This window comes from Haemorhous mexicanus, chromosome 4, assembly GCF_027477595.1.
Source record: "Haemorhous mexicanus isolate bHaeMex1 chromosome 4, bHaeMex1.pri, whole genome shotgun sequence".
Lineage (NCBI taxonomy): Eukaryota > Metazoa > Chordata > Aves > Passeriformes > Fringillidae > Haemorhous > Haemorhous mexicanus.
In genome coordinates this window covers 27,950,608-28,070,911 of record NC_082344.1, presented here as the reverse complement: position 1 = coordinate 28,070,911, position 120,304 = coordinate 27,950,608, and the positions used below count along the sequence as shown (strand labels likewise).

Sequence of the window (120,304 nt, the reverse complement as noted above, 5' to 3'; positions counted from 1 at the left end):
TTTTATACATTAAAATGAGACTGGAATAAAACCCTGTGTAGTTAAATAAATTAGCACTAGAAGAATGGAATGAGATAATGCATGATCAATAAAGGATCTTAAAGTATGAAGGTTATTTTACTAGAACACAGACTATACTAATTTCTTCAAATGTGAAAAAGGGTACTGATTGTCATTGAATGGATGGTATTTTCCCCAGCACCTTCAGTATAAATATAAAGCAGGTGTAAATTGAAGAACAGTTGGATTCAGATCATGATAGGCAGTTGGATTCAGATCATGATAGGCAATTGCATATTTTAAAAGGCAGATTGAATTGTGGCTAAAATACTTCACTTACAAGGCTAAGGGCTTGTATTTTGGCAACAGTGCAGGACTAATGCAGAGAAAGCACGGGAACACAGGGAAAAAAACTGCATAAATACATGTCAAGGGGAGGTACAGAAGGTAAAGGTAAAAGCTCCTGTATTACTGTGAAGTGAAAATGGGTTGCTGTCAATTCATGTATTCTATTATAAAAGCAACTGGTTTCAAAATAATCTGGAATATGATAGTTGATAAATTATAAGTGTCCATTTTCGTCTGACAGAGAATAGCAATTCAGAATAACCCTTAACTGGAAAACCAGTTCAGAGTGCAGACAAGCTCTTGCACGTGTGTGTAGTGTAGAACAGTTCCTAAATAGATGTTTGTGATGGTTTAGCTGATGCCTGTAAAGCAACTTTGCATGCTTGGTTAATGCAGCAGTAAATTTTGCAGTAACTTCGGTCTGCAGTGCATTTAGCACTCAGTCTTCTGCAGGGATAGTTCAAAGTTGTCAGTGTCTTTTTTCTGTACTGCAGTGGTTGGTTTAATGTCAGTTGTGTGGGAAGAGTTCAGTAGTTTCCAGATAAGCAGGAGTACGGGCTGTAACTATTTCTAAAGCATCTGTGTGCCTTGGGTAGGTTAGAAGAGGTGACAGGCATAATCTTCACAGTGATAGGTGCCCGAAGTGAAACAGTAAATTTGATAGGACAGCTCTGTGTAAAGTAATACTTAAAAATTTCTTTGGTAAACATCCTTGTTTGCAAAAAATAGCTTTTGTTTGTTGGGGGTATTTTTGCCTATGCATTAGCAGTATTGGTGAGACTTCAGTATCTTCTTTGAACAGTGAAGGATTTTAATTAATGATGGGACAAAGCTTTATCTGGACACACAGTTGAACAGAAGTTATTGCTTTTCAACAGCTTTTAATACTGATCCTTGATCTCTGCGGTTGCTCCTGTGCTCTGGAAGAGCAGGCTCCTCTATTTAGATGGCTTCAGCTGAGATATGTTCCCCTTCAGGAACTTGAAGCAGAAATACTCAAGCTCTGAGTACTTAGGAGGCCTAGGTTTGGCAGATTAGGTAATTCTGGTTTTTGCCTAAACTTCATTAATCTCCATATTAACTGTGCATTGTCCCATCACAGACTTAACCTGTGGAGTAAGAACAGTTGCTTAGAAGATAGTGATACAAGGTTATCCTCATGGAAGGAATGCTAGCTGTAGAGGTGGGCAGCTGGCTTTGCTCCAGCTGTTTTGGCAGACCAGGGTTGTGGAGACAGAATTTCAAAATGCCTTTAGTTTTATCAGGGATGGGAATTCTGACTCAAGTTTAGTCTCAGATGTGATCTCATGTTTTATTAGAGGGAATGCAAAAATAAAGCTGTTACCTGTGTTTTGAAGAGCTGCCTAAGAGGTGATGTTCTCTTAGAAAGCATTTGTAGACACTGGGTATGGTAGTTTCATATATGCTGAGGAGAAGAGAAGCTGTGCTTGTTTGTAAGTCAAGCCTGTTTTGTTTTTTTCCCCTCTGGCCAGGTAAGCCTCAGCACTTCTTATCTTGCAGCCTTTGATGCAAGTCAAAAATTAAACTGTTCAGTCATGAGTCATGCTGGGGGGGGGTGGGGGTGTTGGTTCCATTTGTTTTGGTTTTGTTTTCTGGGGTTATTGGAGTTTTCTAGAGAATGTTCTAGAACAGAGCTTTGTACTAAATGTGGAGCTCTAATCCTCTTGAGATCTAAAGGAGGAACTGCAATTTGCAACCTTATATAGAGAACTTAATGTGAGTCTGTAATCCCTTCTTCCTGGCAAATTTATGAAGGTAAATAGTGAAGATCTGTCACAGCTCTGGCAAAGATCATTGTTCAGTGTGAAGCTGTTAATTCTTTGGGGAAAGATACTCTTGCTAAAACAGGCTTTGCAGATTACTTGCCACAGTGTTAATCCTGCTCTGACAGTGAATGCTGAAAATTAATTCACAGATACCTCAGTAATTGAAGGACCTATTCAATATAACCATTTTAAAATTCTTTTTCCTATTGAAAGGTTTGGAATGCTTTTGTTGGACTAAGAGGTCCAGATCTCTTCATAAGCTTCTAGATTTTGTGTCTCTACTCAGAACAACATTGAGGAGAGGATCACTGTTAGTGATTGTAGGAGTTCTCAGGTAATAAACTTAGTGCAACATGGCAGTGATATTTTTCTAGAATGGATTAGTGCTGGCTGAAGAACTGAATTTAGTATTTGGGACTGGTGGTGTTCAATCTCTGTGTCTGCTAAAGTACTGCACCTCTCAAACATATCTGTATGGTTTAAGCTTAGTAACAAGCTGTCAGAGCACAAGTGCAGATGATGAGTCTGACCATCATTAAGAGGTAGAACTTGGGTAAACGAATCGTGATCCCCTGGTTTTATTGGTTGGTTGTACTAACTGCTCTGTTTTTACAGTTTGAGTTGTATTTCATAAGGATATCTTTAAGGTTCTTGTTTACAGCGTGGTTTATGTTTCCTGAGAATATGTTCAAAATTCACTGAAAGCAGCACTTTAGGTATCATCCCACAATCACAAGCAGTTGAATTAGAGAGGAAGTAGGTATATGGCTGCTACTTAACTTAGCTCTTTTTGTCCTCTACTATTTCGTATGTGCTGCACTTCACACTCAGAATTGCCATTTTGTGCAAAGGATGTGAATTTTCATAGCCTTAACTATTTTTTATAAACAGACAGAAGTAAAAAAGCATTCTTTTTGGCTTAACTATAAATGATACAAGAAAAGCTTTGAAAAAATGCAGGTAACCCTGAATCATATTTTTGCACATAATATTCTTTCCAGTACTGATAAGACTGACATACAAAAACATCCCAAATTTTCAGAGTGGAAACGTGAAAAGACAGGTTGGTGGAGAACCATTGAGCAGTTACCTTTAAACATGCATTATACTGTGTTTTATAAGAGGTGGGAGGGGAGAAAAAAAGGAAGGTGAGAAGTTGCCCTTTGCTGTTCAACTGAAGCTACATCTCTGGTTCCCAGGGCAGGATACAAGATCCAGAAATACGTTATAGTTGGCCAATCAGCCTTCCTAGACTAAGAAACTTCCTTAGGTTTTTGAGTTACGTGAGTATAGGTAAAACAAAGGTCATATATGTATTAAGATGAGGAATTTAGAGTGCAGATATACAGAGACAGAGTGAAGGGTGAAAGCTCAATGTTGTAAGCCTCAGTGAGGTTTTAAAAAGAAGTTCCCATGAAGCATATGCTGACACATACATCATGAATAACTTAGGGTGTGGACAGAGGAGAGGGCAGCCAGCTGTACTTTGTGAGCCAGCTGCAGCAAACTGATAAGCTGCTCTCGGAGTTCTGCTAGGCGGAAGTGGCAGTAATAGTTGGTTACAAGATTATGGGTCATTGCTGGGAAGCTGGAAGGGTAAACAGTGGATCAGCATGCTTGGTAATGAGAGAACACAACAAAAGAGGTCTTGAAAAGCCTCCAATTTCAAGCTACCACCAAGATGTTCACTAAACAATGAGTGACTTTCTTATGTCAGCATTAAGCTGTCCACTGCTAACTGTGAGAGCAGGAGAAGCTTAGCTGCACCCTTCTGTCCTCCAAGTAAATCTTCATGTGTCTGACCAGGTATGGAGGACTCCAAGGGGATTATTGTGGAAAAATTGTTACTTGTTAACTTACTAGGCATATTGAAGTACTTCATTAGACTGAATTTCCTAAAATATATTCTTAAAATAGTTTAAAGTATCTTTTTGGTGTAATTGAAATTCCTCAGGGCATTTCCAGGCCTTTAAAACTCTGTTTCTCAATATGACCACTGTTGATAAACTGTACAGAAAATATCCTGAGAGAATCAACATAATAGAACCTTTACTGACAGATAAGTACGCAAGATAATTTTGCATCTTGAACCTTCTAAGTCCTTAATAACATTCTGGAGTCATAATAGCTTCCTGTGATGAAGAAACCTTTTCCTTAGAAAGCCATACCTTTGGAAATGATTGTTTACTGAATGCTGTTTATTTTGCTAATATATAAAAAGTGCCAAAAACTCAGGTGGCTGTTCACTCTTCAATGCACTAATTAAAACTTTAAATGCCTTCAGAATATTGTGGCACTTCTGTGAAATGTTCTGTTGACATCAATATGTATGCTGAGTGTTTAATATAAGGTTTAATTGAAGTTATATTGTATCTTTCGTCCTTTCATTAGATCTATACTAGTTCAGACTAGCTTGAAGATCTTTGCTCTTGCTGAAACAATCTGGGAGGAGATTGATTCCAGGCAGTGATCTCTTGTGGTTTTTAGAACCTCTCTATGGGCTCTTAATGCCTTTGTGCTTTCCTCATGGTGAGAAGAGTTCTTCCATGGAACAGTGACATTTGTAGCAGCAATCAAAGGCATAGGGACTAATCTGAACACCAGATTATTTGGATTCACTGGGCTGAGAATTTTGCTGTAAACAAAATGTGTGTGAGTAGTATTTTAGCATGGCCACTCCTTGAAGGGGTCCTTCTCTCACCAAGGACTTCGCTGAAGAGACAAGGTTCTTTTCGCATCCCTAAGGCTCTTTTTTAAATGTTTCTAGCCGTAAAACTACTGCCTGCCTTTCCTTCTTCCAGTGCAAATATCAGAATGTTAAAGTTCTGACTAATCAAAACAAGGGATCTAATCAGACAGTGTGAGAGAATACAAGGAAAAGGAATGAAGGTGTGTCAGGGAAGTTCAGGTTGGACATTAGGGAAAGATTCTTTACTGAGAGGGTGGTTGGTCACTGGAACAGGCTTCCCTGGGAAATGGTCACAGCATCAAGCCTGACAGAGTTCTAAAAACATGTAGATGTTACTCTTAGTCATATGGCTTAGTTTTATTCAGTCCTCCAAGGAGAAGTGAGTTGGACTTTTGATGATCCTTATGAGTCCTTTCCAATTTGAGATATTCTCTGATCCTTCCAGTACTCTTTATATACTGCAGTAGTCTTTTCCTTTTTGTTTCCATGAGAATCAAGCACATAATGCCTTTTTTTTAACAGATGGGTGTATATATAAAGTAGTATTTTTAGTGCTGTTTATGTATGAAGTAATTTGGAAAAAAAAAAATAGTGCCCACAATAAAGTAGGCCTGTTTCATGAATGTGCAAGAGTCAGTTTCTGTAAATTTTACTCGAGACATTTGTACCAGCATTGTGCAGCAAGTGATAGGGCTCGTAGCTTCCTGGACTGCAGGAGGATGAAGCTTTGTTACGTACAAGGGTTTTCACTGGAGTAATTCAGACAAGTGGATATTTTTGCCTGTGTAGCCATGCTCTTGTCTAAGTAGGGCTTGAGTTGATTCAGTGCGAACTTGGTTAAGAAATCTGCAAATTCTTACAGGTGATGAAATAATCATTAATCTTTCAAGAGGAAAAAAAAAGTGTCTCTTAAGTACCCAGACTATTCAGTAAAGTTATTTTGAATATTCTCTGGTGCTTGCATTAGAGTCATTTTGGTAGGAATAAAGGGACAGAATTTGTCCTAGGGCTGAAGCCAGGAGCATTAGCCACACTGAAGGTCTGAGAAACAGAGGTCCTGACCTGCCCCAATGGTTTGTTTGGAGTCACTTAAGTTAGAAAAAGAAATTAAGCTCCCAGCTGTTTCAGCAACTCCAAATCCATTTACATTTACTCATCCAATTTATCAGCTACAAACCTTTGTTGACATTCTCTTAATATTCACCTGCACAGAAAACATTAATTAAAACAGTAGTGTGCTTCATATGCAGTGTGATCTATCTGGTATGGCCTGCTCTCAGCTGGTAAAGTGCCACGCACACGGGCTCAGTGAATCCTCTCAAATTTCCATCATGGAGGAGAGTTTGCCACAGATCCCCACATGTTGAGGGATTTCATTTTGGGCATTCAGGGACAAATTGTACATTGTACTGTGGTCACAGAAGACTGTCTAGCCTCTAAGAAAGGCTAAGCAACCTGTTTCATAATGTCTGCATTTGTGCTACTTATTTTCTGTAAGTGCCAGAGAATCTGTATGTTTTATGTAAGTTTTAATGAGAATTGGACAGCACTGTACAAAACACTGATTTTGCTGCTTATGAAACAAAGGGTAAATGGCAATGATCAGATTTACATAATTTTATAAATAGACTAGGATTGATTCAAAATTGTTTCTAAAATGAAGAGAATAAAAGCTGTGGGAATTCCACCTTCTAAATAACATGACTTTAGAAATGTGGCCATGCTGGCTTTGAAGATCCTTAGTCTTTTTTGTGCCTATTCTATGGAAGTTGGTGACCTGCCACCTAAATATTTGGTTTAAGTGCACCTCAAAGCAAGATGTTATGTAGAGATACAGGTATTTGTCCCAGCATGCCTGATGAAGTTGAAGGTTATACTGAAGGCATCACCTGTCTTTCTCCTTCTGAAATTTTAAAGTTATTATTACGTATTTTTTTGCTTTTCCCCTTACATCATTTGCCTGGAGCAGTAGCTTCTCTTCTACATACTTATTTTTAATTACTCATGATTGTTAGTGTTGGGTAATTTTGTTTGCTAAGGAAATCCCCTTGTAGTGGCCTACAGACTTTGCCGTAATTATGAAAGAAACTCCAGGCCTACCATTTAGATTGTCACTTTGTATTTTGCTCATGATAACCTACTACAACATTCTCTTCTACTGATGTATTAATAGTATCCTCATCTAAAAGCAATTTTAATTTATTTCCTCATTTTATTTTTGACATCCTTTTGAACGGAGCTCAAGATAAGTACAAACTAATGTCCTTTAGAAATCCATAGCTGAAGAGCTCCCTGCATCATATTGTCTTTACTCCAATGCAGAGGGTAACTGCTCTTTCTGCACAGTAGTTCTGTTCTGCAGATGCAGTCAGAAAACAGAGGTCTGGTGTTATGTTGAGGAACTGTGGGGCTTTCTTACGGATATTCTGTGCTGCCTGAAGGTATTTACACTCATACAAACATGCATACAGTGATATTGCTGCAACTGTAGGAAATTCCCTAAGGTAGATGATCCTTTAGCTGCTTTGCATCTTTGACAAATGGTCTGTGGTGGTGATATCTGCAGCAGCACACAGTTACCAAAAGAGAGAGAATGCCCTGATACAGACTGCTATGAGCACAAGTCCTGTTTGGCTTCAGAGGTGTCTACCTTCACCAGAAGAATGGTACAGGGTGGACAGGTGGGGGCAGTAATCTCTTGAAGTACTGCATCCAAATCTGTGAGAACCTTTTTGTTTAAAACCTTTACATGAGCTCATTGAACGTGAATTTGAAAGAGAAAATAGCAGCAGCCTGTTGTAAGGATAGAGATTGCATAGCATTTGAAAACAAAGGACTTCTGGATTAACATGGCAGAATTTGGGCAGCTACAGTGGGACTGCTCTGAATTTATTCTTATAGAGTCAAAGGCATGGTTTTGCTGTTAGCTTTTTGTCTTAGTTCACAAAGAATATCTGCTTGCAGTATCGCAACATAAGAATTGTAATAACCTCCTAAATTTGTGGTATTTCAGAAAGAGGGTTAATATAATACACAGTAAAAGTTGGTTTATCTTGTTTTGTGTCTTAAGATTTTAAAAGATTAAACCACAGCCTTTAAAATTCATATCTCGAAACAGCAGAAATGTCATTTGTTTAAAAATACCCTCAAACAAACAAAAAACAAACCCTAAAACTGGGACATGAAAATGAGACATGATTTAACTTAATTATAAACCTTGAACAAGGAAACAGCATGTTCTCAGAATACTTAATTACAGCATTGTTTTTAGGTTGAGGTTTTTTGGTGTGTGTGTTGCTCCAGTCAGTCTTAAGCAGAAAGAATAAAAGGCAAAGCACGGAAGTACAGTAAACATCTTGAAATGCAGTTTCCTTCTTACTGGGAACCTATCACGTGACTTGCTGGAAAAGATTTACTAAAAAAAAAAAAAAAAAAAAGGCAGTTTCTTTTTTGACCGCTGTAAATCTGCTTCTTGAGAAATAATATCCTGTAATATCTCTCCAGCAGCACTATAAGGTTTAAATGGTTTGTGTTGTATCAGTAAATTTAAGGAAAGAACACTGAAATGTTTGATTGCCCTGAAAACATTTCTCATTGACAGATGAGGACAGAAACAGAGTAAGGCTTTATACTATTAATGTAGAATTATTGTATAGTCTGGACTCTTAAAGGTGAGAAGATGCTAATTTTGACTGAATTCTACAGCATGCAAAGCCAGTTGGGGTAACTCAATCTAGGATGATAGCCTTTTTTGGCAATCTCACTAAAAGACAGCTGGGAGTTGAACTGAAATGGGACCAGCATTTCAGTTAGTATATTGAATGTGGCTTACTCTGTCTTAAAATTACACACACAGTAACTCTTCTAACAGCTATGTTTCTGCATGGCCTTCTGCTGCCTAAAAGTGTGGGTCCCAGATATCCCTTTTTGAAGTTGGCAGCAGAAATTTTTTAAGAGAAAAAAGGATCAGCTACTCTCTCTTTGAGTCAGTATTTCTCAGAACTGCACCCTGCCTTGCGCTTTCACAGGTGAAAAAAATTACCTGTGGCTGGATTGTGTACTTTTGATTGAAGGTGAATGGAAGGACTGACATTTTTATATTGCATTGAAACAAAGGGTTGTCAGCTCGAAAGGATTTGCATCAAAAATATATAGGCATGTTGACCATGTTCAGTCGTGCCTTAAAGACAAATTTTAGGGTGGATTCCTATAGTATACTGAAATAGGTGTGTGAAAGCCAGGAGCTAAAACAAAACGCAGGTTTTCCTGTTCTTGTCAGTCTGGGGGGGCCTGGTGTGAAACACTCCCAGTTCGTGGAGGTGAGCTAGAAGCTCCTGCACCCCCTGGTGCAGTGGGAACAGAGCATGAAGCACCACGGTGTTACACCTGGAAAGCAGCTAAGGCCTTCCACGGAACTATTTAAAAGCTTGTTAATTCCTGCTTTTGGGCTGTGAATGAAGGGAATTAACCTAGCAAGGGCACACAGGAAAGCTACAGTTTGATTTGAAAACCATACTTCTTGTATGTTCTTTCCTAGGAGCTGATGCTTCTGTACTTTTGCAGAAGAACTTACTGTATTTTTATACACAAAATCCACAGCCCTGCTTTATGAGGAAACCACAGTACTTTGAGATGTCCATGACGTTTGTTACAGTTTTATACGCCTCTGTAATTTTATGGAAAAATGGATGGGGAACTCTGAGGCCGTATAAAAGCCTGACGACTCGACGGAGCCAATAGTGAGAGAACCCACTGCGGTGTTGCCAGAGCTCTTCCTCACCCCTTCCCGCCTCCCTGCTGTTTTCTAGCGCTCCGAATGCATTTGCTGCATCTGAGAGATTCGTAACCGTATTCGAGCTCCTCTTATCGCTGTTCCGCCGTGCCTCTTGGGGGAAAAGAGAAGCCCAACCCGCCCGTTCGCCGGCGTGCCGGGGCAGGGCTGCGCGCTGGCAGCCGCACGCGCCGGTTCGGGAGCGCGGCCCGGCCGTTGCCCCTCGCGCTCCGCGGCCGCCCTCAACCCGAGGCAGCGCTGCCCCGGCCACCCGCAGGCCCCGCGCGCAGCCGCGCTGAACCGCCCTCAGCAGCGCCGCCGTCCTCCTTCCCTTCCTTCTTTCCTTGGAAGCACCGCCCCAGTTCGCCGCTCCGAGCGGCTGTCGTCATGGGTCCCGCCGCGCTGCTGCTGCTGTCGGTGCTGCTGTTGCCGCTGGCGGTGGCCGCGGGCGGCCCCGAGGTGCGCAGCCTGCGGGGGAGCTGGCGGCTCCGCAGCGGGAACGGCTCGGTGTCGCTCCGAGCGGAGGTGCCGGGCTGCGTTCACACCGCGCTGCTCTGCCAGGGCCTCATCCAGGTACGGTACCCCGAGAGCCGGGCCCTGGAGCAGCCCTTCCCGCCGTGGGCGGCCCGCCTCGGAGGGGAGAACCCCGCCCTGCAAAACACAGCTCCGTCCCGGCGGCTGCCCGGCCCCTGCAGGCTTGGTTGGCATCGCCAGGGCAGCAGCCGGGCTTCGTTTGGTGGCTGCAGTGTCCTCAGTCCCGCATAAGGCCGAGGATACAAATGGAAGCTTTGCAGTATGTGGGATTGTGGTTTTGACACGCAGCCAAGGTGCTGGCACCAGATACCTGCAATGCCCTCGCAGCGTGTAAGTCATGTTCACCTATAGTGGTACCTGAAAAGAATGGAAAGTTAAACCCACACTCCTAAAGTTTGACTCATTGATGCAGTAAGTTTAGGGAATTCAGGCCATTAAAAAGCCCTTGTAAAACTTGCAGGGACTATCAGAACAGTGGAGGTAATATACACCCATTCTGCCTAAGGAAAGTATAGTCTGAAACAAATTAAATTTCAAGGACTAACTCTTGTCTTAACACTTTGAAGAACATTTTCTGCTTCTGTTTACACTTGTCTCTGTTAGATTTTTAAATTTATAGAAACACAGCAACCACTTTCTTGGAAAAATGTTTAAAACTGCAGTTGCAGATGGGTACCAAAGTAATCTGATACTAGCATAAGGTGCCTGTGACTCAGACCTGACAAGAAACGTGGCACTAACTGGATCATTGTTGAAATAAGATGCCTTTTTAAAAGGAAACAAGGAAAATGAAACGTGTACCTGGAACAAAGAAATAAAACACAGTGAAGTTAACAAAGTCATTTATAAAGGTGATAAATACAGTTCTGTGCTGGAAAATGTACTGTTGTATGGTGTGAGTATATCATATTACCCCTCCTTTATTGTGGGCCTAATGGTGCAGTGCTTGTGCATCATTTATTTAAAAAACACATTCTGGATGTATGCATTTTGTATTTTTATTTCTTGGGTTTTATCCTTCAGCTTATTATACTCTGATTAAAGTTAGAGAAGTAAAAGGAGAAAGTGACACCATTTGGGCAGGATAATTTTAGCATTTTCTGTGTTGGCACAGGTTGGGAATCCCAGCACTAATAATAGATTCCAAAGAGTGTCACTGCCAGATACAGAGCATCAACATTGGGAAAAGAACTGTGCTGTGAAGGGATAGGCAGAGCTGTGATGATCTGTTGTTTTAACATCTGTGTGCTAAGTGATGTGACATCTTGGACATTGAGAATTAAGGTTTCAGAAGGGCTCTTCTGTAGTTGTCAGATGTGCAGGGGGCAGGGAGACTATGTGGAAGATTGGTGAAAGGGACTGTGCTGGTTTCTCTGATGCAAAAGTGCTCGAGGTGAACTGGACGTCTTGGGTGTTTGGTTGTGTGTGCTGGGAGGTGTTGCTGTAAGAAGTGTGAATAATCATCAGGAGAAACTGTGACCAATGCATTGACTCAGGCACACAAGACAGTGATGTAATGAAAGACTCACATTTAACTACTCACACTAAGTACACTTACAAAGTGAGAAGATGTGATTGCTAATTTAAATGCATTGCTGCAAGCTGACCTGTAATTTAGCAGTATATTTGGAAATGAGGATGGTGAACTCTCCTGTGCCTGGGCAGAATCCCAAGCCTGCACAGAGGCATGAGAGCTTTGTCAGCCAGCTGGGCAGCAGTGGCTGCTTGGCTGATTAAATCAATGATGGTTGGTTGTGGTCACTTAGAACATGTTTGCTTGAATACAAGTAAGAACTTGCTCCAAACACGTGCTGGTACAGCTGGTGGACTGGAAGCTGTTGCCAAGTTGGTGATGTTGCTGTTGAAGTGCTGAGTTAACCAAAATGGTTCACTAGTGTGGTTGCTTGATCTCTGGACTGGACCCAGCTGGTGTCTGGCTAGTTCCAAGCTCAGAATGAGGTAACCTGTTTCTATGTATAGGTGTGTACAGGTAACTCAAGGCCAGCTTAAACCCATTCTTAGTTTAGCAAAGCTCAGCTTACAGAAAGAAGCATTCACACAAATTTGCACTTGGATAACTAAATTGTTTTAAAATCACATTTTTGTTTAAAAGATAGAATGCAGACCGATGCTCCCCAAAACAGGGGAGCAACCTTAGCAGATTTGAAATCTATTTCAGATGGTGTTAAATGCTTTGCATTCTACAAAGCAGCAAGCCTGGGTTGTTTGACTCTTGGAGGGAGTCAGTGATGTCATTGATTATTGTAGTGTGAGGCTTTGTACTCCAGAGGGGGGCTCAGCTGTTCGTCCTGAGGTTCCTTCACTGCAGTGAATGTGACCCAAGGTTTTTAAGTGCAGCTGCCTAAAATCATGTTTCTATATTCCTATTTATACAAGAGCATGCACACTGCCCTAAATGTAGAGGCATAGAGCACTGTTTGCTCCACTTTTTCAGAGTTCATTACCTCTGGAAATCAGCCCTTTATTCTGTTGTGTCAAGTATAGAAGCAGGAGATTTATTATAGATGCCTAAATATAAGTTTTGGTCTTAGTTATTTTTTTCATTTGCTCCTTTTGCTCCTTGCAATGGAACATAGGATCTTTATTCATCTTAATGAAGATGTCACTAGATCAGTAACCCAGCTTGTAATCAAAAGTGGAGATTGATCTGAAAAGCTGTACCAGGAAATAGGAGAACAAAGCTAGTGGCGACAGAATCATTCTGGATAGCAGGACCCCTTCGTTCAGTGACCTGGTGAAATCTACATGCTGTTTTTCTGTGTGATTTGCAAGTGGCAAATCTCACTGCATCCTTTGCTTTTGTACTTGTGAAATTTTCAGTGGGTTAGCACCCGGAACAGAAATTTAAAGCAGAATTTGGAAGGGCCTACTCCAGCAGTGTAGCTTTGTGGGCATCTCACGACGAGGGGAAGGAGGGCAGCAGGGATAAACTGATTAATATTAAGCCTTCAAAACGTGGCTTAGATTGCAAGACTAGGCTGCAAGCAATTTATTTATCATTGTGTGGTTCGTTTCAAATTTAGGTCGACACACAAACTGTTTTTGCACAGGGATGCTCCAGCTGATTGCGTGTCTTTAGTCTTACTTTAATCTGCTGTGCAAGCCATACACTTGAATTGAAAAACATCTCTCTGATGCTGAGGGTTCATTACTCATCTCTCTGGATCCTCTTAGCATTTGTTCTAGAGATATCTTTATTCTGGCTCATAAAATATACATTGGACGAACACGTCTTTCTGAATGCTCCAAATGCACGTGTCTCAAAAAATGCTCTTGGGGAAGACTCTTAAGTTCCCTACCAAAGTATTATTTTCTTTCACATACAATCAATGTAGTTCAAATGCTGGATTAACTATGATAAAAGCTCTAGGGCCAGGAGATTGCATCAGAGTGTGTGTTTGGCTTGATTTAATAGCATTTCATTAAGACACTGTAGCTGTTACTACTATTTTACATTTACATGTAAAATTAAAAAAACACATGAGAAATGCACATAGAGAAGGGTAATAGTCACGCATAAAGTTAGAGCAAAGCTTTGTTTTGAATGCAGACATTTTACAAACTTGCAGTGAATCTTTTACTAACCCTGGGAAAAGACTTGCCAAAACTATTTTGTCTGGAAGTTTTGCTTTTGACCACTGTCAGTGTAGTATTTTCTTTCAGGCACTGTGCTGGTAAGCCATGTGTACTCACAGGTAACTTGCTTACTAAGTCTGTGTGCTGGAAATAGGCATCCTCTACCATATACTGTCCAGGTTCTGCATGGTGCCATTTCTTGCTGGCAGGTGACTCCTGTACATTTCCAGTTCTGAGGAATATGGCTGTTGTAGCTGGATTTTCTCACATGACAGCCGTTTGCATTTATACATAAGGCTGTTCTGTCTTAGTTGTCACTCAGACTTGTAAGGAGTATTACGAGAGGTCTGCAAGTATGATGCTGCTGTAGGGGCTGGGTAACACTACATGTTCTGGCCTGTTAGACAAGGGCATGTGTTTGACAGAGAAGCTAACAGTGCTTTTGGTCATACTTGGATATCAAAATTTATTAGAAGAGACGGAAGTTTATGTACTCGTAGCTGATAGCTCTACATTTTTGGAAAGTGGTGTGGTTTTCTGTAGCTTGTTCTGCATTTGTATAAAATATGGTGTTGTTTATTTTCTGACACTTCATCACAACTTAGATGTTTTTGGAACAAGCCAGGTAGTAATTCCATTTGGTATCCTGTGGTTCTGTTCAGGTTAGGTGGCATTCATTTTTGGAATAGTTGATTATTATATTATTTTCCAGTGAAATACAGGTGCTCTGCTGAACTGTGAGAACACATGTGCAAACATTCAAAACCCTTAGTAAAACTTAGCATAAATATTAAAGGACACTTTATTTTTTCTTTCAAAAGCTTGTGATGTTTAAAGAGGCAAGATTTATAGTGGTCTGTTAAATACATCCAAGTATTCAAGTAATTAAGCAGTGGGTATTACTGTGTTAACTCTTAGTCATATTTGGCCTAGTGTTCTGCTGTGACACATCTTGGACATTAGCAGTGACATTCAGTTTATTGCTTTCTGAGAGAAGCTACTGAAATTCAGTTACTTTAGGAGGAACTTCCAAAACTCACGCTCCGAGGATATGATCCATTCATCTCTGCTCTTAGTTCAGCCTGACTTCAAGCTGTGAAAATTATATAAATGTCCTGACTGCTATCACTTGTGATGTCAAACACATGGGTATAGATAAGTATATATTAACTAATTCAGCTCTCATCTGAAGTTGCCCAGAGCAGAATCATGAAACTGTAAATCATGAAACATCACTTGCAAATTTTATTCTGGTGATCTCTTCAGAATTTTTTTACAGTGTACATGATAAAATATCATCAGAGTTAATTTCTAAGAGAAGAGCATGTAAGGTGGCTTCAAATTAGACTATAACAAAAGCAGGGTAAGGCAAAGGAATCTGGGTTTTTTTTTTGTTTGTTTGTTTGTTTGTTTTTTTCTCTTTATTAAATTTCGTTTTATTTCATGCAGATCTTCCACCTGGGTACAGCTGACTCTGTCTGGTGTCATTCAGGTGTTTGTTTGTGCCTTGCCCCTCAGAACTCCTGGGTCCTGGGTGACCAGGAGGTGTCCTGTCTTTGGGCCAGGGTATGCCCACTTGCTTGCTCCCTTGGACTTGGAGCCTCACTTCTCATATTTTCATATCTCATCCACTTCCTGCTTAAGAGGAGATGCTCTTAGGTTATATCACTGTGGCTTTTCAATATCCCCTTAAAATCATTGCAAGGAGAAGCTTCCATCTGGGCACTGGCAGGTCTTTCATTGTAGTGCTGCCAGTGCTTTTGAAGTCCTGCTGAAGTCCTGTTAGCCGACCTGGAAATTGCTTCCTTTTGATGATCTGTAGCAGGGCTTTTAGCCTCCTCTTAGGAGGTGATTTGCTGCTTGCTTACAGCGTTGAGACTGGGAGCAGGGAACAAACAGGCAGGCAGCTTGAATACTTCAGATTTTTCCCCAAATTGCAGGGAGCAGGAAAATGCAAGGCTGTTATGTTTGGTGGGATCTAAAAATAGCTATAGTTGACTCCACCCCTCTCTGAATTGCTTCCAGGAACACACAGAGCTGTTGAGCTATTGAATGTGAAGTGTATTTAATAGATGTGCAGCCCATTTCCTACCATCTTTCAGTTTCTCCCTGTGCCTTTAAGTGCTTTAAATTTGTCCTTTTTTTTGGAAGCACTTTCCTGAACTAAGCCTTTCATTTTGATGTGAAATGATTTAATGTGGGATGAAATTCTGTTTCATGGAAATCCAAACAATTTGACTTACATGGTTACATCTTCCAGCACTCAGAACAGTTGTATTTAATAATGGAAAAGTCAATAACCTCACAAGTGTATTGGCAAAGTAATTCTGCTTTCTTAGAGGACTTTGTTTTGATCATGCGTTTCTCCTAAACCTTGAGAATTGTCTTAAAAGCTTGAACGTTGCCACGACTGATTTTACAGCACTCAACATCTGTCATGTTTAAAATGGCTGACCAGCTATTAGCATTTAACAGCTTTTATGTGATGTATGAGCTGTCTTACTGGTTAGGTAGCAATGATATCAGTAAACTGTTAAGTTTTACAGGAAGGTACACGGAACTGTGAGCTTTCCTTCCAAAGGGTGGATGCCTGTGAGTCAGAAGGGCTGATTTGCTCTTTCTATGACACCTATTTTAGCAGTCAATGCACTTCTTGAAGTTTGAAGGCTTTAGACTAGTAAAGAAGAAGGCTCCTTCAGTAAAAAGGATCTTCACTATATTCTGAGATTTAAACATGTCACTTTGTAAGCTCCGTTTGGCAATGATTTTTGCCTCTGATAAAATATTCCTGCATTTCTGCTGCTAGACAACCAGTTTTGTGTTTTCCAGAAGTCAGGACTTTGTTCATTAACATCTCGGTATCTGTGCTTTTGTGGGAGAAATGGTGCAGGTTTCTTTTGTGCATCTTTGCTGAGGCACTGATGTTGATTGTTTGACCATTAACCAAATGGCTTTACAGTCTGCTGTTGGTAGTGCATTTGCAACTTTCCTCTCACGCCTTTTGTTAGATATTTCACACATACAAGTGGCAAATATTGAAATTTAACATGCACATTTTTCAAAGCATAATGTGAAATAAAATAGTATGTAATGTTAAATACGAATATGTATGTATATGTAAATATATATAAGATGGTATATAATGTTAAAGCAAGACTGTTGTTAAAAATGTGCTTTTTAAAGTACATATTGTGGGGTTTCATGGTCTCTGACATTCTATGCTTGCCTCTGATTATCTCAGTACAATGATCTTAGTGAAGTTTCTTTTATGAGCCTAAATTTTGCATATTAATATGCATTTCTTGGCTTTAACTTTTGCATCTCAATAAAAGTCTGAGATATATTCCACAAAAGTAATGGGATGAATGTCTTAAAATTCAGTGATAGTCCTCTAAGCTCATGATGATGTAACTATTAGAAAATACACTGTATTATCAATACAGAGGTCACAGTTTTACTCAGGTGACAAGGCTTTTCCTTTTTGACTCTTCCCTTGTAGTAAGAAATTTGATAGAGCATAGCAGGGTGACACCTTTCCCTCTGTATGAGCCCAAGGAATGATGTTTGTATTGCTGTAGGACTCCAGAAGGGTCTGTGCTGCTGAGGAGAGTCACTTAGATGTTAAGATTTTGTTCTGCTACGTAAATAGGTTTATGTGTTTATTATGGAACCTGACTCTCTTAGTTGTAAAACATATATGAGGTACAAGACCATGTTTTTTCAGAAGACTTCAAATTCTAAATGTTGTAACTATGCATACTGACTCCTGAAATGGGGAGAAAAATTAAGTTCCAGCAAGTAGGAAAAAAAAAAAAAAAAAAAAAAGCTGGGCAGATTTTCTTCAGTGTGACTGAGGATATTCAGGGTGGTTAGTTAAGCGTGTTGGTACTGTTAGAACACTCCTGTCAAAGCAAACCCTAACGCAGCTCCCCTCTCTCTGCCACGACTCTCCGGGTTGAGTCATGCAGGCCGAAGGAGATTGGCCTTTGTTTGGGGCAGCAGCTCAGCCGTGCAGCTGCTGCAGGGGCTGCAATGGGGCTGGCAGGCTGGGACCTGGGCACCAGCACTGTGACACAGCATGGGACACTGCCTGTCTGCTCTCTGACACGGCATGGGACACTGCCTGTCTGCTCTCTGACACGGCATGGGACACTGCCTGTCTGCTCTCTGACATAGGAGGGGACACTGCCTGTCTGCTCTCTGACACGGCATGGGACACTGCCTGTCTGCTCTCTGACACGGCATGGGACACTGCCTGTCTGCTCTCTGACATAGGAGGGGACACTGCCTGTCTGCTCTCTGACACGGCATGGGACACTGCCTGTCTGCTCTCTGACACGGCATGGGACACTGCCTGTCTGCTCTCTGACATAGGAGGGGACACTGCCTGTCTGCTCTCTGACACGGCATGGGACACTGCCTGTCTGCTCTCTGACACGGCATGGGACACTGCCTGTCTGCTCTCTGACACGGCATGGGACACTGCCTGTCTGCTCTCTGACATAGGAGGGGACACTGCCTGTCTGCTCTCTGACACAGGAGGGGACACTGCCTGTCTGCTCTCTGACACGGCATGGGACACTGCCTGTCTGCTCTCTGACATAGGAGGGGACACTGCCTGTCTGCTCTCTGACACGGCATGGGACACTGCCTGTCTGCTCTCTGACACGGCATGGGACACTGCCTGTCTGCTCTCTGACACAGGAGGGGACCTTTCTGCTGCCTTTGTGTGAGGTGTGAGGCTGTGGGGTGTCAGGTCCTTTAAGCTGGGTGAGAGACATGGTGACCCACTGTAAGGTAATAAATACAGCATGAAGCCAGAAAGGCCAAGCATGTAGCTCAGATCAACCGTGCCTTCTGTTCTTCCTAGGTAGTGTGGTTAAAGGGAGAAGGACACCTTTGGTGTAAATGCAATACTATTCTCTAAAGTAGTCATTTAGTTTTTTACCAAAACCAGAATGGTGTTGCTTCTCCTTCTCTTTCTCCATCCCTCCACAAAGAACAATTTCATTTATCCTTACCACAAGAAGTCTAGCTGACAGGGAACAACTGGATTATTTGCAATAACTTTAAACTAGAGATTTGTTCACTGCTGTCCCTAGAGGCCTAAAATGCTGTTTCTCTGCCTCTTAAAATCCTATTAGTCTTACTTTCTCCATAATTATGAGGGTGATCCTGTTTCTGTTCCTCTCATTAAGTCACAAGCTCTCTGGATTTATTGGTTAATTTCCAGACCAGTAATTTCTTCTGTAAAAACAAATCCAGCTACTTCTAGTTTGAGTGATTATAGCAGACAGGGTTTTGAGCTATATAAATAAAGTCAAATATTACTAAAGCTTTGCTTTCATGTAAAATTTTAAGGGTGAAGAGGAGCATCAGGACTAAACTAAGGTAGATTTTGCATTTGCAGACTGACTGAAATAAGAAGTGTTCATCTAATGGATATTGTGAAGCTAAATAAATAATGTAATTTTCTTTTTGTTGGTCTGTTACTAGGATCCATACTATAGATTTAATGATGTGGCGTACAGATGGATCTCACTAGATAACTGGACTTACAGCAGGACATTCAAAACTCCTTTTGATATCAGGTATGCAGTAAAGATATGTCTAAAATAGTTGTGAGCCACCTTTCATGCAGAATTGCAAGTTAATCCATCCACTCAAAATCTGCTTAATACTTTTGTATCTGATAAATTATGCAATCACGTGCAGCTGCAAAGCTGTTGCTACAGAACACTTCAATTGTTGCTTTTTTCTTTTTTTTTTTTTAATTGATTGTTAAAAATTACTTATGAATTGTCAGCTGGAAAAAGATAGTACGTAGGCTAATTGAAAGCTATCCTGTCTAATATCTGGTGGGTATGTGAACCTGATGTGTTCTTGAACATGCTGACTTGAGCTACTTTAGCTGTCATCTTAATTTGACTATTTAAAGGTACAGTGTAGCTACACTGAGTCAAAAGTAGCTGAAGCATCTGCTGGTATAATAGTGATACACGTTTTTACATTGTCTGTGTCCTGTGTGTTTTTAACTCTAGGTATTCTGACAGTTTTTCACATGTGTGTTTTCTTTTGTAGAAAGTGGCAGAAAGTGAATTTGGTGTTCGAGGGAGTAGATACAGTAGCACAGATCCTGCTCAACAATGTCACTCTCGGGAGAACAGACAACATGTTCAACAGATACGTAAGTAATGTGTTTATTTCTGTTTATTTCTGCTTCTGTGCTTTCTTCAAAGTCCTTTTGTTCTGAGCACTTCCAGTGCATTCAAGTACCCATAAAAGTAGGTGCTTGGATGCAGAAAGTATTGACTTGAGGACTGTGTAATCAGGTAAATGTTAGGAACGGAAGTGTATTTACCTTTTCACTAGCAACAGGGTCATATCTAGAGGTGAATGTGCCTTGTCCTAAATGAGAGGGCCAATGCAAGAGGATCAATTCAGCTAATAATGTCTTGCTTCTTGGGATCTGTCCCAGCTCCAAGAAAATGTAAGCTTAAATCTGTTTTATTAGCTGTAAATCTGCTTACTAATTGGTGTTAGAATGGTTTACATGTCAATACTGCAATGAAAATGCACGTGCCTGTGTGTGTTTTCATGCTTTTGGTTTTTAAAGAGGGTGGTTTATTTTTAATATGGCACTTTGGATAACATTGTCTTGCATTTTTGAGCTTCGCTTATGTCAACATGAAAGTATTCATTATGGAATGATCTTGAGAGTGGCAAAAACATTCAAACTAATTTTATAGTTTTAAAATACTTAATTATTCTGGTATTAGCATAAGGAGCAATTCTTGCTTTTATCTTAATCAAAAAATCTGAGGAGTTAAAGGAAGATTGATAGTGGAATAACTGAATTACAAATGAAATCTGGTGTCTCCATATCTCAGCATTTAACATTCTGGCAGGTTTTATTGTAGAAGCAGTGGACTGAGACATAAGACATTCTGCCACCTGGGTCTGTGTGACCTAGGACAAACCACTTAGTTTCTCTTTGACTTACTTTTACCATCAGTGAAATCAGAAATTTTGTGGAGAGTTTATGAAATTGTAATTATTTACTGTTTGCAGAGTATCTAAAGGCTTGTCAGTAGCAGGCTCTGAAAGTTAGGAAGTGGTATTATTTTGTCCATATTTCTGCAACTTAATTTTGTATCAGATTGTAACAAGTCATGAAATGGCCTTCACTGTAAAACCAGCGTGTACTGCATTAAATTGAGTCCGGGGTTACTGTGACCCCGGCTTGTGCCTTATTCACCTGTTCCACATGGAAACAACATCTGCAGGAAGGACTCTCTGAAGGCTCTAGATTGGGGAATGCTATTTGCTTTCTAATATCCTGCTGCATGCTGCAGGAATAAGTGATTCTAGCAGGGCTGCTCCCAAATTAAAGAAAAATGGCCAAGACTTGGCTTTTCACAAATGTGCACTCTGAGGAATAAATGGAACCATTGGAACCATATTGTCTTGATAGCACAGGATAATTCTGAAATGGAACATTTCTTCTGTTCTCCAGCCACACTGAAGGGGATTTCGTGACCTAGTGAGGCAGCCCCCAAATGCTTCATTTGGTGCTGGTGTAGAATGTGTGTCTTACATTTGGGCAATTAGAATGCAACTCATTCCATTTTGGGGAATGAACTACAGCTTTGCAGCATTCATGGACAAGGCAACTCAATGTCTTGTGGTGGATGAGCTGGCAGCACAGCGTGAGCTGGAAGCACTCCTGTATGGAGCAGCTCTCTGAGTTGGAATAATGTGTCTTTCCAAAGATGCAGATGGGTTCTGGATGAGGAATGAGGGTAAAGATTCTCTTGCTGTCCTTGTCCTTCAAGTACTTCTCTGTGCAAGCAAAGTGCTGCAGCCTGCAATGAGAGCTTGATGTGAAGAAAGCGGTTTGTCCCGAAACATCTTTTCTTTCAAAACCAGAGCACGCTGAGACTGTATTTCAAAAGCTTTTGAATAATATATGTATGGTATTAAAATCCCCATGTAATAGTGATTATAAATCTCATAGAGAAATGTCAGCACTGTAATGATTTTTTTCTGTGTTGTGTCCTAGAGCTTTGATATTACCAGTGTGATCCAGGAGGTCAATTTCGTTGAGGTCCGTTTCTTGTCAGCCATTTCATACGCAGCAGAGCAGAGCAGATGTCACAAAGCACACAGCATCCCCCCGGCATGCCCTCCACCTGTGCAGAAAGGAGAGTGCCACGTTAATTTCATCAGAAAGGTAGGGGCAGAATTGTCTGTCTCTGGCTTCAGGCTGGGAAAGAAGAATGCACCACAAGCTGTCCTTACAGTTGTATTCTGAAACCTGCAATGTTTTTTTATAAGTAGGGCATATTTTTCATTGCAGCTTCCTTCTCCCATCCCCCCCAGAAACCTGTAGTCTTGTATGTTGACAATACGGGAGGCGTGAGAAGGCCAGGCTTCATATCTATGTGATAAGAATGTTTAAAAGCCTGTTTTCATCAAAGAGTCAGCAAGGACACTTGGTGCTAAGAGGGCAGGATAGCATTGGGAAATGTGTAATCATTCCATTTTGATCCACTGGGTGGGTTTAGCAATGTATGCTGACAATAGAGTTCACTGTTGCAAATACCAGTGTGTTACAACCAAGGCTGTAAAAATCTCATCCAAGCAGCTTTTTGAGTGTTTGCTCTTGTGCTGTGCTATTTATACTGGGCAGCTCTGGCATGTCCCAAGAAGTGTTATCTAACAGGGAACCTGTTCTCCTCTTATTCATGTTGTGAAGTGTGACTTATATGTACATATTCAATGAAAACAACAGTGTAATATAAATGAAGGAAACTCAGAAACTTTGATTTAAGAAATGGCTTCTTTGTGATAAAATAACTCAGGGCAAACTGTCATTTGAGTAGCGTCTCAAGTATTTCTGAGAGCTTTGCAGCAGATAGAGGCAATGTCTAGATGATCTTATTTTCTAATTTCTCTTTTTGGGAGTTTTTGCATATTTACCTCCTCTTAAATGCTTTTCTTGATAATTATTTTCAAACTTTCTAATAAAGTCCTTCTAGAGTCTCCTCAAAAATGACTAGGATTCTGTAAATCTTGTATTTAAAATTGGATATAATTTCCTTTAAAATTTATTAATGTAAACATGCACTCCATGTTGTCCTGGAAAGATCCTTTAGGATTAAGATGATGTCTTTATTTCTGCTTGCTGCTACTTTTATTTTCTCTACATTTTAGAAAGTTCATTAGTTCTTTTGAGTCCTCTGTGTTTCTCAGAAATCAGTGCAAGGAGAGGCTTGGAAGGAATAGGGCACTTACTCAACTGTAGTCTTATTTATAGAGCAAAAGAGACCTGGAATGATTTTATGCTTCACTGAACTATACCTTTGAATTTGGTAGAAAGTATCCTAGTGCTTTTTCCTCAAATGAATTTTTTGACTGTACTTGGAATTCAAAATGTTTCTGGAAATTTCTGAAGCAGTTTCCACGTATTGGCAGCAACAGCAGCTATGTCACATCTAAAACTAAATAAACATACTAGGACATTGCTATAAGCTGGTTGCTTCCCATCTGAAAGTAATGGAGAGCTATTTACACATTTCAGGTGCAGTATTAAGTGCAGTAACCTTACCTAAATCTGAGTAGGAGTTTGTGGCAGAGCACAAACCTGTCACTGCCAATGTACCCCAGTGATACAGGCATATTGTTCTTGTGCTGTACTGTTACTGATAGCTGTCTCTGCAGTGTTTTTAGTGAAACCTGCCAATCTGTCAGTGGTTCATTTGTTTATTTTTTATAAAGGGAAAATTACTTCCAATTGGACATGTTTTCTAAGAACATGTTATCCCTGATTTTCTGTTTGAATTAGGTGCAGTGTTTGCTTCCTGGAAGGCTCTTTTGCAGTTTGATAGACAGGGAGGCTGACTGGCAATGCAAGGGATAGGCCAGGCTTGTGCAATGTGGTTTGCCCAAATTAGTATGCCTTGGCTGTAAGTTATTAGTCTCTAAATTTAGAACTGTGTGTCACTGTACAAGACTTTAGGAGATCTATTGTATTTGCTTTGGGGCCTGGGGCTGTGTGAAACTTGGAGGGCAGCTGAATAGATGTTGTCAAGGGATTTGTTAAGTAGAGGTCTGACCAGGTTTGAAAACAGCTAAATGGAAATTAGTGTACGTACTTCTCTGCCTGACCAGCATTTTATAATTCTGACAGTTATTCTGATGTTAGTACCAGAACTAAGCTACTTCTCAACCATGTTTTTGTTCCCTTTGTTTTTGTATAAGAGAACTATAAAAACGGGAGAAGCAGTGAACATGACTGAACTACACAAATACTCCAGACATATCCATTTCTTTCCTTGTATTACTCTGTGGTGTTAAAACTAAAAATAGGAGATAAACTATTTCATGTATGGTTTGTAATTTGAAACTTTTCTTCTAGAATACTGTAACATTTCTAATTGCCAGTTTTCTGCTTAGTTAGTCTTTTAGGTATACAATTAAATACTGACATTACAAACTAAGATAATTCACAGCTCAATTGAGAGTAATCTCCTGGATTGTTTTTTTGATCTTTACTGTTTGGGGTTTTGTTGGTGTTTTTTTAGTGGTGTGCTAAGTGTTGTTTTGCTCTTTTAGTAATACAAAATTTCTCCATACTTGGACATTTACTACAAAATTTAATTTTTTGTATAATACAGGTAGTAGCAGCAAAGTTCTGGTTGTGAAGCAAGAAAAAAATACTGTAGGGTCTTCTGGATTTATGGAAACCAGAAAAATTATTTTAGTGCATGTCAATATTTTATTCCCAGATAGCAAATGTCTTTTATTTCTAGCATGGCATCAATGTCTGTGTGAAAAACAGGCATTTGTAACATAATCATTCTGTTTTCCAGGAGCAATGTTCATTTAGTTGGGACTGGGGCCCTTCTTTTCCCACTCAGGGAATCTGGAAAGATGTTAGGATTGAGGCCTATAACCATTATCACCTGATTTATTTTTCTACAACGCCTCTCTTTGGTAAGTCTCTTATTTCATCTTGTTATTGGTTTCACCTTTAGAATACAAACCATTTTATTGGTAAGCCAAATTAACTGTCAGGTAGGAAATGTTCTTTGGGTTTTTTATGACTTTGTGTGTAGTTCTTTCCAGAACACACTTTTTTTAGGTATTGAAACAGTACTTTAGTACAAACAATAACTGTTAAAAGTGTTAGAATTCAGGATCTTTTTTTGCTTAAAATCCCTGAATAACTGCAGAAATAAATGTAGTATAATTGAGATTAGCACCTGTTCTTTGGTTTTGAAAAATTTCCTTTCCATTGGCATGCTTTTTCACCAAAACTCTCTGTAAATATGTCTCACTTTCATCTCACTTTCATTTCAAACAAAGGCAAAGCTGCTATGGGAATTCGGTTTTGTGTTGGAAGGACAAATGCACAGTGAGCAGAGTTCGAAGAGTGCTAAGTTTTCAGGACACAACATGAAGTTTGAGAGTGAAAAGCAGTTGTGCTATGCAAGGATAATTGTTAAAGCTGCAATTGGAGAGGATAACCTCCTGCATTCTTGTACCTAACTTACCAAACCGGTTTCCTCTCTTGCAGTGGTCTCTGATTTTCCTCTCTTTTGTCCTGAAGATCATTGCAGCTGTGCAAAAGTAGTTAATTTTCCCTTGAAACTTTCTGCAAATGGTGATATGCCCAGTTGTAGACCACCCATATGGTTTTTTTCACTGCCTGTTGAGCCCAGTGGAGTATAGGCTAGCACCTGGGTCCTCTGCACTGGGGTGAATTTTGGCCCTTGGGAATAGATTTGTTGTGCATGAATCAAAGAGGAAGATATCACTCCATGGCTGTCCTGAAATAGCTGCAGGTCTTAAATATAATTGACGTTACTGGAATTTCCTTGGAAAGCCCCAGCACAGACTGTGTGCTTTCTGAAATTTAGTTACAGTAGAAATCTTTTCTGGTCCCTCCCACATTCCCACAACTCCACCTTCTGGTAGGTAAAGTCTTGCTCTCTGGGTAAGTGGAGAGAGCAAACCTCTTTCCTTCAGCAGAGTGGCTTGGAACCAGAGCAAGAGCTTATTAGTATTCAAACATAATAATGTTTGGAAAAGAAAGAGTAAATGAACAACCTGAATTTAAGCTGCATATGTACTTCTATTGTTCATCAGATTTAGTGCCATAGCTTTCTGACCACTGAGTCTGTGAAAGATTCATTGTTCTTGGTTTCTCTGCCAAGACCCCACAGTTCAGGCATTTAGGAATGGGTTGGAATTTCTATATGCTTTTGTAAGGGAGGAAGAATGCACTATAATGTCTGACCTTCGTAGGGTGGGTACTTTTTAACCTTTTCCGCATTTCAGAAAATTGGTCTTCACTGGGTAATGCTGGGTGTAATAGAAACTTGGGAACTCGATCATTGCTCTTCATTCTATGAAAAACAGTGAAAATCACACCAGGGCTGAATGCAATTCTTTGTTTTTTGGAGTGAGCTCTCTTTCTCTTGTGAGCAAGGAGAGCTAGACTATATAAATGAAAAGAGAAAGCAAGTTATTAGTAATTTGGGTATACAAAATGTGTCTTAGTTCTAGTTCTCCTTGTTTTCTGTTTTGTTTGCTTTTGCTTATATGTTAATCTGCAATATTTGAAGTATAGGATTAGCCAGGCTGTGTTAGTAGCTAGGCAATTCAACTGCTCAAGTTAGTGGGAAATTTACACATAGATCTTGAGTACCCTTGACCCTGGCTCTCCTTATTCAGTAAGCTCTGTAAAAGAGAGGATGCTCTGTGGTAACTTCAGAGAGATCTCAGGGAAGTCATTAACTTGTTTCTTTCACGACACATGGGTGGGAGAAGGGACATAAAGATATAGCCTGTCAAGTCTAGACACACTGGGCCCAATTCATCCCCAGTGTAGCTCCATTCATTTTGTCCAGTGAGTCTGGGATGAATTCAGCTCGTTTTCCGTTAATACTGTTTTTGTTTCATTGACAAAAGTGATTGTACTGGCTTGTGATACAATCTTTCCCAAAGAGTACCATGTTCATATGAGTGCTGACTAAAAGCAAATACAATGTCTGTGGGAGTTGGTGGGAAAAAATTCCTTCCTAATGAAGTGACTGGTGTCAAGGTCTCTGACTTTTTACAGAGCTCTGAAAAAAAAAGGCTGGATGGCTTTTGAATTAAAAAAAGAGTTAAAAAACATAAATCATATTGCATTGTTCTATTCCATTGGACTCAGATGTCAAACACACTAAATAAGCAGATTAACCATGTAGGCTGGTTCAGACACAGCTTGAAAATTGTTAAATTTAATCTTATGTTTTTGCATTTTTTCTTTAATGAAAGATCATTTTAACTAATAAGTATATAAACATAATTCTTAAATTCCCTTTTTTTTCTCCCTCTTCACATAGTAAAGAGTACTCAGCAGTGGTGTCTTGAAGTCGAGTCTATTTTTGATGTTGTCAGCTCCAAGCCAATTGCAGGTCTTGTGACTGTGAACATTCCCAAGTTACAAACACAGCAAACGTTCAGTGTGAAGCTTCAACCTGGAGAAGGCAGCATTGTGCAGCTTGTAAACATCAACAAGGTAAAGAGGTGTGTGTGGAGAGCTAGTTCAGCTGCAAAATGTTTCCCCTGGTTTCCAGTGTGACTTTTTGCCTCCATGCCAGTTTTGGGCCTCCTTCCCATTCCTTACTGTGTTCCTGACTTTTAACAACAGTTCTGTATCCCTTACAGGGTAGGAGAACAGTTCTTGTCCTGTCTAAAATCTGATGTTTGTGGAGCTATGTAGCTCACTGCCAAAAGGTGATGAAGCCTTAGGAAAAGGTCACATAATCACTGGCCACTGTTAAATGACTTTTTTGAGTTATTTAGGTAAATAACCTTTGGGTACCCTGTGTCACTTCACTTCACTGGCAGCAGGTATCTCACATGCTACTGTTTACTGGTCTGATTGGGACCAGAATATACTACAATACATAGGATTCTCCCAGGAGAGAGAAAGGAAGCATTCCTCAAGCCTCTCAGTCGATATTTATTTACTTTCACGTAAATAAAAGCAAAAGAAAATTTTGTGGAGTAATACTCCTCACATTTACTTGTAGTCCTTTGGATAGGCAAATCTCAGGAGGAATTTTTGACTGGTAGAAAGTGCTCTAATGAGAAGCAGACTCAATTAAAAATCAGGCTTCAGCCAGTAGGCAGAGTGGGAGCCCTGGCAGGTGCAGCAGGAGCTGCACCTGATGAAGTTCTCCACGGAGCTTCACTGCTGCAGGACCCACACATTTGTGGGTGGGTGATGTGCTGTGAGCAGGAATTTGGGGCTTCTGACAACACTGGCAGTTAATAGCACTAGAGGGTCTGCCTTCAAGCTCTTTTATATTTTACTGGCTCTGCTGTTTTTCTGCGCTGCTGTGTAATCCTGCATCTGTTTTGCCAGTTTGACTGCATTGTCTGTGTGTGTTCTTGAGTTCACTTGTCAGTTGTTTGCATGGAGAGAAATCAAGCAGGGCGTTTATGTTCCAGTGTGCACACTCTGTGACTTGTGTGCTTATGTGCTTTGTTTTATTTTGACACAGAAACATAGAAACATACAGTTTTTGTTACTGTTGTCATCTGACATGCAAGTTACATGAGCAATTACCAATACTCAGTTTCATTTAAAGCAACCATGAGTCTCTGCTTAGCCTTTTTAATGGATTACGTTAAACAGGTACTGCAAAGTGAAACTTCAAAAATTATTTTTGCTTATTTGATTGTCCCAGCCTCAGAAGAGATCTGTTAGTATAGTACAACTGCAAATCTGGAAGGAAGCGCTTCCTTCAGAGCAGAGGCAGCACTGTTTTATTATTCTTAAATTCATCATCTCTTTGTGCACAAAAGGCTTTGCTGCATGAATTCACAGCAGCTGATTTTGAAATGTGTTCTCATGTATTGATGAGGCTAGCAGAGCCCTTACTCTGTACACAGACTTGTGTGGTGCATGTTAGATATGTCTCCAGAGAATGAGACCTCGCCAGAGAATGAGACCTTGCCAGAAATGTATTTTTAGTTAAGAGCTTATTGCAGATTACGTTGTGGAGTCAGTAGGTGTTTGAGTGGTGCATATTGCAGAGATGTGTATCAGCCTTCCTGCGGTTGCCACGCAAAGTGCTGTGCTGCCAACGTGACAGCATTTTGCTTATCAGCTAGTGGTGAGCAGAGGGGTGACATCATTAGTGGCCAATGAGACATCCAGTCGTTCCAGGCAGCTGCGAACACTCCCTTGTTGTCGAGGCACTCGCTGAATCTGTGCTTCCGTTTGTATCCATGCAGCACAGAGATCAGTACTTCCTCACAAGCAGTTGTGAGAATTCTCCATCAGAGAAGCTGAAAGATATATTCGTGATTTTGTTCAAGTATAGCTACAGCAAAACATATTGCTGGGCTGCTTTCTGGCCTCAATTTGTTTGAAAAGATTGAGGCACTCCTCACATGACTAAATTCAGTGCTGATCTCTCCATTGTTTGGTTGCATGCATTATTGCTTTCTTTCCACAATTTTTGTGTTGTGCATGCAACTGGCAAATACTGGCAACAGGAATGAGTGGCAGAAGTAGGCTGCTAGAGTCAATATTTTTCTTGTCATCTTAGAGATTGTATTTCATGTTTGTAAAAATTATGAAGTACTAATTATGTGATTAGGAAACATATAGAGACAAAACAAAAAACTACCAAATGAATGAAAGAATTTGACTTAAAAGCTTGACATAAGTGAAGCAGTCATTATGGTCACATATTACCAGAATCACAGTTGAAAAGTGTTGCTGCTGTATATTGAATATTGCGTGGGATAGGTAAAAGGATCAATGAGAGGAGGTGTATGATACAGAGCTCAGTGAACAATGGCTGCTCCTGACACAGATATTTGGGGTTTAGAGGAATAGTGTGTCAGTGTACCTCAGCTGAGGAGTAGCAGCTAGATGTGTGCATGCATGTCCAGACATGCTCATGGCCTGTTGTGGACACAAAATGAAGTGATAGCCTGGACTTGAGCAGAAGAAATCACAGAATCACTTCTCTCTTTAAATGATTTTCACCTCAGAGCTGCAGCTGGAGAGAAAGTTAGTATATCTCAGCTGAAGCACAAAACCTCTTTAGGCTTATGGTAACTCACTCAAAGATATCTGAGCCCAGGTGCATTTGATACCTCTTGTGACACATGTTGCTCAGGCTTTCTTCCTTGTATGTTCAAGAGTGCTATAGTGGAGGCTTGGTGGCCAAATGGACATGGAAAGCAAACTGGATACAACATGACAACGACTTTCATGATGGAGGCAGGATGCCAGATTGAGAAGTTTTCAAAGGTGAGCCCTAAAGTTTAATTACATCTGACATTGCACTGTTAGTGTTAGGACATCTGCTCTGCATAATAAGTGTCTAGAGCTCTTAAATGTTTTGCTGAGTTGTAATATGCATGTGAAAATGCTAATGAGAAATGAGGTTTTCTTTAATGTGACAATGTGTGGCTACCTCTTCTCTGGTAGTCTCACCTTGTGTGGATGCCTTTACTTGTGGCTGCAAGATGGTTTACAGTTAACCAGAAACCTCAGAAGAGAAAAGATGTTTACTTCTTAAGTTTTCTAGCTTATGAAAAGAAAACAGCACTTCTAAACTTCATATACCATGCTCTTGGTTTTGTATCATGCACTGAAAAACCCCTTTAGATTTCTGTAAGATTATGCAAAAGTTTATTACTGAGTTTTTTTTTTTTTTTTTTGCTAATTCAGTTTTAAAAATTTATGGGATAGACACATTCCTAAAAACCTAACATACATTTATTTATTAGAATGTGGTAGATGTGATTCAGGCTTAAGAAAATGTAAGCTCTAAAATATGACCATAAAAGTAATATTTTGGGGTTTTTGCATGAGGGTTCCCCTAATCAAACTGGCTGTTTGATTATCTGTTTGGTTTTACTAAGGAGCCCAGAGGAGGTAATTTCCATTTGTCCATTAGAAATAAAAATCTTAGAGATTAGACTGGCCTCCTTATGTCATGAACATGTGGAAACAACCACATAAAGGTATGCATTTATTAGATGTTTCTGGTGTGTACTGCTTTACTAAAAACTAATCTGGTCGTTGGGCATCTGAACTGCTAGTTGCTGTAACATTTGTTAGTATGAAAAAAACTTAGAAAAACCAGTAGCTTCTGGTGTTGTATCTTTATAGGACTAGCACCTAGTTTGATTATGAAGTAATATTAATACTATGATTAACGTTCTAATTTTGAAACAATTACCCCATACAAGTAAATACAAGCATGTATTGCTTGGAAAACCTGGTGGTAGGAAATACAACTATAAAGCCTCTAAAAAGGAAAATTCTGTTATAACTGTGTGAAAACTACACAATGATAGGAAAGCTAATAATTTCCATTTGGGCTCTTGTGTCAGAATATTTCATAGAGCTCTGAGGCATATGATCATGGGGACTTCCTGGTCTACAACAGAAGCCTCTTATTTTTTCTCCTTAAGGGGAAGGAGGGGGGGAAAAAAAAGCAAATGCACCACATAGTGGGCATTGTGAATTAACCAGCATATGGAGCCTTTACAGCTTACAGTGTGAAGTCTGGTCATCCTTCCCATTTTTTGTGAATCTCTGTCTTGAATTCTGACAGACATGCATGCACACACCATCACCCCCCAGTCAGAGCTGTATGAGTGGAAAAAGGCTCTGTATGCAGTTTTTTCATGTTGTAGCATAAGTTTCTCTCATGTCAGCAGGACTGAACAGCAACATTCATATAGCTTAATAAGAACTTTGAGTAGTTCAGGAGATACAATCAGGGATTAATATTCCTGAAAGTTGTTTTGTTGTCAGTTCTGTTGCCTATGTTGTACTGACTGTATTCAGGAAGAATAAAATTCCTACTTCCATGATTTTTTTTTTCACCCAGAAAAAAAATAGAGGTGAGGCATTTCACAAGTGGTTTGTGTCCATATGAGTATCTACTTAACTTTTGACAGGAGAAAACTGAAGCATGAGAACTGTACATGTGAGAAAGCACAACTTGATCTTATGTCAGATTTGGCTACTCCTAACTCAAACTACTTTCTGGATTCTGTCATGCTAGAGTAGTCTTCAAAACTTTAACTAATCCTTTGGGAATATTTCTGGGTGGCCTTCCAGTATGTTCTTTCAGGAGCTCTATAGAGCTCTAGCCAGCAGTGCTGGGAATCTCTTTGGCTCAGAGAAGTCCTTACTCATTCCTGTTCAGAGCAGCAGAAAACCAAAGCAGAATAAAAGCCAACATCCAGGATGGGATGTGGTTTGGTTTTGGTTTGGTTTTCCATTTGAATATTTTGTTCTAGAGTTTGTTTCTCAGGATAATGTAAAACAAAGTAATATCTCACAGTGACATTGGTTTTCTTGATGGAGGGTCCTGTTTGCTATTGATAAGTTGCTTATTTCATGCCATCTCCACATTTATTACCTCTTTCATTGCCCCATGAAGCATTTGTTTGCTTTTCAGTTCTATTTCTTCATCTTTCTGTGTGCTCATTTCTCCAGCATTGTACTCAGAGTTTTTTGATTTTTAAGGCTATTTTTGTACTTTCAAAATCTTGGCCTCCAACAGTCTTTTCCTCCATCCCTTTACACTCTTTTTTCCCCCAGGCATTTTAGCATGACTTCCAGAAGTCTTTCTTTTTGGCTTTGTAGTTTTCACACCACTTTCATGCTGTGTGCTAATTTGTTAGGTTGCTGGGTTGTTCTGTGATCTTAGTTCAGCTCTAGGCATCTTCATCCTTATTACTTTTCCTGCTGCTAAATATGGGAATGTCAAATGTAATCCACAGGTCACTTAACTGTGTGCAAAGCCCTTGTATGTGCTTTAAAAAGGTAGGTATCTCTTTCATTATTATGCACAGAACCAACTGATTGGTCTGTGGTGGCTAGAGAGCCTCTTGTTCATGCCCTGAGACTGAGAGAAATGCTCAGCCTTCAGGGAGCAAGCTCTATCAGAGAGATTTCAAGGTGGCCAAGTCTCAGTAGCCAGAAGGACATGTAGCCAAGCATGCCAGATGCTGGTTGTCTCCCATGCCCTTCTTTTATCCCCCAAGGCAGAAGGAAGCTGTAGTAGGAACAGGAAGATGTGCTGTTACCAGCTGGCCCCGGGGAGCAATGGAGTTGCAATGAATCTTGGAGGCCTGGCAATGTAAGCTGAGGCTAAGGAGCTTTTACTCTTGCTCCTGCTGTCTGGGTGGTCCTGGCTGTGTGTTTCAGCCTCTCAGATTGCCTTAGGTTTGGCCAGCTGCATGAGTTCCACTCAAGCAGGAATAAAGCAATATCTCATTGCTTCTGTTAGCAGTATAAATGCTCCATTACAAATGCACTCTGAGACAGTCCCAACCTGCCTGATGACGTTCCTTAAGATGACATCCCAAATACTTTGGCAGCTCCAGCTGCAAGTCCCATTCCTCTTTGTGCCATAAAAACAGAGCTACAATGGAGACTGAGGAATTTTTCTCCAAGTAATTGAATTCAATGTAGGAAGGTCTGAACTTTTTCACTAGTGCTGTACTCATACTTTAGTTTCTCTTTTGTAGCCTTCAGGAGTTGGAGTAATTGTGAAAGTTGCATGAAACTTTGCTTATTATTTAAATTCAACTTCTCCTCTTAAACTAAGTCTGCAAAATTCTAGGAATCGTCGCTGCTGTGATGCAGAGCTGTTAAGGTTGAGCTCAGTGATCTGCAACCTTTGCTAATGCAGCTGGTTTGTCACATGCGTTGTCTCTATCCAGGTATTTGGTTAATAATTGTCCAGTTAACTTAGAGGCACCAAGGAGAAAGCAAAAAGTGGTGATTGTCTTTTTCCTCCCTACTGCTAGAAATAGTTTTCTGTCTATGTGTGTGATTTTTGAAAAGGTGAACGTTCAGAAAATGCAGCCCCATAGTGGGATTAATAATTTCCCTTTTGAATTACAGCCATGTCTGGTGTGTGAAAAAGAGTTGCATTTTGTATTAAAGACAGGTATATCATTTGCACTTAACTAGGTTAATTTTAGCCTGGTTTAGTGACATAAACTTGCCTCAGCTGAAGCTTGTGGCAGAGGGAGAACAGGCTGTACTCTACAAACTGACCTTTAGAAAAGGTAAAGCAAATAGTCGTCTGAGAGAGGAGTGGTTGCTATCTTAGGAGTAGTTTAGAAAAAATTTGGTTCCTGCCCTTCTGACCCAAACCTTTTTTGGCTAAAATTTACTGTGAGCTTTCCTTCCCTTTATTTAATTTTCCAGTTTTCTCCCTATGATAATGAGCAACAGGTACAAGAAAGAAAATGTGTTTATTTCCTGACTTGAGGAAGTTGAACTGGAACAAGGATGCAGGAGAAGATGTTTAAAGTGTCCCTGAAAGAGCTGTTTTCTGGAAGAGTTTGAAGGTCTGCAGGAGCTGATATGGCAGATGGGGAAGGCACCTGTACAAATAAGGGGTTGGTGCTGTTGCAGTGCTTTAACTGCTCCCTCATGGCTGTTTGTGTCAGTGCAGTCAGGATACCCCCCAGGGCAGCATTGTTGCTTATACTGAAGTCCTAGAAATGTCTGAAACAATTTCCTGGGAGCTTTAATTCCACCTGCAACAGGAGAAAGGAAGGTTTTCTTGTTTCAGCATCACGATGCCATATATTAGGCTAAAAGAGCAGCTGTAAAAGTTTGGCCTCTGCTTCTGCTTGAGATGTGCTTTATCTTTAATACTTTACTCAGAGTAAGTGTATATTTAGCTGAACTGGTTGCTCTGAGTCATTATAGCTGATCATGCTGTTCCAACATAGCAAAATGGCATTTGTGTTTGCATGGGTTTTTTTTCTCTGTAAGTGTTACATCTATTAAAAAGGTTTCATGTCAGAGCAGTAAAAGGAGAAGATCTTGCTTGTACTATGTGAATCTCATGCTAGCCATTCAGGGGCAAGATTAAAACTGAGCTTCTTCAGTCTCCTGGTAGAGAAAATTGCAGATTACATGGTGTTTCTGATCTGGTGGAACCCCTGTATTTCTCTTTCTGGCCTTCAGCTGGACTTTTGACTGAATTCTGCAAAAACCAAACTTCATCTGTCTCTCCTTACATACTTGTATGCACATGTACAGTTGTTTGCTCATGCTTTCTCTTGCTCTCTTAATATGATAGCAACTTTAAAAAGTGAACAGCCTTATTGAAAGAATTCTTTCTAGTACTGTTACAGGGTGTTTTCAGCAAGCAGGAATTTAGAGATGAGTCCATGTCTTTTGACTCCTTGACAAATTCTGAGCTGTTATTGTTCGGTTGTACATCCCTTTCATAATGATTTTCTTTATTTATTTTTGTCAGCTTTATATTTAATTTTCATGTCTTCACAGGTTTATTTTCGGACAGTAGAACTTGTTCAGGAGCCTATTCCTGGCTCACCAGGTCTGAGTTTCTACTTCAAGATCAATGGCCGACCCATTTTTATTAAGGGCTCAAACTGGATTCCAGCAGATTCTTTCCAGGACAGAGTGACCTATGACACGTAAGCCACATTTGATGTTTTCTAAGGATGAAGGATAATGTTTTCCTCCTCCTGATTCCTCTTCACCCTTTATCAAAGGTCGGCTTTAGTAGGTAAAACTTTCAAGCTAGAACACTAATTGTTGTAGGTGGGAGGGGGAGGCTTCAGAATTAGGGCTTAATTAACATGAACAGATTTGAGTGATGTTCAAGGCATGTAGGTGCAATTGCTGGTGGGAAGGTGATTGCTTGCAGTTCATAGTTACTGGCCTTTTGGGTATTTTTAGGGATGATCCTCAGGCTGTTTGACCTTGTCTGGACACATCCTTTGGTAGTCAGAGGGTGTGCACATCATGCCCTAGCCCATATTGTGCAGGGTTATGTAGGTGCATGGCAGCCTCTCCCCTTCTCCTGATCCCATCTAGGCCACTTGGATTTCAGTGCACAGCACCCCAGTGATGCACGTGGGATGGGGGCTGTCCTGTACTTGGACTAAGCTTTGCTCTGGAGTATTGGGGAGCCAGGACAACAGGGCATGCTGCAGTGTGCATTCACATGCAATTTAGAGCCTACCAGTATGATTTAAGGAAAAATAAAGCCGAAAACCCTTAAAATGAGATTCCCAGTGTCAGTGTTTCTCCTCACCCTCTTGCTCCCCTATTCTTGCTATGCATTATGGAACTCAGGAAGAGGATATACATTCCTGATTGTGTTTAAAGAGAATTTGAATTCAAGTAATTTACATACAAAGCAAGTAATATCAGAGGAGAAAAGACGGGCATGATTAATAAAACACAGTATTTCTAAATTTGGCCCTGCCAATACTTCTGTAAAAGCACTTACACATGTGTCACTCCATCTATTTTGTAAGCGTTAACAGGATCAAGCAACTTTTTCTGCACAAAAAATTGCTTTTTGAGAGCTCTGTTCAGACATGCAGGTTTAGAAACCAGAGTATTTTGATACTTACTGTTAGCGTTATAAGTCATAGATTGCCTAATAATGATTTAGGTTTGGGTGGTTTTTTTGATAGGGGCATTCATTTCTTTTTTTTTTGTATAACCTTAGAAATTCTTAATCAATACAACTTCACAAACCTTGTATATCTCCTTTTTGTATTTGACAGACTAAGGCTACTCTTGAAGTCTGCAGCAGATGCTAACATGAATGCCCTTCGGGTTTGGGGAGGAGGAGTATATGAACAAGATGAATTTTACGATATTTGTGATGAAATAGGAATAATGGTAAAAATAATAAACGCAGAATACTTACTTAAAAACTGACAAGAACTTGTAAATGAAAATCCACTTCAAATTTTAAAAAAGATAATTAATTCATAAGTTCTAACCATTTTTCCAAAGGACATTGTAGAGTATCAACACAAGGGCCAGATTAATCTGATTTTTTGGTTGACTGGTTGGGGTTCTTTAATTTCTTTGTAGTTTGAATGGTTTCTGATTACAGAGGCTTTCTGAATCTGGAAGTGATATTTTGGAGACTTTATAGTAGAAGGTCACCATTAGGTAGAAGGTAGCTGTGCTCTTCTCAGTTGTGGAAATGGATTTTATTTCTTTTAAAAGTATTTTCTTCTTTTTAGCAATAGCTGAAAAGGTTTGGGTGTTTTTGGTTCAAACTTCTCATTTGGTCCAAAGACAAACATGGAAGGCATTATCCAAGGGGATAATTGAATATAAATGTAGCTGTAAGGTGAACACCGGCTGCAATCACTAATCCTATAAGCTTGGAGGCAAGTACTAATAAGTTTTGATGAAGTAGTGACTAGATGAATGAAGGCCAAGTTACATCTGGTATTAAAAATCCTGACAAATGTGTTTGGTCTTAGTCTACACCATAAGAAGCAGGGAAACAGTATTCATACCTTGCTGCTTTCAGATGGGTGTGCTTGCAAAAAAAAAAAAAAAAAGTTACATCTATTTTAGTGATCTGAATGAGTGTCCTGATTTTCAAGGCTTCTGAGCACTTACAGTTCTTTAATTTTTGACACTAGGCACCTTAAGTAGGCCACATAGATCTGTGTCTGTACAGTGCTCAGTGCAAGATTTAGATCCTATTTAACAGCCAAAATAGCAAGTAAATGCAGAAAACTAGACCCTTTTTCTGGACAGGCAGTGGGGGAGGCTTTTGGTTTTGTTTCTTCTGATGGTCTTGCAAAGGCTTTAAAGTGCATTGGAGTCAAACTGTGCTTAAGGAAAACCAGTGTTAGCTCACTGAGGGAAATAGTGAGAGAAAGTTTCTTTCAATAGAGAATTTTGACACCAACAGTCACTGAAGGATTATGAGTGATTCTGCAGCAGTAGCTTTGCTTTTTCTGTACAGTGTTAGGATTGTAAAATTATTAATGGCTCCATTATGCCCCACTGTCCTATTCTTTATCTTCAGTTTCCTTAGGCTCTGAAAAGAGCTGTGGAAAGGCATGTATTCTCACTGCAATGAAATGCAATTCTGTGAGGAGCTGGACTCTGAATATCTAGCATGGTATTCAGAAAAGTGTAGTCTCCTACAGACCCCTTTGGGTTAAGGGGCTCCTTCTAGAGGTCTGTTCCTTAACATTTGAGACAGACTAGAAGGAGCCTCAAGGTTATGGCAATTTAAAAAACAAAACAGGTAAACAAGAAACCTTATCCATCTCACTGGGCTTCCATTCCCATTTTTGTAATTCTGCTGCAAGGTACAAATGGAGTTTATTGTTCTTGAATTGAAAGGCTTGCTGTTCTCTAGTAGTATCTACTTGATCTTTCTTTGAAGAAAAAGATCACTGTGTTAGAGCATCTAGATTGTTTCTGCCCCTCTTACTGGGTAAGATCTGCTGGTTTTTAGATAATTTTGTATGGAGGTTTTTTTCTTAACAAGTACACATTAAGGTCTGTTAAGTGTGCTCAGTACCACAGCAGAAGAATTATTGTCTCTTCTCATTAAGTAATGGGGATTTGGTGTTACACCTGCAGAATAGTAAAAAAATATGAAATTGTTCTGTTCAGCTGCAAATTGCTACATGTTCATGTTTCTGATTATTCTGTAGAAACTTATAGAACTTCATCTACTGAGCCATATTCCACTCCTCAATGTAGGCTGTCAGGAGCTGATTCCTAAGGGTGAATATTTTGTAACCCTGGTATTGAGGATAACCACAGTGGAATATGCACATACTTGAGCCCCATGGTGAATGTGATTTGTTTTCTGTCTAAACAAAGGACTGTGCATCCCAATAGCCATATATTTTTCAAGTATGTAAAGCAATTTGCTGGCAGTTTTTTTTAATCTTTCCTTTCCCTTGTAGATTTGGCAGGATTTCATGTTTGCGTGTGCACTATATCCAACCGACCAGAATTATTTAGAATCTGTAAGAGCAGAAGTTTCTCATCAGGTATTTTACCCATGTGTCAAAGCTCTATTTCACATTATCTATTTTTCATTAACTGACTGTGTAAGTTAGCTTTCCAAAATTGGTTGTTTTGAAGTTTTTGTTAGTGTACCTTTATGTAGCAGACACAAAACATAACCTTGCTAAATCTTATTGAACTCCTCTGGCTGCTTGCAGGAGTTGTTAGTCAAGCAGACTGCACAGAATTTATCCTTCACACATGGCTGAGTAGAGGCATAAGGCAGATGTATGCCAGCATATTAGAAATTTTCCCTTCTGAAAGTGTATATTACAAAACTTTGAGGCTGGTGGCAAGTGGAGGGAATAGTGAACCATGTGGCAAAAGAAGGGAATTGTAGGCTTAGCATATGTAATATACATATGGACTTGTAATTCAACGAGTAATAAAGTGATTATTTTAAAAAGAATTCTTTGTTAAGATAAATAATTTTGCTTGACTTCTGAAACTGTAAGTTGTATTTCAGGTGCGACGTTTAAAATCTCATCCATCAATTATTCTGTGGAGTGGTAACAATGAAAATGAAGCAGCAATTGCAAGCAACTGGTTCTCCATACCTTATCCTGACATAGGAGTCTATATCAAAGACTATGTGACCCTTTACGTGAAGAACATACGTGAAATAGTTCTTTGTGTAAGTAATCTCAAGAAATTCTAGAAGGATATGGCTTGGCAAAAGGTTTTAATGTTTGAGCAAGCTCGGATTCCTTTTCTTTCTTTTAATCCTTTTAAGACATAAGGAAGAGCATTTTGAGAAATTGCCCTTTCCAAGCTCTTCTAAACAACTCCCTAAACTAAGAGTTATTCTTCAAATTAAAAAAAATTTAGAAGATTACTTGTCTTTAACATTTTGTGATGTATAAAGCAAGACCTGAAAGTGTAGTAGATCTTGCTTCTTTTTTCCTTCCTGCTTTTAGTATGTCCATGAGTGCCTTCACTTATAGTAGACAAAAATCAGCTTGCCCATTAATTAATTAATCTCAATGATCAGGTTTTCTTTATCCAATTTTGTTGAAGAATACTGTGAAAAGCATTTAACAGCCCTCAGATCTTTTAATAGAAGTTGAAGAAATCTGTAAAGATGTTATTTCTTCAGTATGTGACTGAATATTTTTTGTTCTAAGCAGGTAAAGCAAAAGTGATGCTAAACATTGAACTCATGCTGTGTAGTCATTGTATTGGTTTTGTAAACAATATTGCTATTCTACAGTATAGGAAGGCAAAGTAAAATATTTTGATATAAAATTTAAACTGCAAGTATGCAGTCCACTAACATCTGGAATCCTTGGTGAAGTCTAGTGTGATTTTGCACAGCTTTTTTAGGTTTGTTTATCCTCTTAGAAGAAGAGATTCTAGATATCTGTACTGAGCTGTTTGTAAAGGTGTGCTGTGGTGTATTTGTGATTAGCTGCATGAGTTGGGTGGCCAGTGTGTGTGCAACAAAGTGAAGTGTTCTGGCTTGATACTTGTGCACCATTGCCATCCAAGATGGACCCATTTTTTATTTTAAATCCATAGAATAACTATTTTGAGTGCAAAAAGGAATGAGATAAGTTCAGGTCCTGTGTCATACAAGCCAGCTGAGGAAACCTGTAACTACTGGTAGTGCTGGACTTGGTAACTTGAAAAGACTTCTACCTTTGAGCTAAAGACTTCAGGGAATCCAGGATTTCCTATAGTAAATTGTTTCAGTTAATTATTAATTATTCACACCAAGAAAAAAAGAAAGAGGAAGATGGGGAAACAGGATTGTTTCTTAACATGAAGGAAATGTCTGAGTGCGTTGCTGTGTTAGAGCCAATTTCAGTAACTTGTTACTGGTAACTAACTCAGGCCTCTATCTTACTAGAAGGGTATTGAATGAATTATACCTGCAAAAGGATTCCTTCAGTACTTTGTAGACTATTGTTAAAAGATTTAGTATTTTAAGTCTACTGAGACTATAAATAAAGGCAGCTCTGAACAATATGAAATGTAACCCTTCTTGTAGTCTCGTCCATCTTAGCATGCAGAGCCAGCTAAAATGACAATAACCTGTAATGATACAAGCATTAAAAGCAGATCACCTTGGATTTGTTAGGATTAAATTTAGGTGACTGTTTAATAAGAAAGGAGAAAATCGTGTCCTTTTTCTTGTAAAAACACTGCAAAAGTAATAATTTTCCATGAAGAAGTCATAGTACTCAAATATTAATGTTCCTTGAGTATATATTTCACAAGGCACACTTTAAATAGCCTTCATTAAGAATTTAGAGGCGTATAAAGATAGAAAATCTCTTGATGTGAGGAGAGAATCCCTCAGAAGAGCAGAGCAAGCAGAATCATGCCCAGCTGTCCTCCAAGAACATAAGTAAGGAGCTAATTAAGTAAGTAAAGATGATGAATGTTAGGACATAAAAAGGGAATGTTTCCTAGGTGGTGACTCAGAAATTTGGAAAAAGTATGGTCTCCCTGCCCCCAACCCCCTCTTTTCAAAAAACAGTCTGTGTATTCAGATGGTAAACGTCAATCACTTTGTTAAGGGGTTGTATTTTTGTTTTGTTTTCTTTTTTTTTTTAAATCCCAGGAAGATAAGAGTCGTCCTTTTGTGGCATCCAGTCCCACCAATGGCTTGGAGTCAGTCAAAGAAGGCTGGCTCTCCCGGGATCCTTACGACACCCATTATGGTGACACTCACTTTTATGACTACAGCAATGACTGCTGGAACTGGACAATGTATCCTAAAACTCGTTTTGCTTCAGAGTATGGATTTCAGTCCTGGCCTTCCTTCAGTACAATTGAAAAGGTAAGGCTGGGCTTCCACACCTTGCTGTCCCCTTCACTCTCATTTAGTGAGGGCAATGAGTCTCTTCCCAAAAAACTTCTGCATCCAAACCATAGTAATATGTTGTTAGGCATGGTATGGCGTAAGTGGGATAGAGGTGTGTGGCTGGGGAGGGAGGGAATGGAACCACACTGTTTCCCTCCTTGGTGTTCAATATACTTACCTTGATGTTGCAAGAGGGACCTGGTTGGATGAGAGACTAGTATGAAACTGTTATTTCTGGTAGTCATTCTATTAAATGTATAGAGGAGAGGAGAAGAGATTTCTATGTATTTACCGGTTTCTTTCATTTAAATAACGTTTCTTAATGTATTGCATGTAAGAGGATTTGGTTTTGTCTCCATTAAATTTAAATGTTTTATGTTCTGTCTTATTTATCAAAGGGGAGTAGAGACGTACTATGCTGTTTGTACATTTGTCCAGGGAGAGATGTTGATATTCATGCATGCAACCAAAAGGAGTTCAGAATGTTTCTTTCAATTTGCTGAGCAAAGCATATTATCTGAAGCATAATCAGAACATTCATCTACATTAATAACAATAAAAATTATTAAATCCAGCCCAAAAAGAAACAAGTTTAGATTAAATTGTTTAGAGAGAATAATTACAGTGAAAACTTGGCAATAATAACTTAATGAGTTATGCTGTGTTGTTGTCTTTAGTTGAAAAAAGCTGGTTTAAGATAATTTGTTATCAGAGGCAGGTTTTGAAAATATTTATACATATTATTAGAATTTATAGCCCTACTAACTTATATAACTTTTATACCTCAATGTGTTTGACTAGATTACATTCTTCCATATTAGTCTAGGGTGTTTCTGACTTACTATGAATGCAAACACAACTCTGAGGTCCCTTGGTCAACCCAAACCTTAGGACAATTAAGTTAAATGCCACTGAGCCAAAAGTTGCTCTTCTGGGTTCAACAGCAATGTGTGTTTTCATTTATTTGTACAAAGAGTGTAAGCAAAGGGTGTTAGTGATTAAAAATCTTTGCATGACTGCATGAGGCACTGTAGAAATATATTACCAGTTTTAAGGTTTTGGATGATATCAGTAGGCTGTAATGGATATCCTTTCCTCAATATCCTGGCTGTCATTGCACCTTCTACCTTTTCATTCAGATACCTGATTTTTGTGGTTTTTAAAAGGTTTCCTCCCCCGAGGACTGGTCCTACACAAGCAATTTTTCTCTCCATCGGCAGCACCATGAGGGTGGCAATATTCAGATGCTTCAAGAGATTGGGCGTCATTTCAAGCTTCCCCAGTGCCCAGATCCTGTAAAGCAGTTCAAGGATATGATTTACCTTACTCAGGTAATAGTGATTCTTCCATGGAAGTAGCTGTCAATACTTGTTCCATTAAATTCTGTCAACTGTTAGAGCTGGACCTGGTCCCTTAGGGAGTGTTCCATCATACAGAAAGTTCCCATTCTGAAGAACTGAAGAGTCCAGTTTAATTTGGAGCTAGCTTGTCTCTCTTTTATTGTAGAGAGACTCCAGTTTCCATGATAGAAGGGCTGAAATAATCAGGGAATTACCCAGAAACTGGGAGAAAGACCAAGGCAGCACATACTTTCAGACAGACTTTCTCACATAGCTGGAGGAGGATGCAGGGATGTGCTGGGCTTCCATGGTACAAGATTATTCCCAGTGCTGCATGTTACTCCCTGTTCCAGGGTGGGGATGTTTTACTCTTCATGTGGCCCTTGTAGGCTCACTGCTTTGATTCTTGCCACATGGAAAACACAAGCTTTGGAAGCAATATTTTTTCCAAAGAATGTAGTTCTCTATTAATTAGAGGATTTTTTTGTTATGGACTCAAATATTGATATTTTAGAGTATACATTTTGAGGGTTTTTTCAAATCAGAAGCCTGTATTTTGCTTTTCATTCGTAGTAGTTCTGCGTCATGCTTGCTTCTTTATTTGTGATTTTTGTGCAGTTTTTAAAAGATGGTAAGTAACTTTCTAATGCTGTTATGCAAATTGGAAGTGCTGTTAATTTTTGGTGTATTTCAAGAATTTCAGAAACACTCTTGATGGAAGTAACTGCACACTCACTGAGTTTCTAATGTTTGAGAGCTGCTGTCAGCAAGTTTTATATAAAAGCAAAATTGCTTGAGAATTTTTGGCATTCTTGACAAGGGAACAAGGATAGATGATGCTGTGAAATTGAAACCAGGGATAAAGCTTTCACCATGAGGTCCTGACTCAAAAAAGCTGGGAGAGTTTCTGTAAGGCTAAGTCTGCTAAGGCCTTATTAACAGGTGAAACAAAATAAGGATAGCAAAAGGAATAAAAAAGGCAAACTTGCTTTAGTGGTTAAGTAGAAGTAGTATCTTTACCTTTTGGGCTATCCTAAAGGCTTTTAATTTTATTTTAAGAATTTCTTTATATTTCCCCGACCTAATAATAAACTGTGTGAAGAACATATCAGTCTATTTAGCACCCATTGAGAACTTAGCCAATGAAAAATTCTGAAAAGTGGTTTTTAGATGTCGTAGAGAAGGAGAAAAGGAGTGGGAGTGCAGCTGGAAAAAGGTTCCTTTTCTGATGCACAGTTTTGACTGTAGTGAGAATGTAAGTTCAAAGTTTAGGGGTTTAGACACCAAGGTAATGTATACTGAAGGCAATGCAGCTTAACATCATTTTGCCACTCTGGAAGGGGTTATTTAAATTAATGTAAAAAAAAAAACAGACTTATTTTGAATTTCATTTTATTTTCCTTGTCTTTGATTTGCTTTTCAAAGACCATCCTCACTGTTCGGAAGTAGCCCCAAATGAGATTCTTGAAGGGAACTGCTTGCAAAGCTGTTGGGAGCTGCTAGGAATAGTTCTCCTTTCAGCAGAGTTCCACTGCACTGCAGGTGGATACTCGTCAGGGCTCAAGTTTAAAGTTATGTGCTGTTCCTGTGAAGTCTGTGTTGTGTATCAATATATTAACACGTTTTGAAAAAAAAGTAAAATCCAATATGCCAAAAATAATTTTTATCTCTTTGTTGACCAAGGTGATGCAGGCTCAGTGTATAAAGACAGAAACTGAATTCTACCGTTTTAGTCAAAGTGAAATAATCAATGGAGAAGGACACACCATGGGAGCTCTGTACTGGCAGCTCAATGACATTTGGCAGGCGCCTTCGTGGGCTTCCTTGGGTAAGTTTTGTGACAGCCTGGTAAAAAGCACCAGCTACCAGTTGTGTTTTCCTCTGGAAGCATCAGAAAAAGAAATACACCTCTGCTCTGTCTCTTGGGCACCTTTACAAACTTTGAACATGTTTTTGTCCATCCTTTAGAAACGTATTACAGGATGGGATTTATGATGTAAAAATTGGCTACAGATTTCTTCTGTAGTCAGCTGGGGGAGAGATGGTTATCTCCAAATGTGATTCATTGTGTCCTTAGCTGTCTCAGAACTGGGGTGAATTATCTTCTCCATGATGAATTTGATTTTCACAGAACTTCTTAAGATATCTCTCACCCAGCGTAGCTTCTGAGGAGTTTTTTATAGGAGATGACTGGCTGAGATTTGATGTCTAACTTTGTGTCAGATGAGGTGAATCCCTCCTCATGACTAAATTATTCTGCTAATATGCCATTTACACATAATTTTTTTTCCTCTTAGAACACAAAACTAATCAGGCATATAAAGAGATAAGTCACTTAGTAAGAAGTAGGGGAGGAATGAGGCATGTGTGGCATGAGGGAAGTGGCTGTGTTTCATGTTCCAAACATTTTGTCTAGGAGTTGTTTTGAAATGGAGAAGCTGTCCTGTGGCAGCTGTATAGGACTTGGGTAGATTCTCTTTCAATTTTAGTTATTTCTCACGTATTTTGGTTTTGAAAATCGTTATTTAAGCATTTCATGTGTGAAAAAATATGAACAAACTAGAAAAAAGCTAAGAGAAAAAGTAAAAAGTAAGACTGTCTATGGACAGTCTTGATGTGCCCTTGGAATAAAATGCCATTTGGCCTGGTTTTGGGAAAAATTAGCCCACACCATCCTCCCCCTCTTTTTCTGGGAGATGTTTGTCCCTCTCCCTTTCTGTTGGTTTTTTTTTTTTTTTTTGGTCTTGTTTTTTTTTTTTTTTTAATTAATCCAAACAAAATAACTGCAACAACAAAGCAAAAACCAGTAGAAGAAAGAGGCTAATTTATTTAAATGATAAGGCAGTGGTCCAGCTATGATGCTCATCTTTCTGGATTTTTTAGACTTGTATTAGGAAATGGAATATCACAATGTTCAATTTTATGATTCTAGCAGTGAGTGATACTTGTAGGTTTTAAGTGTCTCAAGAGAAAAAGATGCTTGGAAAAGTGTCCCTTTGTACAGACAGGTGTATTGATAGATGTAATGGTCGTGGAGACCATAAATGTCTTTTTGAGTACAGAGATGACATCACTGTTGAATATTTATCAAATACTTGAATTATTCATATGTTGTTGAAGTTTAGAAGAAAGAAGCTCAGCAGAGATACAGCTGTCCCTTTGTTTTGTTGTATTCCCTCAGTGAGATGAGGAAAGGTTTAATATTCATTTAATTAGGCAGTGTGGTAGAGGGATTTTGAAATGCTAATGGCTGAAATTATGCAAGACTTGGGAGAAATTAGTTTTATTTGCACTTCAAAAACACGTTTCTACATCTTGTTAGGTGGCACAGTAGTATCACCAATGAGTGTTTTTATTTAAATCTGTTGCTTTGCAGAAAGTCATGGAGGGGTTTACATAATTTCCGGTACAAAGCAGAAATGTTTGCACGTGGTAGGGAAGGAAGAAGGTAGCAAATGTTTCTTCTTTTAACTTTTACCTTTAAGATGTTTGCTTGGGTTGAATGAAAACACAGCACAGCACTTGTGTCATAGTACTTCTGGCTTCAGCTCAGAAGTAAGCAGCTTTTATCACAACTGGGTGCTGACTGTTAGCACCTAGCTGTGAAGCTGGCTGTGCCATGTTGGATGCTTTAGCATCTCTGCAGTATGTGTTGGTGGAATGCTGTGACACTCCCAGACAAGTGTCACCTTGAGGTACCCAACTCAGTACTTGAGATCCCCTTGAACAGGTAACTGGCTTTTATTGCAGGTTCAATATTTAGAGCCCCTGGTGAGTCCCAGTACAGGCTCAATTATTTTATGGAAAATAATTGATCTGAATTCCTGAGGTTGAGGTGAGGAAAGAACTAGCAGCATGTTTCTCAGGTTGCATTTAATGGTGTGAAGTGATTAATTTAAAATTGTTTCAGGGAGATCTGTTTATTTGCACTCCTGCCATCAGTGTAGAAAGGCTTCAGGGAAGAGTCAGAAAAAAGGGTATTGGGGTCTCATTACAAACCTGATTCTAATTTCCTGTTCTGAAGTTTAATACCACAGAGAGTGCAAATCTCTTGTTATTGTCAAGAAAAATTGAGGAACTTGGATTTCTGTAAGAATTTCTTTAAATGTGGGAGGAGGAGATAACCACCCCAGGGCTATTTTAAATAACTTTTGACTGTTGCCTTTGGGTATTCATGTCTGTAATAGGAAAGTTTAAACCCAGAGGTTTCTCATGATAATTTCCTGACCTCCAAATTTTTTACATCCATTTTTGGGTGTGTGTTTGTGGTGTATTTGATATGCAACTTGCCTGTTTTTAAAGAAAGGAATGTAGTTCTGGTCCTATGGAAATCAAGACAACTGAACTGAAAAATGTGGGCTTTTAAACTAGCTTCAGTTTTCCTTGCTGTCTGAAGTTACTTTTACAAAAGTATTATTAAGATCCTGTTGCTGGAAAAGTTGTCTTTGGAAAACACTTCCTATGTGAAACTGCTGCAGCAGTTGACTTTTAGTTCTTTAAAATGGCTCTAGTTTTTTTTTTGGAAGGGAAATACCAGTATTAAAAGCTGATTTGAGTTAAGCAGACTAATGATGTTTCAAACATTCCAAAACAATGGGTGTCAAAGTAGTTGAGTGGGTTTTGAAATGGTGCAAACTTTAAAGTGTGTGGTTTTTTTGATTTTGTTTGTTGGCTGAAGCTTTTGTTTGCTTGGGTTTTCCTGTGGAAGTTTGATGCCATGTTCACTCTGAGTGTGTCATCTTCACTGTAAAGGTTTTTTGAGGATCTCTGCTGCCTTGGTAGCAAACCTCCTCTCTTTCCCTCTGCAGTGTGGCTATGTAATCCCGTTGGAAATCAAGGCACAGCAGAAGTTGAGAGAAGGATCCATTCAAAAAGAAACAGGATTTTATATTACACTAAGTAGCAGAAACTGCTCTACATTAATTGCATTTTTCATTTCCATATATGACAGCTGAAGCCTAGGTTTTCATTATGTGAATTTAGCTCAGGAAAAAAATTCAAGTCAACAGGCACTGAAACCTCAGACCATTCTGGGTAACTTGTCTGAGCTTGTGGTGGGCTTTGCCTGGATTCTGCAGTTAGCAACATCAATTGAGTTTTCAGTTTAATTAATTGACAGTTGAAATTCCAGGAAGTCCTGTAGCAGTCCTGAGGGCTTTAGAGATTTCAACCTCTCCCAGACTTTCCCTGTCCATTTCTCATACAAAGCCCATAGCTTTTGTATGAGCTTAGTTGGATCAGATACTGCCCCCCCACCCTGTTTACTCTGTTTCAGATAATCCATCCCCAGTCTGATTCTCCCATCTTCTCAAGTTAAATGACTGAAGAGTAATTTGTTAGCACCTCCTATTCTGTCAGGAAGTGTCCGTGGAGTGCCAGATCATGCCTTTGTTCATATCACCAGGGGATCAGACCCAGCCAGCACAGGTTTTTGAAAGGCAGGTCCTGCTTGACCAACCTGATCTCCTCCTATGACGAGCTGCTGCAGTTGGTGGATGAGGAGAGGCTGTGGTGTTGTCTGCCTAGACTTTAGCAAAGCCTTAATGCCATTTCCCACAACATTCTTCTGGAGAAACTGGCTGCTCATGCTGTGGACGGGTGCACTGTTCACCGTGAAAACAAACTGGCTGGAGGGCCAGGCCGGGTGTGGTGATGAATGGATTCACACCCAGCTGACTGCAGGTCGCTACTGGGATTTCCCAGGGCTCAGTACTGGGGCCAGCTCTGTGCAATGTCTTTATCAAGGATCTGAACAAGGGGTTCAAGTGCACCCTCAGCCAGTTTGCAATCAACACCTAGTTGGTGGGAGTGGCAGTGAGGCTCTGCAGAAAGATCTGGACAGGCTGGATTGATGGGCTGAGGCCAGTTTTATGAGGTTCAAAAAGGCTGATTGCTGAGTCCTGCCCTTGGGTCACAGCCACCCCAGGCAGTGCCACAGGCAGGGGACAGAGTGGCTGGGAAGCTGCCCAGTGGAAAAGGACCTGGGGGTGCTGGTCAGCAGTGGCTGAACATGAGCCAGGGTGTGCCCAGGGGGCTGAAAAGGCCAAGGGCATCCTGGCCTGTGTCTGTGGCCAGAAAGAGTAGGGAAGGGATTTGTCCCCCTGTACTTGGCAGTGTTGAAGCTACACCTCAAATTCTGTGTTCAATTCTGAGCCCCTCACTACAAGAAGGGCACTGAGGTGCTGGAGCATGTCCAGAGAAGGGCAGTGGAGAAGGGGAAGGGTCTGGAGCACAAGGCTTGTGGAAAGTAGCTGAGGGAGCTGAGGGTGTTTAGCCTGGAAGAGAGAAGGCTGGGACGCACAATCACACACACCTCTTATTGATCTCTTCAACCACCTGAATGGAAGTCATAGCAGGGGGCTGGCCCTTTTTCTGCATTAACAAGTGATAGAACAAGAGGAAATGGCATCAAGTTGTACCAGTTCAGGTTTAAACTGAATCTTAGGAAAAAATTCTTCACTGAAGGCATTGTCAAACATTGGAGCAGGCTGCCCAGGGAAGTGGTAGAATCACCGTCCCTAGAGGTATTTACAAGATGTGCAGGTATGGCATGGGAACTTAGGGACATGGTTTAGTGGTGCACTTGGCAGGTGAACAGCTGAATTTGAAAGAGATCTTTTCCTTAATAAATGGTTCTACAGTTCTATACTGAGAAGCACCAATATACTGAGTATGTTCATCAGTTTATTGACTGACTGTTTTGAAGAAATGCAGCTGCCTCTCCTGAAGTTTTTCTCCAGCCTTATCTCTTTGGTTTGCTTCAGTGCAATTAACTTGAATGCCAGTGGTGTTTTTGCTGGCAACAGACTGATCTCATAGCACAGTTCAATCTTGTGTGGGTTTTCCAGGCAGATACGAGCTTCTCTTGTTGTTTTCCAAGCTAGCTGGCTGTGAACTTGCTGAGATCAAGGTGATGTGTAAGGTGCTAAACTGGAGCTAATGCACTTATTCTTCGTAAAGTTCATTCATGCCTATGTGGAGTGCAGACAAAGAATGTTCAAGTCCCCCTGGGAAAACCGCAACAACCCTTTAAAGGTGACGCTGGATAAGTCTTTAATTATGAGATGTTTGAGAGTGCAAAGTGCTTTGTACAAGAACCAAAACTAAGAGAGTAATTACTAAGAGTTACAACAAAAACATCTCACTGAAAATATTCTTCATACATCATAAAGCATACATCAAGCTTTAAACTTGTTGTATAAAGTAAAGAGCCAGAAACAAGAATGAAACCTGTATCTAACTTTTATTTCCTTGTGAGATAGTGCAGCTGACTTGCTACTTCTTTTTAGGGCCATTTCAGTGACTGGATAATAGTTGAGCAAGGACAAACTTAAAATGTAGATAGTGGGTACTAGATGGAATGTTAATAGAGGAAGAAATGGATGCAGTTTCTTTTTCAAAATGGTTACATGGCAGCATTGCAAAGCAAGAAAACAAAAGTGCTTGTTTTTGGAGAGGATGTGGGGTTTAATGGCTTTTCCAGTTTAATGGCAGACTTTCAAAGTATTAAAAGTAATGAGGTACAGCTTTCCATTAAAGAAGCAGTGTGAACTGTTTGTCATGTGTCTGTCATGAATACTAACTCCCATGGAGGAGGTGTCTCTAGATCCTGGCAAATTTGTTTTTCCAAGCTCAGAGTTTTCTTTGGTTTGGGAATTATTTTTGTCTTTATTGTTACTGATGTCCTTTAAGGAAGAACTGAAAGGAGGACTGAAAAAGAGCCCTTTGTATAAGTACCTTGTCTCTCTTTATAGTAGTGATAGTCTGTGGCAATGCCAATATGTCTGGATTCTCAATAGCACAGATGCTCCAGCTGCTTGGTTTATGTGTGTTATACTGTGTCAGGCTTGTCACTTGTGTTCAAGGCTTCCCTTAACTGAGTGACAGTGTAGCAGTGATAGGAGAAAAATGTAAACTTTACAGAGAAAAATGTAAACTTTCAGGAAAGCTCAAAGCTTGAAAGAGCATCAGATCTTTTCCAGGCCAGAGCTTTGCCTTGAAGGAAGCAAGAGTACCTTTGGTCCTTCTTTGCACTTGATAGAGATGAAATAGGGTGGAGGGGGATGATCATTGCCAATAGCAGGACCAGAAAGCACATACAGGGAATGTGTGAAAAGGCAATCTTGGATTCAGTTTCATTCTTTCTTCTTTTTAACCATTTTTAGAGTATGGTGGTAAGTGGAAACTGCTGCATTATTTTGCCCAGAACTTCTTTGCACCACTGCTGCCTGTGGCCTATGAAGACAAAGGGATGTTGCACATTTATGGTGTCTCAGATCTTCATGAGGACCACAAGGTGACTTTGAGGGTAAGTGGCAACTACCTCACCACTCTTGTGTGCCTCCTACAGAAATGTGAGAAGCTGAAGCGAGCACGTCCTTGTACAGACAAGCTTCAGTAAGGCCATGCTCAAAAACCATGAGATGCAACTCTAGCGTTTAATCTTAGGGGCAACAGTATTCTTTATTAAACTAGTGTGTAGTGCTTCACAGAAGAAGGAATTGCTTTGCTTATAGCCTGTGGGTATAAGGCTGAAATGAACAATTCTGTTGAAATCTTAAGGGGATTGATGGTTAAGTAGAACAAAGTGTGAAAAATGGTACCTCACTACTTAACAGAACTCTTCCCTGGGTGTTAGAACTAGATAACCTGCTTAAGTAGGGGGGAAAAAAGGGATTGCACCATTGCTTACCAGTACTCAAACTATACAGCTTTGGGAAAAAGGACTGGATTATCTTCTGAAATATGAACAGCACATCTTTAATTGAAGGTCACCAATGCATGTCATCACATTGCAATTGATGCCTTAACTATTTTCTGATAATGCTCTAGAAACTGATAGGATTTTTAAGGCAGTATATGGACTGCTGTGTTTTCTTGTAGACAACGGTCTTCCTTTTCAGCTTGTTACATTTTGTTGCTATTAACCATATGGCAGCCAGACCCCAGATGAACTGAGGGACCTCTTTCCACTATGGGATATAGCTCCTGACATAAAGTGTGTCCCATGTGAAAACCGTGTGAAGGATGGAAAAACAGACTTCGAGACCTGGAATGACTCACTGGTAGTATGAGTCGGTCAGCTCCTAGATCATTGCTTTGTCTGGTGGGCTTCCATGAATTTTCAGATTTATAAGCTTGCTTATATGGAGTAAAATATGCTACAGAAAATGGTTGCAATTTCTGGGTAGTCAGTTCTTGGAGGAGGACTGCACTTAATGAAATTGTTCATTTCTGGTTTGAGTTATTCTAACAGACATAAATTCAGATTTTCTGATAGCATCAGAGAAGTGTTGGCAGTAGAATAGTTCTGATGAATACTGTATATTTCACTTCAAGAAGATTTGAAACTTAACTCTTGAAAGGAGTTAAGATCTATTCCTGACTGCACACTCCTGTTAAGGCAAAAAATAACTGAAAATTTATGAAATAGAATGTTTTAATTCTCATTAAGTGCCTAATTTCCAAATTATGCCCTTTTAAAAAGGGTATATTCATAATGCAATGAAAGATGTCTGGGAATGTATTTTGCTGTATTAATATAACCTTCATAATCCCTTTTAAGATGATGGAGCTTGCTTCAGTTTAAGGGTGATTATGCAGAAACTCTAGCATACCCAGCTGGGTTACATCAGATAACGCTGAGCAATCTCAAGAAAATGCTCTGTTTGAGTTTTTTTAAATCCAGGAAGGGAGGAAAAAGAGTCAACAAATTAGTCACTCAATAATTCTATTTCCCAACACTCACTTGGCAGGAATTGGTGCACTCTTCCTCTCAAGGAGCCTGGAGAAAACAAAAAAGTCTTGCAGTTCAAGAGCAGCTCCAGACTGTTTGAAATGGATCTCTTGTTAGGATTTCAGTATGATCTAATTTTTATGCTATATCTATTGTGTAGTTTCTTGCTAGGTGGAAATCAGCTGGTGCTGTCAGAAAAACATCTGTTGTAATGAGCAATCTGAAATCTAGGATGCTGCATTGTGTTCACAGATGTAGCCTTTCTTCTTAGCTTTGTGCTCTCTCAATGTGCTTGATAGGTCACAGTGCACGCCTGGAGCTCTTTGGAGCCCGTATGCACCCTTGCCAAAGAAGGTGTGACTGTTAAAGCACAGAGTGCTGTCCCCATCTACAAGGAGTCCATCTGTGACCTTCTGGAAAGATGCAGAAATTGTACCAGGAAAAGCTGTGTTATTACTTTCTGTCTCGTGGGAGAAGATGGGCTCCAGAGTCCTAGGAACCATTACTTCCTTTCATCATTCAAGGATGCCGTGGGATTAGAGAAGACCCAGCTTAGTGTAAGCATCAATCATGCTAAATTACTGTATTTGGTTTTGCTAATCCTGCTGGTTTGGGTTGTTTGCCGGCTGTGCAGTGTGTGATTCCACTGAATGTTCTTTCTCCTTGGTTGTTGCTATTCTGGCTTCCAGGTTAAGTTCAAAATCAGATTTTTTTCTGGTGTCACTATATGTATATGCAAATAAGACTGCTGGGGTTTGTTTGTTTGTTCGTGTTTTTTTTTTGTCTGGGCTTTGTTTTGTTTTAAGAATGAAAACTCCCTTTCATTTGTTTAGACTGTTTTCCACTTTGCAGCATTGCTCCTTTCTTTCTTTTTGTCCCTAGACAGCAAATAGCATCATGACAGGTTGTCTGGGTTGCAGAAAGCACTGTATATCAGGATGAGGTGATCCTAGTTCAGTTGAGTGTGGAGTGCATTATTGTCAGCCGTGTTTTCTCTGAAGTGCTCACACTCTCACATCAGTGGAACATTGCTAACGCGCACTATTGCAGTATTGCATGCTCCTTTCCTCCTCTTTCAAATCCCTGCCCTCCAGTAAGGGTTCTTATTTGCATAATAGTGATTATTTCTTAATAGCTGGCAAGTGTGTCAGTCTCCTAAACATGCAAAAAACCCATCAGTGTTGTATAACACTGTCATTTAGTCGATTTGCTGCTTTTTCCTAGATTTCTTCTGCTCCTAGCAAGCTTGCTGTATGTATAGAGAGCTTGCATGCCCTGTACGTGTGTGTGTGCACACATGTTTTATTAAACCTCACTGCTTAGCATGTACAGCTTATTGGAAAATTCCTAATCATCAGATGGGCAGGATGGGGACCTTTGTGTTCTCACATTTGGCTTTCAAACTGCAGCTTTGCTCTTTAGTGCTAAACTGAACAAGGGGGGAATAGAGGTCTAATCTCTTTGAATCTGGACCAGCATAATTGCTTTGCAAAAAGAAAATGGGCCAGATTTTCTCTTCTTATCTCTTTCACGACAGCACAGCCTGCCTCCTGAGTATACAAAGAAAAGAAATCAGCCTGTTTTAATTTTTTTTTTTCATCTGGTGGTACAATCTGCAGTCTGAGTCATGCTGTGGGGAGGTTTTTTGTTTGTTTTGGTTTGGTTTTTTGGTTTATGGATGATATCATCAATAAGAAAAGCTCTGCAATTGGAGCATTTTTGGAAAATTTCATTCCTTTATCTTGTAATGGTGTTGTCTTTGCAATACTAACTAATAAGGATAGCTAGCAAGATAAATGCAAAGTGCTCATTTTAAGAAATGCAGCTGTGATTAAAAAAATGACTGTGTTGGGAGAGGCTGGTTCATCTATACTTAGTTATTAATAAACTAACTAGGCTTTCAAATACATTGCTAATCCAAGAGCTACAGTTCCTAGCATTGCTTTTAAAAAGCATCAAAAGCATTAGTATTTCTTCAGGAAACAGAATGTGTAGAGGATGTGTGCTTTTTCTCAAAAATGAATAGCATTGCTTTTCTTGTAAGTAGAACATGATGCCTGCATTGACTGTAATTTGTCCTCTTTTTATAGATGGTTAACTGGTATTTGAAAGTTATCTAGCATAATCTTTCATTATGGTGACTGCTGCATGAAAATGGATCCTGGCTGGGATTTAAAGTCTCTCTGAGATTTAAGTACTGTTGGAACTTAATGCAAAACATTATACCTTGACCTTTTTTTTTACAATTTTTTTTGAATATATAACTAAATTGAGTATAAGGGCTTCACTGCCATGATGCATTAAGATGAGATGTCTTTCTGTCTTACTGGGATTTTTACCATCTTTTGCTTTTGTGTATTTCTACTGTCTGTATAATTGAAAGGCAAGCTCTCTTAGCAGATGTGAACTGGTAAGTTGAGTGAAGTGTTGGTGAAAGGACAGATCTCTTTCTCTGCAGTTCTACTATGTAGAACTCAGATTACTATTTACTCAGTTATTCTCATAAGAAGATGGCAAAGTGATAATACTTCTTGGCATTGTTCCACAATCTGTAGTATTCTGTAGGAAGGCTCTAGTAACATTTGCAGTTTTTACATGATTCTTAGGTATGAAGAATACTATTTTTGATCAAATATGGTTGTTCAGCCTGTTTTACTGATATGCAGATCCTTCCCAGTTTGAGGTCTTCTTTAACATGTATTTTTTTAAATAATACATATTTTTTATTTCTCTTTCAGGCATCTGTGTCCCAACAAGATGGCATTTATATATTTGCTCTCCAGACCACTGCAATTGCTCCTTTTGTTACTCTGGATGTAGGGAGTATAAAAGGCAGATTTAGTGATAATGGTTTCCTCATGACTGAAAAGAAGAAAACGGTTGTGTTTTATCCTTGGCAACCTACCAGTGTTGAAGAACTAGAAAGTTCACTAATCTTGACCTCTCTACTGGACGTTGTCTGAGAATACTTCATTTCCTTCTAGATAAAGAGTGAAACAGGAGGAGAAAAAAAAATTAGAAGAATTTGATTGAAGCTGAAGTGACGTGCACTTTGAGCTGGCTGAAGAACGTACTGTCTCTTCCTGTCTTGTGAATTTTAACTGCTGGTTCATTGTAAAGATACCAACAGCAAAGCTTACATATAATATATGTGGTGTATTGAAAAGACATCCATATTTTTTTCTAGTTTCACTAAGCTGTAAGTGGAAATTTGGTTTAGGATAACAGCAAGGTATGCTGGGAGCAAGGGAGGAGGACAGGGAGTGAAGCTGGGACTGCCTCCAGTAGGCTACTGAGCCACTCCGTGGGTAGGTTGCTAAACATTTGGCTTGTCTGTCAGCCATGGTTTGAAATGCAGCTGGGATCTTGCTGGGGTTCCACAAGGATCCTCTGTTCACCCAAGGAAATATTAACTTTCTTGCAAAGCAGAATCAGTATCACAGTAGGTGGAGTTTGAAGGAGCTCTGCCTCTGATGTCCATCGCTGTTGTAAAAGCAGCACGTGAGCATTACTCACTGGTGGTGTGGGGGGTCTGGGGCACGTGTGGGGGGAGCAGCTGTGTGTTCCATTGCAGAACTCAGACTCAGCTGGAGTTGTGATCACAGTTTTAATGAGCATGTTGATACTTTGGTGTTAACCAAAACTGACATACTCCTGGGCGAGAGGAAGAACTTACAGGTGAAAGGGAAATGATTAATGAGAGTTTCTTACAAATGCTTTATTGGGTCACCAAAACAACTAACTGCAGTTGCATCTGGTTCAAAACAAGTCCTAGTTAAAATAAGACATGAAAACAATCAAAATATGGATGTGTATGTGCCAGTGTTAATAGATTTTTTAAAATAGATAGGGAAAATTACAGTCATGAGTAAAACTTAACAAATGCAGGCGCTGACAAAGGAAATTAAAAAGCTGTTCTGAGAGTCATCATGGGCCAGCAATACCAGAAAAATCCTTCAGTTTTTTTGGTGTCCTGGAATCAAGGTGGAATCAAAGCAGCAGTAAAGTCAACATAAGGTAAGAAAGAAAAAATGTGGAGAGAATATGATTAATATGTACTGCTGCAGTGTATTAGGAAGAGGGCAAGTCTGTTGATGTCTTTCTTTTACATTGATGGAGAAATGTCTCCTCCAGCAACATTTAGATAGAATTTCAAAATGGCACTTAATAGTGTTAAATAAATAAAACTTTGGAGTAATCACTTGTTTAGAGGCAAATAAGAGACCTATCTGAGGTCAGTGATATTTGTTCATCTCAGCATATGAGTGAAGTTTGAAATATGTAGAAAAACTTTTGGATTGCTAGATGCAAAACCCATTTATTAATTTGGATAACTGTGACCTCATCGACCCTGTCACAATTTTTAGGCAAAATCTTGAAAGAAATAATGTGATACATGACTAATAAGTGATGAAGTGGCTATGCAAATAAAGTCTACCAGCACAGTTATACATAGCAGCATTCTATTATTTTTTCCCTGTTGCTTTCTGCAGTTACCAGATTGACATAGCAAGGTTTGGGCAATTTTTTAAATTATTGCTGTTTTTGAAGGTCAGGAGCTCCCTAAGGAGTAGGTCCATTCTTTCTCAATGAAAATCTTTGATTCAGCACTAGGTCCCATTATGAAAGATTAGCAATTGCTTAAGCCACATGCTTGAACTCAAAAGAGAATTTAAAGGGGAAGGTTGACTTCCAGTATTGTTTTAATATGCTTAGTATGTTCTTTTGGTTTCCTGATGTTGTAGTAGGTGTATAATTATAGAAGCTGTTCTCTCACCATGCTGCAGTGGCTGTAAGGTGTGCTGTGGTTAACCATTGGTACTTTTCCAGTGGCATCCTGTGCTATATTGGTTACGTTGTTCTGCCTTTGTCTCAGATCAGGGCAGAGATAGGAAGGTACCCCGCACTCCTGTCGACACATCCATCTTGCCAGCAGAGTGTTGGTACAGCTGCAGCAGCTGTAACCTGTGTTGCCAGTTCTGTGTGATGGGGGTTTGGCAGCAGGAGCCTTAGGACAGCATTTGGTAGGTGTGCTGCTTGTCCTCAGTGTCATTACATTACTGGTGGCTGCAGGAGAGGGGACTGGCCCTGTCAGTGTTCCTTCAGGGTGCTTCCATGCAATGTCCTGTTAAGGACCAGGGAATTCTCTTGTGGTCACGGCCTTTGTTTGCTCCTGGGCCGCTCTGGGCTGTTCTCCCCTGATGGCAAAAGCAGCAGCCAGAGTGCCCCACAGCCATGACAAATGCCCTTCCAGAACAGAACTTGAGAGCACATGTATTAGCCAACACACTCTATGGTGTTGGCTAATCTGTTGTCCTAAAACCATTCTCTGGCTGGGATTTAGCTGTGAACACATTCTGGGCTTACAGAGGCTGTTTTGAGCTTTGGAGGGCACCTGTTTGTACTTCCTGCCACACAAGGAAGACTTATTTTGCTCCAGTTTACTGAGCATGTCCTTGGAAGCTTTTTCAAGTTCTGCATTTTCTCCAGGAAAGAAGCCTGCAAATGTATCTAAAAATTGCTCTCTAAGTAGGTGTTCATAGTTCTGTGTTAGGCTTTCTTGTTACCTGCTGTTTGCATACCTTGTGGTCTGGACAAATATTCTGCCTTAGAAGTGCATCTTTCTTCAGTGCTTTTACTTCTGTTAAAGTTCCCTTTTGGTTTTGGAGATGTGTAGCAGAGACCATTTCCTTAACTTGAACCGGTGTCAGGAGCAGAGAGATGGGCCAATGAGTTTCTTATTTTCAGTACAGGAAGCTGGGGTTTGAAGCTTACAAGCCAGCCTTTTATTGTCAGAATCACTGTTTTCTTTCTTACCCACTTAGGGTACCAGGAAATCATGGTTTGAAATTTTTAGGACAGGTTTCAATCCAAGAGTTGTGTTTACATAACCTTTCTTTCCAGTCAGATGTTACAAGGTAGCAAAACAAAAGCCCCAAATTAATTCAGTTAGTGTGGAAAACCAAAACTTAAATGAAAAAAGGCCATTCCTGTAAGAAGTAGTCAGTTAGTAGAGACCAGAATACCTGAGCTAGTGCTCTTCTGCCTTGTGCATATGGCAAGAGTGACTGGATGGCTAAAAATTTATAGTAGTTTGGTTTAAATGAGGCCATGGGAAACCTCTGCAGCCTTGGAAAAACATACTCCAGCCTGGCTCTTAGTGGGACATCAGGCTGCTTCATAATGCTAAGAGTAGGAAATCAACTCCTTGGTAATTAACTTGTGTTGTCTTTTGCTATAGGAATCTTTTGAAGCCAGCAAAATTTTGGACTGACCATTGGCCATTACTCTAGAACTGCTTTATTTCAAGGCATGATGATCACCCAGAAAAGCCAGAAGCTCTGGGATGGTGGGTGAGTATTGACCACTGCACCATGAGCTAGCAAATGGGCACCCCCACTCCTGTCACTTGGGGGAAGCAAGGAGAGTGGCTCTTATTTCTTAAATGCATGAAAGAAGCATTGTACTTTCCAGGCAAGGGAGAAAAGACAGTTCATACACCACTACATGTAGGTATGAGTCTTATCCTTCCTGCAGTCCACAGAATCTCAGAATGCTGCCTAGAGCTTCCCACTACCAGCCAGGAAATGTACAGCTGTAGCAGCCAATCTAAAATCAAGGGCAGTTTAACTTTCTGAATTACTCATTTTATATCAAATGTAGAGAACATCTGAAGAGATCTGTTGTCACAACTTTTGCTGTTGTTCACAAGTTTCTGTTGTTTATTACTGCAGCAGAGTAGCAGAATAACAGAGCAAGCTCTATTCCACTGCACATACAGATTGAGTTTGGAGGTTTCTCTCTATAAGCCGGGTGTAGACAGATGTGCTCAGTGGTATTTTTCTATCTCTACACAAAGGGGCGAAAAACCTAAAAAGATTAAAGCCTTTTTTTTTTTAATACACTGAAACTGAGAAACTGACAGACTGCCATTTAAAGCACTTCCATATACAGGGCCTAGGGAACCTGCTGTGCATGATCACTCACCTGATAAGCAGCTATTATGCAACAACTGGTCACAAAGTGCTTTAAGGAAATACAGATCCAGGTGTCTCCTGGTGGTTTAAAAGCAGAGCTGGTCAGAACTAAAGCTAAAAGGTGTGCATGACAGCCAGGGTGCCCTGGTGACCTGCAGGATTGTAGAAACGTCAGTAAAAATCCCTGGCAGCTCCCTGAGCTGTGCTGGAAATTCTTTGGAAGCAGAAGGTGTGTTTTACTTGAACAGCAGCTCTCCTGGGGCTCAAAGAGCCCCTCCACTCCTGGAATATATGAACCTTTGCCTGTTTCTATTAGAGCTGGAATACCAAAACAACACTGGAGAAGTAGATTAATTGAAGAAAAATCTATATCTTAGACACTGCCTAGATGATTATACATACAAGAACTGAAAGAAAGAAAGAATGGCACTTTTACTCATCTTCTCTGGAAGTAATTAACAGTCTCAGAAATTCAGCCAGATTATAAAATAAATTCACAAGTTTTTTTCATTACTCATAGTTTAATTCATTACAGCAGCTACCACTCTAAACAACCATTTTCAAGGTTTATTTTGATTCATTTTCTCAAGAGTGACACCCAGGTTACTGAGCTGAGCCAAGAACTCCCCTGTCAAAGCTCCATCTTTGTGCCACAGAAATTGGCTAGAAGTAAATGACAGTGGTACAATGCCCCTCTTGGCTTTTTCATCATGAACTCTGATACCTGTTCTGTTTAGTTGGGCCAACATCAATAACAGGACACTCACCATCTCAGAACTGATGTCACACAAGAAGAAACACTGCTCATGAGCAGTTACTACTGTAACTGGAGATTTAGACAGCCCAAAGAAGAGCTGTCTCATCAGAAATTTGCTGAGACACTAAATAGTTGGTTTCAGTGTAAATTATTCTCTGCTGCCATAATGAGAACTAGAACAAGGAAGAGGCCTTAATCCCAAAGCACAGCTACTCAGCAGCAGTTGATGGTCCTGCTCTCCCTCCACAAAAGATAGTTTAGCTTTGACAGGTGGCTTGCAGCCTTTCATTTTAGTGCTTGGAAATCAGCATGATCTTGTATCAATGCCTAAAATGGAGATGCTAAATCTTCAATACCTCTACTTGAAAAGTAATGTAAAAATCACAGCAGGCACAGACAGGAGCATTAATTTTGGGGTTTTATTATAAAAGTAAAATAAAAATAAGCATTTAAAAAGCACGCTTTCTCAAAAAGGATCGGATATAAAAAAAACTATTTACAAGTAGGAAAATGCCAAACTTGAAAAAAGTTTTGAATAAGAGGCACCAAAGTTAAGTTTAAATACATTATTTGAAATATACAAGATTCTTTCAGGATTCTCTTTTTTCGCCAAGTTGTCACTGTTGTGATTAATGATTTTTCTTTGCCAGCTATTTTATAAGCTGTTTGCATGCAACTGTGCTGCAAAAATTATGAAGAGAGCAGCTAGAAACTGTATCCTCTGATTGCTCGTGTGCTTAACCTCCTTAGTAAGCTTGTATCATGCATTAACAACTTCTTTTTCATCAGTAAAAGAAAATCCTCACAGACCAGGGAAGCTCAGTCAGTCAGCATCCAGACCTGTGTATTAATGCAGCAGTGGAGCCCTGGTTGTTGTAAATGGCTTGTCAATGAACACAATTAAATGTACTTGAGGAAGGAAGCAGTGGCTAGGAGTCACATGCTGCAGTTGCCATTTGTTTGAGTTCAGGTGGGGTTCTTCCAGTGCACTTTTGGTTGTGAGTTCCCTTCCCTCTGGCCAGGATGACACTGATGTAATTTGAAATGTCCCATTTGTTCCTGTAACTGCATATTGCCAACTGAAGATCACTAGTCAGCTATGCAATTGCTTTGCCCTGAACTTTGATGTCCATAGCCCAGGGCCATTTTGCCAAGTGTTAGTGAGGACTTGCTGGTCAGAGAGTCTGAGTAGGTGAAGCTCAGCTTGCGGAAGGAGGTCTCCACACCACTGTCACATGTGCTTTCGGGGTCTTGGAATCTGCTACTGTAGAGCTCACCTGAGGGACAGAGAAAAGGGAAACATCATCACTGTGTGGCTTGAGCAAGGCTGCTTTGAGAAAAGCCTAAGGAATACAAACCAACAGGGTTAAGCTCTTCTATAGGAAAATAAGTCTAACAGGAGGTATTGTAATAGGAAAAGCTGTGCTGAATGTTTCCAGGCCTCCAAAGGATGTGATCTGATGTACAGCAGAGATCAGCTTGCAGTTGGAGCTTGGATGGGATGAGAAGCCTGGTGCTCTACTGACACTTATGCTATTACTGCACTTGGGTCAGGACTCTGCCCCGCTGTGGTGATTGCAGGGCAGAAGTTCTCTGTCACACTCTGTGCAAGTGTACAACTCCAGGAGGCTCCTAAAACTTCTAATTCTTGTTATTTCAACTTACAGATTTCTTTTTGGGACAAACACTTGAAGAGCTTTCATCTAGTAAGTGATCCTGAAATAGGAGCAAGTGAGTAGGATGTATCACCCTTGCAGGATCCACAGGAGCGTCTGACTGCAAGAGCGGAAACTGAAGGTACGATGTGGGATCAGTGTGACTGAAACAGTGGTGGTACCTTAAGAGTTTAGTCTTGTTTTTCTAAACAAACATCTTAAAATAAACTATGCAATGCCCTCCATGTTGCAGAGGGAGCAGAACCCCTCTTACCCTTCAAGATGAATCTAAAGGGGCAGTATGTGTACAAGCACATTTTTGGGTGGGTGAGAAGGTTTATTTCATGACTGACCAAACAGTTTTCTATAGAGAATAAACTGGCAATGATAGACTGGAATGGAGTGACTGTGGTGTTTCTTTTTTCTTACCAGAAATACCTACAGTGTTTTTACACAGGGTATAAGTTTCCACATTTGGCTACAGGCAGCACTACCAGTGTTTGCACAGGAAGAAAAACAAATGTTTTTGTTACTAAACCTGGCCAGGCAATGACTGAACAGCCCTGATGACAAACTTCTCACAACCTCTCTTTCTCTTTTAGTTGAGTTCCCTGCCCAAAACCACTGTAGGACCTCTATCATTGAAGGTGCTCAGAACTCAACTGGACATAACATGGGCAACCTCATGTCATGTTCCACTGGCCCTGCTCTGAGCAGGTAGTTGGCCAGCAGGGCTCTGCTTAAGGTCCTGTGTAACCTAAGCCATCTCCAGTTTCTTTACTTACAGAACACTGGACCATTTTGGAGTGCTACACATTGTGGAAGGAGAAATTTAATACTGAAGTCTTGCTGAGAAGTTTAGGAACCCAAAGTGTTTTTGTTAATCCAGCTATGGGGTGGGGGGGTGGGGAAGTCAAAATCTAATGGCACTTGTACACACCTAGGAGATAATTGCCTATATTCCCAGTACACCCAAGGCATTACCATTGGCAAATGGCAGGTGTCTAGTTTTAGCAAAGGGCAGCAGTAGAATGAATACTGTGATGTAGGCATGATGATTCAAGTGGTTAATTTTTCCTCTCTCTCCTATGCCTAGCATATACCTATGATGGGAGGGGTCACACTGCAGTAAAATATTTCTGAAATCAGTAAGCAGGTGAAGCAGTGTGTGCAAGAAGGCATGCAATCCAAACAAGTTCTAGATAGAGTGGGGAGGGAAAACTGAAAAAACGTCTTAAATAAAGCTGTTCATATTTTGCTCTCAGTTTTACCTGTCTCTCCATTTGCAAAGGTGAGCGGTGATGATAATGGAAGAGCTTTTGCTGTGCTGTCCGCCAGGGGAGACGGTCTGCGTGAGATGGACAGTGCTTCCTGAATTATTTCTATGGCTTCTGTGTGATCCATCTGTCTCAAAGCAGTGATCAGCTCTTGAACTGTGCCACCAGACACCTGAAAGAGCAGACATCAGATACTCAGCATGATCCAGGCTAGCTAAAACTGCAGGGCTGCACTGTCTCACTGTGCGGGAGAACAAGGTTCTCTACATGTATCAGTGTTCTTTATAATGTGTTACAGCACCTTACCTCATAGTTATCCAGCAGAGTCTTTGATGGGGAAGGGCTCAACCTGAAGGCATTATTAAGTATGCCAAGACCCAGTTTTTGTGCTAGGGTGGACCAGTTTTTGGTTGGATCAGGCAATTCCAACAGTTTGTAAAGCTGCATCTTGGAATTCTCATTCAGCTCTCTCAAATGTCCTGGGGAACAGAGAAATATGTTAGTTTATTATTTATACAAAACATGCACCAGTTCATTTTTAAGAAGAAACAAAGCCAAACCGAAGACTATTCGAGAGTTCAGTCCTTGCATTTACAAATGTATTGCTGCAATACTGCAAATGTACTCCTTGTCCTTGAGACATCTCAAGGTAATCATGCTCATTGTATGAGTGGTGGGGTGGGAGGGCATCTCTTCTCTCTCACCAGCTCAGTTACAAGCAGGGCAATGTCATCTGCCACTCCTCTTTCAGTACTCAATTACTAGAGGGATATTGTCAAGTCTTTATAGGTGTTACCTTGTGTGAGTAAGTCCTCCAAAACCTCTGCTGACTCATAGGGTTTGCCATTTAATATGTCATACACCTAAGAGAATACATTAAAGTCAGTATTTAGCAGAAATCTGGTTAGTGTCCATTAAGTCTCAGCAGTGTTGTATAAAATTCCATCTGTAAATCAGCATTTTTTTTCTCTCCCAGGCTCAGTATGACTAAGGATATTGTAAAAAACCTGTGCTAAACTTTAGGGAGAAATCTTGAGAAGTTAAATCTCCCTTTATTTTAAGCTGTGTCATCTGGCAACTATTTTCAAGACACAGAGGAAGTCTTGGCAGTAAATAAACGGCAGTAGCAGAGACTAGGCAAGGAGCTGCTGCCTGCTGCTGCCACCAGTCATTTAAAACAAAGCCTGGGTTAGATTTTCAGCTAAGCTTGGTACCACTCCCCAGCTCCAGATGATTAGAGGTGCTGACTGCTTATCCTTTACATTCACACCAATCCACATACACAATAGTCAGCTCAATCACTGTTTGGGTAGAACACAGAAGTGCATTTTCCAACCACACACAGGCTGCAATTCTGAAGAACACTCAGCAAAGAAACCCATTGGAGAATGGGCCTTCAAACACAAGCTGCCCACCCAGGTAAATACTTTCCCACACTGAAGACTGTAAGTGCAACTGCTTCAAGAACTGCCTGGTCATTTCTGTTCAGCAGCCTTAATCAGTGGAGCTTTCTTCCAGTGCTGTTTCGTCAGGGGAGTTTTATGACTGAATTAGCCTAATTTTTGACGGCAAATTAATCAAATGAATTGCAGTAATTTTGGATGCAATGAAAGGAGCTGACTGAGAGAGCTGAATTATCCTTTATAATTGGAAAAAAAACAACAAAAAACTAAAAGAGAAAACAGATCCCATACCTCAGAGTTGGCTGCCATATCCAGTGGTGTTGTTCCAGGCACAATCCCTTCATCATCATCTTCATCATCTTTCACATAGTCTAGATCAAACAATGGCTCAAAGTTCTCAATGTGAGGATTGGCACCTGAAAAACAAGGAGGGGGGTGGGAAAGGGGCTTCAAGTTGCTTCTCAATAATATTTAAAATGTGTTCTATGTACTGAATGGCAAATCAGCTCATTTACTCCAGTTCAATGATATTTTATATTAAGCTGGCAAGTAGCTCTTTTTATCAGTTACATTTAAATGCTGTCACATCTCTGCACAATGCTACTCTCCATTATAAAGAGGGGAAAAAAAACCTGACAAGCTGAGCCTTAGGGCCCAAAGAAAGAGCTCTGGTTGTATTAACTGACTCCCAGTGCCATGTTGCCTCACACAGCACAGCATGCATGTGATGAAGGGATGGTGTGGTGCTGCTTTTTAGAGTGTCAGAGAAAGTGGGGGTGTTTTTAAAAGACCAAACAGGCAGCCTCAGCAATGGGAGGCTTAGGTTTCTGTTCCAAAGGAGAAAAATTAGGTTTAAGTACAATTGAGAAAATGTTCCAATAAATATGCCAACCTAATTCTTCCAAAGTGACAGCAGTAGGGGACACTAACAAGCACATGTTTCAGTAATGTTTGGGGTTTTTTTTGGCTTTTTCTTTCTAAAGCAGTCCAATACTTATCCCACATACATAAAAAGATCACTTCTCCGCTTCTTCAGCTATAAAAGCTACAAAAAATCCTCAAGAAACTTCCCAAAGTCCTCTTGACAATTTTTTTGACCAATATAATTCGCCTTTCCAGCCATTAGATGGTGCTGAAGAGTAATTAGTATAGCACCTCAGAGCAGGACTTTCTGAGGAAATTCAGACCTTCTTGCTTTTAACACCTGACTTCCTCCACCCAATTAAACAAGTTCATTGGCCACCCATTTAAACAAGTTCATTCTGCTTTGCAGCCTTCTAACTTGAGCTGTCACTGTGAAAGTAAAGTCTCCAGCAAAGATCTATTTCCATACCTGCTGCTTTGAGAACTGCTGCTAATTTTGTTGAGCCCCTTCCAGCTGCTATGTGAAGTGGAGTTGTCCCATCATATGTAGTGCTGTCCACATCTGCATCACCCTAAGTTTTTGTTGAATGGCAAAAAAGAAAAGAAGTCTGTACAAAGCAGCTGCAGAGGCTCATGTCAGCATAAAAACTGCTACTGTGCAAGTAAGCACCATTCCCTGTCTGGTAGCATAAAAACTCTTAACTGTTGCCTGAAAAGGAGTTAGAAAGGAACAACAACTGTCTACATGCATAGGGTGGTAGTGTGCACCACTGTCAGAGCAGGAGGCACAGGGTATATCTCCAAATAGGTCCGGTAGATAAAAGCCACTTTGCACCCCCTGTAAGAGTTCTGCCATCTGCTTGCCCATGGCCTTTGGAGTGGGAGTGTTGTGCACAGAATCCTGCCCTCCTGCTGCTCTTCAGAATGGCCAGGCTGGTGGCACATCCCTGCATGAGCACAGAGGAAAGCCACACAGCCAGCTGGGGTGTGTAGAATTAAGGATACCAGAATCAAGGTGTTATGGTGAGATAAATATTTACAGATTACACAACTACATCTCTGCACAACTCTATACCTGTTCTATTTTGCACAGAAGAAGGGATGAACTTGTTCATGGTAACTTCAGTGCCTGCCAGCATTACTCAGTGCAAATTATACATGGCATAGGCAATCAGGTTAGGGTCACAAACTCTAAATTCCTCTACTTGGTCAAAAGCTTCACCAGCAATGCTGAACAAAACAGTAACATTACCAGTAACTTTGCCACTTTACCAGTTCAAGTAATCTAATCAATAAACAGGGACCTCCCCCCTTACTTCTGTTGTTCTGAAGCATTGAAGGATTGTCAACAGCTTTTAAATATGTAATTGAAAAACCCGGAAGAAAGAAGTTCTGCCTTTACCTCAAGTAACAGGCAGCCTGCCAAGGGGATGTTCTCTTGTTCAACAGCCAAGTGCAATGCAGTTCGTCCGGATTTTTGTTCCTGAGCATTGACGTTAACACCAGCAGCAATCAGCTGTTGGAGGCAGGACATACTATTTGCCATCACCACCATGTGAATTGCACTGAGGCCTACACAAAACACAACCCATCCATCATCTGCATTAATATTGTAAAATTCAGAAATGTCAGAGTTACGAGTTTCAAAGTGAAAAAACTGTAAAATGAGTTACTGTAGTTACCTCAGCAGAAGTAACATATTTTGCCTGCTTATACACTAAAAGATGATAGAATCATAGAATTGTTTGGATTGGAAAGGACCTCAAAGATCATTTAGTTCCATGCCAGTCCTGCCATGGGCAGGGACACCTTCCATCAGACCAAGCTGCTCAAAGACCCATCCAACCTGGCCTTGAACCTACTTTCAGGAATGAGGCATCCACAACTTCTCTGGGCAAGCTGTTCTAGTGTCTCATCATCCTCACAGTGAGAGCATTTGTCTCAGATCTAATCTGAGCCCACCCTCTGTCAGCTTAAAGCCATTCTCCCTTGTCCTATCCCTACATGTCCTCATAAAACACCTCTCTTCAGCTTTCCTGTAGGCCCCCTTCAGGTACTGGAAGGTGCTCTAAGGTCTCCTTGGAGCCTTTTCTTCTCCAGTCCCAGCTCTCCCAGCCTGGCTGCAGAGGAGAGGTGTTACAGACCTGTGAGCATCTTCATGCCCTCCCTCTGGCCCTGCTCTGACAAGCCCATGTCCTTCTTATTTATGTTGGGGGCCCCAGACCCTAAGGGAGTACTCCAGGTGGAGGCTCAGGATGAAGTTAATGGTGTTAATAAATATCTTCTTTGTGCATAAATTGGAACTTGGAGAGTCAAAACTATGCAAGGAGAAAAAAAATCAGATTACAAGGTGGAACAGAAGGCAGGAACTACAGAGCTCACCTAGAGCATCTTTTTGCCTCAAGAGAATAGCCTTAAAAAGCAAATCTGCATCTTGTTACTAAACAAGTAGGTACCCATTGGCCCCATCTGCCACTGAACATCTAGAAAATGGTTTGGAGAGTAACTGGTATATTTTAGTATCATCCTCCTGTAAGGTCACAGTGACCTGACACCTCAAGAATACCTGCACCAGAAAGATAATAATAAAGCCTTTTTTAAAAAACCAACCAACACCCAACCAAAAAAATCCCCTCTCTCTGAAGAACTGAACACAGTTTTTGGAATCCATGACGACAATTTTAGGTCAGACATTTTACGATCTACTAGAGCAGGAGTACTAAATTGAAGTCCCCTGCACACTGAAAAATGGGAGAACTGTCTCTTTGTGGTTATTTTACAGGCTCTAATTCTGTATGGTCACAAAGAGCCAGATATGAAACTCAATATGAGTGCAGAAACTATTTCTAAGGGGATTTCATTCACTAGGCAGGAGGAAACATTTTCTTCTGGGGGGATTTTTTAAAAAAGCCAAGGGTGGCATAAGGAACAAGATGAGCACAAGTGTTTGAGGTTCTGTGAGATGGAAGAGAATGTACAGGGACAAAAATTCAAATCCATGCTGTGTCACATGACCATTACCAATCTTCCTGTTCTGTATAACCAGAAAACTGACACGCCTGTTCTCTCTCATCTGTGCCTGCAGGCATATAAAAGCCAAGGACAGCATATGAAAAGTGGGGAAAGATGTTATTTTCAGGGTCTGTAACTACCCATGTAGCAACACAGTGTTGGTAGGAATTGTGGTGTGTTTGTCAAGTAGGGAAGTGTAAAATACAGCCATTATCTTTCCATACCTTCAGCATTGGGGAGGTTGACCATGGGAGATACCTTCTCATGCCTGAGGAGCAGACTCAAAATCTTGTCATCTCCTTCAGCAGCAGCTAAATGTAAGACAGAATTGCCGTGGCGATCCAGAAGGCTGACATCTGCTCCAGCCTTCAGCAAGTTTTCCACCACCTTTGCCTGCTTTGTGATTACTGCCAGGTGCAGGGGGGTCTGCAAGTGACAGAAGCAAGCCATGAGAAGATAAGCAAAGCTACAGGACTTGCACAGAAATCTCTGAAACCCATAAAAGCTCCTAGCATGAGAAGATTGTACACATATGCAAGATTTTAGATGGCTTTGGAGTGGTGTAACTTCTTTTCTACTGAATACTACAAATAGGGCTTCTACGTACTGGAAATAAAAGCTGCCTTGCCAATGTCAGCAGTTGGACTTTGGGAAGAACAAAGATGCTGCCTACTCTATCAGCCAAGGCACTGACCTGGCTATTTGAGCATTGCAGTGCAAGGGACTTGGGAAGTGAGATCATCCCTGCGTCCCCCACACACTGCAAGGCTGCTTCCGCTGCTGCCAAGTTCATGCCACAGTGGGAGCACACGTGCTTTCCAGGCCCTACTCAGATCCTTTAGCAATGAACCATCCTTTCATTTTGCTCCTGAATCAGAGATTTGGAACCACAGGCATAGAAAAGAAGAAAATCCTGCAGGCTGCACAGAAAAGAAGAAAATCCTGCAGGTTCTGTGCATTTGTCAAACTGCAGAACAATTGTGCATTTATGCCATGTGTGTTGAACTAGCTGATCCCATTTGCACATTCCCCATTTCTGTGCACCTGCAGCACTGAGCAACGCTCAGGCTGAGAGGTTTTGGGACCTTCCAGAGGCTGGTTGCATACTGCATTCTTGTCAGTTCTGAGCAGCATCACACAACATACATATGCATGTATTTAAACAGTAAGCATTCTAGTGAGGTCTGGGAAATGGTATTTCCAATACTAAAATAATTTAAAAATTGAGTAAAAGTCCATATTTAGATTACCTTGACAGAGGACTTTAAAAATAAAGCTTAATTCCAGCTCTGCACAATAAGCTTGTGTTTGTCAACAGATCTGTCAACATATTTGCAATTAATTACTGCATCTATAAGGTATATGTCAGCTTTCAAATATCTGTAGAGAAGGAAAATTCTAGCCCAAGCCTACATTCTCTTCTGCCAATGGCTTAAGGTTTACGTTGAAGGTAGGGAGGGCTGTAGAGGTTCTGTAGTCAGGGATTTATTTCCGATGTAGAGCCCAGCTTTGCTTCCTGTTTCTGTTAAACACAGGGCACAGAATTCAATTCAGAATCTTCTGCTTACTTTCAGCAGCCTCCGCATTTCAAACTTAGTTTATAAAAACATAAAAATGTGAAGGAAAACAAGTCAGAATAAACCCCCTGGGACTACCTGTATGGAATTAAAACCTGCCTTTACTGTTCACAGCAAAACAAATGACACAAGTGTCAGAGTGCTGCTCGATGGCGTGCACAGTCTCTTTATAAAAGAGTCTTTTCCACAAAAGTTCCCACAGCTCTTTTTAAAACTTGAATTACAATGCAAACAGGCCAGACTATAGCTGAGGAGACAGAACTGTGCCTGCCAGTTGTTTTCCTCCTAGGTTAAAGACAAGGGGATGGGCTTTTCTCAGTTACTGCAGAAATGAAAGGGAAATCTTGGTGCTCACATGATGGGCACAAATACAATCTGGGCTGTAGGAATGGCAGAGGTTATTATGGCTTCCACATGTGCCTACAGATACGTGCCCACAGATAACTCATGATGCAGGAACTGACTCATGATCCCAAGTTAAGCAGTGTCAGAAAAGTCAGAGGCGTCCAGAGCTGGCACACTGTAATCCATACCTCTGGTTTAGTGACAGAGAAGTCAAATACTGAAGCCATGAACTGAAGAATTTACTCTTTTTGGCCTATTCCACAGTTAGCCCATGGAGACACTTCTGTTACCATCAAGAGAATGATGGACATGCTCTCTTTCCTTCACAACCTTCCAATATATCCGTGTCTCTAAACTTGTTTGCATCAGTCTGATCTCTTCCCACAAACAGCAAGTTGTGCAATTTCTTTTTTACTGGCTAAACAATCAGCAACACTTACACCCCACAACTGCTCACCTGATAGAGGTCATTTCTCATGTTAATGATGTCATTGTAATTCAAACGGGGCATCACTTCCAAGAGGTTTTTCACCAGCTCAGTATGAAGGTGGATAATTGCTAAATGAAGGACACTGAAACAAACAAAAAACAGATTAACCAATTTACACTGTTTTCAAACTTATTACAAAAGTTTCAAGGCTTTGCTGTAGATCTGAATGCATTCTGATATAAACACTCGACTATTAGAGATAATGATTCCAACACTAAGTATCAAGACCTAAAATGAATCCCAACACTGAAAAAAACCAGGTCAGAAGGTAACTGTGTAACCCTTCAATCACAAAAGCAAACTGAGGATGGCTTTTGCTGCCCCTCAGCATTACTTTACTACTAGTCTAATATACAAAATGTGTGGCACAAAACAATTATTTCAGAAATCCTCAGACTCTCTGCTGGTTTTCTGTTTTTTTTCATATTTTGAATTATGCAGCAGATAAACACTTCTTGCTGTGAAAACCTTCCTGCAGAATTTCCACAAACCTCTCTGCTACCAAAGCAGATTTTCCCTTATGGGTTTCCCCAGATCTGTGGGTTTTTCTTTATTTCGTTTTCAAACAGAAAAATGACTAAGAAGTCAGGCCCAGTGACTAACAACCACAGGATTTGCAACAGTGGCCAGAGGCATCCTGCCAAAAAAGCACCTGTTCTGAGACATGAGTGACTGCATAGCAAGTCACTTTACTCCTACTGGGTTAGTGCAATGGCCCTTCCATGCTCTTCTCCAAAGGCAGGTCCCTCACCACCAGTGAGGGCTGGATGTGCAACATGGCACCAGGAAAAAGCAGCTTGTGAATCCATCACCCCTGTCCCACAGAGCTCCATTTTCCTTGCTACCTTAGGACTTCATTTGAAAATCATGCCCTTTGTTTTCAAACATACCCTGCCAAACCCTTCATTGGCACATGCTGACCACCTTCTAGACTCATCCTTGAGCAAGTTGCTGCTGACACAAAATATCAGCACAGGACATGTGGTGTGTCTCTTATGCCACTCCAGAAACACCTGAACAGTCTCAGATTGACACTTTTGTCAGAAAAATAAAAAGGAAGTTCTGTGCCACTCAGGGCAAGAAGTCATCTAGAGTTTGAGATGGAGAGCAGACAAAACCAGAAGATACTTTAAAAAACAGAAAAAGATAATTTACAAACCAAACTCATCCTTAAAGGGCATTTTTTATTGATTCTATATACTGCTGGAAGTATCATGGCACCTTCCCTCCTTCAGCTCCCCTGTGCTGTACAGTCCCACCATTACTGGAAAAGTGCTGTTCCTCTGCTCTGATAGATGCTTTTCATTATGCTCTGTATCATGCTGACATTTAATTTCCAAATCTCACTACAGAAACACATTTGTTCTTCTACTGCTTTTAGTTCTCATTTCAGCAGCAAGTATTTTAATTTTACCCTACCATTATATGTGATGCTGCTGACTAGACCACAAAAGGTCAGTTCCATTTCCTAAACATTCCTCCATGAAAAGATGCATTTGAGCACCACTGTAGAACCATCAGATATCTACAGAGCCATGGTACTGGTATCAATACAGTCACAGCCAGTGTCACTGAGTGTTCACTGTAAATATACACTAATCACAGGTTTCTGGGTTCTGTCTCAAAGCCATAAATTGCTGACAGCCAAGTTTTTTGAAAGGCTTAAGCAAAAACTTTCTAGTTGCCATATATTTTTAATGATTAAAGTGCAAACCAGGACAATTTTTTCATTAATTTTGACCTTTTTCCTCTCCCCCAAGAGAGCTGGAAGACAATCACCAAAGCTTTGCTTTATCAAAAAGTTGTGAAGTAATACAGATGTGCATTATGCTCACAGAATAAATATATCTCAGGAGAAAGGCAATGTGAACTTGAGCCTCACATAAGTGCAGGTACTTCTTGACCCAGCAGGGAAATAACTATTTATTATCATTCTAAAAAGTATTTTAACTTAGTTAAAATGCCCTGCAAGTCCAAATTTGAGGAGTACCTTTTTGGTATTTAAAGGCAGGGCCTACTTGCTCAATACTCATCTAAGTCCTCTCTTTCTTTTCTCAAACACAGAAGCTATACTTTCCATAGCACTTGTAGATTTTGTCACTAGCTCCCACCTCCTTCATATTCCTGCTTATCTCAAAGCAGACATTAGGTTTCCAGCTGGAAAGCAAAGCTTGTAAAGTAGCTCTCTCTGATTGTGTAGTCCTCTCTCTGTAATGTGAGGCTTATTTTCACTGAAAATGGAGTGAAAGTGGTAACCTTTCTCAGAGTAATTGAACAGTGGGATACAGGTCTCAGTCACTTGAAATTTTCCTTCTTGAGGCTTCTCTGGCTTCTACTGTTCCAAACACTACAATTTAAGGAAATGTAGGTGATTGCACAGGGCCTGCCAGCTAAAAAGTAAGGATGTGATAGTGTCACTTGCTTGTTATCTTTGCAATTGTTCAGAGCCCTGTTGCTGAATTTTGTTTTAAATAACTACTGATCATTAGTTCCTCACGGTACTTCACTCTGGGTTCCACAGAACCTGCATGGCTATAACATGTAACAAGTAACAAAGTAGATTTCCACTCCAGCTCACATTATTGAAAGACCGATCTGCAAATAATAGCAGCTAAGTCTGCCACAAGCATCTGTGCAATCCCTTGGAAGACAACAGTACAGTACAGACATAAGCAAGAGCAAAATAATGTCCTCTGGAAAGAACTTGATGCCAGTGGGAGAAATGCAGCATGGACCCTCCAGCTATTGTTTCTACATCTCCTGGTGCATCTCTTACTTGAAGCACCCTATGAAGACTTCAGGACTTGCATGGAATGAAAAGCACGGCCCTCTCCTTCAGCACCAAGCTGAGGATCCCCATACACTGCGAATCATGATGCAAGCACAGCTCTCCATGATCAGTCAAGATTTTAATTAAGAAGGGCAAAGAATCTCAAACTCACAACATGCTCAACATACCCAAATAATCAGGTTATTTTCTGACAGGTACTGGATCAATGAAGTTCATGTTGTACATGACTTCTTTACAAATGAAACAAAAGTGTCAAATCACAGCTGTACCTCTCCCAAACAGCAGAAAGGAGAAGTGGTGCTATCAGTGATTGGCACCCATGAGGGACAGAACAAATTGACTACACCATTCTGCCCTCAAACCCATTGGTTTCAACCCAGCAAGTGCAGTGTGATCAACTCACTTGTCCCCATTATCATCCTGGGCAGCGGTGAGGTGGCGCTGAGCCGCCAGCAGCATCTTCACGTCTCCAGTTACGGCATAATCGAAGAGAGCGTCGCAGTGGCGCCTGGCCAGCTGCATGGCCTTCTCCAGGAACAGGGCATCTGCAACACAAAGACTCCTCTTCATCAGCTCCGTTGTTTTCCTTGGAACACCACCTACTTTTGACAGGCACTTGTGCTGTCACAGAAATACAAAGTGCAGACCGCCAAGCATTATTCACTGCTTCACTGAGATGGTTGCTAATTACTTCTGAGAGATAAGGACAGAGGGAACGAATGCCTAGGAAGGAAAAGAAGGTGCATGCTGAGCATTCAGGCAGCAGAAACCCTGAGAACAGTCAAATCTGCAAGTTCCCTCTGGTTTGACTGGCACTGAATTAACAGCACTGATGTTCAGTTGTGTGGAATGAGACAAAAGGAGCAGAAATTGGATCTGGAATTTGCAGGTCAGAGTAGTTTTTCCTTGAGAAAGCTGAGGCATGGGAAGCCTAGGTGACCCATCAAATAATGCAAAGAAGCTCAGAGAAAAACTATGGAATAAATGCAGGGCTTTGCAGTCCTTCTCCGACTCAAACCATGCAGTCTGGCCTGCACAGCAGCAGCACTGAGAGTCTGTTCTTCTGTTTAAAACATTTCACTTTTTGCAATGCTTAGTATTTGTTTCCCGATTTTAGAGTTATAAAATGGACAGCCACTGAGATTTCAAAAAGCAGAAGTTGTCATGGTGGGGAGGCAAAAGGGAGAAATGGGAGAAGAGAAACTCGTTTGCAGAGAAAAGTAACTCTAGCTGCTCTGTCAATACTTTTGTGGTTCTGTATCAGCAAGAAACTAGTGAAAATGAAACAGATGAGCTCTGAAACTACAGCATCATTCTGTGAAGCAGCATCATCTGAAACCAGCCTGTATTTTAAACAGTTTCATGTTTCTATAAAACCTTGTAAGGTTGGGAATTACAAAGTGCAAACAAGTACAACAGCCTGTGTCATTTAAAGCACACACGGGGAGACAATAGCCAGGATTTCCAGCTACACAAAGCCAGGCATTTAACCGGGTCAGAAGTGTGCCCCTGATGAACAGGAACACAGCACTGCTGTCAGGCAAAGACTTACTCAGCTATCCATGGAGCTTATTGTTCTGGCCAGTACATCCCTGTGGCTACTGTACTGTATACCTGGGCTGATGGATTTATATTTGCTATTTACCTCTTAACACTAAATGTGTTATATTCAGGAGAGATAGTCAGGTTAAAGGGTGTTAAGCAGTTCAGTCTTTTCTTGTTATACATATTTCCAAAGATCAAAGAACTGGATATTGAAACTCCCTGGTTTTCCATATCAAACACACAGGAAAGATGACCTTCAAAACATAATATGTATCTTTTAGTCTAATAACCAAATTATTTAGCCTGCAGTAGCTATTTTATGGAGCCTGTTCTTCTGCACCAATTCTTTGTATAATCTGGAGCTAGAAATTGCCTCCTTTCATGCCATTACAATAGATTAAAAAAAAAAAAGGTCAGCTTCCTGCCCACAATATTAATTGCTTGGCAAACAGTTAAACAATTCAGACCCCTCCTTCATGACAACTAAATGGACATTGTTATTTTTTTTCATATCAGCACAGGATTTTGTTCTCTGAACCAGTCACAGGATTTATCAAACCAAAACTACAAACAGCAGGTTCCTTCAGCACCATCCATTCTCAGATCTCAATTGGCTACACCTTGGAGATGTTTATAACTTCAGCCCATCTCCTGTGCCACTGTGGATTCTCAAGCCACAAGTTTCTGGTGCTGTTAATAGCAAGTGTCAGACAGGGCTGACACACACAAGGTAATGTGCTCTCTCCCTGATCCAGGGAATAACAAAAGTGGTCTAGATCATGTTGCACTTGGTAAAAACCAGAACCAAGAAATTCCTTTGTGCTCAATTCCTACCAATACCATGTCTCTCTAGTCCAACTACTTTTTTTTTTTTTTTTTTTTTATTTTCAGGAAATGCACATCTTGCTGTCTGGGAAAGGGTGATTTGTAGTCTTTTTATATTTTAGAACTCCTCTGCTAAACCAGTTCTGATGACTACCCTTGCCTTCCTCGTCCTTTTGTTTTGCTGCCTGAAATAAAAAGACAAAACCCCTTACAACAGTATTAAAATGGTAAGATAAAAAACCAGCTCTTTATTAGAAGCTTCCAGGTGTGTCCACAGTTATGGGCTATGGGCACACCCAGGAACAGATTTCTACAGTTTTTGTAAGTTTAACAAATTGTCCCTATCTAACAGACATTGTCCAATTAGGAGAGCAGTTGGTTAGGTAATTTTTCCCCCAGGTACTGCCCCACTGGAGTTGGTCCAGGGCTTCTTTGCCCCACTTCTTTTACATCTTCTAAGATTCTGATTGGAAAACAAAATGTTCTTTCTGTAGGACCTCTACTTGAAAATAAGACTAAACAGTATTTCAGGAGTGTGTTAGAAGGTTAGCTTATTACTCTAAAATCTAAGAGAAAGGGTAGGAAAAATACCAGGAACTGTATAACCACATATTAATGGTCTACAAAGCTACAAATATATAAAAAATACATAAAAAGCAAAAATGTTTAGGCATTAGTTTGATGTGTAACACTTTGCTACTGCAGTTATTTTACTGTGTACTTGCCAATTGTAAACAGGCACCTTTACATTTTAAATTCAAACCAATAATGCTACTTTGCACGCAGTTCAGCAGTGTTGCAGGGAAGACCTACCGCAAGTCACTAACACCCATTAACTCACGCACTAAAGTCTCTCAAATATCAAAAGCCAAGCCAACTGCTGAGTTATATTCCCTGTGCCTTCACTGCTTGCAGCTTCCTTCCTCACACAAGTTTATTCAAAGGCAAGGTTAAACATGCCCAGCAGGCAAAGCTGCCTCATCTCCTTGCATGACCAGCAGAAACTCAAGTGTCCAACAGCAGTAGAAAGGTGGAAGGTTATCTACAGAACTAGGTATAGGGATGGACCTTAGATCTTGGGGGATGTTCATGTTCTGAGAACAGCAAGCAGACATTTTTGGAGTTTCCAAACCTTTAATGCTTGCTTTGCAGTACTGCAGTTTGATATACCCTGAACAGATTGACTTGCTCACTTACCCTGCCACCTGCAATCTGCTTTGCTTACTTCAGTCTCACAGGAAAAACCAGAATCCTCCTTTCTCTCATCAACCGCAGACGTTCTGCACTCAGTGCTCTCCACGGCTTCCACCTTCACATCACATTTCATGTCCCACTGGTCATTTTGTTTATCACAGCTCTTTCTGTCTTGTTCAGCTGTGCAATTTGATAGACCTTCTAATAAAAAGTAGAATAATTAATGTCCCGTACCATTGGTTTTTGTAATACAAATGATAAAACTCAACTAGACAAAACCAAACCCTGAAAAATGAATACAAAAATTTACTTCAATGTAAAACTTATCACTAAACTCATGAATCATAATATTCCAGATGCCAACACACATGGATAGACAGACACAGTGATGTGACTGCTCTAAAGTGATGTTAAGTCTTTGATAGTCTCTACTTTAGAAATAAACTTTTATATATTACAACAGATTCACCTCTCTTTTCATGGTACAAGAATGTAAATCTGAAGTACTGACACAAAATCTAGCAGAATTACTCAGACACATTTTTTTTTCCTAACAGCAAATTCATCCCAGAGACTCTGGAAGTATCTATGGAGTAATCAACATTACATCTGAAATTACCTTCCTATTTTAGGAAGCCAAGAATATCCTTATTATTAACTTAATCTTTTCCACTGATTTCTCTGGGCTACAGGGTAGTACCAGACTGTGGCAACAAAGGAAATACATTTTCTGTGGTCTAGTCCTTGGGTCATCTGTAATCAGCACATTCAAGCAAGCAAGAGGGCTGTTGCTGGAAATAATACATTGAATACAGAAGCACATGGAGGGGTTTTGGTCACTGCTTCTCAGGACTGCACAGTAAAAAGAAACTACACTTGGAGAGGAAAAAAGAGAAGCAGGGCAGTATAAGCTACACAAACCCTCTGCTGTCAGAGGTTTGAGAAGAGGCCCTCTCAGCATGCTTAGCTAGACCTGCCTGACACTTTGGATCATACTGTAGAAAATAATACAGGTCAAACTCAATTAAACTGTTGGAAGAAAGACATATATGCTGTTACCATGTTTCATGCCAGCATTGGACTTTGTGGTGCCAGGGAAATGCATCCCTCCAAAAGCAGAGTATCCATATGAAGGAAAACTGAACCCTAAAGAATGGAGAAAGATTAAGAATTGTTAGAATAGAATTACATCCTAAAAAAGAACACTGAATCTAAAGAACTGAATTTTTGTTTTCTGCATACCTTCTGCTTTATTCCATCCAATTAATTTTCCAGGCTAAAGATGAGCTCTTCCCCACCCCTTCAAAAATCCAAAGAAATTCGAGGTGGTTGGCTAGTGACACTCTCTACCCCAACATCCACAACACCACACAAATGTAGTATCACTATGTCTTTCCTCTAAAACTCAACTGAGACATCACAAGCTGCCTCTGTGCTTTTGAATCTTTGTGATTACAACACATTTGTATTCTGGTGTTATGCTATACATGTGCTGTCAGCAACACATGTAGCAATTTGAAAACTGCTGCTCTATTCCCTGCTCCAAAGAAAGGGCTGTGATTCAGGTGACATTTGCTGACCTATAGCTTTTTAATGCTCTGCTGCAAGAACCAAAGCAATGCTCTCACAATCCTGCATATCAGATATACTCTGATTTCAACAGATAGAGCACAGTAGAAAATTTACTAGAGTATCTCCAATTTTTTAACAGTTCCTTGCACAAGCAGAGTTATTCTGCCAAATTCCAATTGTGGTCCAAGAAACAGTTCAGAACCTGTTTAATTTTAGACACCCAAAATGATAGTTAACTGAGCTGTCTCATGAATTTCAGTGCCTCCAAGGCCCTAGGACACAACAAAGCTTCCAAAGTGGGAAGGCAAACAGGATGGTGAAGTGTTTAGAATAAGGAGATGCTTGACTGAATTGAGTAACAACAGAATAAAGGCAACTGAGTCAGGTCTTATAGGTCTAGGAGACAAAATCCTCTTTACATCTTAAAAATCAGCATAAACACCTGTCCTGCTCTCAAAGTAGAACCCTTTTCCCTCTTTGCCCAAAGCTGCTGCCTTACCAGAGCCAGCACCGCCACCTGCCCCTCCGTACATGCCACCACCTCCGGTGCCACTGCCCCCACCGTAGCCATCGGAGAAGTTCGGCATGAGCTTCTGCCGTTTCCTTTGCACTTCTTCTTTATCTGGGATGGAAGGAATGAGAGAACAGGGAGTCAGTCCTGGTCCTGCTGGTGGCAGGCACAACACACACAGGGTGTGCATACAGAAGGCAGCACTTACAGTTGCTAGTTTATAAAGGGCAATGTAGAGTATGGTAGAAGAGGCAATTTTCCTCAAGCTCCAAATAGCAGAAAATCTTTGCACTGGAGCAGAGAGAACAAGCCAGTGCCAAGTCCCCAGTCAGACCAGCAGCATCACTTGGGCCTGCTTGGTCTCTTCAGCCACGCCACTGCCTTGTGCTCAGACTCAGGGGACATGAATGGAGATGTCTTGGGGGGCTCAGAGCTTCCTTCAAAAGTGCCTCGTACTGAGAGCTCTCAAGAGCAGTGGCCACAAAATTCTTCAGTGTCTAAGCCAAGTCATGCATCAGCACAAACGCTCCAAACCCCAAATTTATTGAAGAAAATTTGCTTTTGGGGAATATAAGCACAGGCTCTTCTTCCAAGCAAATCTGCTTCAGAAATGGAGCCTTTTCAGAGGGTCCCAGGGCACTTTTGAGTTTCAACAGAGCAAAGTACCTGCAGTGCCTTTTCAACTTTTGTTTAAGGGATGGCAAGAAATGGTGAAAACTGTGCTTGCTTGAAATGATTTACTTAAAGTACTGTAACAGCCACTAGAACAGAGACAACTTCTTTTCAGGCAGGGACATTTCACTGTCAAACCATGCTGAGTAGCAGGAGAAAAAAAAGCCTAAACTTATTTTATAGGGTAAGTACAAAATAAGACTTAGTATCCCTGGAAAAAAAAACCACAAAGATTTAAAAGGACTATCCCAATGACTGGAGAAAGTGAAAATGTCATGACAAGAACTACAAAAATAGGGATACAAACATTACATGGGTTAAAATCCAGTAGAACTGTTGAGAAAATAACAAAATATCATTTGCTTATTAAACCATCTAGTAGTTTTCAACAGCCATATGAGGAAAAGAAATTTCATGCACAGGCACATCAGTCAGTGCATCAGATGAGACAGCTGAATACACGAGACAGTACACTGACAGCCACGTGCATTGTTTCCAGGCAGACATGATGTGTAAGTATGTATGCATGCACACATCAGGCATACTCACACTGACGAGGAGAGAAAACCCTAGAGAGCAATCTAGTCAGAGAAACACAAAAAAATCCACATATATGGGTCTAAGTTTATAGGAACATTTGCAACAAAGGGAATATATAGTTCCTAAATAGTAATTTCTTGATGAGATTGTACAGGGGATCGGAAAATGCACATAATGTTGAATTAATTTTATTCGATTAAGAGGCACATAAAAGAGGTTTGCTTCAAATCTGGCAACTTTGCTCTGCAGCTGAACACTTCACTTCCCTTAACACTTGTGCAAGAGGTTCCTGAAATCATTACCAAGAAGAAATCCTCTGGCAACTCTGGAAGCTTTTGTGAATTCATGCTTTGTGCTATTTTATTCTAAGAGTTGTGAAGTAGACTCACTTGGACCACCACCACTCCCTCCTCAGCTGTCCTGAGTCTCTCACCACTAATGCACATTTATTTTAGAGACTCTGACAGGGAGTTGATTTCAACACAGCTCTATTTTAGGCACAGAAAACATTCAAGGTTAGAACCTGCAGGCAGGTAACCTCCTAAGCAGAATGATAATCTTAATACAATGAAACACCAGTTATGACTTGGGCCTCAAGGCATTTCCATATCATCAACATTATTGGTATTTAAAAGCTTGACTGCCAATGTCATTCCCATCAAACATTTCAAATCCAGACTTCAAAGGGCACAGATCTGCTGATTAAACTTCTTTTCACCAATAATTTAGGAAGCAGATCCAACACCAATTCTTCTACTTCTTCGAAGCAACTAAAATTTTAAACAAGAGATTGAAACAGCACTTTCCCTGCTTGCACAAGAAATGCTTGGGCTTACTAAACTGGTACAGGCAATTGGAAAATACAGAAACATCAGTGACATTGGCACGATGGTAAAAGGTGAGAACTGCAAAACATGTGCCTTTTCCACCAGGCACCAAACAGGTTGTGGTTTAGGGTTTCATCTGAGAGTACTGGCAGTAAAATCTCTTCAGGTATTATTTGGCAGAAACTCAGAGGAAGAGTGCCATCTACTGTATGGATAAGCATGAGTGCATATAGGGAATCTGCAAGGAACAAGCCTCACTCAGAAAATACACATGGATTTACTGCCTACCAGTACCTACAACACCACCTACAAAACCCATTATAAACCTACCACACTGCATACTGACTCTGCCCAAAACAAGGAGGCAAATATATTTTCTAAAAATAACAGGTAAAACCAAAAATTCCTCACCCAACCAGTTCTATCTTATTAAAAACATTCCTAGGGACCCTACAGTTTCCATTCCCAATCTTAGAATGTGTTTAATGGGTTACCTTTGATTTCTGGATAGTAGAGAAATGGCTTTGGTTCGCTTGTTTCTAGATCAGATTTCCTACGCAGTTGTACAAATACGGATGCTGGCTTTGTGATATTGACATCTCGGTATTTGGGTGTTTTGAACACAATAGCAAACTGTGAAGGAAACAAAGACAAGCATATCTGTCACAGAGCATGGCTTTTGACAACTTGGCTTTTGCATTTGCACTATTTTGAAGGTGTTACTTTAGGGCTTGGTAGGCAAAAGTTCAGAGCAAAGGGCTGTTACAGCAATAAACTTCCATTTTAGCTTTCAGTTTCACTTCTGAGATTGACTCCTAAAGCCTTTTGGGAAAGACAGAACTGCCACACTAAGTGCCACCACATGCCATATGTCAGTACTGCACTGTTTGTCCCCTCATCCTTTAGCATCTCTTCTGTGGCTTTCTCAGTGTGTTCACAGGAGCTCTCAGAGCTGTTTATCTGCCCGATCCCATTTTACAGGGGGTGCATGTTAAAGCAATGGGGCTTTGTCCTAATATCCTTGCACTGTATTCTTAGTCACCTAAGAGATGTCTTTAAAGAACTGTTCAGTTTTTTGTTAGGAAGCAATGACTCAAAGAGGACGTCAGTATGGGATACAGATGCTTTCACATAATTTCCCAACTATAATATAATCCTAGCTTACAGAGATGGGAGAATCATTAACAAAGGACAAATGCTCAGTTACTTACCTGTCTATGTACATCCGTAGGAGAAAAATCTCCAAAGCCCTCCCACATACCACCATTCTCATCCTCTTCATAGAAACGTATCTGAATATCATCTGCAAAGAATGAAAGTAACACTCTGGGATGTTTGTGCATTTGTTTAACCTTTGACTATGGTTATTTCAGATAACTATCAACATGGTTACTTTTTGGCTGGATGAAAATACTACACAATACATCAACTACCTTTACCTGTTTCATGAAAACAGCAGAAATAACCCATTTTCGACATCAAATTTACATCAGCCTAATCCTAATGACTTCACTGAAGTTGCTATTTACTGAGCTGTAAAAAGAGAACTAGGTTCACATCATCTTCCTATTCTAGGGTTATAAAACATTCCAGAGGAGCCTTATTTGGAACAAAGATGTAAGGAGGGGAGAACTTGAAGCGTGAAATGTAGAAACCACCCTCTCTCCTCCAACAGTTTCAGTTCAAAAAACTGTAGCAAAACCTGAAGTGCCACAGTTCAAGTTCCGCTTGCTGCTGGCAGAGTGCCACGGTGGAGCTGCAGCTCAGAGACTGGGGAGGTGTGAGCCAGCAGCATGGCAGCAGGGATCCTTCACCCTCCAAAGAGCACAGGCCAGAAACATGGCATTTGGCTTCTGCTCCTCTGAACAAATCTTCTTTCTATTTATTTATTTATATTTTTAGGAAAAGCATCTCACTTGCAAATTTCTTCCACAGCACTCCCATGAGAAAAAGCTAGAAAAAGCCTATTGTCTCTTAGGGTGACTGATGCAGGTCAGGCTTCTGCAGCAGACAGACTGCTTCCCCTGCAGGTGCCCCACCTGCTAGTCTCAAGACTGTGAGCCACCACTTCCAGTCCTGCTGTCCTGCATGCTCAAGTTCCTTCAGGCAGGAGGTTTCTGAAGGCAGTGAGGTCAGGGGAAACCCCAGTCTGGCTAAGGGGAAACCCCACCTCAGGGCTTCCACTGAGTCAGACATTTATTTATTTATTTTGTGCGTAAGAGTTGAGTTTTATCTCAGTCCTCCTGATGGCAGAGGGTAGATGCACTAGTAAAGGAAAACAGTTCTTTCAAAGTCCCTAAAAGCCCCCAAAGCTTTCCCTCTTCCCTAAATGGTAGAAGGGCATTTAGAAGAAAGAGAGATGGAAAAGGACAGCCTGCACCAACAGAAAATATCACAGTGGTTTTAACAACATGAGCAGGGACTGTTTCTAAATAGATGAGAACAGGGCACCCATTCTACCATGTAATCCACACCAGGACACCCCAAGTACTACCTGTAGCTGAAAAATACAAAGGCTCTCCCTCACTCCCATCTTTTTTCTTTTTTACTTAGCCCAAACATAACAAACCACATTTAACCATTATCTTCCAATAAAAAACCAAACTATCCTAATCCACACTGCTGAATTCTCACACATTCAGAGCCATGAGCAGAGACTGAAAATGAACCTGTCAGAAGTATCTGTTTACACTGAGTAACCTCTACCATAAGCGTGTACATAAAAATGAAGTTATTAGCAGCAGTGCTGAACACATTCAACTCCCATCCATGGTTAACAGAAAATACTCATACTTACTCTTCACAATCAGGAACTTAATAATAAATCAGAAGCTTTAGAATAATTCAGAGCAGGTGTTAGTTAATGGAGTCAAACATCACCCAGCACCCACCACCCCCCAAAATTCCAGAACACATGCAAGGGCAGAAACTTGAGAAGAACAAAGATGATCACATAGTCTCTGTGGAGGCAAGAGAAGCTGAATTTGCTTTGCAATAGACTATTTTGATTTATTAAATCTCTGGATTGCTGCCTTGACTTCCAGAAAGGCTGAGTACTTAGAAATCCTGCTGCACTATCAGAGTGGGACAACACTAAAGAGAGCACAGGAGGCTTTATGTGTACTCCAGATGAACACCCTGTTGTGCCTCATGATACTCATGACTTACCTTTCTGAACCTTGTCACAGAGCAGGTAAATCTCTTCCCCTCCTGTCACACACCCTGCTGTTCTGTCCATTCTTACAATTTTTAGGTTGGAGGCATTGGGAGCTTCTATTGAAAGGGAAGATGAAAAAAAACCTGCTTACTTTTGTAAGAGATTTAGACTTCAAAAAACACAGCCAAGCACAACACACAGAAATGCAATAGGAAGACAAGCTTCCAATCCAACCTACCTGAATTTGTCTGTGTTTTTTAAAAAGTGAATAAATCAAGGGCTTTTCATATGTAAGACAAATCTCATATTTTCTAAGCTTTGATTGAACTGCAAACTACAAAATAAGGTCCCAGCCACTGCAGCACAATTACTGCACTAGCAAGGTAACCCAGCAGTGACCTGCATCCAGCACCCTGCACTAGTGCTCATTTTCTGACAGCAGGGCCGTACAAGAGAATGTAACTTTTTCCTCCCTGCTTTCTGACAGAGTGGCACTCTTGAGAGCTGCTTCCTGTTTCCTGCTATCTACAGTGCTTTGCTTGGCTCTGTGGCTTACTTGAAAGCATGCCAGTTTTGGGCCAGTGTACTGGACAGTGATAAAAAAGCCCACCTCCACAGATCCTAGTAGAGGCATCTACAGACAACTATTGGTCCTCAAGACAGAACTATCATTTGATAAGTGAAAGCAGCTGTGAAGGCAAGTTATGCTACCACAAGTTATGTCTGTTCTGCAAAGGCTTTAATGGTGCAAATGAAGTATCCAAAAAACCCCCAAACAAAACCCAAGAAAAATCCTTTAAAACTAGCAATCAAGAATTCACCTTGGGAGATCAGAAACTAGTAACTGACATCTGTGTGGCAATTTACAACAGCAGAAACAAAATGTCACCTTTGTTTGTCTCCTTAGTTTGGGACAAAATTTTTGACCTACATTGCCCAATTAACAGCAAGGCACTGACTATAGCAGAACAGTTGCATTTAGCACCTTTTGATCTAGACTTTGTCCTTAAAAAGCAATAATATAGACATGACTGATGCACAAAGGAAAAAATAGGTACTTTTCCTGAGTCATTACAGAATGACTATCAAGAACATGGGATCCCACAGCCTCAGGAAGGAAAATTCAGGCAGCAGAAAGAGTTCAAGTAAGATGAGTCACTATAATTTAACAGCATAGGGGAAAACATGAAGTGAAAAAATTCTCTTAGAAAAAAAGACAAATAGAGGAATGCTCTAGAAAATACTGACAGATCTAAAGGAAATGGTTGCATTATCTTTTAAAATATGGACAAGCAGATGGTCTGCAAAACTGAAAGGTGTCAAATTCTCAACAAAGATAGAAGCAAAGCAATTTTTTTCCTCACATCTCATGTAATAACGCTTTGTCACAGAAAGCAACTGAAAACTCTGCAAAATTCAAGCCCTTCTTATGGATATAACAAGAACTTACAAAACCCTCATAATAAAAGCGGCAGGATTAAACATGCTAACAGCAAAATAAAATCTTCCTCTATGGCTTACATCACCATCTATTAAAACCAGCACGATACTGTAGGTACATGGACAGACATGGGGTTAATTATCCACGGGCTACTTACTTGTTTTGCATCAAAAACCAGGCAGGCAGGGCTGGATGAGTCTATGTACAGCAATATCTACCTGTCATTTCTGTGTGTCCAAGAGCCTGCTCCTAATTAAAGAGGTGATTAAAGCCAAACATACTTACTGCTGTCATATATGGCATCTGATATGACGGGATCAAGTTTGCGCGTGAAGCTGCCGTTGCTGTCGGGAAGGAAGGCTGTGAACATGAGCCGCACCACGCTGAGATCCATCTCCTTGGTCTGCTGGATGGCTGCCTGGCGGATGATTTCCCTCTCCCGTTCTGGAATTGACAGACAGAGGAATTAACACAAAGGGTAGGGCATCCTTTACAAAACAGAGAGAACAAACAAACATCCAAAGGCATGGAGGAGAAGGAAATGTCTTCCTTTACATTTAGCTTCCATTGGGTTTTCCTTTCTTAAGCAGAGTGGAGCAGCTATTCAAATTATACTGCGTTCACCTGGCAGTTTGTGCATCAGATCTTACTGAAGTTATATAATTAAAAGACAGAAAATTGCTACTTTCTGCTCTCAATTTATAAAGGTTGCAAAAAGGATGGAGGCCCCCCCTAAGGACACGAGAATTCCTGGTGTTAGGAGTGATGAAAAGAGAGCTGGCCCCTCTGTACAGCTCCTGAAAGCAATGCAGACCACAGGTTTTACAGCAATATGGGTGAAATGCAGCTGAATGAAACAGTGCTCTCAAAAGGAGGTCCCTAAGTTAATTAAAGATATCATGTGTTGCTGCAATAAGGCAAAATTACTCTATTGAAGAGCTTATTCAACAGCATAAAAGCAATGGAATACAGGTGCAGAGGTTGGTACAGGCAGCTGGGGAAGGAAGTTTCTCCATTCTCATGCATGCGTTGACAGCAGACTCCTTTCAGATTCCCTAAAACAGGGCAACACTGTACCACCTCTTAAAAGCACATAGACAATGGCTGTTGTCCTACACAAGGTCTTTTTCCAGCTAGGAATCTATGTTTTTAATAAAAGACCAACTAAAACCCAGCCATCATTTTCACATACCAGTTAGCTGCCTGTCTTCGCATCCTTCTGCCTGCAGATAGCTGAGTTCCGGATGCACCAGGAGTCCTGGGTTGTATCCCTTCTTGCAGGCATCTATCATGCGTGTTTCCAGAGTTTCAAACACTTTCTTCTTTGTGACATGAAGTATGCCAAGATTTGCAAACCTGCCAAATTTTGATTGGGGGAATGCTTTAGGCCAGACCTGCAGCAGGCAGCCTTTCTCTTACCACAGGCAGCCACACAACCCAAGTCTACAGAAGGACTTTACAGGTTTACTTAGGCCCTATTAGTGTTTGAGGGAGAATTTTCCATCAAGAAAAATTCAGTCTAAATCACAAAACATGTAAAATGTGCACATTATATGACAGTGAACATATGGGTGCACTTTCCTATGGCATAAGTAGTAATCTGTCAGGTTTCAGACTTCCTCTGGGAAAGCAACTTACAAAATGTTGGAAAATCTGGTAGTCACACTTTGTTTACTGTGTCTTGGCAATGACATTAATATGTCATTCTGTGTGGCTGTTAAGCAGAACAACTGCTCAGAGTATGCTCCATCTGTTGCTTGGAGAGCAAGCTAAGAAGCTGAAAACAGTGCAGTATTTTACAAATAAAATGTTTTAAGGAGGGCTCTGGTCGTTCTGCAAGATACTTTGGGTATCTATTTGAATAAAATTTTCAAAAATACAAGGTGTGCTTTTGTAAAAATCTGCTGGCATATTGAAAAATCAATTAGATTTGGAAGTATGAAAACAAGACAATAACTCAATTTTCATGTGGGTCAAGTGAGGACAGGAAAGCTGGTTCTAAACATCTGATGAAAAACAAGACAGGTTAGAAAATGAGCCAAACTTTTCAAGATGAAAAGGAGCATTTGAAATAAAGCTATTTAAATTGTTGTGCGCGGTAAAGTCAGTGCACTGGGCTTGGACATCAAAAGTTACAGTTTAAAAGAATCTCTCTCTCCCAACCTTCTCAGCTTTTTAAACTTCATCATCTTCACCAACAAAGACATTCTTGAGATCACAGAACTAAAACTCACAGCCAGCATGAAACCTGATCTAAGCCTCAAAACACGGTTGGGAGCTTCAGCTCCATTTACCGATATAAACATTTATTCTTTCAAATTAAACAAGAACAGGCCAACTACAATTTCACTACAATCTTTCTGCTTTAAACTTTACAAGTTTGACTTATATAGTATTTTCATGGTTATACCCATCCTGCATTAATTTCAAATTTACTAATCCTATTTTCTTAACGCTTTCCATTACATTTCTACTGACAGGTTTCAATAGAAGTAAAATATTGATCAAAGAGGTGACAAAATGATAATTTTAGTCCCTTCTCTGATCAAAACTCCTTGCATTTTAAAGAATGGACTTACAACACAAATTTAGACTGCATACCAAGAGATTAAAACTATACAAATTCTAAGTAAAAAATTAGTTCCTTAAATTTATTTTGCTTGCTTTGGGAAAATTCTACAAAGGTGAACAAAAACCCCATTAAATTTTCTATTTATGATACAAAAAAACCCAGAGGTCAGAGCGTGGAGAGGAGTGCTCCACAGAGCTGCCTCTTAGGAATATTTCTGTATTGCTTTTTACAGTACAGATGCTTGCCCCAGAGCTCAGGTTTCCAGAGGAGCTCCCAGACTTACCCTACAACCATGTCCTTGGGTCCTGCGAGAACCGTGCACACTCCGTCTTCGCAGAATTTACCCACCAGGCTGTGAGCGTGTAAGTGGACGTATTTCCCATTAGTTACTAACTGGACAATTACTTTTGCAGGTCCAACATAATTGCAGATCTGTAAATAAATATAAAGAAAGTGGGATGGTTTGCTTACTATTTTTTAAAAATGGAACAAGTAATGATCCCAGGTGAGTATTTTCTCTCAGTTAAGTACAATCAAGTTTACATAGGAGAAATGTGTATGCACTTCTTCATGAAATACAAATGGTAAACTAACTGTACCAGATCATCAGTTTCTTTTGCAATTAAACTTGATATGCAAATGGCAGAAGTAGTGACCAAAAAAAGTTAAAGGAAAGCCTCATCTGTTTCTTAAAACATGAATCTCACTTGTACATTCTGGCCATTTAGTCCACATTGCTCTCCTTAAGTTTCAATCAGTACATTGAATTCACAATAAACATTGTTACCCATTCAGAAGCATATAGAAAATTAAACTAAAAACCCTGCATTGTTTTGCCCAATTCTGAAAGACTTCAAAAATTACTTTAAAACATTATGATTGTTATAAAACACTTTGGCCGCATTACAATGACTCCTCAGGTAGAGATTTTACAGTGAATAAATTCTATTTAAATAGGCATTTTGTTAGCTCAATGTACTTCATCAACACATATCACTCAGTCCAGTAAATATCTCCCTTAAGTGTACACAAGTCATGTAATGAATTCCCACCTAGGATTTTGCTGGACTAAAACTATGATAAACTGTATGCTTTCTTTCATATACCCAACTCTGAAAGCCTACAAAGATTTTTTTTCCCCTTGCCACAGTTTCTAATCACCACACATTTTTAACAGCTTTTAATAAAAAACAATGCCTCAAAAACACATCTAAAATTACTAATGACATACCATACTGGTAAGTTATTTGCTTTACATATATTATTTAGAACTTTTTTTCCTTTCCTCACTCCAAGGCAGTAATACTCCAAGGCTGTTATGGGTTATGCACCACTTTCAAATTATGCTGAACATAAAATTACCCCACTTTTTAAAAAGCAAACATTACCTTCCCTTCCAATTCACTTAATTAACCCTTTTATCAATGCTGGGCTTTTCCCCCTCCTCCTCTAATTTTTCTTCTAATTTGCCTTGGGCTAAGTTCTTTGTATTACAGCAGCATATAGATCTAATCAACCAAGGCATTAAAGGATCACGATAAACATTAAAGTGATGAATCAGTGATGAACTGAATATTTAAGGTTATATTGTTGATAAGATGCTGATAGCAAGGGATTGCCTCGATTTCACCACATTACTGAGTCCTGCTAGCTTCCTTCACTCCAGTTAACCCCTCTCTTGAACCCATTCCATCACAGCTGAAACACTTTGCATATGTACAACGCGTGCCCTCCCTGCCTTCCTATACACTGCTGAAAGCAAAAAAAATCCCAACTATGAAAAAGTTGTTCCAGGAGGAGCAGGTGTGCAAAAGCCCTCTCATCCCCCACTCCTGCTAGTTAACTGTATAATACTGCAGTAACGTGCCTTTTACAAGTGGCAGTTTCTAAAATACAAGACAGAGGGCTGATGCTTCCCTCCTGTTTCCACATTGAAATCTGGACTGAAACAGTACCAGAGATGCAGGACAATCGCTGCTGGACTATTTCTGCCATTTACCAGCAGGGAGAAAATTCTTATGTGCCTTTCACCAAGTCATCTGAAAATAAAAACTACTGCATTCGGTGCTACACTGTGTCACCACCACTGCTACAATTAACTTTTCAAAAAGGCAGCTTTGAAATTTTTTTTTTTCATTTTACCCCTCACTCAATAAGCCTTTTCCTACTACAAAGCTCCCAGCACATCTGCAGTGCTATATTCACTATGAATAACATCAATGTTCTGGTGTCACATCAGGAAAGTTCAAGACAATCCTCCATCAGCTGTAGAAACCACAGTGAAACTGGAGGCAGGACTGCTGCAAGACAAGGACTTTCCAGCCCCTGAAAGCTCAGCACAGAACTGCAGTGGTAACCAGATTGCAATCTGCCCCGTTACTCAGCTCAGTATGATCTTTGCAGTCTCTCCCTCTCAGGGGAAATACAAAAGGGCTCCTAAAACGTAATACCTTATGTAGGTCATAAGGCAAGAAGGAACTATTTTTGTCATCCAGTCTGATGTCCTGTGCTGCAAAGGGGACAGAATGTCTCTGAACATCTTCTACCTTTATTTCTTCTAGACAGACCTTCCTACTTGATTTTGAGTAATTTGGGGTAACTTGGTGCCCAGGAAAATAGTCTGAGTGGTTAAATACCCTTATGTACCCCAAATTAAGTCTGAAAAAACTTCTCAATGTCCCTGAATCATGCCACAATTTCAGAATAATTTTAAATTAATTCTGGCACTACGGTATACAAGTAACTATCAGCTTTTGCACAAGAACTTAAGAAACACTGTCAAAGGCCTGAACAGGTAGAAGGTATGTTACAATGCTGAACAGGGATCATGGTTTTGACACAAAAACAGACTCAGCATGAGTGGGAGGTAGCATGTGGATGCTGTATGGCTCAAAATCAGAGCTGTGATCCAAAAAATAGCTGCTGAACTTCAAATTAAAGGTGAGGGTAAAAAGAAAAGAAGGAGTTCCTGGGCAGAGTATAGCTGTAATACTTGATTACATCCTTACCTGAAGCAGCACTCAATTGATCTGATACAGTTAAAAGGCTTCAGGCTTACATTTATCTGCTCTTTCTGTTTGAGAGATTTGTCTGAAAGATTAAAAGGACCCTGTGAACTCGAAATTGAGTCAATTTCAAAAACAACAGTAGAAAGTTTTTTCGATTATTTCATGTCCTCCTGCAATCCAGATCCCAGCCAATTTTTATAGGTTCCAAAACTTTACGAAAAATTTCTAAGAACATTTTCATACTTCAAAGATGTTTTTCCCAGTTACTTTTACAAGCAAGAAAAGGAACCAATTGGTCAACAACAGGGGCAAATGATGGAAAAGACCACGTTAAACCTACAACACCAGCATTACAAAAGCACCTATTTCTCCTTCCAATCCCTTTGTTAAAGAACTGCAGCCCCAGCCCTGCCCGTCCTTCAGAGTGTCAGTACTGCTGTCCTAGGCATGTTGGCATGTGCAAGAAGTGTTCCAAAGATGAGGCATCACTCACTCTTTTTAAACAGCCTGTTTTTACAGAGCAATATCTCTTTTTTCAGTTGCTAATTAAAGACAAAATAGTTCAGATGTGTACGAATCGTGTAGGCAACTGAGTGCTTACTTAATAGACTTAAGAAAAAGCCATGTGAAGTAATTTAAACCAATGGGAGCTGAAGATCTGATCCTCTGACTGTGAGGTCACTCTAATGGCAAAAATACAGAGCTTCTAAAGAGATTCAATGCCTCCTATTCAGCTAAATCAGCCTTGCCAGTAAAAAACTTAAATCTCACTGAATGTGATTCAGTAGATTTTTAAGAAGGGTAAAGATTTGTACCAAAGAGTCTGTTTATTCTTGTCTCATGTTTTTTCCTTAATTCAGTTGTTAGGTGATTTTTTGGACTTGTAATCAGCAATCTATATCACTTTACATTTAATTCCTATTGGGGGCAGGGGGACAAGCAAATAACTATGCTCCTTTTGTCACCAAGGCTCATCAGCAAAGTAATTTTCCATAAATCCTCCTCCTGAACTCAAAGTAAATGTGCTGAAGTCCCTGACTTCAAGAAGAACTCTTATCTCCAAACTGAGTTATAATTTGGGATAGCCCCAGGACACGACTGGCTGGGCAGTTCTGTTGGTGTGCCTGGGTCCAGGGCTGCCTAACTGGTGTGCAGCTTCAGTTCACAAGCCAAAGTGCTCTGTGCCCAAACTCTTGTGCACAGAGATGGTGCTCTTTAGCTCAGGCACACCTCTGAACTCCGGGCTGGAGCTCATTTACATCCAGCTCACAAAGAGCACTGAACTACAGACTGCAGCCACCCACGTAGATTTGCCCCCGAGGAGATGAAAATTCAGGACATTTCCTTCACTCTGCTGTTTTCAGCAAGTTCTTGTCACACCTAAAAGTGGATCAAGCCCTTCAGTGTAAAACATAGATCTGCCCACACTAACAGCAGTATGCAAGATCAGGGCACACATGATAAACGTGTAAGGCCAGTGGAAATTTTCTGCATGAGTTTTCTCACATTTTTTCAAATACATAAAACCCAAGCAAATCATAAATAAAAAAAATTTAGATAGTTAAGTATGCTGGTGATAATATTAGACTTTGCTGATTTATCCTTTCTTTTTATACTACTGATTGCTTTTTCCTCTGGACAAAATAAAAATGATGAATAAACAGTTCATTAATAAGCTTTGGTTTCAACTGTTGTAGACAGTAAAATTTTCCAGCACTCTGTTACTTACACAAGTGGATGAGAATGAAATTTAAATGAAGAATTTTAGATTGCAATCATAAAACATAACTTCATTGTAACATATTTATTATCTACAACTTCTCTGCTCTCCATCATAACATGAAAGTTATATAGAATCCTCTGAATATGCAAGATATTTTCTACATATTAGGATTACTCTAAGCAAAGACGGGACTAAGCAGAGGAACATAATTCCACAAATTGTTAAAATAAATTAATCCCATTTTTGATATTATGGGATCTAGATTTTGATGTTATGGGATCTACTGTTATCTAGACTCCATTAGTCAGGACTGTTCCATTAAACAAGAGGTTTTACTCCAATTCCACCTTGCTGGCCAGTGCAGATTTGTTTCAAGTGCAAAGACTGGCATTGCAGAACTGCAACATTAACTCCTGACCTACACCATCTACTAATATACCATACAGGGAGAGGTTACACATGTATTAAATACCAAAACACCTTGCTTAGAGACATAGCAAAGTCTTCAAATCTCCAGCCTTTATGTGAGAGATATGTCTTGATGTGTTCCAGCTTAGTTACAAGTTAGTGACAGTGCAGGGAGGAAAAAAAAAAAAAAAAAAAAAGGGGTGAAACTGAACAGTCCACATTATGCAAGAGGTCACATCCCGTAAATGTGCTTTTGTTTTGGCCTCCAATCCATCAGCCTATGAAAACAGAGCAGGGAGACTGCAATGGTTTTTTGCCCACAGAGGATGTCTATTTTCAGGACATCCCATGGTAGTTACTAGTAAATTTTGAGAGAGTTGGCCAAACTCTCACAAAGCAGATCCCAATGTGAGCTGCACTGACCACACCATGGCCAAGGGTTTAAAGACCTGTCACAAAACCTCCTTTTTCGTACAGTACAGCCAAAGCTCATGCTACTGTCCTTTCACTGCACTGTGACCAAATAACGTAGGTTTTATAGTGAAAACACTGGCACAAGAGTAAAAAGAAACACCCCCCCCCAAAAAAAATTAAAAAACCCAAACCAAACGAAAAAAACCCCAACACAACAAAAAATTGCAATTTTCCATTGTGCTCTGCTCAGTTAAGACAAACTGAGCACATTCTGACAAAACACAGAAAAGACTTACAGGAAAAGGTGTGAAACACTTCTGTCTTTCCTGGCACCACTTGAATCAAGAACAGGCACTAACAAGCAATGGCCTTGAGGAATTTACTTGTGTTCCCTTGCCAGCCTCTCCCAGCAGGTGTTGCCATGTGGGGATTTGTACTAGGGAAAAAAACCCAGATGCACACACAGCGGGATGGGAGGGAAGGGAAGGGATGTGTGTGTAAGCTCTAGATGAAATTAAAAAGTGATGATCAATGAAATTAGAAGGTTTGATGGAAAGCCAAAGAACATTCTGCTTTCTAGTTTACTCAGGGAGAAATTCCATTTCCCGTATAACTCCTTGTCATGCTATTGTGTGACCTACCACACCTTCATAAAGTATCACTTGTGTTATTATCATTGCAGATTGGATCAGAATCCAAAGATCTGGCTCAACTGAAGTAAATGATTTTATATCTGAACATTCTAGTGAAACGTCATTCATTGGTTCATCATTACTGTCAAAATAGGAAAGAAAAAAGCAAGTACATAATTTGTCTGGGCTAGTAATTTTTCCTAAGAGTTTTGCAAGGCTATATGAAATCATCTTTCCCAGCTTCTTCTCAATTCACAAGACTATCAGCCTAGGCAACCTCAGCCAGTGCTGATTATTTTCCATGATGTTATGCTTATACTGGTTCTTTAGGAGATGCAGCTGTTCCAAACTCCGGCCTTTCCCAAGAACTGCAGACAAACCCCCCACACACACTGAGGAGAACAACCAGGAGTGGCACACACCAAGGCAGAGGTTTATTGCTTGCCACTCTTCCCTCCCCTTCTTTCCCCATAAAGGCGTAAGAGAGCACCAGAATTAGAATACATTAAGAAATAACACCAAGATTAGAATACATTAAGAAATGACACCAGAATTATAATGCATTAACCCTGCTCCACATGAGAATTTGGAGTGCACCAGTTCAAAGATGTAATGCACTAAGACCAAGGCTTGCATTTAAGTTAAAAAGAATACTGAAAAGACACCACAATTCAACAGAAAAAAAAAATTGCTGCAAGAAACATAGGCAAATACAATACTCCAGTCCCAGAATGATTAATCACTTTTCTAATCTTCATACTGTGCCTCCATATAACATTTCTTTGATTAACATATTTTAAATTTTTTTTCTGGGGGGGGGGAAACCCACAAAAAAGTTCAGTGAACATCTGAACATAACACTGTTCCTATTAAAATGAGAAGTTCTACATTTACTTTAAAAGAATTAAGTTCCTAAGAATGGAGTACCCAAGAGATATTGAATAAGGGATAACATGAACAGAAAAAAAAGGGAAAACTTAATATATAGCATCCTAGAGTGAAGTGGAATAACTAAGCAGACTCATGCTTTGCAATGGAAACGGAGCAGCTGAGCAGCCCAAGCCTTGCTTAAACTGCACCTTAAGGAAGAGCTCCATTAGTCTGCACAATGGTAGTGAGGTAGTAGGTGCAGATAAGTTACTGCTCAACTGCTGGCAGATAAAAACGGTGCCAAAACAAACCCACACATCTTAGGACAACTTTATTTTCAAAATCAAATTTGAAGGTCGGGATTGAAATGTAGTCAGTCTTGAGCAACTCCATACAAACTTATGTTGCTATGCAATAAGGCCCTATACACATACATCAGAAGACACTTGCATTGACTTCACAGAATTAATACTTTATGTCCTTACTTTGACCTGAGGGTAAGATTTTTTGTTCTTTTCACTAGAAGCACCAGGAAGTCCGCCGTGCGAAGGACCTTCACATACGTATCGGAAACGAAATCCCCTCTGTGGAATGAAGGAAAAGAAACTTGAAAGCTGTACAGAAACAGAGCCAAAAGAGAAACAGCACACACAAAGATGAACACACACCCCCACAAACAAGGCTCAAACGGAAAAGTCACCATTGTTCATCCATGAAATGCTGAGTGTGCTGGTTAACAAAGCATCACTGAACTGCAGCCCTAGAGAACCTCTCCTGTTTTCACTTTAACACACAGCAGCATCCTCATCTTTTTCTTTCGGTTAAGTGAAGATATTTTGAAACAGAGAACTATTTTATGCTCTTAAAATAGGATAAAAATTCACATGTAGAGAATGCAAGAGCAGATACTCTCTCCCAAGATTGCTGCTAAGTAGACAAAATTGAAACAAATAAAAAGGAAGTCCAAAGTACCATAAAGGAAAGTACAGGGATGAAACAGAAACACTTCCTCCTTCTGGGAAAAACATATGAAAGCTGTATCTCTGAGTGAAATCCAGAAACAGCACGAAAACTTCAGAGGACTCTGGCTGTTTTTCATCTCAGCTACAGATGTCTATAAATAGACATCTGAATATGCTTTAGAGAACTGCAGGATATTGAAAACCAGTCCAGAACACAGCTCTCCATCAACTCCATTGCTGAACATCCCCTTTATTTTACATGACAATCGACAAAGCATGAAAGATGCAACTCTTAAGTGAAGGTGTCTGGTAACTAACTCTACTTAACAATATATTTCATGTGGTCCTCATTTTGCTTTCAGATCAACTCTCCAGTCCTACAAGTTCTGGCAAAATCTCCAACTTATACAGGGGTCCCAGTGTCCAAACAGCACCAGTTAATGTTGTAGCCTTTTCCAAGAACCATTCATCTTCTTTCTAGTAGTAGACCACTCTGAATTCTAAGTCTGTATTAGCTAAAAGTGAACAACATGCCTTAAAATTACTCCATAAGCAGAAGCTTCAGTATCTATCTCACTAAAGCCTTTTCAGGCTAAGAACTTGTTTACCAAGAAAATGTAAACTTTTATGACTTTTATTCAGACCTAACCAATCACCTTCCAAAGGTGAACTGAGTGACCCAGAGTTCTGTGTGTTGATCCAGTTGATCAAAAGGCAAATCGCCCTCTGCAGTCAGGACACATCACTCTGCTGATGGATCACCCTCACCACCCTGCTATAAGCCCCTGCCCAGCTTGCCACACGGGTACCCCACGAGAGGAGCCCCTTGCTGAGAAGTCACACATGGAAGCAATGGTTTCTCCTTATGGACTGTGCACTGCAGGCCCCACCATGCAAAGGCATGGCCTAATTTGGGATGAACTTAAAACAATGAGGAAGATGCAGCATATTCTTCCAAGAGTTCACAGCACACTGCTGTTTCACTTAGTGCTGTGATGAAGAGCCCTATTTCTGGAGGGATGCCCCTGCACAAAAATGTCTTTGGTGTGTGATTGAAACCAGTGTTCTCCACTGCCTCCTGCCAGGAAGACTGGATTGCAGTACGCTTCTGCAGAAGACCAAGAGGAGGATGGGAAAGCTTTTAGCCACTGTCTTCCCCTGTTTACTGAACAGCTCTATAAGGGAGAATTTTATGCAATTCACTGGGACAGACTGGAAAGGCACCTCCATACTTTAACAGCTTCAGGAGGAATCCTTGTAACTGCTGGTGCCACCAGCCAAAGGGGAACAATACCCAGGCACACTTCAGGGCAATCTTTACCCAGCAATTATTTGCACATCAGTTGCATGAAAACTAACCAGTGCATTGAAATGATTGCTGTCAGAGGAGCACAGGTTAGTGTTCGCTACCTAATAGAAAAAGAGTTTCATTTGAGTACTTATCTTCATTTTTCCTGGATTATTCAAAACAGACAACCATAACAAAAAGAATCTCAAAGGACAACCGCATTTCTTTACAACAACAAAACACAAGTCAAAAGTTCCTGTAACTTGGGAATTAAGTATTTTTATTTTTAACTTCTTGTGTTTCAAAATCTATGAAACAAATCCCAAAAATCTTCTGTGTTTGATCTACTAGTTTATGTTTCCAAATACTGGGGTACCGTAACAGCCACTTCTAAGATGAAGAGTCTATACTTAGCAAGGCATATTTTTAAAACACTTAGGGTTGGTTTTTTGTATTATGACACTTCCAGAGAGAGATAAAGAAAACAGAACAAAACAGGAAATGCTTTAACTACAAAAGTAAGAGTTAAAACTCCTCGTGTTCAAGTGCCACATTGGTTCTGAGGGCTCAGACTTTTCTGTGCTCTTTTTTATGTAAGTCATAGGTTTATTCAAAGCTGAATGTAGTAATATAGCTACCTTAGACATTTTCAAAATGTAGTCTTCTTCTTACCTGTTTTGGCTGTTCTATGATTTGAAGATATGGTCCATCTGCTAACATAAAAAAAAGAAAGAAAAGTATTAATAGAAATTATATTTCCATTGCTATAATGAATATATAGGTTGTAGGGGTAAGATTCTGCCCTTGAATGTCTTGAGATAAAATTTTTGAAAGCATTTAAGTCTCTTCAGAACTTAAATTTCAATAAATTATATAATCACATGGCAGTCTGTCACTCCCAACTAAAGATCAGTGGAATAAGAAGAGGAAGATTAAGTCAAAAAAGTTAATTTTACTCAGAGAGCCTAAATGGACCCAGCCCTAACTGATCCCCCAGTTAAAATCTGCACTGGTGAATAAGAACAGGATCCTTCCCTTGCCATTGACAGCAGCCTGGCTTCTTGAGCTAAGGTGAACTTTTGTATTTAAACCCCTTGGGCTCTAGAGACTACACTCACCAGCTTTTGGCCCTAGGGCTTCCTACAGAATAGGTGCTTTTGCAAGTCAAGAGACAGCCAATGGGAAGCTCTGAGGCATGGGAATACAGGAGGAATTCAAGCTGTCTCAACATGCCCCAAACAGTCAGAACTGCTCTAAAAAAAATCCTGGAATTGAGAAGATTAAACAATTTACATTCTTTTAATAATTTCAGACACACTTTTAAATATAGTGTTCTGCTGGGCCTCTAAAAACACTGAATACATTCAATTTGACTACAAATACAGACTCTATTTTGAGATCCATCTTGAGCATGGTGCTGATACATAGGATTATGTTCTACTAAGATTCTATTTGTGTCTTTTAAAGAAGGCTTCATTAAACAACTTTCAGTCTCCTACAGTGGCTAACTTCATGCTATAAACCACATGCAAAATTCACCAGTTTTTATAGCTTTTGAGTAGGCCCTAAATCCAATGAGAATTCAGCGCCACCAGAGTTAAGCATTCATCACCTGGTCAAAGCTTAGCTCCAACTCTGAAAATTTAGATTATTTACATCAAGAAGGAAAGTTCCTGGGCAAATGGCTGTGAAATACCTCTTGAAATGCAAGCCACTGATGAGTCTCAAAACAACAGTTCCAATAGCTATGATTACTTCCCTCTCTCTTGCTAAGCAGTCAAGATGATTTGTATTTCAATGCCAGAAGATCTGTTGTTTTCAAAGTAGACCCCAAATGACAGCTTCACTGGAAATACTTACATAATATTTTCCCAGCCATATTCCTGTTGAAATTCTGTATTATCAGTTCTACTCTGTTAAATGTATTAATGCTAAGGAGTCAAGCACAGATCTTTACTGAACACGCTTCTCTCAACATGAAAGTTTGAATAAATATACAATTGATGAAATTAGTATTCTGCTACACCAGTTAGCTGACTCAGCAACTGAACTAACTTCATGTCGAAGTCATATTGCAAATATTATCAGTCACTACAATTTCACATTTAAAGATAAAATTATTTCCCAAATCCATCAATTGTACTTTTCTTTGAAAAAGTAAACGGTGCTTCCTGAAATCAAGAAAAACAATTGCCCAAAGATCCTATACACATAATCCTGCATTACAAAGCAGGAAAAACAGTTTTTAAAAGATGCAGAGTAATATTTAGCTTTGGCCTTCTGTTTCAATTTTTGTCTGTAACAGACAGAGTCAAGATGAGCTGAGTTAGGTTTAAGCAATGAATCAGCACTTAAATTTAAGACCTTTTTTCATAGACCTCTAATCCTCCTCATGCTTTAGGCACCTGAAAAGTTATATTTTAACAATCCAGAAGCCATGTATTTTCTGGGCATTGGCAGAAATAATGCACCTAAAATACAACAGTGTGTAGTTCAGCTTTCAACTGAGCCTCCAGGGCATGATCAGCCAAGTAATTGTTCTTTGGCTCTTCTCCTCTTAGGAATTCATTTTCAAGACATACATGTTGGGTTAGCACAAAATACTATTGTTTTCTTTCAAACATTAGCCAGAAAAGAAGTCTCCTTATCTAATGGCTAAATGGCTGCAGAAGTCCCCCAGGACACATCACACCCAAGTTACAGCTTCTCCTCAGAATAAGGAAATTCAAACTCCTAAGAAAGGCACATACACAATCTTGGCACATTGGAAAACTAAAGAAAAATGCTTCATACCACTGATATGGTTTTCCTTGTGAAAACTCAGGAAAATTGAAAACTTAGGACTGTGGTTATTCTGACCTCTTGGAAAAAAAGGTTTCAAAAAGCATACAAATATGCTGATAAAAAAAATCATAATGTTTTATATACCAGCACTAGAAAAGTGCAAAAAAGATGCAGTGTAAATGTACAAAGCCAAATTAGATGTCTGTTATCATTAAGTCACATTATACAAATAACATAGCAATGTACTTAAAACAGTTTTTTGAGGTCTTATTTTAACCTTTGGGTTCCATGACTAAAGATTTTCCATTTTTTTTTAACAGTAATTCTCTGGTATAGCATCTGAACCAGACACAATTTACAGTACAGAGAAGGCATTCTAATACAAAAGCACTTAATAATATCTGAAATGCTACTTAAAAATAAACCAGCAATGTTCAACAAAACACCCAGGCATAAATGGCATATTGTTTTGATTATAAAAACGATTTTATTAGTGAAAGATCTCATATAGCTGTTTACACTGAACTCTGAATATTTCCCAGAGGCACATTACACAACCTAACATTGGCTATGTGCGGTTCCTTCTTTCTCTCATCCTTTCCCATGGAGAAAAGAAAACACATTTAGTGTTTTGCACACAGCAGTTTTTAATACTTTGTTTCTAACAGCAGGCCTGTCTTTGTCTCAGCAGACAAAGAGCAGGAACCTGAAGAGGAACACCTTGTAAGAGGAACTAAAAATGGCGAGATTCATGATGATCCTTTGTTCCAGCCTGGAAGGTGCTTGCTTTAAGTTCTTGCTCAAGGAGCACCCCCCTTTAAGATGCTAAACAGCCACTGAAGGAACACCACTTAATGCATGGCTTATGTTCTACTTGTGCCCTACAGAGAGGCTGAAGGACAGGGCAGGGAGCTGCCTCTAACACATGCACTGCTCGCACGGCTGCCAAGAGCCAGGTTTTGACAGGAGTGCCCCTGGTGCTTTGGCTGGCACTGCTGCAGCTGGGAGGCCAAGAACTGCAGCTGCAACACGCAGTCCTCCAGCCTGGAGGGGCTTTGCCACATCCTGGCCCTGCTGCAGGGCTTCTTTTTCTGTCTTCTCGCCTCGGTTGCCACAGACCGACTGGCATCCCACTCCACTCTGAGTCACAGTCCCACTTCCCCACGTCTTCTTCAACTGCCAAGTTTCTTCATTTTCCTGCCTGAGTCAGAGGCCCTCCTGCCCCTTGGCACTCCCACCACTTGCATTCTTTCTTCCTCTTGGCAGGCCTCGCCCTACACACACACATTTCCAAAGGAGCACCCATCCTAGGCTCCCCCTTGATTCCTTCTTCCCACCATAGCAAAGTCAAGGAAAAAAGAGGTCTCTGAGGGGTGGGATATCCATGCAAGCCTGGCAACTCTGCTGGACTAGTGGGGTCCTGTATCTAATAGCTTTCTGAGTACCTACAACCATTCAATGTAACCTGCAGCAACCTGTGGACAAGCACCCTCCCTCACATCCTCTCTGCTGGTGGGCCTCCAGAACAGGCATCTCACCCTTGGAATTGCTGTTTTTCTCTGTGGACATGGCTGGAAACACCCACAGCCTGTAGGTTTTGATTGCTAAATCCCACATCAACTCTCTTGTGTCTATCCTGGCAGTGGAACCTTGCTGCTAAAAGTTCAGACTGGAGACCTAGTGCCTTATCCTTCCTGAAGGATGCTCTTGTAGCATCTGCATGTCCTACCCCTCAGGGATTCTCCTGCACAGGAATACTGTCTTGAATCCCAGCTCTTCAGTGTTCAAATCATGATGCTTAAAGCAAATGGCACATGAGACTTTGTTTAACTTCTTCCCTTGGTTCACTCTTCCAAACATGAGCATAGGAGGTCTAGAAAGAGCACCAGAAACTGTATGGAAGCCCAAACTCCTGAGGATTAGGGCCACTACTGTGGAACAGGGAAAACAAACACTCATCTCATTTTTGGTGATGGTCTAGTCTCCTTGAACCTCTAACATTATCTCTCTCTCAAAAAAATATGAAAAAGAAATGTCTTCGTTTTCCCTGTATAACCTTCTCATTTTTCACAGAGAGCTGGACAGAGGAGGTTAAAGAAACAACAGAAAATTAATTTTAGCAGCCTCCAGGCAATACAGTTCAGCTCCTGATCGCTCTGCTTTAACTTCAGAGTTTTAAAAACACACCACCTTAATGCCAAGAGCTGGTTAGACCAGAGCCTCTCGAACCCAAGACAACTACACTTTTCCCAAATCCACCTCTAACTGGGACACGTCACATGGCTGTAGATGGCCTTGGATCATCATGAGGGAGTGCAGAACATCCGAAATTACAAACCCCTTAGCTCAGAGCTCTGTCCATTTCCTCTCCAATGTAAGGCATCACTTTGTTTCTCCACTACACAGTGGACGTCCCACTGATGTGCCCCCGCTTTTACTCTACCTACATACATGCTGTGGTTAATGCTCCCTCCATCCCCAGTGCCACTAAGGATCAGTACCTAACCTACCTAATCAAAGGCAGGATACTTCCCAGCAAGCCAAAGAGGCTGATTTCATTAGGTACTGCCTTTTCTGCTGGTAAAACTTGAACCATATAACTACTGCAACTTTAGATCCAAAGTAACAAAAAAACCCAATTTTTATTTAAAACAGACATTCGAGAGAGAAAAAGAAGCAAAGACACTTGAGCACTGACAATGATGTTGAGAAAATCAGCGCCCCACCATCTCAAAGGTTTTCTACTATTACTGTAAATGTTAACATGGCAGCAGAGCATCTATCACCAGAAAGTCCCCAAATTCCCCAGCTGCTTGTTGATTCAGCCCTGCTGGCACGACACGGCAATCCACGGTTACACATTAAATCTGTCTCCCGTGTAATAGGTCTGCCACTGTGCCTTTATGGATGCACAGACAGAAAGATATAGGCACCACAGCCAGATCATGAGGAACAATTAATGTCTTTGCTTCTTCCTGCCTTAATCACCCATCTGTCCTTGAGAAAAATCCTTTTATTTCATTCTCTCCATATCTCAGCTGGAAGTACTTCTGGAAAACCCCACATTACTTTTTTAACTGACTTTGTTGAGTAGAAAGAAATCATTATCCCTGCTTGAAAACCACTAAAGTAGAATATAAAAATTGTTTTATTATCTTTTAACTGAAGAGCCAGTCCATAGTAACAATGCAACATATTTTCAAGAAGGGGAGGGAATAAGCATTATTGGGATACTGTTCAAGAAACAAACAAACCAACTGTGGCATCGTCAGACGCAGCTGAAATGATCAACCTTTTCTGAATGTTTTTATTAACTTTTTGTTTGTGATAACATGAAATCCACGATCTGTTACTGAATTCTATTTTGTGCACAAGAAACTTGCCACCTATACTGCAGCAGTAGACAAGAGCAGGGGCACTTATAAAAAAAAGGCTTTTTTTGAAGCAATTTTTCAAATTAGGACAGAGCCAGACTTAGCCCAGTAAGAATTTTCTCTGGCTGCAGAACTCAGTGAATCCTTGACTCCCTGACCTTTTTTTGAAAACAGCTGTTTTTTACTTTAGATGATAGTTATCTGAAAATTAGCTTTATATATCTGAATAATTTGTTTGGAATGAGGCTGCCATAAAGGATACAGAGTAAGCTCAAAAGGTACAGGTAAAAGAGCTCTGTACAGGGAAATTTCAATAACCTTATTTTGTTCAACAGAAGCTGGGAGAAAAAATCCCTTGGTCTCTAATGCACAAGCCCTTTAATACAGCACAGATGAATCTTACTGAATAATTTTATCTGCCTTAATAAAAATACACTGTAAACAAATGATTGCAACATTCATTTGCTGGATGTTTTTCCATATTTGTCAAGAGCTTTGCTCATGAGAACATTTTATCTTGAAACAAAATTATCTGTACCATGTGTTTCTTGATCCTTTCTTGCTACTACTCTTTTAATAAAACAAGGAAACACTAAAGCAGTAAGCCTGCTTTAATTTTTATTCTATAAAAATAGAATAATTTTTATTCTATTGTTACTTTAGGATGGAATTTTACCTATGAAGGAAGATGTTAAATCCTTATTTCATTTTACCCTTAACACCTTCACTGCTGTGAAGTGTATCAAACACTGCAATCAGAAGTGGTTTGCACTTTCTACCAAAGAAAGAAATTTGCAATCCATAAGACACCAGCTACACCCTAATACAACAGAGTCAAACAGATAACAAGAGAAAGCTGTCATGGTAAAAGACTTGAACAGCTATACTGGAGCAATATTTTGAGAAAAAATTCCTAAGTTTAAATTAAATTTTATTTCCTTCTTCCTTTTGTATCAGTTGTTCTAAAGACTAAGCAGGAGAAAAGAGTTTTCCAAACTCATGCAAGAAGTAATATTTATGAAGAAATTTAATAAGCAAAACCAGACCAAGGTTGATCAAGCAGCTGATACTGACAGAGCTATAAAAAACTTGCAATTCTTCTTACAGTTCTGGAAGCACACTGTAAGAGCTGTTTATCAGACCTTTGCAGAATTCTATTTGCTTATTTTCAGTGGTTTGTTGCAAAATTTGTCTGAGCTTTCAAACCAGTGTTATTGTTCAGGAAACTGTCAGGTGCTTCTAATACCACACTGCCACTTCACAGGAAACAGAGAAGTCACTGAGAAGGAAAAACACATTTGAATGGTACAGGAAGCTAATATTCTCTGCATTTTATTACTGAAAAACAAGCACCTTAAGAACCATTACAACAAATGCAACAGCATTCAAAAGGAAAAGAAGCACAGGTTGCAGTCTGCAAACTGGCAATAGCAACATGCAACTTGCTGAAGGTTCAAATTCAAAAAAAAGCCTCAACAAAGTAATTTATAAAATTGGGTCACTCAAAGCTCTTTGGTCACTGTTCTGGTTTCACCTGGTAAACTGCTGAAACTTTCAGTTTCTGTACAAGCCACAAGAAAATCCGATTTGTCTCACTGCTGAAAGTTTCATGAGGGGAAGAAAATCGCAAAAAGATGTAATAAAAAAACTAGCTGACAACTTGCAATCTATTATTATGACACACAAGTTGGTAAACAAAAAAGGCTCTGAAAAGAACTCCTCAAAAGAAAACAAACAGGAAGAATCAGCAGGACAATGGCACCATCAAATAGTAAGGGCTCCTACCTGTTCGTAGTGGCAAGTCTGCAGTGATGTAATTGGTACTGTTAAATAAAGCATTCATTCCCATGAACTGATCCACTGCAAACATCTATATTGAAAGAAAATACTCTTCATTATTACATACATACACAGTTGCATAAAACATCTATCAGCAAAGCACTCTAAAGTTCTCTGCAAATATTGAGACTGCAAACACCTCGTTGAATTACACAAACATTTTATAGCTATTTTATTTTTGCTGGCAACAGCACTGCAAGCAGAGCTGACAGCACCAACCCAAGTTTCCCCACCATCATGAGACCACACCAACCTCAGCACAGTTTCTAAACACCCATTCTGCTTACTTGCACTAACAACTATAAATCCTAAAGAGCTCATACAGTAAATTCTGAAAATCTAACCCTAGATTGTCTTGCCCAAGGCCTTGCTAAGAACCTGTGAGTTTTCATTTCCACTTCTCTGATGAAACCCCTCCAGACTACATTCCTTATGTAAATATATTTACAAGCTCGAATGCAAGGAAACAGAACATCCAGGTTAAAGTTGTGTGGGTTTTTTTTTTAAACACTGATATGTCTTAACTTACTGTAATTGTTGTCAGGTATAATCTATCTTTTTCCAAAGTGGAGCAAGCATAAAGGAGAAAATAGCTGCTCTTTGAAAATTAAGGTCAGGAGAAGTGACCTGTTCTTCACTGTTTTTCACCCACAAACCATTCTCACAGTTCAAGTAATTTATGGAATGATCTAAGAAGATCAGGAAGAGCTCCTGAAGAGCTAGGCCTATGGATCTGTGTGAGTGAAGGAACATTTCAGTCATCACTGTCAATGCCAACATCACAAAAATTTACACAAAAAGGCCTTTTAGGACATGCGGGGTTTATTTTCAGAAATACTCCAATGTCTACCACAGAAGAAATTCCAGAGCAAGTGTCACAGGCATGCAAGGTATAAAATTAAGGTTTTTTTTTTTAACTGCTTAATTCAGCAGGCCTAGATTTCCTTCCCATTTCAGCCATTTAACCAGTAAAGGCATTTTACAGATCACATAAAAACCAGCTTAGGGAATAAAGCCCTGATTTCTGCCAATGCAGAATGATTTTCTATGTCCATATTAAGTCTAGGAAATGACAAGACAATACGAGAGAAGGCCGAAACAGACAGCTAGGGGAGGATACAGGGATACTGAAGACACAGAAATTCACTTACTTGGGGATCAGATACCCCCATAATATAGGAATCTTCTGCTGCCATTTTAAGTCCTGAAACACAAAAACATGATTAGAACTCCCATTTTTTTCTTTTCCCAATGCAGAGCAATAAAGAAGCCTAGAAAGCATTCAGAGTTAAAAGCCCAATCTCTGACACTTTTTATTTTACTGGTAACATTAATGATTTCTAAAATACTTCTAAAATTCCTCATTATTTGGAAGGGGCAATGTAAGGACAAGATAGGCTACAGCTAGGATTTTCCATTGCCTATTGCCAAGAAATTTAAAATTACAGTCAAATCCAGAAGTCAAAATTTCTTAAAATCAGGAACTGTTTCTGTGTTTGCTCTGACTATTCTGCCATTAGACTTTAGGCAACAATTTTGCCATAGTAATAGCAGAACTTTTCATTTTTATACAATATAAACAACATTATGAGCACTTGTGAATGAACCCTAACAGCTTTCTTATGAAGTATTACTAAATGCAAATAAAGATGCCCAAGAAAGAACAGACAGTATTAAAAAAAAACAAAAACAAAAACAAAAACAAAAAAAAAAAAAACAAACAAACAAAAAAAACCACCAGGAATCTATAATTGACTAATTTTGGACACCTTTATTTCCAGGGTTCCACAAGTGCTTAACACACACAACAACTCTGTGCTGACAGTGACAATTATGGATGCACAGCATCCATCACAACTCTTTCTCACAGGTCTACAAGTGAATTCTGGACACTGGAAAAGTTTAGCTTGGTTAGTTTTACTGGGACCAGTAGTGGACCAGTAGCAGAACATGTGAATTTTCTGAGGAATTGATTAGGTCTGTTAGAAAATATTAGTATCATTGTTAATTCCTTTCATGTACATGTTACTAAAAGAAGTAGAATTTCACCTATGCTGAGCTCACTAAATAAGGCTCTCCAAGGGATATCTGAAAATAACAGTAGGACTATTTCAAGAGACTCATGTCTGCATTCAACAGACACTAAATAAGATTAATAACTAACAGAAGACAGAAACAGGTCACTGGCCCTCATATTCCACCACAGTGAACACAAGCCATGTTTTCCAGCAAGGAGAACTGTGAAAACCTACTGCACTACCAAAGAGAGGTGCAAGAGATCAGTAAGTCATCAAAGAAAAACTGAGTCACCATGCACCTCCTACAGGAACTAGAAAGGCAATTATCAAAAGGAAAATTGGAATACTTGGGTACTTCACCTTGATGGAGGCTAAACTCTGCTTGTTAACAATCTCCAAAGACAACACAGTCACCCATTCCCCACAAAGTAGAAGATGTAAATAAAAATAAAATGGAGAAATAGGAGACAATACACAGATGACTTCAATGAAAAAGATGTGGGTACAACTGCTTTTTAACCTAGAAAATAAAAGTACCCACCTGACTGTAAATCGATTTTAGAAATATTTACAGGGCAATATTTATTTGTAGTATTTGTTCAAATATCAAATAACTGGTCTTAAGATTTCAGCCAAAAATTAATAACAGATATAACAAGCAGCCAATGTCAACCATGCTGTACTTCATCACCTAATACAACAGGATTTCAGCAAGATAAAAAAAACACCAGTCAATCACATTAGCTCATAGGCACATTCCACAAAGCATTATTTTCATCAACCATTTGCCATTGTTATTATTCATCTTTATGGAAAAAGTCAACATACAAGGCATGATAAAACCTTCAGGATACAATGAAATGTACTAAGATATTTTTACTTGACTTCTGTTCTGTAGAAAAAATATAAGTAACATTATCACCAACTGACAAGTTTCTTAAATCATTGAAATAACTTGTAACATTTTTTGTCAAACACTTCTTACTAAAAGGTGTAGATATTACAGAAAACAATCTGAAGACCTCAACAGCCAGCTTTTTTTTACAAAGTGTCAGAAAATACCCACCCTCTTGTTACACCCTGATTAGGTAACTGTGAGTGCAAATGCCAGGTTTCTTCTGCATAAATAGAATAAAAAACTAGTCCTAAAAACCTTGTTTTGTGATGTCCCATATTTAAACACTTAAAATTTCATCAGTCACATATGCGAAATTGTATTCCAAAATCCTGAAGTTTGCAGATGACATGGTAAACATTCTTGTTCAGAAAAATAAAACATTCAGAGGAGCTAACATGAATACCATCTGCCCACTTGCCTGTTTGCTCAATGTATACTTTGCCAAACTTTCAAACAAAGCATCTCACAGCTTCTTCTGTAAGCCACAGGACAAATGTAATAATAGGTTCTATTTTCTTTGCCCTATTCTAGCTCCTCAGGCTGCACCTCTCTCCCTCCAGCAGAACCTTGGGGGCAGTGTCCTCACACCTGCCACACTTCTGGTCACATCTACACCTCTACAATACATGACTTTCCAACAAAGGGGAAAAATAGCGCAGAGGCATTACTTCTGAAAACTTTTCACTTAAAGCATTTTGATGTAAAACTTAGAACCCAGCTAGGAAAAAAACCCCTACGTCCATCTGAATCAGTCCTTCAGTTTCACCTTTTGAAAACAGTAATTTCTGGTTTTTTGGCTGATGCAGCGAATAACATCATGACACTAAAACAGCAGCCTTTAAAGATGTTCCCCCTGCAGTACTGTGTTCAGCTCTGGGCTCTTCAGCACCAGGAACACATGGACCTGCTAGAGTAAGTCCAGAGGAGGCCACGAAGATGCTCAGAGTGCTGGAGCACCTCTCCTGCAGACAGGCTGGGAGAGCTGGGGCTGTTCAGCCTGGAGAAGAAAAGGCTTCAGGGAAACCTTAAAGCACCTTCCAGTACCTGAGGAGGGCCTCCAGGAAAGCTGGAGAGGGACTTTTCACCAGGACGTGCAGGGACAGGATGAGGGGGAATGACTTTAAACTGACAGAGGGTGGGATTAGATTGGATATAAGGAAGAAATCCTCCACTGTGAGGGTGGCAAGGCACCAGAACAGGTTGCCCAGAGAAGCTGTGGCTTCCCTGTGCCTGGAAATGTCAGGTTGGACGAGGCTTGGAGCAATTTGGAAAATTTATGGTATAGGAAGGTTTCTCCACCCAGGAAATTTGGGGGGGGTTGGGATTAGGTGATCTTTGAGGTCCCTTCCAACCCAAACTACTCCATTATTCTATGAACATGACACTTGGAAGCAGCAAGGTAGCTACTGACATAGCACCCAGTCAGCTGTAGGTAGGTACCAAAGAATGCCTTCCCAGGTACCAAACACAACCTCTCTCACATCATAAGTGCAGATGCCTCTTACTTCAGATCTTTCATGTTCAGATCAGCTGCACTGCTTGAGGGAGGGGTTACAGACATTCTCTCTGGCCTGAAGGTTAAGCCAGTTTATTATGAACAGATTATAATTTAGATGTGCAAACATACACCTTTGTGTATGTAAACTCACACTTAATTGCCCTATCAGGGCCTAGACAAAGATTAACCCAGCTGTTTAAAATAACCCTTCTACATGACTGAAAACACTCAGTTTGCCTATGTTTTGTCCTCTCCAAAGCCAAACAGATAACAAAAGTGTTCTGGGAGCCCTACCTTCAAATAACCACTCGTTTCCTTAGGATTTATTAAGTTCACAAATCCGTACACTTCCTCTTACATGAAAACTGATGTAAACCCACAGTGTCAGTAGCATGATCAAAACCCCAAAAAGACACAGAAAAATAGATAGATTCTAGCACTACCTGTGTGACCTCTAATTGGCCTCTTCCCTCACTGCTCCAGTTTCTAAGCACCTTTCCCATTTGCATCAGGTGGTAAGATTAGCATCTACCTCAAGTAGCTTTGTTCATTCTCTCATTAGATGAAATGTATTATTATGGGTTAGAAACTGCCACCTCTCTCATTTGCAGATGACTGGATGAAAATTGCTTTGTGGACATTCATGTTATTATAGATGCCTGCTTCCTGCATATTCCTCCAATTCCCACAAATTGTACTGCAAACTAGAATCTACACTAAAAAAATACCCCAACACCTGCAGACCACAATCAACCACAGCAGTCTCCACCCTGGAGATCATCTGAAGTTTTTCAGATAATGGGGCACAGGAAGCTAGACATTTCAATTCACAGTATTTAAAAGCATGAAAATTCAAAGGTCAGTGAAGAAACTTCACTTTGGCTTCTAGTGCAACAGGAAATTATAAAATACAGCTAAACTTGCCCAAACCCACACAATTATACCGTCTGAGAATAAGTGTGGGATGTGTGTGCATGTGCATACATATTCCTTTCTCTTCACAGCAGGTCGATTGCCACTGTGAAAAAGGTTTAAATAGAGAAAAAGAGAAAACACCTAGGAAGGCATGTATACACATACAGGAGATGACTCTTGCACCAAACAACCCAGCAAACCCAATGGCAGGTATTTTGCACCACTGCTCCTCCTTAATAACCAAATGATACAAGGTACAAGTGGCACAGCTGGAAGAACATGATTTATTGTATTCTGAGTATTTGTTCTAAAGCTTCAAAAGGAGCAGCCATTTAAAATGAAAACAACATAATTAATGTAGGAATGCTGTAATCCACGAACAAGAATTCTCATTTCTCTTATCTCAATCATTTGATTTCAGAGCTCTTCCCTGTTATTCTCCCACATTCACTGTGTCTGTTTACGTTTTAAAAAGCAAGATAAATTTCCCTACCCTACTGTTTTCAGCCCCCCGATTTTTCAAGGGTACAGATCCTTCCCTTTACTTCTTTCTAACTTTCCAGCCTGAATTTTAAGCATGAGGTGAACTCTTATTCTCTTTGACACTAGTGTCCAAGCCAATCCCTAAAAACTTGGAATAGAACTTCTCCCTACAACCTTTCTACAGACAAACATGATCTTTATCACCCAGTTCATTGCACTTGAGAACTGAAATTAGTGTGATGGATGTTCTTCCACAAGGAAATTTATTTAAACCATCTCTTAGTTCATGACATGTTTTACATCATCCTGTTCTCACCTTTCAAGGCTGGGATTCAGAAAGCAAGCCTCACAATGGGAAACTACAACACCTCATCTGACTTGATAAACTGCAAGAACAATTCTTCCTGAAAGTTTTCTAGCAGAGTGCTTTTTCTCTTTAGATTGGCTTTCACTGGCATTTACCTGTTAAAAATAAACTTCTTTAACAGGACACTGAATGAAATTAATTAAATTCAGTGTGGTTATGCTCTTAGCCTGTTTATTTTGCTTACTAAAAATAGAGAGGAATAAGGATGAAAATGAAGCAAAAATGTGTCTCTTTCCTATACTGTAAGTATATTTTTACTACATCAGGGCTATGAAGTGTGGAGAATGATCTCATTACAGAGAATTATATTTTTGGGAACAGCACCAAATTTTCAGAATTCCTGTAGCAACTGTGAAGTACTGAGGTAGAAACAGTAAGTGCTGTATTGTGCAGACAGGACAATGTGCTTTACCTGTTACTGCTTCTTTAACTTTAGGTGGCAATTATCCATCCTTGAGCCTCAGTCTTTCACCCTTTGCAAAACATAATCTGTATAGGGACAATTGTTTCAGAGATTTGCATTTCCCAGAGATGCTGGGAAAAGGTGTTGTGCAATGGACTCTTTGGGTTGCTGGGTCAGGGCTGGCAGCAGGACAAGTGCTGCTGAGATGATTTTGGCTGGAGGCCAGAGCAGGATCTGCTCTGACAAAGCAGAGCTAGGATCCACGCTGTTCAGTTTCAACCTTTCACCACTGCAGTCCCTTCCAAGTCAGGATGCTGCCCACACCTTTCACTGCACAGCCTTTTCACCTTGCTTCTGGCCACCTCTCCACTTCAACCAGCACTACATTTCCCTTGGAACCCAGTTATTCTGCCCAGAGTTCCAGAAGCTTAGCTCCAGAGCACAAGACTTTTAATTCAACGTAAGTGATGATAAACAGCTAATGTATTCTCTAATATACAAAGTCTAAACAAGTAAACAGAACTCAAATATTAAGGGAACATCATGCATACTTTTACCCACAATATTGGCATAGATGTCTTCAGGACAAATACTAAAGAAAAATATGTTCAAAAACACAAGAAGCGATCGCTAACTCACTCATGTTGACACAAAGCCACATCTATTATGTTATTTTGAATGGATTTTAGAGTCAAGTCAGTAATTAAATAGATTTGAAATTTGCCTTTAAATTTTGAAATGTTTACTACTATTTCTTCTCCCAGCTATGACTTCAATACCTGGGGGTGTAGGGAGCTGTTTTAAGGAAACAACACTCAGTTTTCACAAAAGCAGCATAAGGAAGTTGTATTTTTCACATTCCTTCTGGTACTTCAAAGATGTGTAATCTCTCAACCAAGAATTTGGTGCAATTTCTCACATACAAGTGGAAAAAAGTTTGTACAGAGACATTTTGATCAAAGATTCTAATTTCCTCTGCAGAGTTTTTGTCATCCACACACTATTGCAGCTGCAATAACACTACATAACCCTAAATGACACTGTTTGTTTTTCTAATATAACAACCCAAATTGTCTCCTCTTGTGACTAATTAAGTCTGCTTATTACTTCCTGTTGGGTGGGACCTGGCAGTTGTGTTTATGTGTTTTTAAAATTTTTAATTGCTGAAGTTAAAATTTTCAAGTATTTTCAGTCATGAGCAGAGGCATTTCTTGATATCACTATAAAAAATTCAGAATATTTTGGAAATGAAATCAATCACAAGTACTTGAGATTTCACAAGTGTGGTGCTCTAAATAAGAATTGTTGGGTGCATAATTATTTTATGAAATCTAGAACCAAATTTATTACAGCATGTAACAACTAAACCTGAAGAAAAAAAAAATCATAGCATAAGAAAATTTCTTTGTCAAAAAGTAATTGGACTACCTCAAAGGTGTTCTATAAGCTATGTTTGCAAACAGAATTTTTGTCGTATTCCTTTACCAAGGATCAAAGTAGTGAACTAATATGTGAAGAGGAAATACTAAAATGCCATAAACATATAAACTATTTTTTCATGACATTGTTGGAATAAAGTTAGAATGTTTTTGTTAAAACACATTCAAAGTAACTTAAACCAAAGGAATAAACAGAATTCAAATATATGGCAAATGTATTTTGGTACACATATAATGCTAAGTAGATGTAAAGATACTGAGGTTCAACACAGAAAAACAGCCATAATAACTACATTGTGTTTTAGCCATGTGAGGTGCTAATGTTACTTGAACTCCTGAATATGATGCTAAAATGCTGTTACTTTTTCCTCCAGATTAAGATCAATCACTGGATGTTCTTTGCAAATAGCTCCTAAAAAAGCTGTTCATCATAGTCAAATTTTAACTTAAGAAGCCACACACACCCATTTCATAAGCCTGAAGTGTAATGAATCATTAATATTAGGCTGCAAACCTTTCCCCTTTTTTTTTTTTTTCTTTTGGCAGGGGTAGAGGGGGCAAAGGAAGAACAGTGTTTCTGAGAAGCCAAGCAACATGCAACCCCCAGCTGCAGAAGTTCAGCTCACACAAGGTTTGCTGCATCACCAGGTACAGTCACACAGGCTCTGGGCTCCTACTGAGGACACAGTCCCTCACTTCATGAACAGAAATAGCCAGGGCTGTTTCCACTGCAATCACAAAGGTGAACTGAGGGATTCTCAGTGTCCTTTTGGCTCTGAACAGTCGCTGCAATTGTAATGTGACAGAATCAACTGCTTAAACAGCACCAGTAAGAGGAACCAAACAGGTAGAGCTGAGTCCAGCACCGTCACAGTCATACTGTTTTGAAATCTACAGATGTGAAGTGCCTAACTAAGGTTTAGTTTTTTGCTTTTTCCAGAGAATTTGCAAAACTCCTGCAGTCTCAATGTTGTACAGTAACCTATGACACAACAAAACTCACTTGGATTAAACCAATAAGACCAAAAACCCACCTGCTTCCTTTGTTTATATTTTATTTGTGTGCTAAAATCTGTCCGTGTTTAGGGGAATGGAAACATGAGCTCTAGAAGAAACAAGAAAATAAAGCCAAACCCAAGCAAAAAAACCCCAAATAAACCCAAACCACACAACGCAGACCTACTTTGCTCTTGACCTGCTGACAGTTTGCTTGGAGGACACAATGAAACATGGGGGTATTTCAGCTTAGTATTTTAAATGAAGGGGAAAAAAAGAAGTGTATCTATCTGCCACTGCTTTTCAAAAGAGCACACGAGTTGAAAGGGGGAAATAATGCTTGGAGTAGCAGTAGAAGCTTCCTCCCTGCACATGATCTGTCAGCTCCACCTAAATGCTAAACAAAGGATTTTACCTTGAGACCATAATAACTTGAAACATCTTATAAGGCCTTACTTTTGAAACTGTCAACAGTGCTTCATCAAAATACATGTTTAAATGAAAGCACTGAAGAAGATTCGCCGAATTATTTCTATGCTCAAAGTTAGATGCAAACTTAGTGCCTGACTGACCTAAGGGCACAGTTAATGACAACCATAATTACGATGTTATCAACACAGAACTTCATAAAAGGTTCACAGCTTATTTAAAGGACATCAAATTACAACTTCCACTTCTAAAATACCTCTGTCGGAGCTAAAAGTGACCAAACCCAGGAACTGCCTTTTTCATTACCTGCCTGAAACATTCATTATCTTCGCTTTGTTTTATAATAGCTGTGTTGTTTTGTCAGAGAACCAAAAGAAAGCTATCAGTATGTTGAAAGAAAGGATTTTTAACTAACTGTAGAGTTTTCATTAGTTGCTTACATAAACAAGTAACAATCTTCTTTATGACTGATACTTTTGAACTTAGAGTTGGCAAACACACACAGCACTGAAAGGTGAAAGTATTTTAGCAAGCACAGTTTGAAGCAATCTGTGAAAACACAGGAGAATTAACCAGCATCTCTGAACACCACAGGTGAATTTTCTCAACACTAGCTACATCAAAAAGCAAACTGTAAGTCAGTAAAAGATATATTGTCTTTCACTGTATCTTTGCAACTTCAAAAATGAACATCTACTTTGCATTACAAGCACCTCTGCTAGTAAAGATTCACAGGCCTTCAAACTTAGTTCCTGTCTTTCCAGAGTCAGCAATATGCACAATAATATGAATTCCTAACCGAACATATTTCTGGAGTTTGAATGTATTCATTGAGAAAGTGGCATGGTAAGGTTTTGGAAAAGGCAGCAGTGAAAAGGAAACTCAAAAATCTATTAATTAGCAAATTTGCGTCAATGATATTTATTTGTAGGTATCTATTGTTGAAGTCACATAATGCCACCTCATGGAAAAAGAAAATTAAATTTATTATTGAATTTTTGGAAGTAAAATTTTAAAATAAACTTATATTTATTATTAAAATTAATTTTCAAAAGTAAAATACATAGTAACCGAGAAACAATCAGAACTGCTATTTTTCAACAAATGAAGCAGGAAATCTTCAAATGTGCACATAAATTAAACACCTCCCTCTCTCCCTCTTACTCCTTTTCTCTGTCCCAGCACTTTTATCCAGCAAACTCTTCTGATTTCAAAATAAATACTACAAAAACATTACCAAGGTGTTGCAGGAACAAAGTGAATACAGATAGGAAGTTAATCTGTTACAACACTGTGTTTTAGAAACACACAACACAATGCAAAGTGATATAAAGCTCTTCTGTTTTATAATCTTAACTCAAAATGTATTAATTTCTTACATGAGAAAATAAATACATCTTTTGATGACTCTGCCACGGACTGACGTTTCTTTCTTTATTAAGGGGACAAAGGGTGGAAAGAAAAAAAGGCTTTTCCCCTTCTGTTTAGTATTTCAAATTAAGTTCTTTAACATATCTTGCACAGATTTCAGCACTGAGATTCCCTGAAATCTCCACACGCCGTGGCACATCCTGACAATAGTATTTCAGCGTAACTGTTAGTTAAGTTCTCGGGCCAGGGAAAATTACGGAACAGAGCATCTGTTTCTGGATGGGTGCAGGCTGCTTTTTTCTCTTTCATTTTCTCATAAACTGTAGTAATTTTTGTAGATCACAAAACATTGCAGAGAGGATGCTATCTTAGAATGACATCTTGGTTAGCACTTTCCTAGAACGGGCAGCTACTTTCTTTCATGAAAGAACACAAATGCTTTGATTGAAATACTATTTCGAAAGTTGATACTACACAGTACATAGCAGAGAGACTCCAGATGTCAATGAAATCGAAGTGCTCTATTTTCAACCCTGTTCCGTGAGCTTGACAGTGCTGGTGGTAGCACCCTGCAGCATGGAAGGCACAAGGCGACAGAGCAAAGAATTCGTCCACTTTTCTCTGTGAACAGAGTAAGTGAAAAGAGGACTTCTGAAGCACAAAACATGGCAAATATAATCAGCTCTTTAAAACCCTTAAAAAAAAAATCATGATAACAATAATCTATATTTCCTTTAAAACGTTATTCTTAAGCAAAGATTTTGAGCATTTTAAGATATGAAATTGAAATGCAGCAGATGATCCCTTGCCTCCGAAGTCTTATTCCCCAAATGTTCACAGGCACTGAGATTTACTTATTTTGAAAATACGCAGTAGTGTACACATGATGATAATGGCCCAAAGCACACACCTCACGTCACAGAAACAACACTCCGATTCACATTCACGTAAAATAACTCAGTAGCACTCCTTCACCAAAGTTACCATCAAAGCAGAAAGCACCAATAGATGAAAAAAATAATTGTAATGATGAGAAGTTCGGTATTCTTGGGTTTCAAGGTCAAATGTAACCGAGCAATCAGTGCAGCAATACTCCCCGTCGCAACGAGAACTTTTCGGTTTCACCACTTGCAACTAAATTACCTTTAAAAACCTCGCTATTTCGCACCTTTTAATACAGTCTGAGGCACTCTCGGGCAGCACCCAAGACGAGGTCACCCAGAGCTGCCGGGACCAACCCGCGTTTTCGTGGTGACCACCTGCACTGCCGAGCCCGGCCGGCGACCGTGCCCCGGCCGCGTCCCGGGTTCAGCACTTACGTGTGTCACCTTCGAAACCAAAAGCGACAAAAGCAGCACCTCCTTTGCCTACCAGCACCCGCTATGCGAGCGGCAGAAGCTGGGCTTGTAAATTTTGTTCGCTTTGCTGTCAGGGACACCCCTTCCCTGGCCAGGAAGACCCCGGTAACGCAGCGGCAGCAAAGCCGGCATCCCGCCCGCTCCCCGGGCTGGCTGCAGGCGAAAGCAGCGACAATCCCTCCCGGCGCTCCAGAGGGAGCTCCGCGCCCGGACCGAGGTCACAGGCGCGGGGCAGGACCGGGCACAGCCTCCCGCGGCGAACCGGAGCTCCGGGGGCTGCCGCGCTACCCCAGCCCAGCCCGGGCAAATGCCGGCTCCCGCCCCGCTCCCGCCGCAGCGGGACAGAGGGAGCGCAGCCAGGCGGGCGCCGCGGTGAGGACGCGGAGACAGGGGAGAAAGAAGGCAGCGAGCGGCGGGCCAGGGGCCGCCTGGGGCTCACCGGGGCAGAGCTGGCGGCGCCTCCTCCTCGTCGCGCTGTGCCGCCGGCGGTCCCTCAGCGCCGCGCCATGTAACGCGGCGTGCCGCCGCCCGCCTCCCGGCTCCGCGCGGACTTTCCCCCTCCTTCCCGCCCGTCCCACCGGCGAGGGCACCCGCCCGGCACCGGCCTGCGCAGCCTCCGCCCCTGCCCCCGGCCCGCCGCACTTCCTGGCTGGAAATTCCCGCTGACGCTCCGGCAGCGCGGAGGGCCGCGCGGGCGGGGCGGGGCGGGAGGAGGCGCGGCCGCGGCGCCCCGGGCGCGCTCCCGCGGAGGCGGCGGAGAAGGAGCCGGGCAGCGCCTGCCGCCGAGCCACCCGCTGGCCACGGAATCCCTGAGCCCGGGACAGGCCCTCCCGCCCGGGTGAAACCGCGTAAACACGCGGGTCCTTTCATGCCAGGGCAGTTGCCGCCGCCGCAAGAATAATCCCGTCCTTGCCCACGTTCCTTGGCCCACGGCGGCATTCGCGACACCTCTGTGGAGACGGGCCAGACCCGGTGGCTGCCAAAGTTTTTTTGACCTCTAAATAGAAAGTTTGGAAGGGGAGAGAGAGACTGCGTAGAGTGAATTTAACCCCCCCTACGCAGTGCCTGGCGTTTTCACAGGCGCTTCATTAAAGGAAATTTACCGATTCTGGCCGCCCGATGCCTGACAACATCACTGGGCAGGGAGTACAGGATGCACAGCACCATTTTTGTGTAGATATACGCAGTTTCTGACAGAGCAGGCTTCCAGGTAACTTGACTTCTGTTGAACAGTGCCAACCATCAATAATATGACTTTTAATACCAGAATCCAGGTTTGCAGCATAGTAATCAAGTCTCCCGGACACATTTAACCAAGGCTGAAGCAAGTCAGCTAGTGCCGAGCTTAAATGCTATGTAAAACAAGTTCAGATTTCTTTATGCTGAATCTTAAACATGTGGCTTGTCAAGGGTGTCTCAAATGAGCATCCAGCGCAGCTGACCGAATGTGTGTTTGCACAGAAAGTCAGCTGCACACCTCTGGGGAGTTTTGTTATGCTAAGGCCACATGACATGGGGCTTCTCAAATGAGACAAAGAAAAATCATAATTTAAAAGAAGGATTTAAAACCCCCCAAACATATAAATGAACCAAAGAATATGACTGGTTTTTTGGGTTTTTTTTTTTTGTGTTGAAGCAAGGAATTGTAACTTAGAGCATAAATATGCTCACAAGGAATAGAGTAAAATCATAAGCCACCTGTTGACTGGAACAAAATGAAATGAACCTACTCCCTTTTACCATAAAGGGAGTAGGGTTCAGGTGTTACATTTTGTGCCACATCTCTGGGCTGGAGCAGAGAGACACTATTTAAAATGAGTGCTGACAGTGCAAAAGAGAACTCGGAAATGTGAAGGATTTTCTCTGCTTTCTTGAGAAATGACATTTCCTACATGTTACACATAAATATGTGTGAAGAGAGAGTAATTTCCTTTTTTTGGATTGCCACTCATGCTCTGTGATGCAATTCTAAAAATGCACTCCCCCATTCTCTTCCCGGTACAAACCGGGAGTTGAGAATGACTCAGCATTTCCAGTAAAACATGTTTTCCTTATTATATGGGGATATTCCTGGACATTCAAGACCCAATATTAATTATTTTTAATGGAAGGAAATACACTGAATTAATAGGACAAGTGAGGAAAGAATTGTGTCCCATAGCCCTTGAAGGAGGAAGTCTAGATGAATTTTAAATACAAAGAAGTTTCAAAATAAGATTCATTTGAAACGAAAGGTGCCATGTCATAGCTAATCAAAGGTGTGCTCACAGGCAAAACCTGTATGAACAAGTACCAGGAAATCAGATGAGGTGGATAAGTTCCA

At 40.2% G+C, this 120,304-nt stretch overlaps 2 protein-coding genes across 7 annotated transcripts; one reads left to right on the top strand and one right to left on the bottom strand.

Moving 5' to 3' along the window:
• The first annotated feature begins 9,954 nt into the window (after positions 1-9,954).
• Positions 9,955-55,670, top strand: MANBA (mannosidase beta). Of its 3 annotated transcripts, none has more exons than XM_059844191.1 (17): positions 9,955-10,168; positions 19,223-19,317; positions 19,808-19,913; positions 21,789-21,959; positions 24,601-24,724; positions 27,124-27,299; positions 29,946-30,056; positions 35,085-35,236; positions 36,341-36,458; positions 38,513-38,599; positions 39,082-39,249; positions 41,182-41,400; positions 42,591-42,755; positions 44,448-44,592; positions 50,930-51,072; positions 52,800-53,057; positions 55,239-55,670. In XM_059844191.1, exons 1-17 carry the CDS (start codon positions 9,983-9,985, stop codon positions 55,461-55,463), a joined length of 2,649 nt encoding a protein of 882 aa, XP_059700174.1. In that variant the 5' UTR covers positions 9,955-9,982; the 3' UTR covers positions 55,464-55,670. The 3 variants fall into 3 exon arrangements, with proteins under 3 accessions (XP_059700174.1, XP_059700175.1, XP_059700176.1); XM_059844193.1 differs by lacking the exon at positions 9,955-10,168 and adding an exon at positions 10,430-10,459; XM_059844192.1 differs by lacking the exon at positions 38,513-38,599.
• Positions 55,671-60,639: 4,969 nt separating this feature from the next.
• Positions 60,640-118,574, bottom strand: NFKB1 (nuclear factor kappa B subunit 1). Of its 4 annotated transcripts, none has more exons than XM_059844190.1 (24): positions 118,421-118,574; positions 106,958-107,010; positions 105,753-105,837; positions 98,482-98,522; positions 96,045-96,143; positions 88,788-88,936; positions 87,125-87,288; positions 86,218-86,376; positions 84,503-84,607; positions 82,546-82,637; positions 81,829-81,967; positions 79,284-79,406; positions 78,272-78,358; positions 77,216-77,410; positions 74,052-74,193; positions 70,825-70,939; positions 68,670-68,871; positions 66,836-67,005; positions 65,903-66,005; positions 64,861-64,985; positions 63,963-64,029; positions 63,473-63,645; positions 63,161-63,338; positions 60,640-61,511 (listed from the first exon to the last, which is right to left on the bottom strand). In XM_059844190.1, exons 2-24 carry the CDS (start codon positions 107,000-107,002, stop codon positions 61,324-61,326), a joined length of 2,946 nt encoding a protein of 981 aa, XP_059700173.1. In that variant the 5' UTR covers positions 107,003-107,010; positions 118,421-118,574; the 3' UTR covers positions 60,640-61,323. The 4 variants fall into 4 exon arrangements, with proteins under 4 accessions (XP_059700173.1, XP_059700172.1, XP_059700170.1 ...); XM_059844189.1 differs by having other exon boundaries at positions 77,216-77,413; positions 118,421-118,573; XM_059844187.1 differs by having other exon boundaries at positions 77,216-77,413; positions 98,482-98,519; positions 118,421-118,551.
• Positions 118,575-120,304: the final 1,730 nt, after the last annotated feature.

Bases quoted from the DNA above. Each gene is read 5' to 3' on its own strand.
- MANBA (XM_059844191.1), top strand. From the start codon at position 9,983: ATGGGTCCCGCCGCGCTGCTGCTGCTGTCGGTGCTGCTGTTGCCGCTG. The intron at 21,960-24,600 runs GTAGGGGCAGAA...TCTGTTTTCCAG, and splicing joins ACGTTAATTTCATCAGAAAG to GAGCAATGTTCATTTAGTTG. The intron at 24,725-27,123 runs GTAAGTCTCTTA...CTCTTCACATAG, and splicing joins TTCTACAACGCCTCTCTTTG to TAAAGAGTACTCAGCAGTGG.
- NFKB1 (XM_059844189.1), bottom strand. From the start codon at position 107,002: ATGGCAGCAGAAGATTCCTATATTATGGGGGTATCTGATCCCCAA. The intron at 64,986-65,902 runs GTATGGAAATAG...CTTGTTTTTCAG, and splicing joins AGCAGTTCTCAAAGCAGCAG to GTGCCAATCCTCACATTGAG. The intron at 63,646-63,962 runs GTAACACCTATA...TCTGTTCCCCAG, and splicing joins GGAGGACTTACTCACACAAG to GACATTTGAGAGAGCTGAAT.